General features: G+C 38.0%; 6 protein-coding genes across 9 annotated transcripts in view; 1 reads left to right on the plus strand and 5 right to left on the minus strand.

Annotated features, from left to right (window-relative positions):
- The window catches only part of LOC132126439 (speckle-type POZ protein-like B), a 10284-nt gene extending 1741 nt beyond the window's left edge, over nt 1-8543 (plus strand). Inside the window, exons 3-13 of the mRNA XM_059537686.1 lie at nt 542-672; nt 2351-2475; nt 2563-2684; nt 4619-4770; nt 5003-5130; nt 5216-5393; nt 5572-5627; nt 6579-6701; nt 6820-6962; nt 7291-7344; nt 8263-8543. Coding sequence (XP_059393669.1) covers nt 2398-2475; nt 2563-2684; nt 4619-4770; nt 5003-5130; nt 5216-5393; nt 5572-5627; nt 6579-6701; nt 6820-6962; nt 7291-7344; nt 8263-8407 — 1179 coding nt within the window. The 5' untranslated portion in view covers nt 542-672; nt 2351-2397 and the 3' untranslated portion in view covers nt 8408-8543. The remainder of the gene's footprint in view (nt 1-541; nt 673-2350; nt 2476-2562; nt 2685-4618; nt 4771-5002; nt 5131-5215; nt 5394-5571; nt 5628-6578; nt 6702-6819; nt 6963-7290; nt 7345-8262) is intronic.
- Nucleotides 8544-10628: 2085 nt separating this feature from the next.
- Nucleotides 10629-15349, minus strand: LOC132126281 (neurexophilin-2-like). Its single transcript, XM_059537449.1, has 3 exons — nt 14731-15349; nt 14041-14160; nt 10629-11667 (listed from the first exon to the last, which is right to left on the minus strand). Exons 2-3 carry the CDS (start codon nt 14089-14091, stop codon nt 10921-10923), a joined length of 798 nt encoding a protein of 265 aa, XP_059393432.1. The 5' UTR covers nt 14092-14160; nt 14731-15349; the 3' UTR covers nt 10629-10920.
- A 1242-nt stretch (nt 15350-16591) lies between these two features.
- On the minus strand, nt 16592-20191 carry si:ch211-227n13.3 (uncharacterized). 2 transcript variants are annotated; one of them, XM_059537447.1, is made up of 6 exons: nt 20033-20191; nt 19569-19629; nt 18888-19455; nt 18706-18784; nt 18377-18490; nt 16592-17477 (listed from the first exon to the last, which is right to left on the minus strand). In XM_059537447.1, exons 1-6 carry the CDS (start codon nt 20086-20088, stop codon nt 16793-16795), a joined length of 1563 nt encoding a protein of 520 aa, XP_059393430.1. In that variant the 5' UTR covers nt 20089-20191; the 3' UTR covers nt 16592-16792. The 2 variants fall into 2 exon arrangements, with proteins under 2 accessions (XP_059393430.1, XP_059393431.1); XM_059537448.1 differs by lacking the exon at nt 19569-19629 and having other exon boundaries at nt 20033-20190.
- A 1071-nt stretch (nt 20192-21262) lies between these two features.
- On the minus strand, nt 21263-36785 carry phka2 (phosphorylase kinase, alpha 2 (liver)). Its single transcript, XM_059538432.1, is given in 30 exon segments — nt 21263-22472; nt 22728-22928; nt 24306-24533; nt 25325-25348; nt 25500-25618; nt 26387-26488; nt 26579-26708; nt 26791-26869; nt 26988-27067; nt 28160-28316; nt 28414-28735; nt 28826-28996; nt 29397-29536; nt 29638-29716; nt 29799-29943; nt 30057-30166; nt 30296-30430; nt 31175-31253; nt 31463-31570; nt 31814-31909; nt 32028-32150; nt 32244-32297; nt 32954-33100; nt 33363-33461; nt 33539-33619; nt 33695-33777; nt 34506-34674; nt 34801-34848; nt 35226-35384; nt 36117-36785. Coding segments are annotated over 30 exon segments (3720 nt in total). The 5' UTR covers nt 36195-36785; the 3' UTR covers nt 21263-22298.
- A 510-nt stretch (nt 36786-37295) lies between these two features.
- On the minus strand, nt 37296-55406 carry LOC132126598 (collagen alpha-2(VI) chain-like). Of its 3 annotated transcripts, none has more exons than XM_059537960.1 (28): nt 55212-55402; nt 50797-50895; nt 49459-50066; nt 49267-49287; nt 47957-48022; nt 47781-47834; nt 47590-47634; nt 46881-46907; nt 46759-46785; nt 46599-46643; nt 46457-46510; nt 46318-46380; nt 46157-46219; nt 46023-46076; nt 45731-45766; nt 45584-45646; nt 45340-45402; nt 45166-45228; nt 44929-44991; nt 44790-44840; nt 44585-44683; nt 44394-44456; nt 43499-43534; nt 43355-43400; nt 43119-43271; nt 42456-42911; nt 42319-42357; nt 37296-38760 (listed from the first exon to the last, which is right to left on the minus strand). In XM_059537960.1, the coding sequence occupies exons 2-28, from the start codon at nt 50885-50887 to the stop codon at nt 38159-38161; spliced, it is 3051 nt and encodes a 1016-aa protein (XP_059393943.1). In that variant the 5' UTR covers nt 50888-50895; nt 55212-55402; the 3' UTR covers nt 37296-38158. The 3 variants fall into 3 exon arrangements, with proteins under 3 accessions (XP_059393943.1, XP_059393942.1, XP_059393944.1); XM_059537959.1 differs by having other exon boundaries at nt 55208-55402; XM_059537961.1 differs by lacking the exon at nt 37296-38760 and adding an exon at nt 39417-40693 and having other exon boundaries at nt 55208-55406.
- Nucleotides 55407-65587: 10181 nt separating this feature from the next.
- On the minus strand, nt 65588-114159 carry col6a1 (collagen, type VI, alpha 1). The gene is made up of 35 exons (XM_059538071.1): nt 113896-114159; nt 112657-112786; nt 110242-110442; nt 109987-110146; nt 109557-109670; nt 108633-108653; nt 108515-108535; nt 108382-108426; nt 108075-108128; nt 106326-106370; nt 106192-106218; nt 106023-106049; nt 105882-105926; nt 104818-104871; nt 103482-103544; nt 103220-103282; nt 102970-103023; nt 102826-102861; nt 102626-102688; nt 101367-101429; nt 98563-98625; nt 98403-98465; nt 98256-98306; nt 97845-97880; nt 95358-95420; nt 76998-77063; nt 71844-71879; nt 70579-70615; nt 69230-69238; nt 68999-69120; nt 68734-68843; nt 68364-68550; nt 67316-67487; nt 67199-67228; nt 65588-67115 (listed from the first exon to the last, which is right to left on the minus strand). The coding sequence occupies exons 1-35, from the start codon at nt 113981-113983 to the stop codon at nt 66514-66516; spliced, it is 3021 nt and encodes a 1006-aa protein (XP_059394054.1). The 5' UTR covers nt 113984-114159; the 3' UTR covers nt 65588-66513.
- Nucleotides 114160-127794: the final 13635 nt, after the last annotated feature.

Raw genomic sequence — 127794 nt, forward strand, 5'->3', positions numbered from 1 at the left:
CTGATCAGGTTTACAATGTAAGTAAATGAGGGGCAGAGAATAAAAATTAAAATATATAGTGTTTATAGATTCTAGTGATAGAATTGTTTGCTGCTCTTAACTAGGTAAAGTTGCATCCAATTTTTTTTTTGTGTGTGTGTTTTTAGGATGATGTAAGGCTGGTCATAATCTATGTACATTCACAATATCTAAATATGAAAACTAGTCCCAGTGAAATCAGTTTGCATCACCACATCATGGCAACATTCACAGATTTTAGTTAAGTGACTATAATAACTAGCTGATCATTCACATAGAAAAGTAGTTTTCTACCTATGAACAAATTTACAGCTGAAATAATATTATTATGAGTTTATCATATTGCTTGCATTCCATTCTGCGATTCTTGCAAACTACTGGTGAAAAAAAGTGCAGGTGATTGATTTTTGTTCTGGATATTTTGGAAGTACTATATGTACTATATGAAGGTTAATGCTGTAGAGTTATGCTGATTTTCATAACATGGATGCATGTTTGGTTAACTGTGCATCTGTGTGTTTAGGATGGCTGTGTTTCGAGGCTGAGGTCAGTATGCACTTTTAGTCATTGTTTCCAGTCACTCTGCCGGCTGTGTCTCTGAGCTTGAGCCCAGGGATGAAATGGAAACACAACCTGCTGATCTCTGAACACAAGGTATTATTTGACAGTATATATTCTCATTGTATTACTCTGTTTGTGCTGATCATCTGTTTCTCTTAACTATGGCACCTACAGTATTAGGGCTGTAGCTATCGATTATTTTAGTAATCGAGTATTCTTTGGCTTAATATTTACAGATATTAGTCCATATTGTGATTTGATGTAAGTGCAATGACCTATTTTTATTAATTAATTCAAAATTTGAAAAATTCCGTGCCATTCCGCGCTAAACTGTACATTTTGTTTTTATGACTGATTCCTCGATTCCGTCCGCGTTTTCTGCATCGCGGAAATCATAGGCATTGGACACACGCCACGATGTAAACGCGTTGTCACATAAAAAAAAATCATTGTGAATGAACCTGACGTGAGATTTCAAATAAATTAAAAGAGGCTTCGAGGCAGAGGAATTTGCCTTAATCATTTTTTGTAATCGAGTTACTCGAGGAATCGTTTCAGCCCTATACAGTATCATTTCAAAGTTTAGGGTCACAAAGATTTTTGTTGTTGTTATTAAAAGAAAGTGACAGATATTTATAAATAGGGATGGGACGATAACCGGTTTTATTGATAACCGTGATAAAATGTGCTGAAGGTTAGTAATATCGTTTAAAAATGAATTATCATTAAAACCGTGTTTGATTATCGCGGTTTTAATAACTCACTATTAAATCATGTCCAGCCAGCAACAGTCTGACGCAAGCGCAGCGCACAATGTTTTTTTTGTTTTTTTTCGAGAAGGAATGGCGAAAGTCAGTGACTTTTCTATGCTTTTCTATGCTTCTACACTTTTCATTGTAAGGAAGGAAATGCCACAGAATTTAATCTTTCTTTAAATTAAGTGCATAGAGTTGCTTGTTTTATTAGTTGTTTGTTGATTATTAAATATAAAACTTGCTGAAATGTTTTCAGTGTGAGCATCAACTATTTTTGAACACTTTCATCTCGTTTCAACAAAACCGTGATAATCGTGATAATTTTAGTCACTATAATCGTGATATTAAATTTTCATACTGTCCCATCCCTATTTATAAATTATACTTTTTTTGATATGTGATGTTTACTGAATTTTCTACTCCTCAAAAAAAATCTACAAGCAATCTGTTTCCACTAAAAAATGTAAGCAGCACAACTGTTTTCAACATTGATAATAATAAGATAAGTATTCCTTATTTTAAAAAAATGCAGCCTTAATTAGCATAAAGACTTTTTTACAACAAAAGATTGTACAGACCCCAGACTTTTGTACAGTACTGTTACATTAGAAATGTAACAAGCCACATGATTTGATACCTCAGATCTCGAGGAGAGTTGTTTTGTGGCTTTTCTATGTCTATGAATCACCCTGAACACCTAATTGTATGTTGTTTTCTTCATTTGTAATTCATTGAGGATAAAAGCATCTGATAAATGTAAATGTAGTGTTTTTTATGAAATTTTTTCAGTAAATGCGGAAGTCTAGTTTCTTTGTAGGCTGAAGGTATAATTGACTGCTTTTTGTGTTAGTAGCCGCTCTATATAAACTTTGACCTAATAGTGCACCTGTGATTATTTCAAGACGTTTGAGAGAGCTGCCTTGTGATTGCAACCAGTTCTCATATTGGGAAATCATATTGACTCAATGACCTGTTTTGACTATAACTGCACAGTTTTGTCTTGGTGTTGTGTGTAGGCCGAGCAGTGAGTTAAATCAGGGACGTGGAAGGGTGAAAGGAGGTCATGTCACGGGTTCCCACACCCCCTCCCCCAGGGGAAATGACATCAGGACCTGTGGCGGAAAGCTGGTGTTATACACAGGTGAGAGAGACTGGCTGAATGGAAAATGAATGGTTCTGAGGAAGAACACCAGTCATTAATATTCCTCTTTTTTATTTGTATCAACAGGTGAAAGTTGTGAAGTTTTCTTACATGTGGACGATTAACAACTTCAGCTTCTGTCGGGAGGAGATGGGAGAAGTCGTAAGGAGCTCGACCTTCTCCTCGGGCCCCAACGACAAGATGAAATGGTGTGTTTCATCGCTTTCTGAGTGTTTGTCGAAAGCTCTCAAGTGGCCTCTTAATTCTTCTCTGTAATGCCTCACCATCCTGCCCAGCCAAACACTCACATACACCCACGAATGCAGGCTTGACCTTTCCAAAGATCATTGTCTGTGAAACGACAGTGGCCCATTTTGATGTAGTTTGCGCTTTCATCGGGCCATCTGGGACAAAGTTTGAGATTCGCAAAAGATTTCTTTTGTCACTGACAGCTGATGAATTGCTTTACCATAAATCTTTTCTCTGATGAAGATCTGACGCTAGCAGACATTTTGATCTCAGTACTGCTGGTTGACTGCTCCTTCGACAGCCATCCCCAGACTAATAAATGGCTGAAGAGCCAATAAAGTTACACATTTATGAGTCATATAACATATTTCGGTTGTCAAATTACAGAATTGTGTGGTTAGGGATGTTCAAAAGCAGTGTTGTAAATGCTGTTTCAGTGGTTTAAAAAATAGATCTTTAGATAATGCACTGCTGGTCAAAAGTTTGGAATGATTAAGATTTTTATTTAATTTTACATCTTTTATTGATGTTGTTGAAAGAGAGGGTCTGCTTTTATTTGATCAAAAGTGAAAAAAATGTCCACAAAACTATTAAAAAAACAATGAAAACAATGTTTTTAACACTGATAAAAAAATAAAAACTATTATTAATAATTGCCAGCAATGATAACTGAGCAGCAAATCAGCATATTAGAATGATTTCTGTGAGACGGAAGACTGGAGTAATGGCTGGAAGTTCAGCTTGCCACCGCAGGAATACATTTAAATTACATTTTAAAATATATTCAAATAGAAAACAGTTATTTTAAATTGTAGTAATCTTTTACAATATTCCTGTTTTACTGTATTTTTAATCAAATTAATGCAGCCTTGGTGAGCATAAGAGACTTCTTCCAAAACCATAAAAAATCTTAGCATTTTATTGCATATGGATACATACAGTGTTTTCCAATTATAATAAATTATTCTAAATTTAGATTTAAAAGGGATACTCCACCCCAAAATGAAAGTTTTGTCATTAATCACTTACCCCCATGTTGTTCCAAGCTTAGTTCGTCTTCGGAACACAATTTAAGATATTTTGGATGAAAACTGGGAGGCTTGTGACTGTCTCATAGACTGCCAAGTAAATTACACCGTCAAGGTGTAGAAAAGTATGAAAGACTTCATCAGAATAGTCCATCTATTGATATCAGTGGTACAACCGCAAGATTATGAAGTGACGAGAATACTTTTTGTATGTGAAGAAAACAAAAATAACGACTTTATTCAATAATTTGTCTCCTCTGTGTCACTCCACATCACTGTAGCACCATTTTGGAGAATATCCACTGAATGAAAGCAACATACGCTCTTTTGTGTAAGCCGCGCCACAATGATACACTTTCTATGTGTATTTATGCTTTGATTTAAATGAAAACAGCACATCTGTGCAGTGCAGCTGACACAGAAGAGCATACACTGCTTGCATTCAGCAGATATTCTCCAAAATGGCGCTACGGTGATGTAGAGAGACAGAGGAGACGAATTGTTGAATAAAGTCTTTTTTTCTTTCTTTTTTAGTGTTCAAAAGGTATTGTCGCTTCATAACATTGTGGTTGAACCACTGATGGCAGATGGACTATTTTGACGATGCCTTTCATGGGTTTCTACACCTTGACAGTGACATTTACCTTGCAGTCAATAGGACAGTCACAAACCTCCCGGTTTTCATCCAAAATATCTTTAATTGTGTTCCGAAGACAATCTAAGCTTTTACAGGATTTGGAACAACATGGAGGTAAGTGATTAATAACAAAATGTTCATTTTGGGGTGGAATATCCCTTTAAACTTTACTTTTTTTATTTATTTTTTTAACACGCTCTCCTATTATTTATTTAATTTTTTTCTGCAGGTGTTTGCGAGTGAACCCAAAGGGTCTGGATGATGAGAGTAAAGATTATCTCTCTCTGTACTTATTGCTTGTCAGTTGCCCAAAAAGTGAAGTGAGAGCAAAGTTCAAGTTTTCTTTACTGAACGCCAAAAGAGAAGAAACTAAAGCCATGGGTAAGAGCTTTCTGTACGTTCACTGGGTTGCAAAGGGGTGGAAAATTATGGTAAATTTTCAGAAATTTCTCAACATGTCCAAAATGTTCTGAAAGTTCTCAAAAACATCCTGGATAATTTTCCAAAAATGTTCTGCCCTTTTGCAACCCCAGACGTTCACAGGGTGGAGTTTGGTATTGTGGTATAGCAAAAGTTGTATTTGTATCAATACTTTGATCTCCCCACACTTCAGAAAGCCAAAGAGCCTACCGCTTCGTCCAGGGAAAGGACTGGGGCTTCAAGAAGTTCATCAGGAGAGATTTCTTGCTGGATGAAGCTAATGGACTTCTTCCTGATGACAAGCTCACTCTGTTCTGTGAGGTACCGTAACATGTAAGGTTTCATGTACACTAAACGTTTTGGTGTTATAATGTCCTTCCTTCAAACCAGTGACTCATTTGTTTAGGTGAGTGTGGTCCAAGACTCTGTAAACATCTCTGGCCAGTCAAACACAAACATGCTGAAGGTTCCAGAGTGTCAGCTTTCCGACGACCTGGGGAACCTGTGGGAAGGATCCAGGTTCACAGACTGCAGCTTGTTCGTGGGAGGGCAAGAGTTCAAAGCGCACAAATCCATCCTGGCAGGTGAGCTTAGTCATCCCAGCACGCCACTGCCAGACGTTTGGGGTAGACCCAGATTTGCCTTGCTATAAAGACAAGCTGCACAGATCTAGAGAATGATAATGAGGCACATGATGAATTTGGCAGTACTTGACACACAGATGATTCACATGAAACTGATGATTCATGTTTCCTTTGACAGCGAGGTCACCCGTATTCAATGCCATGTTTGAACACAAAATGGAGGAGAGCAAAAAAGTAAGTGATATGATGTACACAACCAATCAGAAATGGAGAAACCTCCCCTTGATTCTTTCGAATGACTGTTTACTACATTTTAGCATTGTAGTAGTAATAATATTATTCAATAGAATTTTTAACTATTCTTTTTAGGTTATTTAATTATTAAAAAATATTTATTTTATTATTGAAATAACGTCTAATAAAGTTATATTATAAAATACATTGCTGTACAAAAGTTTGGGATAAGTAAAACATTTTTTAAATGGTTTTTAAAGAAGTTTCTTATTTATTTTTTATTTTTTATATAGTTTAGTATTTATTTGATCAAATTACAGATTACAGAAACAAACTGTATTTGTATTTTTTTTTTCAAATATTCCAAGTGCTTCTGTTTTAATATACTTTAAAATATAATTAATTCCTGTGAAGCAAAGCTGAATTTTCGGCATCATTACTTCAGAATTACTTTCAACATCCTTCAGAAATCATTCTAAAATGCTGATTTATAATCATGTGTTGGAAACAGTTGAGCTGCTTTATATATATATTTTCAGGATTATTTAATGCAGTGTTTATGCCTCTCATCTCAAGTATTTTAAAATTGGAAACCAATATTAGAAACTGCAATATTATTTCACAATATTACATTTTTTTAATCAAATTAATACAGGCTTGATGAGCATTAGAGACTTCTCTGAAAAACATAAAAAATCTTACTGATCCCAAGTGAGTGTATATTAAAACAAAACACACACACATAAGATGTGTAAAATTTTATACAAATCTAGAAATGTTCTATATGTATTGTAATATAGTATGTAGTAACAGTGTGTGTGTGTGTGTGTGTGTGTGTAAAATAAACAATAGGCATATTTATTTTTTCTACACACACTATTGTTACACATTATAATTCTTAAACCAGATCTTTAATTCATTAGACTTGGTATTTTTTCATCCTCGTCACAGAACCGCGTGGACATCAGCGATGTTGAACCGGATGTATTTAGGGAAATGATGGTTTTTATTTACACTGGTAGAGCTCCTAACCTGGAGAAAATGGCTGACAGCCTGTTAGCGGCTGCAGACAAGGTGAGACGCCGCTTCTCTGAAGGAAAAGTGCTTTTGTGTTGCGTTCCTGCTGCTGTTATGTGTGAACTAACACTTCCTGTGATTGACCTGCAGCTTGTTTTCTTCTCTTTCGTTTCAGTATGCTCTGGAAAGATTAAAGGTATTATGCGAGGAGGCTCTCTGTAACAGTTTGTCTGTAGAGAATGTGGCTGACATCCTCATCCTGGCTGACCTGCACAGCGCAGAGCAGCTGAAAGCACAAGCCATAGACTTCATTAATAGGCAAGTACACACACTCGCAATTCTTTGTATAGCAATTCTCATAATTGTATCCATTGTAAATATTTTTTTAAATGTAATGATTCGGTTTAGTTGGACTGTTTTAAAAGGATACATTATGGTAGAATTTAGAGCACTAATTATTATTATCGTCTTCCATCAATCAAGCCTTCATGTAAATCATTCTTTTATTTTTGTGTGATCCCAATTTCACTTTGCATAAATGAACGATTTAAAGCAAAGGCAGTGATATCAAATGTAATTGTGTGACAGTTGATGTGCTGTTGAATATGTAATGGTGACTGGATTCTGCTCTGGTCTCTTTCCTCAGATGCAGTGTTCTTAGACAGCTGGGCTGTAAAGATGGGAAGAACTGGAATAGCAAGTATGTGTGCCAGCATTCTACCATCTCCCAGAGTCCTGTGCAAATAAAAAGCACCAAACGCATCTGTATTTAACAGGACGCTCCAGTTTGTATAGTAATTATGTGACTAAGATATCTGTAAAACAAAATGATTCATGGCACAGCTTGTGGAGAGTTTTTATTTATTTTTTGCCATTCTTGTTGATGGTGTTGTATGATCGCATTTAAAAAAAATAAATGTTCTGGGCTCAATGCAGTCTAGGCATTGTCGACAGCAAAGTAACTAAAACTTTTTAACCGTGGTAAAATCACTTTAACATAAGGCCATGTGTAGCTTTTAAAGCAGTTAAATGTATTTTATTTATAAAAAAAAGAATAAGCTGTATTTTTATTGCTTTTTATGTATTTTTTTATTATTATACACAACCTTTTAAAAGATCTTTCTATCTTTTTATACTCTCCTAAGGCTGGATTTATTTGATCAAAAATACAGTAAATCAACCATATTGTGAAGTATTATCATAATTTAAAATAACTGCTTTTAAAATGTAATTTATTCCTGACGGCAAAACAATTTTTCATCATCATTACTCCAGTCTTCAGTGTCACCTGATAATTAAGGAATCCTTTGAATATAATGATTTGCTGCTCAAGAAACATGTCTTTGTATTATTAATGTTGAAATTGTTCATTTATACTATCCAGATCGTTGTGCGCCATTGTTGTACTGTATTTGCGGTATTTCTTTTTACAAGCCACATGCCACAGATGCTGTGGATAGAGCTTAACTTGTTTTGAACCCAGAACATTCCTTTAATTAGCCCGATTTCCCTGAATTAATAAAAATCCCAGATTATTTTTACTCATTTCATCAGCATGTGACGAATGTTATGTCATTTCTAGATCGTAACCTTCAGGCTTGTTTTTGCTCATTCGCAGTCATGCCGCAGACATAATGGAGACCGCAGGTTGGAAAGCAATGATTCAGTCCCATCCTCACTTAGTGGCCGAGGCTTTCCGGGCTCTCGCTTCAGCCCAGTGCACCCCTTTTGGTCTGCCTAGGAAACGGCTAAAACAGTCCTGACCTTTGCCCTAACAGACTGCTTAGAACAAAACGCATGAGGCAACTACCCCACCGTGCCCTACTTCCCCCTCTCCACTCACCCATCGCCCTTACCAGAGACCGGATAGAGGAGCTAGTTCAAACCACAGTGCTCAAAGAAATGGACTTCGCCATGCTGTTTACTTCGGGCATCATTTCAAAAATGGCCTTAAAGGATCTGCCCATTCGCTCCTTGGTGTCTCTTCTTGTAGCTATGTGCCTGCTGCGACTGATCCCAGACCTGTCTGGACTGCACTAGCTCCCACATAATGCAGTAGTTTTAACATGGTGTGTGTTTAGGACCTTATATGTTACATGTTCTTGAAGGGGGAGGGTTGCATTAGCCCTTCTTGTGAACTTGTGGTCTGACGTTTCAAATAAAAAAAACACAAGTATACACTTACTAAACGCATACCCACGCACACGCATCGAGTGCAAAGATCGTCTCCACTGACACTTTTAAAGTGATGTTGCCTATATTGCTGGCAGAATGTCGCATTGTATGTCTATCATCATTAAAATTGGCGTAAGTATTAACTGAGGTCGTGCTGTAGAATACATTATGAGTATTACACGAGAGCGGCTAAAGACGTCGATATTTTGCACCAACTTAAACTAATGGTAAATATGAAGATTTGTTTACCGTGTTGTGTACAGAACTTGTTTTCCCCCTTTTTCACTTAGTTTTGACTTTAGTTGAGGTTATTTTCCATGGTTTGACATTCTCTATGGATCAGGAGAGTTCTTTGTGTTTGAAAAAAATGTATTGTGGTTCAAAAGAAATTTGATTTATTGCTTTGGAAATAAATTGGTGAAAAAAATTAGTCTTACTTGTGATCTTTTTTTCTCCTTTTCTTTATTCGTGTTTTTTTTTTTCATCTGCCTCTAAAAACAGCTTACCTTTTTGCCTGATGTCACCAAATCAGATTTCATGACCCATAAAGAAGAAAACAAAAAAGGCGAATAACAAAAGAATCATGTTGACAAACATTTAAAATGCACTTTTTGTTTATTAATCATTATTGTATTTGTTTGTTCAGCAAAATGTTTTGAGAAAGATTCTCCTCTTCATGGAAAGTTGATCAAAATTACTATTTAATTTTTTTTTTCTATTTTAAATATTAAATGGTTTTATTGGCACATTTTTCCAGTCAAAAGCCTTCAGTTAGCTTTCATTTGGCAGATGAACATATTTAAAGGATATTTTTTTTATTTTGTTTTTTGATGGTGAGTTTAGAATCTTTTGAGTTTCCCAATATCAGAATATTTTCAAACCATGTGTGGAGCTTTACAGTATACTAGCATGCTGCAAACTTATTCCCTTTATGTGTGTCTTCAAAAATCATTTGAATGAACTTATATAAATCTTCTTCACTATTTTTTAGTCTTTCAACATCTGGAGACGACTTAAGCTGAGATCAAAGCCAGCGAGCCGCAAATCCTCAAGCGCCCTGTTCATCAAGCCATGAGATTACACAGACTCTCACTGACATTATATGAACATTTTTCAGACCAGAGTTTGTTCATGATCAAACCTGTGTGAATGAAACCTTTTTTTTCCTTTTTTTGCTGCTTATGTGACATTGTCATATTTGTTTTCATGTGGCAGTATTCAGGGGTCAATAGTTGTTCTGCAACGAGACTCTTCTGGTAGCGTCAGAGGGATGCTGGAGCTCTTGAGAAGATTTTGTAACAAATGTGGTACAGAGCTGCCTGCTCAAGCTTTGTCTGAATTGTTTTGTTTGTTTGCATCATCTGTGCAAGGATTTTTATCCAACTTGTGAAGTTGTTCACCAAAACTCTGCCAACAGTCTTTGAGTCAAAGAAGAGACTACACAAGGGAGCATTCTGGAAATTTAAATCTTGTCGTTTCTTTAATAACTGAAACAAAATACAAAAGAACTGAGGAGCACGTTATGGCTTTAACATTAATCTTAGTTATTGACAATGTTTTTGTGAACACAAAAATATGATGGCATGAAAGGGAGGGCATCACAAATGGCTGCAATACGAGATGTTTTACATTTTTGTTCTGTTCTTGAATCGTAGCTTATGTTGATTGGGAAATTTGTTTAGGATCTTTTAAAACCTCACACTGATGACATCACAAGAGTCACAGAGATAGGGTCAGAGGTCACTGTGGAAACCATAGATGTGCTGGTCTTGTCAAATATAAATGTCAACTGTACGAATTGAATCAGGTCTTCAGCCTGGATTCACCAAAAAAAAAAAATATAATAATAATAATAATTCCCATTCATTCATCCTCATTTTGTTCCAGACCTGACTGACTTTTTTTCTGTAGAAAATTCATTTTTTGGGATGAACTATTCCTGTCATCGACTGCCCTAAGAGGACAAGTAAGATAGAATCAAAAGAGAGATTCCTCATCTGACCTTGCTTCCATTTATCAAGAAGGAGGAAACTACAGGCTAGAGAGGCTGTAACAATGAGATGACACGTCAGTTACCCCAACACATCCAATCTAGGCTGTGCTATCCCATAGAGGTATAGGGAGTGTCACTGTGGTAGTTGTAGTCTGGGCAGACCTTCTGTACTAGCTTGTAGTCAGCACTGAAGAAGTCGATGTAGATGCAGATGACCTTGAAGGGCTTGGAGCAAAGCCAAGACACATGGCTTTGGGTCTGTTCCTGGAAACATACCCTGTTCGGGAAGTCGCTGCAAATGGACGTCCTCTTGCTGCGGTCCGTCTTCTCGTATTCCACTCGACAATTGAAGGCCTTATTGTCTTTGGGTACCTCTATGGTCTCCTGTTGAGTGATCTCAAAATCGACAGCCTTGGAGGGCGGGACCAGGCTGACGGACACGTTGCCCAGGCCGGTGGAGTTGTGGCGGAAATAGACGCTGAAGGTTCCATTGCCATGGTCTACGATTTTCCCAGTAATGAGAAGGTTAAGCTTGACCGTTTTAATGTTTGAATGGAAGTCGCCCCAGCCAAACATCTTCTTAAACTTGCCCGTTTTCACATAGGGGCGACGTTTTGCCCTCGAGAGGGCTCCTTCGGTATCAGTGTGGTTGGATAACCAAGCCCACAGATCCAGTGCCCCGGGATCCGGAGCAGTTTCACGGCTCTGGCTGTAAGATTGGGACGTGTGGGAGAAAAGCCGCAGGGATTTGAGAATCCCTGAACGAGAGCCGTAAGGAGAGACACTTTCCTCCTTATCGCTCTCTCCCCAACCCAGAGGAGACACAGCTGCTCTGAGCTCTGCTCCACATGTCACCTTCAAAGACAAAACCAGGAAGAGAAATGTTAAACGAAGAGGTTGTAGATGCTAATGTGTCCTAAGAAAAATAAAGATCCAGTCCAGGGGACAAATGTAAAGGTTTTTCCCAGTCAACATTACAAGACATTCAAAAACTACTCTACTTCCATATTTCTGCAGAACTCTGAGTTTTAACTGTGCAAATAAAAACACATTTCAGACACACTTTGCGGTTTATGTGATTATTACAATAGTGGAACTCTTCAGAGAACTGCTAGTATACCTTCTGAAGGTGCTTCAGATATGCTAGTGTGTGCACAAAGTTCTTTATTGACATTTATGATTCCATGAAGAACCTTTAACATTCATGGAATCATTTAAATTGAACTAGATGTTCTGTTGTTTTTGTGTCGCAAGTTTATTGATACAGTTAGTGACGTTTTTCTCAGGCCAATCCGTGATCAGCAGTATTTACATGTCACGTGTTCACGTGTTGGTAACAGTATGTTTCACTTGGAACCTCAACCAAGGTGGTACTAAAAAAGTACCAGGTACAGTACCCCCCCCCCCCCCCCAAAAAAATATGTACTGAACCATACCATGACGTACCATGCAGTGGAAAAGCACCAGAAGAAACCCTACATAATGCCTCAAGCATCTTTACATTAAAAGTGGTCAATCCAAAGCACTGTTAAAACGAGAAAATGCTTGAAGCACCATCCTGTCAAACCAAAAAAAAAAAACGCTGTAGGAAATCGTAGGAACACTTTTTAGGTTGCCTCAAATGCCTAGACCACAAATGTGTACTAAGAAGTAAAAGAGTTGCCTTTAAGCATATACTATTTATAGTTAGTGAACATTTATAATAGGTTTTATAATAGGAATTCCCCAAATGCCAAACAATGATGTGCATGTCCACATTCACATCTCACATGTGAAATTATAAATAAATAGTAAAGCATTAATAACATTCCAGCTAGCATATAGACAAAATCAAAGGAGATGCATCACTACATAATAATCAAAACATAAAGAGGGGATGGGAAACTGAAAGCTGCCTGAGACAGCCCTGTTTTAAATGATGCAAACAGGATGTAACATCTCTGAAGTATGAAACTGTTCACTGCAATGCAAGTTTATACTGACACAATAATCTGCCTCAAGCCTAAGACAGTGACACCCACACAGTCACACACCCAGCAAAACTGGTTCCTAAAACACACCCATGACTCCTGCTAGCTTTTTTAGTCTGGAGTTTCATATTATTACTACAGCAAATCAATCAATTTGCATAAAGGGTGAAATATGAATGAAGAGAAAACAGCACAGGAAAGACCAAAGGAGCAAGATCAGGGAGGAGCTGCCCTACTCTAATTCTCTCCATCTTTCAACCAAGCTCAAAAGCCTCTCACATATAACTTTCAAAGGCACAAACTGATAGAACGAAAGAGTTTATATGTCCCAAAGGCTGTTTAGTCCCCACCTCCCCAAGTCTCAGCTTTCTCCATCATTTCACTTTCATTTTCATAAATAACAAAACCAAGGGGGTACATATTTAGGAGACACAGATAATTTGTGCGTACACTTCATAATTCAAACCCGTGATGGTGAATGAGAAATAAAACATTCAGTGTGTGAAAATCTGCTGTTTGTTCATTTCAATATCTTGCAAATTCATGATCCACAGAACAAAACTACCGATGACATCTGGAGAGACATGAAATGCCAAATGTATAAACAAAAAGGGGGGGAAAATTAAGCAGAGCCATCACAGGTTGTTGTTTCATCTTCAACTGGTTTCTGGGATTAAGTCTTAAACGGTATTTTGGGTTTGTGAAGTCAGTTCATATGCATTGAAATTAATCTTTGGAAATAACACAATCACATACACACATTTTGTTCTCCTTGGAGAAATTAGCAAACTGATGGATTAAAGCCCTGCGGAAACTGGATTATTCAAAGATTTACACAGGAAATGAGACAAAAAGCCACGGCATATTCTAAAAGCATATTTGGATTATACAAACTGTTTTGTCTTTTTCCAAAAAAATATATATATAAATATTTATAGACAAAACAGTTTGTATTATCCAAATATGCTTTTATATTTGTATAATCAAATATGCATATATATCAACAATTATTTTAAAAAATATATATATATACTCATACCTACCTTTTTCACAAACACTATAATACTTATTAAAAAAAAACATGAAGATGGCTGGTTATTACAGAGATAAGTATTAGTTACAGCAATAATAATAACAATAATAATCCAGTAATACACCCTGGGAGAAGAAAAGGTTCACTAACTCTGGCAAACAAAATACTGCAGTAGTGACAAATAAAACTTTGCTTTAATTAAAATAATTGAAATAAAATTCATACCATGTGTAAGCAGAGCATAAGCAGAGCAGAGTAACACTGGCACATCTTCATGGTTTTTGAGTCCAGATCTGGTTTAGTAAAGATCAGGTCGACTCGTGGCAAGGTCTTCTGTCAGTATTCCTAAAAACACAAAAGCGGTCATGCTTGAAGATATGAGGATATACATGAAAACAGTGTTAAGAACAAACAAATAAAATGAAAAAATTGGCAAACTTTACATTTACATTATAGCGGTATAATCATGTCAGCAAGTCACTGATAAATAACAGGTTGAAATGTACATGAATGCATACAAGTTTATAAAACTGGTCAAGTTTACTGGTTTATTTAGGCTTCTACCATTTAATTAACCTTTTTGGCAGATTCTGTGGTGTGACAAATCACAAACACCATGTAGACTCTAATTGTCTAACATGTTTTTACACTAAAATATTCATTCACAACATGAATTTAAATTAGTTTTAAATGAAGTATAGAATGACACTGCTGTTACAGCTTTAAATGTCAAGGACCCGGCAATATTGTCAGTACTGAGAAATACTGTATTAATGAACATGTAATTATTTTGTGAAGAGGATTATAGTTTTTTTATTATTATTATAAATTCATTCACCAGGGGCAACAAACTAAGTAAAGCAAAAGAGTTTCCAAATAAATAAACAAATAGAAAATCGTTTCAGTATAACTCACCCTTTTACTGTAGAGTTGGACCCATACATCTCTGTGCGGTGAGCATCCTTACAGTGTAGTTATCGTTGTGCTTTAACAGATGAAGACAAACATCACTCCTCGACAGTCCAAACTCAAAGTGACCAGCAAGAAAAACTTCTTTGCTTTTGATTAAAACAATACAATCTTCTTCTTTACTCGGCGTGGCTCGTGTCCAGCTGCATTAAATCCTTTTAGCTCTGCTCATCTGGCTGCATGCCTTTCCTCTGCAACACTCATATATCCTAACACGATTATGCATGGATGTGATTGTCCATCCAAAAGAAAAAAATAATAATGAAACTGCTCTCTAAGCAGTCCCCTGGGTAACAGTCCAGTTTTACTGCATCCTTGCCTGCTCGCTCTTCCTAAACTGATGTTGGGTGATGGATCAGTGCGCTTTTGGGCTGTGACAGTGGAGTCACTGAGCCCAGCCCCTCAACATCAGCACCAATAATGGCACACATCACACTATAAAGCTTGTTTTATGTATGTAAAGCCATTTAAAAGCACTATGTGTTAACTTAGTGCTAAGAAGCACTTTGATGGCTCATAAGACAGATGAAGAAGACTTGCCCTGCGGGCAGTTTATATGTTTTTGAGACAAAAGTACTATTTAAAAGACTTTTGCACTTTCTTTTATCATCATAAGACTCTGCAAACAATAAAGCACACTTTATTTAAATATAACAAATCAAATCTTTAGATTTTCATATTAATCTTGTTTTAATATTGGAATAGTTATTGTGTAGTCTAAATGACAGTGAATGTTTCTCAGGGTGGATTGGTAATAAAAAGCCAATGAAAATTTAACCCAAATATAAAAAATACAACTTAACAGATATAGTGTGCAACTGGGGCTACTTGACACACTTTAGGGCCTAAGTTAAAATTGTACGATTTGAAAAAAGAATAAAAACTCCGAAAGACAAACTGCCAAAAATGTAAAAGGAGACGTTCAAAAATCAAACAATTTTTTGCAAAACAAATGATAAACTCTTTCATCAGTGTTAACAACTTGCCCTAACAAGTTTTATTGTTAAACATGATCGTCATCAGCTATGACAAAATATTATATTCAAATTTTGGTTTAAATAATAGAAATCACTCAAAAAATAAATTTAATTATAAGGTTTTAGAATTCTTATTTATTATTTTTTTTTGGGGGGGGGCGCAAGTGAAGGCACGTTTGTGTAATTAATCCTGACTCAAAACTTCTTACATTTTCTATATTATTATATTACATATTATACTGAATAGAAATGAATAGCTGTATCTTAACAATTTACGTTATTACAACAGGTCCCAAAACAGAGGGTTTTCAGAGCGGTGCAATAGAAGAACCATTTTGGCTTCTTCAAAGAACCATTTTTTATTTCTTAGGGAGAATATTTTAGTAATCCAAAGAAATGTTCTATAAGGAACATTTTATGTAATGAAAATGTTTTATGGCTGTTAAAGGTGCTTCATGAAACCCTTGATTCCAGTAAAGAAGTTTTCTAGAATATTGCTGATTCTGACGGATATGTATCCATTTAAAACTAGTGTTTGATAAAAACCATTTTCGTCGATCTACTGAAAAATAGAGAAATAGGAAGTCCTGCATTATGCAAAGTCTCATGTTAAACGTCAAAATGTGACTAAAATGGGAGAAAGTCTAGTTTTTATTTTTTTAAGTCATGTTGTAATAATTAACTAAAATGACAAACAAAAATACAAAAAGGTTTAAATACGCGTTTGTTTGGAAACAGCGCTACTCTGTGTGCATTACAATAACTACAGTTCAACCACTCTGCTTTTAAGCACAGACAAAAAAAGATGTTTAAACATTTACTAAAATGTTAAATGTTTATGTAAGATTTATTTACTCATGCAAATGCGAACACAAACATCTGAACAATACAATACATAGAAGCAGACTTTTTATTTTTTATAATTCAGATCTATTCATTTAAACAACACAACAAGCAAATCTCTACATCAACAATGCATGTCAATTTTACAGAATAACTTAGAAATCTAATTGCAGAACTTTCTTAGAGACTCATTTGCAGGACTCTTTAATAATCTGGTTCTGATTCTTCACCAGAGTGGCTAACATGGACATGAAGTTGGGCTTCTGCGCGGCAGGTTTTGTAACACCAGAGGCAGAGTCTTTCTTCTGGTTCCCTCTTTTCATCTTAGGCTTCACGCTGAACAGATCTGTGGGCGTCCTGAACCCATCCGAAGCCTCGGAAATCTCTTCCTGCTGCTCATTCTGGAAACCCGTCTGAGCTTGATGATTCACTCCACATTTGTGCTTGTGCCGAAGGCTTTTCCTCTGTTCGGCAGCTTCCACAGCAACAGTTTCAGACGTGTCATCAAAATTCAGCGCCCGCCGTGTTCCGTCTATGCCATCAAACACTTCCTGCTTGTTCAGTTTGCCCCGGACATTAGTCGTCCTCTGTTCACTGGAGGCTTCAGAGTTCTGCTTCAAATCTGCATTTAATCTTGAAATCTTGTCATCTACAAGCAGTTTGTCCTTCTGCGTCGCACTGAGACTAAGGTTGAGAGGAGAAAGCTGCTGAGATAACGTGTTGTTCAAAGAAGGCTTCCTTTTCACCGAAGATGTCCAGCCAGCAACAGGAGGCCAGACCACAGATCGTGACCTCTTACGATGCCGTGGCTTTGCTTTGGTTATGGACAGGTTGGTCTGAATGGAAAGCAGATACTTGCAGCGACGTAAATTCCTAGATATATGCATACAAAAATTATTTTACTACATATATATGCACAATACTGGAGTATTTTCTGGCATTACCATCAAATCAGCAAAGACACTATTGGAAGAGAACTGAACTGAGCTGGACAATGATACCAGGGAATCAACGATGAACTGCCTTTAACTGAAAAATTTGAGTTTTACTATTGTTCTCTTTTTAGAACTGCTTTACAGCAGAATTAAATTTTGTTTTGCATTGACATTATTTTTCTGCTTTAACACAATCTGGATAGCATAAATCACTACATATAGGTAACTTGACTACTAAAATTAAAATATACAAAAAAAAAATACTATCTTTCCATTTATGTAAACTGTTCTTCAGCTGTTGTTTTTTAAGTGACACAACAGATATTCATAATGCTACAAATGTTTTTAATTTCAAATTATTCTAAACGCTATTCTTTTGAAATTACGATTCATGAAAAAATCCTGAAAAAACGTATCACTGTTTCCACAAAAATATTAAGCAGTGTTTTCAACACTGATAACAATAAGTAATGTTTCTGGAGTAGAAAATCAGCGTATTCAAATTATTTCTAAAGAATAATGCGACACTAAAGACAGAATTCAATTAAATTACATTACATGATCAAAATAGTATTAGTAGAAGTATTAGTAGTCAGTAGAAGTATTAGTATTTAAAATAATAAAACAGTTTCTTTAAATTGTGATAATATTTCACTGTTTCTGACAAAATAAATGTATCCTTTGTGAGAACGGTAGTGTATACTGTATTTGGTTAAACTTGATAAATGAAAAAAACCAAAAAATGTTATCGTACTACAAATATCTGTCATACTACTAATAATAACCATAATATACATCAATAAATTAATTGTGATCATGAATGACATATTGACTGACCTCTGCTGAAACACATGAGGTCTGGAGCAGTTCACTTCTGTTCTGTTGACGGCAGCAAAATCTGAGCTTCCTGCTAACAGCTTCCTGATCCGACTCAGGCTTGTCCACAACAATCTGAAGATCAACATTCACACAAATCACATTCAAACTGATTCATATATGATTATTAAAGCAGTAATACACTGCTGGAAAGATGGGCTTTTAAATAAAACTGGGCTAAGAGCCATGAGTTCCTAAAAATAAAAAAAACCCTCTGGGCTTTCTAGAAACATAGCTCTACTGTAAGTCTTCTAATTATCAGTGCTATATTAATGTAAGAGGTAACATACCCCTTCTCTCGATGACGGTGTCTCTGAGGGTGCCACTTCTTAAGCAGAACCCACACATCACAAGATAAAGATGCTGGATCTAATACATGAAAACATACCAAAAAATATTTTTGGTAACATGATAACAGGTGCTTTATATAATGTTAATCACTTCTAAAAAACAGCACATCTGAAATATTTACCTGCATCTCTGCTTTTCTTTTCTGGGGTGGGCTGTTTTCTCATCTTGGTGAAAAGTCTCTCGCAGTCTCTGCATCTTACAGTATGGATAGGACGACAGGGTGAGCTGGGACCCGATTCCACTGTGAAATCAGTACTGGATTCGTCCAAAATAGCCTCAAGCTCAGCTCGAGACTCGATCTCAGTCTCAGAGGTATTAGCCCTAAACCGGAGTTTCTCTAGAGTGTCCTCAGCCATTGCACCTGGAGCCAGGGAGATCTTCTGAACCGTCCCATGTTGTGCTTCCACAACAGAAAGCGGCCTCTCATCATCTGTTCTCACACGACATGATGAACCAGCTCGAATCTTCCTTACTGGCCGCTTCATATCACGAATAACAGACACAGGCTCTTGTATTTCCTCCACACTGTCTAAATGGGGAGAGTCGTTGTCACTTAACACCACACAGATGCTCTCGGAGTCCTTCACATGCTCTCGCTGTTGAAGCCGTCGTCTTCTCAGGACTGTGCTGCGCCGCAGCTTCATGGAGACAGATTTGGTAGTAACCTCCCTGAGAACCAAGATGTTCACCTGTGAAGAAGAATTAGAAAAAAATTCAACAATTTATCAAACATCATATGCAACTTACTAAGCAAAAGACCTCCTTTAGATAATGTTTTTTGACTTGTTTGCGTGATTTCTACCTCACTGTAGTATCCTGACTCTTGTCTTGGAGGAAAGTTAGCGAGGTTGTGGTAATTTGCCCTGAAAACAATAGCCATCAATGACTAAATCACATATTGTTTCATAACTAACTAGTCACTACAGTTCTGGTCACAAATCCAAAATACATAAATAAAAACTAGCACATTTGATTCACTAATGCCCAATAATTATTTCTAAAAAAGCAGCTAACGTTAACTAACGTTACTGTTTTAGACTGAGATGTCTTCAGCTCTCTCCTGAAGAAACATTCATTCAGATAACTTAATTAATAGGATTGCGTGTAATGTGTTAATTAATCAGTCTCCTCACAAATAGCATATTTTCGTCGTTTAACTCGAAAAGTTAACGTTATAGTTATTTGTAACGTCACGTTGTTCGTTTTGGTTTGGCTGTCTCGTGAAGCAATGGCGCTCTCTGAAAAACAATGACACATATTTCTTACTCTCTCTCGAAATGTCGATAGTCTGTTTGCTGTGATAACATGTCCAACATGTCCATCGCTTTAAACCCGAGTCCGAAGCGGATCCGCGGTTTTTTACTGTTTACCTCAGTACCGCAGAAGGGCTGTTCGGACGGGATCACTTTTGAGCCAAGCCTCGCGCGATCTATCATCAACCGGAAACTGTAGTTCAACTGGAGCAGACATAAGGGGGCGCTGCAGACTAATTGTAAATTATGTTAGCCTCCAGAAAGCCAAAAATTGGGTACTTTTTCAATGGTTTCCTTAATATGAGCGGTTGACTTGGCTACTTTTCTTAAGTTTTCCAACAAGGAAGGATTCAACAAATTAAGTGATGTAAAAAAAAATAAAAATAAATAATAATAATAATAATAACCTTCTTAATTTGTTATTCGTGCCCAAAAATGGGCATCCATAGGAAATGAATGGGAAATACTAAAATTCAAAGCATTTTATATTATTTTTCCTACAAAAATCAATAAATCCAACACAATGCAGATCATACATACACATAAATGAAGGGGTAAGTCTATACAACATTCTAATGTGGCAAACACTCAAACACACACACATACACACACACACTGACTTAAAAATCAGATCAAAGTCCTACTGCAAGATTTACAGATGAAAATGTCAAAAAAAAATAATAATAATAATAATTTGACATGCTTGATAGGTTTATTGTTTATTCTTACCTATTTGGCATCATTTGGAATTGAAATTTGATGTTTTATGTTGGAAATAAATGATTGCTTTGTCTCCTACTTTGTCTTTTCCTTATAGCATGGTCAGATTGGTCTATAAGCTTATTTCAGCATCTTGTGCCCAAATTTGTCTGACAAATTAAGGGCTGCTATACAGATGCTTGAGGGTTAAATTTAAAAATAGACTTTTTCTGACACTAACATTTCTGACACTTTCTTATAGAGATTTCAAGCTCCCATCAGGTCAGTCTCAAAATCTCAAAATTATATGAGTTAAGTTTCTCTTGATGAACTTTTTAATTTTATGTTATTTACCTAGTTCAGAAATTAAATCACAAGGTATTAGGCAAAGGTATTATATTCAGTTCACTGAAGACACATAATGCTGAACTTGTTTAAGTTAAGATTATTTAAATAATCACACGTTCTGTGCCCCAAGTCACAGTATATATAACATTAAAAACAACAACAAACAGAAAATACAGCCATGAAAAGTCATGATTAATGAGATGTAGTAATTACATTTTATTTGTCTGTGGTTATACAAATGTTTAACAGAGATTAAAATACAGGACTTTCCTTCAAAAGTAGTAATTTGTGATAAACGTGAGTAACAACAGGACAAAATGAAATACAGACAGCCAGAACTCGCACACTGAACATTTCTACTGTCATTGTCCAAAATGAAAACAACTTCAAATGCCCTTTTTCTCTTCAAATGTCTTAGATTGAAACCTGTAACAAAACGTAAAACATTTTCTCTAACAAATCTGTTTAGTCAAGCTAAGTTCTCTTGATTTTCTTCATTAATTGACCTCTTTTTTGCTCATGAAATGAACAAAAAACAATTCTGATGCATGATTTGCCAGTCTATAGAACAGCACATGCTTGGCTTTGCCATGAGTTACAATGTTGCATGTTTGCATGCAAAGAACAGATTATAAATTAATTTTACATTTAATTTTATGATTTAGGAAATATACATTTTTTTATAGTATGTTTCTTTAAATAAGAAGCACATGTTAAATAACACATTTCAGAGTAGTTTTATAATGTAATAATGTATAGGATAACATTAAGACTCAAATCTTACTGTAATATAACAGTGTTTTGTTTAACTAGAGACATGGTACAGATCAAACTATAAGTGCTCTATAGACACACAACTGAAGTACCAATTTAAATAAAATAAACATTTTTCTATTAACACAAAATTATAAATTATGTAAATTAGTTAAAAAGATAATTAAAATCATGTAAAGTGTTTCTGTTGAACTTATATATTATTATATTATATTATATTAGTTAATTGCATTTACAGTTATTAAATTAGAATTGTATACTTAAAACACAAAACGGCACAGTGGTCCACATCCTGTAGCCTGTTAGCTTCACAACATATCCTGTGGTGTTTTTTAGTGGCTTCCCTGTTGATGCTTGTCCTTTGCTACTGAACTGAGGTCAACTGAACTTTATGATTTAATAAAACTGGTCATATATCTTTCCTAAAGGTCACCATCTTTTGGTGGGAACTGCAGTCTTTACTGCATTAGACAGCTGCTGCTTGGCAGGAAGTCTTGAACATATGTGACCACAGCCTTGGAAAGATAAGTCATAGTACCGTAGCTGCCACTAGGAGCACTGTCAAAAAAGAAGTTACAGATTCCTGTGGCAGGATCTTTCTCCAAGAAATACTCATTGGCCCCGTTGGATCTCTGAAATAAAAACACGAGACACAATGTCCAGATGTGCAAAATTGGAATCTACACAAAACAGGTACACTTTGATGATGTCGAGATAGCTTTGATGTGTTTAACCTTTTTCATCAGTACATAATTCTCATAATTTTATAGTTTCGATGACATTAACATTTTGCTAAAATGGGGAAAATCGTAATGATTAAGAAATAGGTGTGTACATACCATTTGAGCATCATATGATTATATATAACGGTATATGCATGATGTTACCTGATCCTGTTGAAAGAGATCGTTGGCCATGTGAACAATGCGGTCGATGTGAATAATTCCCCCAATACTAGGAATCTCCATGTCAGCTACAAGGATCAACACCATAATGGCCTCCACCAGCAGCTGTCTGTACTCAGGCTGTGGGACATGATTCAGTACAGACTCCACGTGCACTGCAAACTTGATTTCTCCTTCCGTCATCTCCAATAATACACACAGATAACAGCTCATGGTTATGGGTATTTAAAGGAAAATTCTAAGTTAAAGGTCCAGTTCACGCAAAAATTAAAATTCTGTCATTAATTACTCACCGTCATGTCATACCAAACCCGTAAGACCTTCATTCATCTTCAGAACACAAATTAAGATATTTTTGATGAAATCCGAGAGCTTTTTGAGCCTGCATATACAGCAATACAACTACCACATTCAAGGCCCAGAAAGGTAGTAAGGACATCATTAAAATAGTCCATTTGACATCAGTGCTTCAATCGTAAGAAGCTAAGAGAATACTTTTTGTGGACAAAGAAAAAAAAACTATTGAATAATTCTCTTCCGTGTCAGAACTCTGCGTGCGTTCATGACAGTACCATGACGCATACGTGTGCACAACCAGGTTCTACGTCAGAATCACACGCATGCATCATGGTACACTCGTAAACGCATCGAAATCTGACACGGAAGAGAAGAATTTGTTGAATAAAGTCGTTATTCTCAATAGAACGACTGATGTCAAATGGACTTATTTTAATGATGTGCTTAATTTTCTGGGCCTTGAACGTGTCAGCTGAGTTGCTGTCTACAGAGAGTCAAGAAAGCTCTCAGATTTAATCAAAAACACCTTAATTTGTCTTTAGAAAATGAACAAAGGTTTTGGAACGACATGAGGGGGTGTAATTAATGACAGATTATATTTTTTTGAGAGAACTAACCCTTTGAGGTTCAATGTAATACAGTTTGGCATAGTATACTGTTTATATACACAGTTTAAAAGTTTGGGTTTTTCTTAAATATTTTTTTTAAAGGATGCTCACCAATATATAGTAAAAATTTAAGTAACATTGTCAAAAAGTAATACAATTTGAGGTAACTGTTTCCTTTTTGAATATATTTTGAAGTGTATTTTATTCCTGTGATGGCAAAGTTTAACTTTCAGCAGCCATTACTCCAGTCTTCATTGTCACATGATCCTTCAGAAATTATTCTCTCAAGAAACATTTCTTCTTATTATTCATGTTGAAACCAGCTGAACGTCATCTGTACAACTTTAAAGGCGAATATTTAGAATTTTTTGCACCAGATTGATTCCAGATTTTCAAATAATGGTATTATCAGCCCAATATGTTCTTATCCTAAAAAAAACCATTCATCAATGGAAAGCTTCCAGATGATGTATAAATCTCAATTTAATTTTTTTTTTTCTTACTTTTTTGGTTTTCTGGTTTTCAGGTCCAGGTCACATATTTTTATTTGATGTATAATGTACATAGTTAAGAGGTTCAATTCAATGTTTTGCAATCTACTATTTATAGTATAAGTACACACACACACACACATATATATATTAGGTGGAAGCACCTCACGGGTGGTGGAGGAAGGCAAGACATATCCAGCAATGGAGAGGCCATGACATTTCTGGAGAATCTTCCAGACTTTCTGGTAGAAGCCCATGGGGACCCTGTTTATGGCCCCGTCCAGTCTGCGTCTCCTCAGCCACTGGCCCTGGCGCTCCTCCCACTGCAGGTGTGAGTCTACTGTGCTGGTCGGAGACAGCATCCCGCTTGGAGTGGAGGGACTGCTGCATCGCTACAGACATACACACATTTGCATTGTCAGCATATCAAAAAGATATGAGGTAAACATTTGACTAGTGGGAGTAGTGGCACTAATCAGCACATATAACACACTTAAAAACATGCTTCAGGTTTAGTAAGCAGAAACTATGACAAACATAGCTAAGATGTTACATTGTCAGCCCATGCTAAGAGAGTGAAATGACCACGACAAGACAAGACTGACTTGAGACACGTTAGAAATGTTAATTGGCTGTTACGGCTGGAAGTTTGTCCCATTTCAAATGAAAAAATCATTAGATTATTATTATTATTTTTTGAGTACAAATGAACTGAATTCATCCCTCCAAATTCAAATTATTTTTAATCTTCTGAGCTGAAAAATAGTATTTGACAGTGGAGAACAGGTGTTTTTCTGCAAGTTACCGTGGAACGAGGGGATGTGAAATTACTGCTCATGGAATGACTGCTGGTAAATATCTATGAGAATAAAAGCAGAGCATACAAACATTTAAAATGAACATAAAATGGAAAGTATTTCTGATGAACATCAGTTCAGGCATCAGTCATACAGAGAGACATTCAGATGAAAATCTATCATCTTCACAGTCAAAAAGATGCTTCATATGACTAAAAAAAGATGTGTATGATATGGGCAAACTGAATATTACTCAGAATATTCATGCTAATGCTGGATTCATGGTCTCGACAAATGTGCTGTGACCACTACACAGAATGTGCTCTGTACAAAAAAGCTTTTCTACAGTAATAGCACAGCATGCAGATATTACAAACTCAACCCACACTCATGGGTCTGGAGTCATCGAGCTGAAAACAAATAATAAAAAAGCCATTTAAGGTACAATAGTGAGGAAATCTGTTTATGACATCTTAAACTGCAGTGTAAGTATATCACAGTTTGCAAAACGTAAAAACATTTGATAAATCATTTACAGACATGTCTCCTCTTTCACTCCACCTGTTTGATTTCAGTCTTGAGCTTTCTGATGCCCGTGCGCTCTGTCTTGGTGGCCCCCGTGTGTCCAAGCTCATGGATGGAGATGGCAGGACTAGTGGTTGAAGACTGAATCGGACGCACTTTCACACAATACAGAGCAGTTATTGAAGAACAGACCACACAAGAGTACCCACATCATACCTCTCAACGGCACAGAAATCTTCAAATAATATTGTCAAATTATCAAATAATTATTCAGCTGAATTAATTCAATCAAAAGGCTCAGTGGTAGAACATTGCATTAGCAGCGCAAAAGGTTGTTGGTTCAATTCCCAGGGAACACACATACTGATAAAAAAAATAAAAAAATAAAAATTATAGCCTGAATGCACTGTAACTCGCTTTGGATAAAAGCTTCTGCCAAATGCATAAATATAAATGGACTGTTCTTTCTATTCATCAACAATTCCTGAAAAAAAAAACAAGTCAGTTAAGTGTCAGTTTTTCAAAACTCGTTTTCGAAAATCGTTGTTCAAAGACCTTAGCAATGCATATTACTAATCAAAAATTAAGTTTTGATATATTTATGGTAGGAAATTAACAAAATATCTCCATGGAACATGATCTTTACTTAATATCCTAATGACTTTTGGCATAAAAAAAATCTATAATTTTCACCCATATAATGTTTGTTTTTTTGGCTATTGCAAAAAATATACCCTAGCAACTTAAGACTGGTTTTGTGGTCCAGGGTCACAAATAAGCTGTAAATTCACCTGGCCATCACAGGAATATATTGAAGCCTATTTCTGCCACTGAATTAAAAAAAAGGTAATTGCAAGTTTTTATCTTACCATTCTGGGTTTTTTCTCTTAGAGCGTAAAAGACTAAGGTTGAATGATACTCACCGCTCCTCTCTACACCAAACTCTTTCCCGCTCAGGATGTGATGTAAGAGATTCTTCATGTCAAAAGGACTGAGGCTCATCAGGCTCTCTGATGCCTCCTCACCTGTAGATGTCACATGGATAGATTTATTGCACTTAATGTAAGCAAATATAAAGACTTACACTGTAGAACCAAAACTCTGATTGGCTGTACCTGAGCAGTGTAGACTGCGAGCAAGTTCTGTAGCCATCACTTGCATGATTAGGCCGATGCGCAGACGCAGCATGTCTCCAAACAGAGACGGCTGAGAGCGCACGTACATGGCCAGATACGCCATGATCTCCTGAGCTCAGAAGTTTAATAAGTAAACTGAACAGAACAGTGGAAGATAGCAACATAACTTGAAGGCTTAAAATTAGAACTACCTGTGTGAGGACGGCAATGCTGATGTCTTGTCCACTGGCCTCATAAATCAAGCTAATCAGTTCTTCAGGAGGAAGAGGACTAAAAATAAGAGAATTGGTTAAGTAAAAGGAGAATATAAAAATCATTGCTTTCGAAAAAAATTATGATTTAAAAAATAAATCATCTAAAATGACTATCAGAAAGTAAAGACACTCACACTGTGATGACCTTCTCTCTGGGTTCGGGAGGAAGACCCACTGTCAGCTGTTTATGATGGGAGATCAGATCTGTGCAAGCCTGAATGCATGCACACACACACACAAAACATTATTAGAGGTAAAATTGTTGCCACTGAGAGTTAAGCTGATATTAATAATTTTAACATTTAATTTAGATTATTACAGTTTTATAAATCTAATATTGTATATTTTATGACCATTTTCTTATTTAAGAGATTAACGTTGTAAAAATAAGGAAACAATTTCCAAGACAGATTTTGATGAGACTTAAAAATTACAATAAAAACTAATTTTAGATGACATTTACATTTTTAAATAAATATTCAATTTTCTTTTGAACTTTCAATTATTCAAAGGAATCCTTAAAAAGAAAAAAAAGTATAAAAAAGTAAAAAAAAAAAATATTAAGCAGCCCAGCTGTTTTAACATGGATAATAATAAGATTTTTTTTCTTGAGCAGCAAATCAGCATATTAGAATTTTTTTGAAGTAGCATGTGACCTTAAAGACTGGAGTAATAATACTAAAAATGTAGCTTTGCATTACAGGAATCAATTCAATTTTAAAATATATTAAAATAGAAAACTGTTATCTTAATTTGTAGTAATATTTCCCAGTATTGCTATTTTTGCTGTATTTTTTATCAAATAAATGCAACCTACTACTAAAATCTGACTCCTCACTTCTGAATTAGAATATAACAAACATTTAAAGTTTTAAAATGTCAAAATTCTAAATACCGTATTTTTCGTACTATAAGTCGCACCTGAGTATAAGTCGCATCAGTCCAAAAATACGTCATGACGAGGAAAAAAACATATATAAGTCGCACTGGACTATAAGACGCATATTTATATTTATTTAGAACCAAGAACCAAGAGAAGACATTACCGTCTCCAGCTGCGAGAGGGTGCTCTAGAGCGCCCTCTCGCGGCTGGAGACGGTAATGTTTTCTCTTGGTTCATTTCTCTCGGTTCATTTCAAATTAATTTTGATAAATAAGTCGCACCTGACTATAAGTCGCAGGACCAGCCAAACTATGAAAAAAAGAGCGACTTATAGTCCGGAAAATACGGTATGTAAGTTTTAATTATTAAAAAAAATCGACCAAGAAACATTATCAAAAAGCACTGGTAGATATGTGGTCTCACCTCAGCAAGGACTTCCACTCTTTTCTTCAGGATGCCTGAAATGTAGCGGATGAGGGCCCACTCCTTACATGCTCCTGCCCGAACATACAGCTCCTCCAGCAGGGAGCGAACAGTTGCCTCTCCTTGTCCTGACAGATTTACTATCCAATCTGAACCCCTAAACACAATGATGATTGAATTTTTGACTGATTAAAAATGGCTTATAAAATAAATTATAATGGATATGCACAGTCAGTTTGTACAAACGTTCTCACTTCATAGCGTAGAGGACATAGAGGATATCTGCCTGGTCCTGAAGGGTTGGACAATTCTTTAGCTGATTGACCAGATAGGCGAAGTCTGTGTTCCCATGAGAATCACGTGGCAAGTTCAGGTCAACGCTATCGGCCTAGAATGTGTGTGCAGACAAAAACAGACATGAATCAAAACTATGGGCTGTTTACTGTTTACTTTACACTGGGGTATGGAGACTTGCCTTGCTGTGGTGAGAAACATTGTGCTGAGGAACATCCAGCAGATTGAGAGACTTCCTGTGTTTGCTCATGATGGGGACGACAGGCAAATACATGGGAGGCTCTGAAAAACATAACAGAATGAGATGACTAACCGTAAGCTAAAAGAAAGCATGAAATCTACTTAACTATTAATGATCGACTGAGGGCTTACTGGGCATGTTGTGGCCCTGAACCTGGGCCATGAAAGAAAGGATGTCCCTGGTGGTGTGTTCAGCACTAAAAACGTGGTGCTGCCCCCCCTGAATGGGAGGCAGATTGCAATTTGTAGCAGTGCTGTGAAATAGATCTGTGAGATACTGGTCAAACATGTGTCCTGAACCTCCTGCGGGAAAACAAACCACCACTTATCATTTTAGTTTATGTGGAGTATTGTGCATAGGTGCATATTTTGGGTTGTGGATGCTGGTGTCCCCAGCAGACTTATTAACTAGCTTTACCTACAAGATCAGGAATATAGATGCACAGATATTGTGTTTTCTAGAATAATTTATATTATAGTATGTATTAATAACTCTAAAAATCACATTTAAACTTTTTTATAAAAAATCTGTCATGTAATGTGCTTTTGTCATTATATTAGTTTTATATTTAATAAAACTTAATAGTTTAGTTAGCAATAACAACACTGAACCATCAACCCTTCATCTGGTCTCAAAACCAGGGTAAGTATGCATTTTTTGGGGGGCTTTCCATAGCAGCTATATGCAAATCAGTGTGGATACCCGAGGACCCAAAACTAGCTTCCTCTTCTTCTTCCTCTTCCTGTTCCTCAAGCAGATTCTCTTCAGAGTCAGCATCCAGGAAGCTGAGCTGGGTGTGAAATGAGGTTGTGAGGAATGAAGAGAGGTTTGCCATCTGCACCCTAAACAACAAAGGGATTTTTGATTCCAAATTAACCATATTTGTGCCTAAAACATCATACTATAACCCTTTTTGTTTTGTTACTGTCATCATTTTTCTGACCTTGCACCCGCAAAGTAGCCATCTTGAAGCTTCCGGAGGGTAGAGAGGATACAGGGGTCAATACTGTCCCCATCCTCAACTGGCCCGATAATAGAAAGAAAGAAACTGTTATTATCAATTTGTGCATATTGCAATATCTTTCATCATATGAGAAGTTTTACCCAGCATGCTCGGTTTGATAGGGAACGTGAGGGTAGGTCTTCCAGTCATCCGCCAGCAGGATGAGAGATAAGCAAGCTCTGTTCGCAACATCTCCACAATCATCTGGTTATCCAGAGCCAAGTAGAAGTGATGCTGGTCAATGAACTGTGGGAAAAATAAATTGTTATAATGTTTTTTTAGACTTTACAGTATATATACGTACATATATTTTTTTCTTCTACAATAAAAGACTTCCATGTGAGAACTTTTTTATTTACCTGTGGAGTAAATGTGTAAGTACCATTTCTGATCTCATAAAACTTTGAAGTTCCCAAGACACCAATGTGCCTGTGTGGTCGCCCACTCAGATTCAGCTTTTTAGAGTTGCCTGTGCAGTGGAAAAGGGGAACCGGTTTGAATTCAGTTTTGTATCCCAGAACCTTTTCTAAATGCAGTTTTACAGATGTAGCCTTTGTCTGGCCCTGTACTGATAGTCATGGTGAATCTGAACACTTACCCAGTTTCACGTAAATGTGGCTCAGGATGCGAGCTGGCATGACCCGGATGGGCGAAACGTCAGAGATGGTCTGAACATCAATCCCTTGATCCCTCAGTAGCTGCTGGATCTGCACTGACTCAGCCACTACACTCACTAAACACAACAAATAGAGCTGTTGGCAAAAGATCAGTCTTCTCTGTTTAGCAAATTATACTGTCAAGATCAAATTCAATATTGAGCTTCTAGTAATGAATTGAATCTGCTCCTTAAAATGGACTTCAGCCTAGATTTTCATATCCCATAATATAAAATATTAAAACAATATTAAACTCAAACCTTTTTATAAATGCAAAGCATACTACTGTGTATAGTTTCATATATGTGAAACATACTATATAAATTCATATATATTCCATTTAATATATATATATATATATATATATGAGGTTATGTGGTATTAGTTTTTTTTTTGTCTCACTCAAACACACTGACATTGTTAACTACCGGTATACAAATCTGTATAATAATATTATAATTTCTAAAGTTATCATGTTTCACGTGAGTTTGTTGGCCCTTCTTTAAAGAGCAACCTTTGACCTTTATCTCTTTGTTTCTATAATATCTCTTAGCACTTTATATCTTCTTACATTTGACGTAAAGCTATTACAACTTAGTTAGTTATCAAGTTATACTGATATAATGGAGCATAAGTGCCTAAATTTGGCCAAAACATATTTTAAAAAATCTGCCGCTTGCGTATTACAATTAAAAAAAATTACAGAAATTCAAAAGGTGATATATGGTACAAATAAGTCTGTGTCTGAATAGGTACTGTTTGACTTTCTATATTCCTCGTTAAAAAAATAAAAATAAATTAAAGCAATTATATTCACAAACCTTGCACAACAACATCTGGCTTGAATTCTTTAGAAAATCGCCTATTCAGAGGATCAATCTCTCCAGGGGCCAGAAATCCCTATGAACCCAAATGAACCATTTGTCAGATATCAGTAAAAGAAGAAGAATAGATAAGACACAAAGGATTGCCTAAGAAACACTGGGACTGCTGTTTTTGACATTTCACATGTACACTTAATCAGCAAAGATAGCACTTCAACACCTGACATCATATCTGAATATATACAGTATAAGGTTTAATATGAAAGTGGATCCAGGTTTTAGGACCTCTGCCAGCAGACAGCCCAGGATATACAGAGACTGGCCCCACATGTGTGGGAGCTGGCCAGCGGCCACACGCTCCACAGAGTGAGGGTTCCTGTACTCCTCTTCAACCTGAACAAGAAATAAACCCAGATGAGCAACAGATCAAAACATTTTACCCAGGATTGTTTGTGTCACAGTTACTGAGCAGAGGCCAAACACTCATTCAGCTTGAATTAATTATCAGAACTGGCCTAATTTAGTACACATTGTGTTTTTCTGCAAAAAAGGGGTATTTGAGGTGATAAATGTACATGCAGATTCAAAATGATAAAATTAGACATTGATCAGAGTAACAAGATGGTTTAAACTCACTTTGTCAGCAGGTACAGCATAGAGTTCAGGCACCAGACGAATCCCGTGTTTGCCTCTGATCAAAACTCCTTCAAGAGCCTCTTTGTATTCCTGCACCTGAGGAATGACACACAGTCAGACATAACTACATACTGCCTCCATGTGGCCATGAGTGGGAGTTATTTCTACTGCTTTCAGAATACAAGCGAGTATTTATAGGATGGCCTGTTCGTACCTGCTCATGGTCTTCATTGAAGATGCCATCGAGTATAAGGTAAGTCCAAAATACTGGCCACTCACATTCAATGTTCTCAAAGAGCTTCAGCTCAGCGGGATCATAGTGAAGGCGAGCAGGGTCCTGTTACAGCCATAAAAAACATAGAATGCAGTCACACTATTAGAGAATTAGCAACAAAATACTTATTTTGTGTAAAATCAAGTGCCTGGTTACCTCTTTTGGGGTCCTGTATCCATCTCGGATAAAGCGACAACAGCCGTAACGTCCCTAAAATGATTGAAATTTGAAATGATTGGATAGTGCACCCAAAATGTACATTTTTGGTGAAGTATCCTTTTAAGATTGTTACAAAAATAGCAACCACAGTTGAAACGCATGTAGCCTCTAAGGGGACATAATGATGAACTAATGCAAAAAAAAAATTTAGATGAGAGGGAAATTAGAGTTTTTTCGTTCTCTCAACACATTTGCATTCTCTCACAAAACCTTTGCAGTTTTGCACCCTCTTGTAAAACTGCTGCATTCCCCAGAGAAACTTTGCATTCACTTACAAAAGCCCTGAAATGTTTTTTTTTCCTCCCAACTATTATTTCCATCACTAAGGTTTTGAGAGAGAATGCAAATGTTTTGAAATATAATTCTTCCTCCCATCTCTATTTTACCATCACAATCTGGCAGAGTTCCAAAGTTTCTTAATAATGTAATATAATATACATGGCTCATTCTACCACTTGAGATAATTACCCCCCACCCCCCAGAAATATAATCACCCATAGAATAATTAAAAAAACAAAACAAATTCTTACACATTCTCGCTATCCCATAAAAATAAAATTACGTAATAAAATTACACTTCATTAAAAATCTGAAATGTTCTGCATGTACACTAAACCAGCCTAGCCTTTTCCTTAATAGCCAGGTACCTGCAGTTTGGTGATGATTTCACTCTTTGTGATGTTGACCAGATCTGCATCCTCCACTGCAAATGCAGGAAATGAGATGACAGAGAGCAGACCGGCATCTATCTCTTTAGAGGTGGAAGCTCGAGGTAGCATGGAGCACAAGATAGACTAGAAACACAATGAGAAACAAGATGTTTGACTCAGGAAATCATGGACAACTTTTATTGATTGAGAAAAAAATATATGTATCATCTTAAATGTGAACCACTGACTTAAATATAAAAAAATAAACCTGGGCTGTATTTCCCAAAACCATTGGAAGCATAAGTAGACCATATATACCAATTGTGCCAATGATGCTTTCAGGAAATGCAGCCCTGGTCTGTAAAATAATAACCAACTACGAAACACATTCAATTGATTCATGTACCTGACAATGTTCTACTTCATCTGGTAGAACATGAATCACTGATTTTGGGCCTCCATGAGCTCCAAACAAGTCAAGCTCATCAATGGCCTCCAAAGCTGCCTAGCAATGTGAACCGCAAACAAAAATCAACATCTGAATGAGAGGAGTGACTACACGAGACCAGATGACCCTCCTACCTTAGCCATTCCAACAGAGCTGCCGTTAAGTTCAGGAATTCCTTGATTGGTTTTGTCTCCTCTCTCCCACATCCCATAATCCTGCAGGGGAGTGTGAGCTGTGATGCCAGTTCGGTAACTGTTAACTAAGAACGTGATAAACCAATGAGAACTTACAGCCACTTTGTACGCTGCCTCGATGTAGAAAACCAGGTTCTGGATCAACGCCACCTCGTCCATGTTAGATATGATACGTAGACCTGCGATGCAATTTCAAAATGGTTGCTAAAAAATAGGAAACCCCGCAACACAACCAGCAGAGGCTAAATTCCAATTCCACTGTGTTTGCTTTGAGGCAAATCTATATTATCAATACATAACCTGTGGACTATCTAGTTTTGGGGGAAAATCTATAGAAATCTGTGGAATGGAATTGCTAAACTGTACTAACTTTGCTTTGTAGCTGATACATTTTTAAGTGAACCAGAGTAGTAAATAATATTCCAAGTCGTGAGTAATGTGGAGAACTTTGTGATTTTCAATTGTGTGGAAATCTGCTAAGTTTTCTGAAAACATCTTTAAGGACAGATTCTGTGGGGACCTGGCTATAAGTACACCTAACAGTTAAAAATTCCAGTCAATTTCAGGAAAATTGACCATTTTGATTAAAATACATATTTTTGTCCAATCAAATGTGCTCTAGAATAAAAAAAAAAGCCCCTGCATCTGATAAGCAACAGCAAATCATTTGATATGACAAATTATAAAATCTGCATGGGATTTGAAGGAAATCACAGGAAAGAAAACTGTGCTGGTCAAGAAATTTCAAGGGATCTTTAAAGTTACAGTTAACCCAAAAAATGAAGATGAATTTCCAAATAAGGAAAAAGTCATAAAGGTTTGGAATTATACGAGGGTGACTAAATAATTGAATTAATTAATTGTCCTTTTTGGGTGAACTATCCACTCTATAGATTGTTTGTCTCACCTGAGGCAGTCATCTGAGCCAATGTGAGCAGGTACAGTGAAGTGGCATCAACCTGCAGGTGTCCCCACTGATCATCACCAACCACTGTGGCACAGGTAGGCGTGTGATATTTGGCATGCAGGCAGTCCTTTGTGCTCTGTGTGTGTTTGAACTTCTCTACCTTTGCCACCTGCAGTAATATATGCACATGCTTAGCAAGACCAGAGAGGTGCATAGTCAGCTCAAGAATGAATGAACTGAATAAAGATAGGTTTAGAATAACAAATGAACAAGACCATAGAGTTAAATGCCATACCTGTCTCATCATACACTGCAGCAGCCCCTGCATGAGCTTAACCACATTCTGAAAAAAAATGATGTTAATAGTACAAGTATTTATTTAATCTGGAAATAAACAAGCAGCACAATATTTTGGATTAATTTATACATGGACACACAATTTCCAGACACAACTATATTTATGTAATATTCTGTACACAAAGATATTTTATATTAAATTAATACTTTTATTCAGCAATGATGTATTAAACTGAAAATTAATGATTTTTTATTTTCTTTTGGATATGTTTGAAAGCTTTTTATTTCTTTTGAACTTTCCCCGAACAGTTTTTTTAAAATGTGTAATTAAAGCAATCATCCAACAACCTGTTACGTTACTCAACGACAATGTGCTCCTGAACAATGCCACAACAGGTGGTGATGTTTCCGAGTTCCAGTCACCTGTTCGAGCTCGTAGGCTTTAGCTTTGTCCTCATCACGGTCTGCATTTTTGCGATAAGCCATGCCGAGCCCCCACACTGCCAAGATGCTGTAAACATTATCCCTGACCCAGGCATCCTTCTGCTGCTCGCTAGCTGGCAGTAGACCTGTCACTGGATTCTATATGGAGAGGTCAAACCATCTTTATTTATTCAAATATACACCATATAATTAAATATAAGCTTGATCTGATTTGTTATGCTAATTCTCATAACACTTATATTACACTTAATACATATTTTGTACATTTTAAACACTAGTGACGTGCTGAGAAAATGTTAATAAATACAAATAAATAATTAAAAATCAAACATAGATATGATGATCATTTAGGATTACTTACTTTTACAGTTTTTTGTGCTGTACATAAAGCATCAGCTATACTTTTAAAGGAATTTACATGCTGCAGATAATACAAATATTTTCCTCACCCATGGGTTATTTAAAGGTGACCTTTGTACAAGCTTTATTTATTTTTAGATGTCTCCTGTCAGAATGGCCCCAATAGTGCAGAAGAATCTCAACCACAAGAAACTACTGTACTGTAGACAGAGCACTATGCTTTTATTTGAGCAGGATCTTTCTTTTTTTTTTTACCAGAATATTTTATTAATTTACGAACAATTTATATGGTATAGAACAGAGATTCTAAAGACTCAGAAGAAGAATTCAGAGCAGAATACTCTAGCATTAAAACCTCAGAACAGAATAATACAACATATAGCAATAAATAGAATAGAATATATAATAAAGCAGAATAGAAAAGAATGGACTAGAAGAGAATAGCACGATATATAACACAATAGAATAGGATAGAACAGAACAGAATTCTCGATCATGTTTTGAACAAACCTGGTGGCATAATATTGTTTCTTGGACAAGTCTGGCATATCCATCCAACCTCACCCCTGAATTACTGCGGCTCCTCATGCTGTCATCTATTTATGATCTTGAAATAGAATTTATAAATGAAAGAGAAAACCTCCTGCTTCCTGGTCGATTAAAAAGAGAGCATGCAACCAGATCTTTACAGTAGCCTATTAATGATTCATGATGACTAGCCAAGTCATGTCCGTCTGCAATGTTGTCCATACATTAACTACATCAAAAAACGATTAAGATAAACAGGCCTACCACACCACAAAATCAATAAACGTCCTTCTATCATTTTAAGGATCTGTATTAAAGCTCTGTATGTTCATGAAGCATTGCACATCCCGCTTGAATTCCGACGTTGCCAGCAAACGAGAGCCCGCCCACATGATGACGCACGGCTGTTCGAGTGACAGGAAAACCCGGAAGTTCAGTAAGCCTTTCGCCAGCATCCAGGGACTGACGGAAGATTTATAGTTATTTTAAAACAAGCATTCCCTTTCTCAAGAGCTGGTTTAGGTTGTGAATGTTTTTTACTAATAATTCACGCCTATTCCTCGTGCTAAGCGTTACCAAAATGTTAATTAAAACGTCCTGTTTGGGGTTTAAAAGGGAAAAGTCCGTGTAGGTTATCCGTTTGTCATTGGGGTCCGCCTACGGTATGTGCTCTGGACCAAACGCGATTTGTTTTCTTATAGAAGCTCGTCTTTTGATTGGTTCACGATGAGTACATTAAACTGCATTGGGGGCATTGACATTGAAAGCCAAAAGTAAAGTTGCTCTCTAGTTTTACGAGGCCATTGTGTTGTCAGGGAACCGTTTCTTCAACTATATAAGTGTTTTTAAATTTTACAACAAAAGTGCCACATTTCTGATCTGTATATTTTCTTTTCAGAGACTCAAACTTAATTATTTCTACTTTGACTTATGGACCAACCATTTGCATTTAATGACAATAGGCCTGCATTTCATGTTTCATGCTTATGTTTTTCAGCTACTTCTGTAAAACATACTGTAATATAAAACAGAACAGAATAAAAAAAAATAGGCTAAAGTAGAATAACAGAATTAGGGTGGAGTGGAATAGAGTTCTCATTCATTTTAAACAAACCTGGTGAAATAATATTGCTTCATAAACAAAAACCACAGACTCCTCAGTTGTGTTACCACAGCTTGTTTTATTGTACTAAAATTTATTTTGACAGTAACTATGGAAATCATCATTCAAGTGTCTAACAGCATATCAAATATTCAAATGTTCAAATTAAGAGACTGATTGTGGTACTAATAATTGTCCTGTACATTAAAGTGTAGGTGTGAAGAAGGGTCTATATTTCACTGTAAGTAAATGTTAAATCTGAAACACTGGATTTCTAAGCATGTGTTTGCTCAAGAGTAAATGTGCTGTGGGAGGTGGCATAGATTTACTTTAGCTACTGCAGGCCCTTTTTAAGTCAATGGTAATTTAAATGAAACAATGTTTTTAGACAATTTTATCTTAAAAAATACAGAATTAATGTGGCCGGTGTGCTTTTTCAAATTCTTGTACCCCTGAATTAGTGCACTTTTTACTATTGTGCATCTGATAATGATATGCAGGAAAAGCTCCAGTCTTACTCTGGTTTAGCACCTTGTGTATATGAATTAAAAAAAAAACAGCTAGATGTCTTTCAGAATAAAAAATACAGAAAAAAATACAGTTGCAACTTTGTCAAAAAACACTTTCAGTACATATTCTTTGGAGTGTTACTAATAACTTGGCCTCTTGGTTTACTGCAGTGTCTTCCTGTACCCAAAACCCATCTCCACTGGTGAAATCATTGAGTTTAATCCAATGGTTATCCTAAGCAATCCTAACTCTGTATAACAAACAATTTTTTATCTTTTTTTTACCACAATATAAGTGCATAAATTGCATAGATTTAGTGTAATAAAAAATGCATCAGTTCTACTCTAACCACTGTGCTGAACCCATTCACCCCCCCCCCCTCCTTTCCGTTACTGAAAAACCCACCAACCCCTCAACAGATCCACCGAATAAATCGGTCAAAAAAGCTGGGTTTGTTCAGACTATCAAAATCCTGACCCCTGAAAATGGCTGTCTCATCTCCCATTGAAAGCTTTGCTAGGGTCTCCTTGCCAAGGTCGCTGCCCAAGGCAATCACTGTGGGAACACCCTCTACTCTGCGCATCGCGCTAAGGCCCTCCTCCAGGTTCTTGTTGCTGGTGACCCCATCGGTGATGAAGATGAATGCCAGCTCGGCATTTCGTCTAGCCAATCTTGTGCCTCTGCTCGTGACAATATTGTTGACGGCGTAGATAATACCGCTTGCCACATTGGAAGTAGAATCCAGGTACCTCAAGTTAGCCACACCATCAGAGATGACAGTGAAGTTGCTGGTGAGTTTGAAGGCCAACTGATGTTGGTTTTCATCACCATACTGCAGAAGAGCCACCCTGGCACTGCGTTCATCGCTGTCTCCCTGGGCGAGGTTCAGGCGATTAGCAACTTTCTCCACAAACTCACGTGCATAGCGGAAATTCTCCTGACCCATGCGCTCTGAGCCATCCAGCATGAAGATGAGATCAACAGGCCGCTGGATGCAGTCGGCTACAGCTGGCTCTATAAGATACAAAAACAGCAATAACTGTCTTGGATGACATGCTTAATTTGCACCAAATGAATTGTGCAAAATAAATGTGTTAGTTTACAGAGATGAGGTTCTTTTAAGAGCAAATAAACCTAACAAAAATAAACATTTCATTTCTAAAGAGACAGTATTTATTTGTCAGAAATAATTCAAGTTGCATTTCTTGCAGTCCAAGAGCTTGCCATTTTTTCATTGCACATTCCTGATATACAGTATACATATATAATACTTACTACTAAATATACATAATCTTGCATTACCAAAAAAAAGGCTCATTATTGTCTATAATGGCAGGCTGAAAAACCTTCTTAGTCCATTTTTTCTTTCACTCACGGATGGTCAATATCAGGATGCTCATAGCTAATTCACATATATACGTATTTCCTTTCAAAAAGATTCACTGAGATAATCATCAAACATAAATGGCCATTAACAGTTATATAAGGAGGCTACAAAAAGTTTTACTGAATTGCCGTTGTAGTACATTAATGCTATGATAAAGATATGTTAGATACTCTCTAAAGCTTTCTGTCGCCTAAATAGCAGATTAGCTTTAGAAAATAAATGTAACCAGAAAAGTTATTGAACTATTTTCAAGGAATAAAACAATATTGGCAAAGCAGTTAAAAAAAATCCTTAATTTATCATACTAATTATTTGTGTAAAACATAGTAGGGATTTAAAAGTCGGCCATGGTAAAGCAGCACTAAAAAGCTCCATTGATATTTCTCTAACCTATATGAAGCTACAGGCTTGTGACTTCAGCCTTAATGTGCAAAGTGCAAAACTGATGTGAATATAGTCTCAAAACTAATTGTTCATTAATTTACAGATGCTTTAGTTTAAAGGAATAGATCAAGCAAAAAAAAAAAAAAAATACAATTCAGTCATCATCATCTGAAAACCTGTATGAATTTCAGATTTTCGATGTACTACTTTTCAACGTGTTTATGGAGTTTTTATTTCCTTTCTGGAGTTTGACAACCCCTGGTCACTTTTTAGGAAAAGATCAACATTTCCTTTTGTGTTCCATTGAAGAAAGAAAGTCATACAGGTTTGGACAATGCAATTAAATGATGACAGAATTGACATTTTTAATGTAAACTAACCCTTCTTTGGTCTATTCACAACACCAAAGCATTTATAAAAAATCAAAATTCCTTAAAATCCTAAAAGCCCTGAGGAATCAAGCAAAACAGGATAAGCTAATGAGAGCATGCTATGCAAGCAAAGTTTCGAAAAATCTGTTCATCTAATCAAAATGTGTTCATTTCGCATATCTGGATGCAAAAAAATAAATAAAAAATGATTACAGAGAAGCAGGCATTGAGGTCAAGAGGCAAAGGTTGGCATTTCACATTTTTGTAGCAGGGAATAGCTTTTAGCAAAGACTAGCAAACAAATTAAGTGTCTGATAACTGGCCGTGATGTTAACTATTTTTTTAACTATTATTTCTTGCTAATTAAATGTTACATCTTTAAGGGAGGTATTAGCAATGGCATTCGACTATTGTTAATGCAAATACCATATTCATGCATAGACCAGCTAGCTTTTTACTTAACAACTCTACAGTGAGGCCAAGTTTACTCTTTTAGTCAAGCTATCAGTTTGATTTTTTTTGGAAATGCCCAATCATGCTTTCTAACACAAGCCAAGAGCTTTGTTTGGGTCTCCCATCATATCGGAATAGATCACTCTAAACGAGTTAATGAACAGATCGGTCCATCTCTGTTTGTCAGGTTCAGAGGACAGTTTAGCCATCTGGGCTGCATAAGCCAATGTAGCTACAGCCTTGGTGTAGGTATCAGGGTGTTTGGCCTCTTGTAGATTGTTGAATAAGTTTGGGAGGCTTTGTACAGTGGTTGGGATGGGACTGTCCTTCCACTCCTCTGCAAGGGCGTCATCTGCAAGTGAGTGTTGAAACAATAGTTTTAGGGGCCTCCTAGCAACTGGCTCTGCCTCGTTGCTGTTTTGACTGATTTTAGTTTTTGATTTGATATCTTTCGCATTGATCATTGTGCATTTTGCTGACAAACTTATAAGGAAATGTCACTATAAAACTGTTTACACACCTTTGTTGTGATAATGTGACATTTCCCTTGTGAGACTGGGCTGGTTATCACACATAACAAGTGTATGATTGATATTCCATAACATAAACATATGAGATGATAACTGAACATGCGTGAACCATTTGTCATGTGTACTGAACCATTAAAGGAACACTCTCACTTTTATCAAAATAAGCTCATTTTTCAACTTCCTTAGAGTTAAACAGTTGAGTTTTACCGTTTACGAATCCATTCAGACAATCTCCGGGTCTGGTGGTAGCACTTTTAGCTTAGCTTAGCATAGATCATTGAATCTGATTAGACCTCAAAAATGATATTTTTCTTGTTTAAAACTGGACACTTCTGTAGTTACATTGTGTACTAAGACCGACAGAGCAGTGATATGCAGCAGGCACAGTGATATTACGCAGCACCTGAAAATAATCCCCAGCTAACTTGTGCAGTTGCAGCGATAGCAGAGTTGCTGGGGACTATTTTTATGTGCTGCGTAATATCTTTGGTCATTTTTGAGCCAGATGCTAACGGTCTAATTAGATTCAATTATCTATGCTAAGCTAAGTTAGATCGGCTGAATTGATTCTAAAATGGTAAAACTCAACTGTTTAACTCTAGAGGAGTTGGAAAATGAGCCTATTTTCAAAAATGTTGCTTTAATATATAAAAACGACTTTTTATTTATACAGCATGTTGATCATTTATCTTGCAAATCTAGACAGTTCTGTGGATTTTATATCATTTTGCAGATAAAAAAAAAACATTATTAATATGACTTTAATATGCCAAATACAACCTGACTTTTTTATTAGCATGCTAGCTGTTATGGCTGACACAGCAACTATTAGTGTCATCTAATAATTGGCGATGAAAAATATTGTATGCAGTGTTGTTATTGGTAACATTTTTATTGCTAAAAGTGAAAAAATATTTTTGGTAATTGAAATAAAGCGAAATATAAATTAAATGAAAAACTTAAAAACTTAAACCTTAAAATTGAAAATGTTGCCTTGAAAAGTAACTGAAATTAAATCATTTGCTGAAGCACTAAAATGACTAAAACAAAAACTTAAAAATAACTTCAAGCTTTATAGAAATATTGAAAACACAAAACTAATAAAATGACAAATGCGCATAACATGACTAAAATGAAAAATTTAAACTGAAAGCATAAAAATAAAAGCTAATTCAAAATATTAAAGAATACTATAATTGTATATAAATAATACTAAAATAACACTGATTGAATGCATTGTATAGAGTATTTTGCCCCTATTTAAATCAATTTAAACCCTGTGAAAAAAGAAAATTATAAAAAACATATAACAAATAATACAAATAATAAATTCATGTATTTTATTGTATAAACTAAGTTAACTGAAAGAAAAAGATTCAGAATGTTTTTTCACTAATTAGGAGAATTAATCATACACATCTTTGTGTATATGAACAACAACACTTACCACTTTTACATGGAAGATCAGGGCAAACGATCACTGGATCTAAAACAAATAAACAAAATAAAAGTAATTAAAAGACAATAATTTCTAGATATCAAGACAGCAAGCTAAAAACATAGTTAAGTCAGGCCAGGACTCACCTGGGCATAGTACAGTCTCAATCCTATCGATGAAATCCTCTGCAACCAGATCAGCGAAACGCCTCATTCCCATTACTCTTCCATCTTTTCTGCAAGCAATGGACTTGAGGCTTTCGTTCTCCTCTGGCTGGTCAAACATGTCACCAATACCGATGGCATTCACGTCAATGCTGGTGTCTGTGCAGAGGTAATTGAGCAGTTTGTCGTCATCCCGAGGGTCGTACCGGCCGTCTGTGATCACAACCACTGTCACATTAGCCTTCGCACGTCGGCTATCACGAATCAGGTTATCATAGGCGAACTTCAGGGCAGAAGGTGTCCACGTTCCTCCAGCAATCCATTCAAGCTTCTTCACTGCGTCTTTGAAGGCAGACATTGAGTCGATCTTGGAGTCGTTGAGACGAATGGCCTGGAATGTTCCATTGTGACTGTACTGGACAACGCCAACTCGAGTGCCTGAGATATTTAGCAAACACAGATTTTGTTAGATTACATCAAACCACTTCTGCATTGCAACTTAAAGTAAGCTACTTCAGCCTTTTTTCTAAAGATATCCATAAAAAAACTTATAATCATTTTGACATTTTGAAAATTTGACATTTTCTAAAGTAAATATGAATGGCGCTTGCCCATGCAAACGTTGGCCTTTCAACATCTTTTTACCTGTTTCAGAACTGGGATCTTTTGCTATTGAGCCCAGTCTGTTGATGGTGTTGATCACAAAGTTCTTCTCAAGGGTGAAGTTGGTCAACCCCACACTTTCAGAGCTGTCAATCACAAACACAATATCCAGGGCACCACATCTCTTTTCACAGTCTGAAACAGACAAGAACATTTACTGAGTATACTGCAGCAGCACATTTATTTTTATAATGAGAATTTCAGTATGAGAATCTTACCACAGCATCCACACGTCTCTCTGATGTAGTTCATGACATCACATTCCTGAGAAATATATGTTATATAGTCAACATTTTTCCATGAAGTAATTTTGAACAATTTAATAACTTATGTAATGTTATTGTGGTTATTGTAATGCTTACAGTAAGGCCAGGGTCTCCCTCTGGTCCAGGGTCACCCTGTTAAGGACACAATTTAAAATCATTTAATAAAAATATTCACTTAAATCGCATTGTCAACCATTCAGAACTTGGTTTAATGCTACCATTTACTGTTTTTTAAGGACTTTTCTATGGCCAAATCAATGAAATATCACAAATGTATGGCTGGGCGAAAATGATTTTCCATAGCAACGATATAATGATATTCATTTACCATTAATGGTGAAGGAAACACTTTCCACGCGTTTGTTAAATATTGAGAATGAATGTAAACATAACTTGTTTGTTCATAATTAAACTCAACAGATTTAGTTACATTTTAATTTAGAGACCAATTAAAACCAATTCATTATTTTTTTTATAAATTATGTGTTTTCCATAATAAAATGCTTCTCAATAACTGTATAAAAGAAAAATAGATAACTATATATATATATCTCTTTCGCATAGTACATCATTTTTCAAATATGAAGGCATGAACACATGAACTTAATCTCCAGATCTGCTCCAAGAGTCTGAGATTGTGTGTGTGTGTGTGTGAGAGAGTATTTATGTATTCAATTGTATTTTTTTATCAAATTAAATTCTAAAATGGAGCAACTCTCTGAGCAGCTCTGCAGATATGCACCTGTCTTCATATACTGTATATTGAGGCTGAAGAAAATGGATATACTAGATGAAAGAGAACAAGCTGTCTTATTGGCAGCATGCACTGACTGTTGTTGCTCTTATTTCTGTTGTACGATAGACTGTTAGATTAATCCATATCAAGAGCTTATCATTGTGAGACATCAATGATCTTGTTATGATATAGTTTATCACTCAGCCCTACCCAAACATCATTTTAACATTAATATGCACTAAAAATTAAACTTGCATTTCTTCCTGGGTCTCCTATAGGCCCCCTTTGTCCAGGTTCTCCTGAAGGCCCGGGCTCTCCCTGAAACACGATGAAAAAATATGATCACACTGTGAAAGAAAAACTGGTTGCAAATGGCATTTCATTTTGATTTTATAAAAAAACTTCTGAACAGTAAACATGCAACAAAAATGAGTCAATTTGCTGACCTCCTCTCCAGGAGTTCCCTTTAGACCTGGGTCACCCTTTGGTCCGCAGTCTCCTCTACTTCCCCTTGGACCAAGTGCACCTTTATCACCCCTGTCACCCTGTTAAACACAGATTTATTACATTTATTTGTAAAATATAAAATAGAATGTGATCTAAAGCTCTGTAAATTGACATTTCTTTCAGTACAAGTACAAATGTAACTACCGTAGGTCCCCTTGGTCCAGGATAGCTGAATCCAGGTCTGCCAGAATCACCCTACGGCGAAAGAATCAGTATATTGTATTTACAACAGAAATGCAAGCATTGATTTTAAAACCATAAGATTGTTTTGTGTGTGAAGTACCTTTGGTCCTAGAGGACCAGGATCACCTCTAGGGCCAGAATCACCTGCGTCACCTTGGGAACCCTACAACAGACATAACATGTTCTTTGCTGGCTGTTCATCCAGCTAAATAAGATCATCATCTGAATAAGCAGTGAGACAAAGAGGCAGCTGTTTTTGGTTCTGGACATTTTCAGCCAGTTTGTACTGAGAAATGGCTGTCAAATATGATATTTAGCAAAATTTTGTCATTTTTACATTTCTGCCTGGTTCTCCAGAAGCTCCAGGTGGGCCTCTTGGTCCTGGAAGTCCATTATCACCCTAAAGTGAGTAACAAGAGCCAGATCAATGTTTATGTTTTCATTGATATTTATGATAAAACCAGTAAAAATCAATTTTCAACAATGACCTGTTTTAAGCAGTGACATTTACCTTGGATCCTTTGTTGCCATCTTCGCCTGAAAGACCCCTGGGTCCCTCAGAACCTGGTTCACCCTGTCAAACAGTTTCAATATTTTAATCAATCAGGAAATTGTTAAAATAATTGTTAAATAACATAGTCTCCCCTCATGCAATCTGAGTTTATAATACAATAAAAGCCACTTACCAAGCACCTTTTTTAACTGAGAACCAATTCTTTTGTAAAGTTATAATTTTCAGTGAACCCTACACTGACCTTTTCTCCTTTTAGCCCATTGCTTCCAGTGCTACCTTTAGGCCCAAAATCTCCTCGTCTTCCCTAAAAAAGACAATGGTAAATATCATCAAAATTCAACCTACTTTAGTCTTACAAGGGAAATATAACGGGATGAGAATTTCTCACAGGGTCGCCTTTAGGTCCAGGTCCTCCAGCTGTACCCTATAAAACAAAACAAAGTTCTCTTTAACATCATTTGGAATTTACAATGTTAGTGTTTCTGTAGCTCAAATGGTAGAGCATTGCGCTATCAAGTGCAAGGTTGGGGGTTCGATTCCCCGGGAACACATGATAGGTAAAAATTGATAGCCTGAATGCACTGTAAGTCGCTTTGGATAAAAGCGTCTGCTAAATGCATGAATTTTTTTATTTTTATTTTTTAATAACAATTATGACCATAATTTAAATAAATACATACAGCAGATCCTTTCTGGCCAGGAATTCCAGGTGATCCGGGACTTCCTCTCTCTCCCTGTAGGTGGTGTCAGAGAGCATATTACATTATGATCGATAACTAATGTTAGTGTAATCTTTGTATTTATAAAATGTTACTTTGGGTCCAGGATCTCCAGTTATCCCAAGTGGACCTGATCTTCCTGGACGACCTGGATCGCCCTGAGAAGAAAGTTAGGAACCATGACACCTCGAACCACAATGCATAAAGGCTTTTAGGTAAATGTCCATTTGTCTTTTTCCTGCAATTTCTCAGGTACCTTTTCTCCCGGAACCCCTTGAAGACCAGGTTCTCCAACACTTCCAGGATAGCCGTTAGGACCCTATAAAAGGCACATTCATCTGTCAATGGACTTGCATAATACCAGTATCTGTTACCACAAAAGAAAACACTCAAACCTTGTCGCCGGGGTCACCTTTGCAGCCAGGAGCTCCTATCCTGCCAATTTTTCCCTATTTAAAAAATAGCCATTTTTATTACATTTTTGTATTTGTTTTATTTATTTTTATTTTTCACTACCCCTCATTTACTATTTATTACCTTCTGCCCATCTGTTCCATTTCTTCCCGATGCTCCAGCAACACCCTGTTAGAAAAAGAAAAAAAAAGAAAATTATAAATATTTCAAAATAGATGCAGCATGGAAGATTCTGTAAACAGAGAAAATTTAAAATGATAAGCAAACATTCTAAGGAACTTACCTTTTTCCCTTGTGCTCCCATTTCTCCCTAAAAACAGATAATTTGCATGTAACATTTGTGGTGCATAATAATAAGTCAACCATATTTGTTAGAACTTACAGATAACATTGAGGAAATCATACCTTTTCACCTTTAAGACCAGTCTCTCCCTAAATGACAATAAACAGGAGAGTAGTTACAAACAGTAATCTGGACAAATAAAGTGCAGTTATTTTAATGACAGCTCAATAGATTTACACAGAAACTGAAATGAAATGCTTGAAGTGAACTGAGCAATTAATTAGTGATTAGTGAAGTGACATTCAGCCAAGTATGGTGACCCATACTCAGAATTTGTGCTCTGCATTTAACCCATCCGAAATGCACACACACACAGAGCAGTGAACACACACACACACTGTGAGCACACACCCGGAGCAGTGGGCAGCCATTTATGCTGCGGCGCCCGGGGAGCAGTTGGGGGTTCGATGCCTTGCTCAAGGGCACCTAAGTCGTGGTATTGAAGGTGGAGAGAGAACTGTACATGCACTCCCCCCACCTACAATTCCTGCCAGCCCAGGACTCGAACTCACAACCTTTCGATTGGGAGTCCGACTCTCTAACCATTAGGCCACGACTTCCCTATAATAATAACACAATATTTAATATCATTGATCGCAAAAAAAGAAAAGTATATATTGCCCTTATACCTTCTAGTAATCGGCCAATCGAAAACACTTAATGCAGAAAATCTTAAAATAGCCAAACATGATCAGAAAAAATTGGTCTGATCAATACATATTGGTTTATGATTAGGCATTTAATCGCAACTGAGGAATGTGAAGAACTTACTTTAGGTCCAGGATGTCCAATGGGTCCCTCAATACCTGGATCTCCCTGTAGGTTTTGAAATGAGTTAATACAGATAGTACTGGTGTGAGAGCCTCACTGAATTAGATTTAATACAGATTAGATTTAATACAGTCTTTGGTTGAAATGCAGTGTTTTACCAAATTCATTCAATAGAACTGGTTTGTACTCACAGGACGTCCTCTTTGACCTTTAAGACCAGGGTCGCCATTATCTCCTTTAGCTCCCTGTAATAATTAAGAAGTTAGATCAAGGGTTGAGCAGAAAAAAAGAGAGTGAAATTCCTTGTTAAGATTTCTGTCAGTGCTGTGTTTTTAAACCCAATTGAGTTTTTTTTTAAGATACTCACTTTCTGTCCCCTGTGTCCCAGTGGACCCGGAGGTCCTGGAGTCTCCAAACATTTCGTAGAGTAGCACTGGAAAGTAAGGATGAAATTGAATTATAAAACATTGTAATGTAAAAAGAGTTGAAAAAAAGGTTTTTCAGACTTTAAAAACGTTGTTCAAGCTGATAAAAAAATTTGGTTCTTTGAAGAACTGTTCACTGAAAGGTGAAAAATGGTTCTTCTGTTTCATTGCTGAAAAACCCTCCTTTCATTTGTAGGCAAGGCAAGGCAAGGCAAATTTATAGAGCACAAGTTTAACAACCATAGTTCATCAAACGTGCTGTACAATGAAAATAAATCAGAATTTAAAAGAGAAAAAAGAGGGGAGAAGTACTGTATCAACAACAACAACAACACAGAAAAACTAAGTATCAAAATGTATATCACTGATCGTTGAGACATGGGACAAAACATGTCCAGCAATTATAATTGCTATTAGGTTTAAAACTGAAAAAAAAAAAATTCAATTGTAAATGTTATGGGGGATGGGGTTTTATCTTTATGCTATAAAATGGATGAAATGGTGTCAACACTGTCAAACGTTCATTAAAATGAAAAAGAAAAAACTATTTGGGGAATATCAGGGCCAGCTGTCACTCTACTGGACCCCCTTGCCACATTAATATTCATATTAATAATTTATTAATATTAATATCTAACAAACACATTAATATTTCCAGCGTTAGATAATTGTATTCTCCTGAAGTAGGTTCTATAAGCATCTAGCATCAACAGAAAAAAAGAAAAGAAAAAAGGCTGCTACCTGAACTCTTCTTTTGTGAAAGAAATGCCAAATTTGTGAACACAGTCAGATGTCACCAAGATTTTCTGTCTGACGGTGGTGATGGGCCAATGACGGAGTTGACATTCAATGTGAAGTCATCAAATTTTTGTGGATTTTCAAGTCCTTTTTTATTATATTAAATATAAAATACTGTTTAATAATAAATACTAATACTAAAATACTAAATATGTGACCTGACAGCATAGGTTTGCTAGTAACAGCAGTTTATTTGTTATCCAGGTCTTGACTTCATTAAGATGGTGATGATTCATAAAGATGATCTAATGAAGAGTTATTTCCTGGTTTGATTGGAAGATACAGCTGGAAGTCGTTATGTTTCTGGAGTATTGAGCCCAAAGGGAGCATGTGGAGGGAAAACAAAAGAGGACCAGAACGGCTCTGAGGAAAGTGATGCAACATGTTTGCACCCAATGAAGGAAAAAAAAATCACTTAAATCAACAGATGGCTGTACACTCAAATGGATCTCACCTCTTGATAAGCCAGATGAAGCTGTAAGAAAGAACAAGACCAAAGAAAGATTATTATAATAATAGCCCTTAGCTCACAACAAATATGAATGAAGTACTAAAAAGTGTCTTCATCAATTAATACATTTTAGGATATTATGCCACTGCATATCCACAAGAAATATTAATTAAAGTATTAAAGGCATTGCATTACCATTATGTCATAAATGCGATCGATTGTTGATTGCACTATTAGTGGCCGCACTCCCGTGAGATCAACCGCCATGTAGTGATTACGATAAACTCCAGCAGGTGAGTTAGCGATCTCCCTAAGTCCCGCCTCCTCTAGGTTCCTGGATGATGCGACAGAGAAGATCTTAATGAACTCATCACGTGCTCGTTCCGCCGCCACTTTGATCCCACCACATGGGTTTCCTGTCACATGACCATCGGTGATTACCACCGCAAAGCGTTTGGCATTGGGTTTGGATGGTGAGTGGACCAGTTGGTGGGTCATGTTGGTGATGGCACAGTCAATGTACGTGCCCTTGCCCAAGTATCTTATTTTTCTGAGCTCAGCGATAAACCTATCTTTACTGGTGATTGCACTGATGATCTCCTGCCGCTGGGAGAAGTGAAGGCCTCCTACAGACCAGCTGATCTGAACTAAACCTTTGTAGCTAACATCTTCTAGTTTGCTGGCAAAAGCTTCGGTGAACTGTTTGATGCTCTCTACCAAGCTGCCAGGTGGGTTCTCCTGCAGAGCTATTGTCTCAGATGTGTCGATGACAAAGTATAAGTCGATTGGGCATTCAGTTGGTTCTAGAGAGAGAGAGAGAGAACACATACAGTGAGCTAAGTCACTAAAACTACACAAAATAATATTCAATAATCTTTATATTTCTTAAAATAATACACTACCATTCAAAACTACTGGGTAAATATTTTTAAAATAAAAAATAAAAATTAAATTAAATTAAGACGAACTGGTCACAAGAAGTGACAATAAATGCATTCATAATGGTTCAAAAATATTTACTATGTGTTTATTAAGGAATCTTAAAGAAAGGTTTTATTTTTAATGAAATTAAAAACTTTTATTCAGTAAGGATGCATTAAATTGATCATAAGCAACAATAAAGACATTGAATGGGTTAAGAAAATGTGTGAATGTGTGATTTTTTTTTTGTTGTTGATTTATTTTATTCTTGAGATGCCAAAGCTGATATTTGAGCATCATTGCTCTATAGTCTTCTTTTTCACATGATCCTTCAGAAATCACTCTAATATGCTGATTTATTGCTCAAGAAACATTTCTTTATATTATCTTACATTGCTTAATATTTTTGTGAAAACCTTTTTTTATTATTATTAGTAAATGTCCAAAATAACAGCATAAAAGCATTTATTTGAAATATAAATATTTTGTAACATTATGAATGTATTTACTGCCACTGCACCCATCCATATTTTTAAATAAACATGTGTAATAAATATTGCATTCATATAATACTACAGAATAATTAGGTAACTGAAATAAGCGTTTCCTCACTTGTGCAGGGAGTCTGGCTGGCTGAAATCTGGACCTGTGTGTGAATGACCACAAACAACAGGAGGAGGATCGATAGCCTCATCATCCTCATTCTCCTTCCTAAACACACAAACAAACAGGATGTGTTAACCACGTTCACAACACGCTCAGAATTTGTTCCCATCTGTGGACATCTGTTATATTCTAGCATGCCAAATACATTTACAAAACACCAGGAATTTTGACAGCAAGCAAAACATGTCTCTCCAGTGCCAGAATTTGGGGAATTTGACTATTACCACTTTAAATTACTCTAATGCGCAATCATAAAATGACTTTCAGTAAAACAAAAGTGCATAAAGTGACTTTCACAGAATCTTTTGCATCAGTCCAGTTGCATTATCCATCTAACAATGGGCACAGAAACAGCTAAACTGGTAAAAAAGATTAATATAAGACAATATTTCATTAATTAAGATAAATTATTATTGAATTTGTGTCAAATATGTTATAGAAATGCCCTTGAAAATGTTTAAACAGAGCTAACTGTCAATTGGAAACATTTGAACTGAATCGGCCACACCCATTGGCAGTTGAACTGAACATTGAAGGATAGGAATTCAAGAGGCAATGGCATTCTGGGAAATGAAGTTTTATGCCACTTTGGTCCATAAACCTTACTATATACATCATACAAATTCCATAGATCTTTAGGCATATCTATAATTTTCTATATATCATATCTATATATTTTTTTTTTTTGGTAAATCTGGAAATTAGATAACATACTTTTATAGTCACGATAAATAAACCATGGTTTTATTGTAGTAAAAGTGTAGTAAGTTAGTAACCAGGGTTTTTTGGCGTATTGATTACCATTTGTATAACCAGTTTTACTATAAATACCATGGTTAAACTATGGTTAGTCTAGCAAATCCATTTTTTGTGGTTACCATGGTTTAACTATAGTAACCATGTTTTATTGGTTTTATTTGTAGTGAAACCATGTTGTTGTTTTTTTTTTTTTCATAAGCAATCATTTGTTAACAATATGTATACTGGAGCCAGAGATTCATCCACCGTCTGTAGAATAAGAGCTTGTCTTGATTCTGAATGTTATTGGATGGCAGTAAAGTCAGTTTGTAGTTTTAAAACCCAGAAAAAAAAAATTGCATTTTGTTTCATGAAATCCAATGGCTTTTTACATTGAAGTATTAACATTTGAGTAAAATAAGGGTGTGGTCAACGTTACCTGAAGTGACTTTCTTGTTTTGTCTTACAGCATAATTTACACAGTTCTATTTCAAACTTCGCTAAATAAATACTGTGGCGAGTGGGGCGGGGCCGAGGGACGTGGGAACACGAGTGAGGCCGGCAGTGATTGGGCAAATCAGTGGCACCTGCGGCCCACCGCCGGTCTCGAGTCCCACGTAGGAGATGGAAGGATATAAAACTGGAGCGACGACAGTGAAGGACGAGAGAGGACCAGGCCTGGGCTTTTAGTTGTGTTTTGGTTTTTATTTTGCGCGCATCAGTCGTCCGTGAGGGGCTGATGTGCTGTTTTGTGTTTATTTTGAATTATTAAATGTCGTTTGACTGTCCGCCGGTTCCCGCCTCCTTCTTCCGGATGAATACAAAGGTTTTTATCATTACAGTGGTGCCGAAGCCCGGGAGAAGGAGGGACGCGCTGCTGAAGATCCCTCGCCGCTGTGGTGAATCCGCGGTGCCATCGAGCTGGCGAGGAGGATGCCGCCATGGACGCTCGAGGCGGTGGACTTGAGCGAGTTGCCGGGGACGGGCGAGCTCGCTGCCGACCGCCCACGATAGGGAGGGGCGGCTGCCTCCGTGAGGGAGCGGAGGAGTCGGCGCCGTTCGCAAGGGGGCCGGAGCCTGCTGCCTCCGTGAAGGTATCCGGAGGAGCAGGGAACGGGGGACTCCTGCCGGCTGCCCAAAACCGGAGGAGCCGTCGCCGTCTACCGGGCGGCGGAGGGGTGTCGTGCCGTCCGCCGAGGGCCGTCCAGTGCCACCGCCAGGCACCGCGGAGGAGATCGCCCAGCCGGTGGAGGGCCGAGCAGCAGTGCGTCTGGGAACCGGAATTTATTTATTTTTTTTCTCTCCCCTCTCTCGTCTCTGTCTCTCCTCCTTCCATCTCCTTTTCTCTCGCCTCGTCTGTCCTACCCCCAGGTTCCCGCAGGTTCCCGTGAGCGGTCCCCCCCGGAGGGAGGGGGGGGGGTAGAGCGCAGTCTCGTGGGTACCCCCCAACCTGCGAGGGGCGATGGGGGTATGTGGCAAGTGGGGCGGGGCCGAGGGACGTGGGAACACGAGTGAGGCCGGGAGTGATTGGGCAAATCAGTGGCACCTGCGGCCCACCGCCGGTCTCGAGTCCCACGTAGGAGATGGAAGGATATAAAACTGGAGCGACGACAGTGAAGGACGAGAGAGGACCAGGCCTGGGCTTTTAGTTGTGTTTTGGTTTTTATTTTGCGCGCATCAGTCGTCCGTGAGGGGCTGATGCGCTGTTTTGTGTTTATTTTGAATTATTAAATTTCGTTTGGTTGTCCGCCGGTTCCCGCCTCCTTCTTCCGGATGAATACAAAGGTTTTTATCATTACAAATACTGACTACAATAACCACAAAGATGTGCATTTGCATGCTTGATGAATCATCATCACAGTCCATATTCACTCTGTCGGAATCGTGCAAACCCGTTCTTTTTGTTTTGTTTTTTGTCTCCAATAAGACACTGTATGACATTCACGTTACAAGATTTCACCTTAGACTGTATAAAAACATGGAGTTTCCTTGACATCACAGTATATTTCTGAAGAGCATTTTTTAAGCTCAAAGTGTCAAAGCGGCCATTGCCATCTTGGCAGCTTGTCACCATGCGTCACTCCTGGATAATCGAAATTAGCAAAAAGTTGGGAACTGGTTGCAGAAGCCACGCCCACCTAGCTTGACTGCAGGGTCAGCAGCAGCAATCCACCTGTCATTCAAGTGGCCACGCCCTTAATTATGCAGGACTGTAAGACTTAATATAATTTAAACAGATGATAATTATAAAAAAAAAATTCACCCCCCCCTCACAGTTTTCATGAGAACACAATTGGTTATACAGACCAAAATAATTTTTTGAACCAGGCTGTAAAGTTGGGCATTTTAACATGGGGAGTCTATTGAATTGAATCCCTTTTGCAGCCAGCCTCTAGCGGCAAATTGACGAATTACAGTTTAAGTCACTTCCGTGTTGGCTTCAGGCAGCACACAGCCCTCTCACAATATATTGCTTTACAGATCTATCACTTTTGCTGCTAAAAATGTACACGCAATCATGCTGCACGTATCAGAAGTTCCCCGCTCTGAAACATGCATACTAGGCTCGAGCCCAACTGAACTGTGCCCTGGCCCACTTCTAACCGAGCCAGGAACGGCTAAACGAACCGGGCCCAAGCGTGGCACAAAGTGGTCACACTAATCAGACGAACCGGGCTTTGGGGGTCAGTAGTCCAGGTGTCTACTCAGAAGGTGTCTGTTACAATGTTAATATCGAGGCTCTGGAGTCTGGACTCTGAGCATAACTTATTTTTCTATAACAGCTTCAAACAAATATATTTTCTATAAAAACATTAGTGCCCTGGCAGTGGCAAATAGCTTTGGTTTTATATTTAATTTGATTAATGTTCAAGTTGAGATTTACAATAAATATTTTAACTGCTACTAAGCTATGTAAAAGGAATGCTGCAGTAAAAAAAAAAAAAAATTCAAACAAAATGTTATTGCACTATTGTTAACTGCAGTACTTTTAAATGAATAAGTGCGCAATACACTACTTTTGAATTCATTGTTGAATTTTGTGCATAACAGTGTGATTAATGGCGATTAGTCGCAGACATCGCATGATTAATCGGGATTAAAAAAATGTATTGTTGCCCAGCACAAGTTATTTTATTACATTCGGTATCAAGGTTGTTTGTTTATCATACTGATAACAACATAACTCCAGGCAGGCTACTGTATTTCAGGCCCATTAGAAAATATGTGATATGTAATATACAGTATACGAAAATATATAGCCATAATCTAAACTCAAATTATCCAAAAAGAGTCTACAATCAATCAAAAAGAGCAGCAGCACGCATGTGACATATAGGACGAACAACGACATTAAATATATTGATTAAGTACATGCAACACACTTTGAGTTTTGAAATCAAATAATAAAGCATGCAAAACCGTTTATTCTTTTTACTAAATCGTTTCTCGGCAAACTGAAAGAGCAAGCGACAATTTGCAGATTAAAGAATAGCTGAACAATGCGCACCTAAGTGATAGTTTAAGTGCCTTTCCAAACTTTTAAGTGCATTTCCAAAACGTCCACTCTTCAGAGACAGAAACGCACTGCAAAGTTATATAAAAATCAGACATCACTTACCCACCCAAGATCAGGAAATCTGAAGAACTTTTCGAGTGCTGATTTATGTTTAAAGTTAACAATCAAACATTTCGTACTAAGTAAAGCAGAAATCAGAATAAATTCCAAAATAAGAGAGTGAGTGAGAAGCCAAGCTGCAGTAGAAGTTTCCTCTGAGCTTCACCCAGCTTCAAAAGAAGTCTCTCGTCCCTCCTTCATCTGCTCTAAGGGAACGGAGCATCTGTGCACTGCCTCTTCTGTCCGCCTGGCGGCGCTGTGTTTCCACACTGATGGACTACACCCCACTCCTCATGACTTTGATCTGGTGATAAGAGGAGGGGGAATATCGATCACCCACACATGTTCACAAAATCCTGAGTGTGGACATCTTATTGTTTTTTTTTTTTTTTTTTTTTTTTAAGCGTATGCTGAAGTGCCCTAATGAAATGGATAGCATTTCTCCACAAAATGATTGTTCGTTTCCAAAAAAACTTACGGTAATAAGAATGAGATGATTTTGCGTAATGAGAATTTGTCCTTAATTATAGCCTATCTAATGAAAATACGAAGCCCCGCACATGGCACGGAGGAAAAAATTGTAGGCTAAAAATCGTGTGCATAATTTACTAATTCGTTCCACTGATTTATAAATTATGCACACCATTTAGAAAATCGAGGCAACGAAATAATAATCTTGTGCAGCTTTAATACATCGAGGGAACGAATTAGTAGCATATATATATGAAAGTGGCATATATATGTATGTATATATATATATAATTTTTTTTTTTTTTTTTTTCTTAAATGCCATGTCCGGGGCTCCGTATGAAAATAATACCAGAATGTCAATAATTTTAATGATTATAAAAATTGGCTTAATTTTTATATGCAGCATATAATTTGTTGTTGTTGTTGTTGTTTTAGGGAGAAATGTGATCTGAACATGCTCTCAAGAGGCTCCAAGCTTTGCCAAGTTTTTTATAAATTTATAATTTTATTTATTTTTATAAGTATCTATGGTTACAGTCGTTTCCTTAGTCAATTACATGGACCAGCTGCATATAAGTATTTCCAAATGTAGGCATCTGTCAGAGCGTGCGCCAGTCACAATTGACGGAGTTACTCCACTGAGTCACCTTCACCAGAAGATATCTACATAAACATTCATATTCCAGTAAACACTCCCATAAACATGAGTGCGTGCACGCCCAGAAAAAACTCCCAGACTTAACTCACTCCTGCTGAACGGTATGCCAGCATTCATACTACAAAAAAGTGCATGATACAACTAAACCTCAAAAGGAATATGGCACCACCTGAGCAGAGGAAATTACTGACCAGTTCTTCATTCAACCTGTAAGCCATATGTGTCCTGTGCTGCTGGGTAGGGAGTATCAGGGTGGCTGGATTTGGGATTTCCCCCAAGCCAGAGAAAGCGGTAAAAAAAAAAAAAAAATGTGAAAAAGAAAATATATCTTCCACATCCTTTCAAAGGTTACACAGAATTTTCTTATCACTTGCACACATATCCCCATGAACCCAGGATACAAAAGAAGCCATTTATATTCCAAATGCAGGAGTAAGAGAAAGGGAAAGACTTAGATGCTGTTTTGCATGAGCTACAATATACTTAAGATAAATGATTCAACAATAGTGCCCCGGAGAACAGAAAAAGTTCTCAAACCAGTGGATAATGTTCTTGCAAGGTGCTCTCAAATTATGAACAAATGCTCCTTCAGTAACATTAATAGAACATTAATTTAAAGTTAACTGATTATTAATCATTTTCACAAACTATATGCACAAAAACAGTATTTACATTTTCATGCAAGATTTTTATTTTTTTACTTTTTTACATTTCAGTTGGACGATCAGCTAAGTAACATTATAATGCCTGCTCAATGATAAAACCCATTGTTCCCTGAATGTCCGTGTAACAACAACAAAAACAACAAAAAAGACATTTTGTATGTTCAGGGAACATTAAGGTATCATTCAGTGCAGCATGTTCCAATCATTAACCCAAAGTCTAACTTCACACAATGAAGTACAGTTGGTTAGTTATACTGAAAAGAAAAGCTAAATTTAAAACTACTGTATGTAGTTTTGTGTATGCCTATTTCTGTGATATTGAAGCCCCCTACAGTTAATTGAGTGGAATTCACTGTGTATATCACTGTCATAATTAAAATACATATATGTACATGTAAATTTGTTGCTGCAGTAAATCAATCTGCCATTTTTGTAATTTCGTACCTCCAAACAACGCCCAGAACAGATGTTTGGCGGGGACCGTGAGAAAGAAACAGAAGCCATTCATCATATAAGCAGACAACAACAACAACAACAAAAACATTAGCCTACATACAGTTGCTTTAAGTCATACCTATATGTAAACGTGTATATTGTGGTGGTTGCTCCAGCATTAAGATCCTAAATGGCTACTACAATGGAGCTGTTTTATTAGGCATTTAAGCAAAATAAATGTGAAACTGATGGCAAAATATTAATGAAGATTGGACAGTGATTCTCACTTGGTAGGTCTGCAATTTGTTAACAAATCTGAGGCTCAAACAGTAACACACTCGACTGCTTGCACACAATAAACAGTGCACATGTACAGATATTTCCGTGGTCACACTCATAAATGTATACAGATGTGCATGTGCTCTCTCTCCCTCACACACACACACACACACACACACACACACACACATGAATAACAACAGCTTCCAGCTGGATTTTATCGTTTTTTTGCTTCCCTTTGACTTTTAAACACTTCGTGTGCGGCATGTTCGTATGCATACATACATGTACTGTATATCAAGTCCAAACACAGTCAAAAATATGTATACACATTGATCTGTTTCAGAGCCATCTCTGACCTTGAGCTCTACAAGTTCTATAGTCCAGATCACTACATAGAATAGCAGATGAAAACAAACCCGTTCTGCAGTTAAGACTAAAATCACCTCCCTTTTCTAAATTTAATGTCTATGTCTGGATATTAGGATCTGCACCTCCCTGTTTTTTTAGTACTAGCTTGTATTTAAGCTTTGACTCCCTCATCTGATCAGCTTAAACGTTTCTCTGGAAAAATTGTGAGTGAAAACTATTCTGATGTCAAGCACCTGTGTGAAGAGAAATGAGACAGCATCGGTGCACTGTGGAGTTAGCAGAGAGGAAGCACTATTTCAGCACAATAATCAGGCCGTACTCATGAGAAAATAATGGGTTTATGTTTTTTTTTTCTGTTTCTTGGCAACAATTGCATATTTCCTTAAAAAGGAGAGAAAGGGATAGAGGAAAAAGGGTATGGAAGGGGTCTGAATGAGGGGGGACTGAATCTGGTTTGTCTCAGAGGCACTGGATGACTAACGCTGCAAGAATGTTTCCATACTTCCATCCAGTTACAAGCACACAAACGAAAAACTACTTACTCCACTACATCAAGATCCCGCTGAACAACTCTGCTAGAGGATAATCTATACAAGATCACATTTAAATACTGTTTTGTAAAACCTCAAGCTGTTTTTGGAAGCATTTGTACCATGTATGAAAATAAAATGTAAAACTTAAAAGTCATAATAATGACATAAATTAAAATTATGAGATATTAAATTATAATTATGAGATTAAAAGTTCTAAAATATGAGATATTATAATAACTGATATTTTTTTTAAAAGATGAGATTTTGGCATAAATACATTAAATTAAGAAATTAAAGCCATAATTGACAAAAACTTTGAAAATGAGAAAAACTATGAGATTAAAATTGTATTAAAATGTGGAAAATTATGAGAAAAAGTTACTGGTGAAAAAGATAACTGGTGTCTACGGGGCCCCGGTGCAGGTTGTACCAGTGGGCCCTGTTTGAAATAGTTTAATTTGTATGTTCGTTCTATTTATTTATTTGTGCTATTTACTTAATGTTTAAGTCAACATTTCTCACATTATGACAGTGTATTTGCTATAGTTTAGAAAATGTTAAAATATGATAACTCAGAGTTAAACTGTGTCAGAACAAATTCATCTTGATAATGTCAGATAACTTTGATAGAAATATATGTAATGGTTTACATTCAGACAACTGTTATGTTGTAGGATGACCATATTTACACAACTATCAATACTTTTGTAATGCTTAATTTTCTTCAGTCTTTGGTGTAAAAAGTTCACATTAGCAATTAAAGAAAAAACACTTAAGCAAACACCACTGTATGAAGATTTTGTGGGTGTAATATGTCACAGTTTACTTTATTTTGCTATACTCACTTAACCTTTAATCATCCTTTGGGGTCAAAATGACCCCAATGGATTTTTCCTTCATTTTTTAAAAGTGTTACCTTCATCGCAGGGGCATGAAACTCGGTGACATTTCCTAAATCATCTATCTAAACATGCACAAAAAAACTGGGCTTGATTTGGTTGTTCTAAAGGTGTGTAAAAAAAAATTTACCTTTTAAGGTCTTTGGGGTCAAAATGACCCCACATTGAAAATGAATGGGAAAATGCAAAAAATGACTTTTTAAAATTTTGTTTGTCAAAAAAATAAAACTAAATCCATTATAAATCTGAAAATTTCTACAAATAAACCAAGATCTGGTCCTAGAGCATAAATAAAAAGTAGAACGAACTTTGTATCTCATACACACACACACACACACACACACAAACACACACATGTATGTGACTGCAACAGAGAGCATTTTTACAGAAATTGGCAAATAAAATTAACTAAACTGGCATAAATCTAAAAATTTTTACATTTAATTCAAGGTCTGGTCCTAGAGCATAAACCCAAAGTGGAACAAACTTTCTATCTCATACACACACACACACACACAAACATACGTATGCCACTGCAACAGAGAGCATTTTTATAGAAATTGGCAAATAAAATTAACTAAACTGGCATAAATCTAAAAAATTTTACATTTAATTCAAGGTCTGGTCCTAGAGCATAAACGCAAAGTGGAACAAACTTTCTATCTCATACACACACACGCACACACACACACACACACAAACATACGTATGCCACTGCAACAGAGAGCATTTTTATAGAAATTGGCAAATAAAATTAACTAAACTGGCATAAATCTAAAAATTTTTACATTTAATTCAAGGTCTGGTCCTAGAGCATAAACCCAAAGTGGAACAAACTTTCTATCTCATACACACACACACACACACACACATACACACACACACAAACATACGTATGCCACTGCAACAGAGAGCATTTTTATAGAAATTGGCAAATAAAATTAACTAAACTGGCATAAATCTAAAAAATTTTACATTTAATTCAAGGTCTGGTCTTAGAGCATAAACCCAAAGTGGAACAAACTTTCTATCTCATACACACACACACACACACACACACAAACATACGTATGCCACTGCAACAGAGAGCATTTTTATAGAAATTGGCAAATAAAATTAACTAAACTGGCATAAATCTAAAAATTTTTACATTTAATTCAAGGTCTGGTCCTAGAGCATAAACCCAAAGTGGAACAAACTTTCTATCTCATACACACACACACACACACACACACACACACACACAAACATACGTATGCCACTGCAACAGAGAGCATTTTTATAGAAATTGGCAAATAAAATTAACTAAACTGGCATAAATCTAAAAAATTTTACATTTAATTCAAGGTCTGGTCCTAGAGCATAAACCCAAAGTGGAACAAACTTTCTATCTCATACACACACACACACACACACACACACACACACACAAACATACGTATGCCACTGCAACAGACAGCATTTTTATAGAAATTGGCAAATAAAATTAACTAAACTGGCATAAATCTAAAAATTTTTACATTTAATTCAAGGTCTGGTCCTAGAGCATAAACCCAAAGTGGAACAAACTTTCTATCTCATACACACACACACACACACACACATACACACACACACAAACATACGTATGCCACTGCAACAGAGAGCATTTTTATAGAAATTGGCAAATAAAATCAACTAAACTGGCACAAATCTGAAAAATGTCACATATGCAACATGGAACAAGCTTGTAATATATATTCTATAATATTCTGCTTGTTCTTTCACATGTTTATTAGCCATGTGATTTATAAAAAAAGTTGTTCTGTGTACCCTTCACTCCTGTTCATTACAGTTTATTGGTGCTGTTGTTTTGTATTATATTGGTTTATTTACTTTTAAAATTCATCTTGTTCTAAAATCTCTTGTTCTAAAAAAATAAATAGTTGTTGATAAATAATTTTCTGAAATAAATAGTGTGTGATTACAATCATGTCATAGTGGTGACTTGTTTTTTTCAAATGTATGTATAATAATTTGCAAAAGCAGATAATTCAAAATATATTAGAAAACAACAACAAATTCTAACTCTGACAAAACTACAGATTTTTTTATGTATTTCAAAATGTTTAAATAAATATTCACAAAATATATATCATAAAGTTGTGAGGAGAAGTTGAAGCATCAAGAAAAATGAAGTGAAAATGAATGAGTCTCTATAGCACTCTAGTGGATACATGTGGCCATTGCACTTTAATTCCTAACCCATAAGAAATAAAGTTTTTTGACTAACCTTTAGATGGCAGTATTCTATCCCTAACACATAGAGCAATGTCCAGAAACTATTTAGATTTAATTAAGATCATCATTTAAGTGATTTTTTCTTTAAAAAATCATTTTTCATGAGCCAATTTATGGCCTAGTTATGTAATTGTGCAGTAAATAGGTAAAAAACTTCAAAATTTCCACAAAAACACAGCATAAATGTATAGTTGAGAAGTAAATAAAAAAAATGATATATAGTTTTCCATATAAAAAATGTATATTTCCTTATGCAATCGCTTTTTAAAAGTTTGGGGTAAAAATGACCCCAAAGACTTTAAGTGTTGTCCTTTTTTAGGAGTGATTAAAGGTTAAATTAGCTAAAATGTCTCGCACCCCTGCACTAGTAAAAATAAATTATCAAAAATTTTATCTGGTGTCTGAATTATTTTTGGTTTGACTGTTGGTTTGATTGTGGCTTAATTTTTGTTAAACTACAAATGAATTCAGTCAAGAACAGTGAGTGATTTCCTTTCTTTCATTCTCTTAGATTAACAATAAGCACACTGACAGCGGAGCTGGTGAATTAGGCGCGGTCACTTTAAGAGACAATGCATACATTATAATGACAGTTTTATTTTATTTTTTCGAGGATACTCTCCATGACATAATTTTTAATGTAGTTGTTAATATAAGATCAAGAAGAGGCAAATTCGGTGTTCAAGCGCTTTGAGTACTCAGTTGAGTTTTTACGTGTCTTTTGTCTGAATACTGTAAACTCTTTTGAATGTTTAAATTGGAAAGGCTTAAAAACATGTGAAAATTATAAGCTTTCGTTACGATGCACAGCAGTGGACTGTCAACTGTCCTGACAGTGTTTTTTAGCCAGACGGTTGAGATTGCCGGGGCCCCCCCTCAGCCGTGGGCCCCCTGTAATTGTCACCAGTTTTCACCCCACTAGCAACGGCCCTGATTATGACACATCACAAGTGTGACATGAAAAGCTTGTGACATATGTTAAAATTTCTTGCTCAGAACAGTGAATCCCTTTGAGAATGAAAGATTACCTCAATGGGAAAACTGAGTAAAACATATTCATAGAATATTCCTTATTTAAGTGTACAGTTTGTTGACAGTTCCACTGAGTCATCTACTTGTGTATTGCTAACAGAGTGTGGTCTGTTAGACGGTTGGTCTGCGCTCACATCCTGGCCAGGTCAAACAGAGGAGGGACGAAATTGTAAACCGTCATTTGTAAACCTCATGTTTGTCTATAAGACCAGACGATTTTTAGTTGTGAGCTTTAATTAGTCTTTAGAGAATCAAAGGGAGTCGGTGCAAACGTTCACATTTCTCAGTGGGTGGCATTTGGTCTTGACGGTGACCAATTAACAAATTCTCAAAGTGGATAACAAGGCTATTGTCTTGCTCAGACATAATGACTGCTGACTGTATCCATAGTGGCTGTGTCACCAAAATAGTTGTGCAAATTTCATTATTAAGATTTGGTTCTCCATACATTTACAAGTGCAAATTTTCAGATTTCAGGAAATGGTTCTGGAAGTACTTTTCCCATTTATTTTCCCAATAGTTTAAAAACATTTCTGGCTATGAACTAAACCAACCCACAACAAGGTGAAAATCAACATCATAAACTTTGAGTTGAAGCAAAAAAGTATTTGAAGATTGTTTATTAATAATAATAATAATAATAATGTATTTAATGACGACATTACCTCAATCCCAAGAAGTATGTTAATGACAAACTAAAAAGGATGCAGAAATACACAACTATTGATTTACAGATTAAATACACACAGAAACAATATATTTTGTGTTTATTGTAAAATATGCAATCAAATACAACTATTTAAGTTGTTTGAAAGCAGCTGACTCTATTACATCATTCACATTGCTTCATTAGAATAGGCAGGTGCTTAAGTATTCTTTTGGTGCAATTTGCACTAAATTCTTATTTCTTCTTTCAAATTCTTATTCTTTAATTCTATCTTTAATTAGGATGGCTGATTTTCCAGGGGAAATGTTCAGTTCATTAAATGATTAATTCCTCAGAGTAGATCACATTGTAATGACTCTACTATGTTAGTGAAGATCCATGCTTATAATAATATGTGTTTTGACTGAAGTGAGTTTCCCACCCTCAGTATAAGCCTGTGACTCAGCTTCTCCTACAAGCTGTAACAAGATTGTGATTTGACTAAGTGTTTAACTGTGGTTTTGGTATCCTGCTCCTGCGGTTCACTATTGTCCGGAGTTTGTTTAAACGAAACTAAACTCCCACCATGGTGCTCCCACAGCTCTCATTGCTCAAGCTAATTACAGTGCATTGTGGGATTACCCTGCTGCACCACTCAAGTCAATTCTTTCCTTCCCCTCTCCCACCATTTTTTCTCCGTCTCTGATTTGATCTCATCTTCCCTTTCTCTACTACTCCATCTTCCCAAAGGTTCCTCACTCCCCATGTGTGTATTCCCATATCTTTGAAATACATTTAAACAAAACATGAGTTTCAATTTCCTCCGATAAATATATATATATCTAGTCTCTGTACACTTCCTCTTTCGCTTTCATTCTTTGTTATAGCTCACTTCATAGCTTTTTTTTTCTGCAGGCGACTTGTATCCTTTAACCGAGATATTTCAGTGACCACATGCCTCCAGATGTTGGCCCTCAGCAGTGTTGCCAAGTTGGGCAGATTGGGCTACTTCAAAACTGTTGCTGCAGGTAGTTTTTTATGTCAGCGGGTTTAAGTGACCCCAACAATGTGATATTTATTCCCTAAAATGCTAATTTTACCAGGGGAACCTCTCCAAAAATGTGTATTTTACCCCACCGGAATGCGATTTTTACTGGGGATCCCCCTCAATATGCGATTGGGCTAGTTTTGAGTAACAATTGGGCGTGTTTTGTTGTGAAAACCTGGCAACCCTTGCCCTCAGTGCTCAAAGCCAGCTGGGAGTCATTATCTGGGCATGCTGTACCAAACCTCTCCACCTCCTCTCCAAAACCCCTCCTTCACCTCCATACACCCCGTTTCCATGGCCACAGTGCTGTTCTGTGGGATTGAGGAGTGAGGAGAATTCAGCAGATGGGTTTGGCATGTATGTGGTGCTCCAGTCATGATTTGGCAGAAAGTACTTTTAACATCCTATGAACTTATATTATTGGGAAGCTCCTAAATCAAAATCTGGCAAGATAAAGAATTAAATATTTTGAAATCAGTCAAAAGGCCAAATGTTTTTGTGTTCTGAAACTGCTGAACGTCTGCCAGTTGACAATAAACAGTAGATCTGGTTTACTTAAATATTCAGACTCCTACTGAGGTAAGAAGAAATCGTAAAATCAGAGACTGAATTTGCCCAGTGAGTGGTGGGAATAAAGTTTAATTTGAATAAGGTTTGGATGTTTTTAGCAGCTGCAGCCTTTTTTCCATGTAAAGCTCCAACTGGGAAAGCTTGTTCTTAGAAAAACAGGGAGGGTATTATTTAAAAACAAATGAAGCAACAAAATAGTTGGTTAAAATGTAAATAACTTGTCTCAAGTTTAACCATATTAATTTTATAGTTTATATCACTGTTTCTCGTTAGCATTCATGGGGAAAAGGTAAAATTCCAAATGTACAGTAGCCAAAAGTTTGTTGACAGTAAGTACTTCAGAATGTTTGTGGCATATGCAGGAAGATAAATTATGGGAAAAAAGCTGTTCACAACATTCTCATTGAACAACTAAACTGACTCTAATCCTTCACAGCATCTTTTGGTGTGTTCTGGAATGCAGATGTTTTTCAAGACAGACACACGACAGAGGTCTTAGTGGTGGGGTGTAGCATCCTTTATTTCAAATACCTTTACAATAGCCCTGGGGCTGGTCTCAAATACATTTCTGACATGAGAAGCCTATTGGTAAACTCTTTGGTTAAAGTCATAAAGAACAATTTTGAAGAAACCTGCATTTGAATGACTAAAGGAGCTAGTGTAGTGTTTACATGTGTAGCACCAAATTTCTATTCAAGTTTTATTTTTAATGGCAACAATTAAGTGTACCACAGACTAATGCAAGTAAAGAATTGCAAGACTTGGTTGCAAGTAGGGTCCAAAATATATATATATTTTTAATTTCCAAGTCTATTTGACAGTAGATATAAACATATATTGTAAAGGATAGACAGACAGATAGACAGATAGACAGATAGATAGATAGATAGATAGATAGATAGATAGATAGATAGATAGATAGATAGATAGATAGATAGATTGATTGATTGATTGATTGATTGATTGATTAGAATGTGTTCATTTTGGACCCTGGTTGCAAGATTGCAAGAAGTCTGCATCATCAAAGAGAGATGATATCTAAGAGATATTTCAGCTCCTTTCCACTGAAATAATAATTTTGTGCCCTGTGGATATATTATTTAATGCAAATTTCTGGCAGTCATGGACAACTTAATACAGTCATATAGTCAAAGCTCTAGAACCTACTCCAACACTGATGTAATCTGTGAAACGACTTGATAAATCCTTTTACCTACAAAGAAATAAGTGATATGAAAATAATTTTTTAAGAATTCCGACACAATCATTTACTGTCTTTTATGAAATGTAAGAGACTATGAAAACTCTTTTAAGTTCAGATATACCATTCACATGGAAAACAGACAAAAAACAAAAACAATCAAAGCTTGTGCTATACTGCCACCCACCGCCTTTATTCCTGAACCCCTCCCACTATCTAATCACCCCCTCGACTCCAGGGAGATCTTACGGGATACAGTTTGGTAAAAGACCCCAGTGACCAATGAGCGGTAGTCAGGTACTTTGAAAAGGTGGCGGTAGGCGTATGTATTGTCATAGGGCCGTCCTCGGCTCACCAAGGTGCGCAGGTGCATCTCGTTTACCTGGTTGCCCACGGCCAGCACATACAGCTCAATGCCCGCATTGTTCACCTGTTCCACGGATTTTTCAATCTGGTTGTTGCTGACGCCTTGGGAACGACCATCCGAAAACACCAGCAGCTTCTTCTTCCTCGTCCTGCCGCCCCTGAGGCGCTCAATGGCAAAGGTGAGAGCATTTGTTATCTGTGTACCTGCATCCTGGAACTTTGCCCCTGTAATATCAGCGACCACATGGGTGATGTTTGAGGAAAATTCGGCCTCTAAGTTGGCATTGTTGCTGTACTGGCCAACAGCAACCCGGACCTGGAAGCTTCCTCTTTCTGCTGACAAAAAGCGCTTAGCCAGCATTTGTGCGAACTCCTTGGTCATCTCGAAGTTCTTGGAGCCCACGCTTGCTGAGCTGTCCATCATGATGAGGACATCGGTGTTGTCATTAAATGAAACTGGACAAGAGCAAGAAGGTGTAAAGGTTATTATCTCATCATCAAAAAAAAACAACAATTTTTTCTCTCAAATCAGTACTTACTTGGACAAGTAAAGCTAGGACACTTCTTGTCTGTGAAGAAAGCACATCATTGTCAAAATCCAAATCCAGAACTCACAAAGCACCCTAAATCTGCAGCAGATGCAGTATTTAACCTACCTTCACAGATCTTCTCAGTCAGGTTTTGCAGGAAACTGTCATCCAGAAGAATACCAAAGTTGTTTAAGACAAAGGAGAAGCCTGTTCTGGGATCATCTTTACACACAACCTCATCAAGCTGTTCTGAATTGGGCTGCCTTTCTGCATAATCCGCCACTCCAACACCACCAACCTGCCAGAAATCATAAGAGAGTCAATGTTTTTGTCTACTGGTGCATCCTTTCTGGTTGTGGACTTCATTTAACTTCATGTCATGAGACCATACTTGGATGCCAATAACATCAAATGTCATTGGATCACAAGTTTTCCCTAACTAAAAATCACATCTGTGGGATATTTGATTCCTATCACTAAATAATGAATTCCACTTCTATGGAAGCAGTTTCAGTACACCTTCTCAAAGATCCACACAGGTGCATTAGTACATTAGCACAAAGTTCAGCACAGGGTCAATGGAAAAATGTGCCATATGTGCCAGAATGATATTACATTGCTCCCTGCATACTTGCATACACTTTCAAACTTGAAGCCTGCTCGGCTTAATATGAAACAGATGTACGTGAATTTGGCAATGTTTTATATTGGTTGCTGGACGTATTGCAGCAGTAACCTAACCAGTGCTCTTAACAAACTCAAACAACAAAATCTCCTTTAACGTGAATCATATTTCTGGGGACTTGTACCTGAGTGCTCTGCATCGCAAGTGCAATGCTGTATCAGGTGCGTTACCAAGCAAGTTTACTATGTCAGTATAGCCATACATATGGAGATGGCTATGTGATGCAATTGTCGAAATCATATGCTAGGGTAAAAGTACTTTGAGGTAATATGTAGTTTTGCACAAGTAACTGTGCAAAAACCAATCCAGATTAATGCCATAATTTGTGTAAACAGGAATAAAAATGGTTGGCTATATGTAAATAGTGTTAATTTCAACTAGAAACTGGAATTGTACCATATGTGTAGGAATTTGTTTTTATATAGTTCTGTAAAAGTTGAGGCAGGTTTTTTGCAAAAAGCCTATGTTGTCTGAGTTCATTAGCTTTACCTTCAGTCCCTTGCCGCACAGCACGTTCATGGGTACTTTGTCTCTTATGGTGTCAGAGCGTCCATCAGTAAGGACAATGACCACACTCCTCTCCGTCACAAGCTTGTTAATCATGTTGTTTAGCGAGTACTGCAGAGCTTCTCCAGTGTATGTGGCTTCAGCCAGCCAGCGGAAGTCTTTCACGGCTCTAAATTGAAAAATATTAATTTTCTTTATTTCTTCAGACACAGTGCCAGGTGTACACACAAAATGCAAGCTCATCTGAAGAGGAAACAAAATCCTTCAAGCTACGTAATTGTATCTTGAAGTTGTTTTTGTCATATTGTGTGCAGACTATGGTTTTATCGAAAAGAAGGTTGATATTACATACTGTTTTAGGTCTGTTAAGGTCTTAATGTTGGGGTCACCGAGCTGTACAACCTCCTGAGCATTGGCACCGCTGTACTGCACCACACCAATACGAGACTCATTGGCACCAAACTGAAAGAAAAATAAAGAAACAGCTTAAAAAAACACACTTATCTGAATAAGATTGGAAACGTGCCTTCCTTAGGGTCTATGGTGATAACAACTCTAATAAATCGTAGCTGACAGTTATCGGAAAAGTCTCTTGTTGATTTAAAAAGGAAGCTTACCTTGACCTTGAGCCTGTCCATTACCGTCACAATGAAGTCTTTAGCGATGGCAAAATTAGAAGCCCCGATACTTTCAGAGCTGTCCACAATGAAGGCAATGTCCAGGGGTCCACATTTGCATTCTTAACAAACAAGACAAAAACATGCTTATAGTGAAGATGGCGTTGCTAAATACTAAATACAAACACAGTTTGAAACATCTTTAATATACTTCAAAGTCTTGGGACTTACCACAGCAAGCTGAAAGAAAGAAAGAAAGAAAGCACATTACATTTGCATCAAATTTGACAAATACAGACATATCAGAAACATATGTTCTATCAAAACATTCACAGTAAGAGATTAACACAATTATTTAGCTATTTCACGGAAGGAAGAATAGTCTGGAAATAATAAACATTCATAAAACTACACATTAACACTTACAAAAGATCAGTTAATGCCCTGACCTAAACACCTGACAGATTTAATATCTTATGTTTTAGTTTATAATCCTAAAGTAGAATTTAAAATAGACCATAACCTGTGTTTAATCTGTGGTGGCTATAATGAACAAACAATGGTTTATAAGATTCTAGTATACAGATGTTAAAATAATCCAATCTGTGCAAATCTGGACAGAACAAGGCAAAAGTAATATGCTTGGGAGTAGAAATGAAAACGCTAATAGAAACAAAGCAGCCTAATCTCAAATTAATGGTTGGAGCTATTTGTCTTGATGGTTGAAACAGATTTTTTTTTTTTGGACAATGTTTTCTGGTCCCTAAGGTTTCATTCATACAGTAATACATTTCAAACTCTGCTTTTACTCACTGTGTTTAATCTTACATGACTAATGTAATTTTTAACAGCAACTCAAGATGAATGCACAAGGGCCGTACAGGGAGAACCTTCATATCCCAAAAATGCGGGCCATATTAAATAAAACAACAGCCCACAACACATTATTTGCACCCGATTGGTTAATACTGTCAAATTCCCTTCCTTCAAATTAATATGTAACCTTACACTGAACTTAAACACTCTTCTGTTCAAAGCATGAGTGTTTTTTCTCTCTCTTGGGTTATGTCCTGCTTTCACATGCCTGGATGGTGATATTAAATGGCTAAGTTAAGCTTCCAAAACTAATATTTATGATAAACGTGCACAATCTGATAATTTAAAAACATTTAAAAGACTCCAGCTCCAACGAGAGTTATGAAACAAAATAATGAATATCCTTTCAAAAGCTAAAAAGTCATAATTTGAATAACTTACTTAACTAGAAATATTATACATATGAATGGATGATTTCTGCCACAGTGTTTTGAGAAAAAAAATACATATTTATACATAAATGGTGGTCTTAAAGTATTTTCTAATTCCTCACTTGCCAGTTACTCAACTTTTTGCATGTTTTCTACTGGTCTGCAGAGTATTGTGAATACTGAGCTGGCTAGGTGGATTGCTGCATCATCACTTTATGGCATGAGTTGACGTTACATTGTTAAATCAGTGTGGGTGACAGGCAGTACACCTTTTATAGAGGCAGTGAAACCAAGTAGTGAGTCATGGGTAAATACAAAAACAGGTCTACTCACAGCACATCTTCATGATGATATCCAGAATCTCACATTCCTACAAATAGAGAGAGAGACGGTAATACAGACTGCTGCTTTTGCAACTGATTTTCTCTGTCGCCATTTTGTATCACAAAATGGAGCCACAAGTCCATGTAGTTTTAATAACAGGAAATTCTGCTGAACGCTCTCCAAAGACTCACATACTGCAATGCACTTTTTAAAAATAGTGCATTTCCTCTTGTGCAAGTACATACTATATAAATATAAAACATCGACCGGGTAATTTATTCAGGGAAATTTTATTTCCCAATTTTTAAATTTTTTTTTAATAAAAATTACTTTACTAATAAAAGTACAAATCTTTTTTTCAAGTAAAAGAGATCATTTATTAAAATTAACAACTAAATAAATGACTCATTCTATACCAAACCATTTTTTTTTAACATCAAGACATACAGTACTTTGTACACATAACTAACATATTTACATATCAGCGCATACTTGCTTTTAAGATACTTGTCACATTATTAAAAGAGAGATTATACTATTCCTAAACTCCAGAATAACTAGTACAATGTCGGACACTTTGAACCATTTCTGGTGGTGTAGCATCTACAGCTCTGCAGATACTTCTGAAGGAGGTTAATAATTAGTCAGATTGTAAAAGTTTATCCAGCACATTTAGCAATGCTTGCTTAGTAAACCTGTCGATGGAGCATTAAAAACTAAATGAACTTGTATCTTATTTCACATGTGAAAGTCTGTTTAAACAGATGTCTTAAAGGTACAGCAGCAAAATAAGTCTGTTCAATTCTATAATGGTCAAAATGGTCTAGCGGTCACTAAATAATTTTGCATTTTAAGTGGCCCTCAAAAAAAAAAAAGGACAAAACGTCCTCTATAAATGTGACTCTTGAAAACTGTACATCTATAGTGTCATTCATTCATCTCTTTATGCAGCTGGAACAATGCAGCTGTTGTGTGCTATTAAAAGATGATTTTATTCCACAAAATGAGTAGTCTAATATGTGCTTGGGCCTTGGCTAGAGATTTCCATCGCTACTGACTGTCAACGATGTGGAATTCACAAAAATAACGGAAAGTGAATTGTGGAATGTTCAGGATCATTTATCAAGGGCACTGTTACCATTAGTGTTGCTCTTTGTCTCTTCATACAGGAAACTGTGCTGGAACATTTGCATTAAACTTTATCCAATAACGTGTGCCTTTCTTTGATTTGTGCATTCAATAAAACTCAGTTTATTTAAATTAAACACACTTACATCAGCTCCTGGCGGCCCAGGTGGTCCTGGTGGTCCCTGTGCATGAATACAAGACAAATTAAATGTACAAGTGCAAAATGAATTCACACACCAAATGCAAATATGACTGTTTCTGTAATATCGAACAACAGAAGGTCTGTGCAAAGATCTCTGTCAACTTTGTTACATGCTATACAGATTTATTTCTGCCAGAGCAAATAAGCTCTGAATCTCATTCCAAATAAGAGCATTTTTGAGTCCGTCACGTCTGCTACTCTCTGGATGTCATCCAGTGGCAAAGAGGAGCATCACAAAATTGCAGGCTGAGGGAAATTTCCCTTCCCACATTCCCATAACTCACTGCTGCTCAGCGCCGTTTCACATAACTGAAGATATGTACACTTAAAAACTTATCTTGGCTCCTCTGGACAGTGTAGTATAAGAGCCTGGTTGTTTACTTCTGAAAACATAATAATGCCAATTTTCTTCTATATGTTTCTGATTTGGAGATATTTTTTTATATATTTAATCAGGTTCAGGTCCAGGTTTTTGACATATTTTAGGCTAAGTGAACATGTCAAATGTGGCCAGTGGTGTTTCTGATACTATATCAAGCTAACAATAAAACTTGTTTTTCTAACTTTTATTTGGCCAATATTTTGAGGTTAGATTTGTTGATCACACTCCATTGAATTTCTCAACAAAAGGTTGAACATCTTTGCGCCTTTGGATGTCTGACATTTGGCGCAAAAATTTTAGATCCCAAAAGTTACGAGACTCAATTCTGACAGCAGATTAGTTTGTTTCTTTCTCTGATCCAGGGTACAAATACCATTAGAACGGTATGCCAGGATACTGACATAGGATACTGACAAATCGTACTCATGAACCTTCATTTGAGAACATGAATCATGATATAATGTCAACTTTTATCTTACTCCGGTAAGGAAATATACAGTTAACATACAGAACTACCAAATTTTTGCTATAGGTTTAATTGCATCATATAATAATTGCTGTTAATAGTGTTCATTGTCTGTTTGATTACATCTTTAATTGATTTTTACATAAAATTCTGCCATATGCAAATAAACTGACAGTCGCCACTTATAAGCTACTACTAAATGTCACGCTGTAAGTCTCTGTTTCCCTGGGTGTCCACTAGTGGGCTCACTTCCCCTTTAGGCACTTCACCATAGGCACTATAATTCTTCTAGTCTGGTTCTGTCTTCACAGTAATTGCACTCCAGTTAATTGCATCAGGTGCAGGCAATCTATTGTTATTAGCCTTCTTATAAATACCAGTCTTTCCCTGTTGTTTGTATGGAGTCCTTACCCTTCGATGTTCCAGTCTTCTCATTCCCAGAGATTCCTCAATTCTCATATTCTGAGTTCCCGTTCCGTTTCTTTCCCTTTTCCTGTTCCCTTCCTTGTTTTGTTATTTTGTTTGTTTGGACTGAATTCTGGTTTTGACCCATGGCATGTTTGACAACGATTTTGGATTACCTCAATTAAATATACCTGTGATTGGATCTCTCGTCTCTCTTTGTTTCACTGGTGCACGAAGCGTTACAGAAGGACTCCATCCTAAGAGATCCAGCGGTATGTCTGCTCCAATTTCCTCCCCAGCCATCAAGCGGGAGAAGAATGGCTTTGAGGGTAATCGCCTGGTGGTGTTCCGTGGAACCAGGGGAGGTCGCTCAGGAGTGTGTAGTCGAGAGGAGGTCCGGCAGCGATCTCCACTGTGGCCTCCCGTTGACCCGGGGTTCGGATGGGAGCCGCCGTTTCCCCATTGTGGACAGAGAGGGGAGAGGAGGCGCAAATCGGTTGAGCCAGCGCCGCTGTGCAAGATGGACGCCAGTCCAGTGCCGCTGCACAAGATGGCCGCAAACCCAGCGCCGCTGCGCAGCATGGCCGCCAACCCGGCACCACGAGGCAAGATGGCAGCCAGCCCCACACCACAGCATAAGATGGCCGCCAGCTCAGCGCCACGAGGCAACATGGCCGCCAACCCAACACCACGAGGCAAGGTGGAAGCCAGTCCCACACCACAGCACAAGATGGCCGCCAGCTCAACGCCACGAGGCAAGATGGCCGCCAGCCCAGCGCCACAGCACAAGATGGCTGCCAACCCAGCGCCACGAGGCAAGATGGATGCCAGCACAGCGCCACAGCACAAAGTGGTCACCAGTCCAGCGCCACGGTGCAAGATGGCCGCCAGCTCAGCACCAACGCCCAAGATGGCCGCAGAGACGTTTTTGGATTATTTCTCCATGCTGTCAAAGATCCTAGAGATTCCCAAGACTGTTCACGTCACGTCTGCTGAGCCTACACCACAGTATAAGATGTCCACCAACCCAGCGCCGCTGCGCAACATGGCCACCAGCCCGGAGCCACTGCAGAGGATGAGTCAGGTTCCGGTTGACCTTCCAGAGTCGAGTCAGGTGTTCATGGACCCTCCAGCATCAGGGTTAGTCACTGTCGACCTTCCAGAGTCAGGGTTAGTTACCGTTGACCTTCCAGAGTCAGGGTTAGTTCCTGTTGACCTTCCTGAGTCGAGTCAGGCTCCTGTTGACCATCCAGAGTCGAGTCACGTTCCAGTTGATCCTACTGAATCAAGTCAGATTCCTGTTGACCTTCCAGACTTCGAGTCAGGTGCTCGTGGACCCTCCAGAGTCGAGTCAGGTGCTCGTGGACCCTCCAGAGTCGAGTCAGGTGCTCGTGGACTCTCCAGAGTCAGGGTTAGTCACCGTCGACCTTCCAGAGTCAGGGTTAGTCACCGTCGACCTTCCAGAGTCAGGGTTAGTCACCGTCGACCTTCCAGAGTCAGGGTTAGTCATCGTTGACCCTCCAGAGTCAGGGCTAGTTCCTGTTGACCTTCCAGAGTTGAGTCAGGTGACCGTTGAATTTCCAGAATTGAGTCAGGTTCCGGTTGACCCTCCAGAGTCGAGTCAGGTGCTCATGGACCCTCCAGAGTCGAGGGTTAGTCACTGTCGACCTTCCAGAGTCAGAACTAGTCACCATGGACTTTCCGGAGACAAGGCTAGTCACCGTTGACCTTTCAGAGTCAAGTCAAGTCACTGGTGATCTTCAAGGACAGAGTCAAGTCACTGGTGATCTTCAAGGACAGAGTCAAGTCACCGGTGATCTTCAAGGACAGAGTCAAGTCACCGGTGATCTTCAAGGACAGAGTCAAGTCACCGGTGATCTTCAAGGACAGAGTCAAGTCACCGGTGATCTTCAAGGACAGAGTCAAGTCACCGGTGATCTTCAAGGACAGAGTCAAGTCACCGGTGATCTTCAAGGACAGAGTCAAGTCACCGGTGATTTTCAAGGACAGAGTCAAGTCACCGGTGATCTTCAAGGACTGAGTCAAGTCACCGGTGATCTTCAAGGACTGAGTCAAGTCACAGGGGATCTTCAAGGACTGAGTCAAGTCACAGGGGATCTCCATGAACAAATGCAAGTCACCAATAATCTTCATGAGCAGAGTCAAGTCAGCACCGATCTTCTGGAATCCAGTAGAAACACCATAGGATTACCAGAGTTTCATCCTCCCGTTGGTCTGACCACAAGGATGTGGTGGTCTTCTGCTCCGCCCTGGGGGGTTTCCGCCCTGACCACACGGTTGTGGTGGTCTTCTGCTCTGCCCTCGGGGACTCCGGCCTCGACCACAAGGACGTAGTGGTCTTCTGTTCCGCCCTGGGGGGCATCCGTCCCGACCACACGGAGGTGGGGGTCTTCTGCTCTGCCCTGGGGAGCTTCCGCCCTGACCACACGGTTGTGGTGGTCTTCTGCTCTGCCCTGGAGGACTCCTGCCTTGACCACAGGGATGTGGTGGTCTTCTGCTCCGCCCTGGGGGGCTTCCCCCCTGACCACACGGTTGTGGTGGTCTTCTGCTCCACCCTGGGGGACTCCGGCCTCGACCACAAGGAGGTGGTGGTCTTCTGCTCCGCCCTGGGGGGCTTCCGCCCTGACCACACGGTTGTGGTGGTCTTCTGCTCCGCCCTGGGGGGCTTCTGCCTTGACCACATGGTGGTGGTGGTCTTCTGCTCCGTCCTGGGGGACTCCGGCCTCGACCACAAGGATGTGGTGGTCTTCTGTTCCGCCCTGGGGGGCATCCGTCCCGACCACACGGAGGTGGTGGTCTTCTGCTCCGCCCTGGGGGGCATCACGGGATGTCCTTCATGGACTTATGTTTTTGTGTTTTTGTTTTCTTTTGTTTTTTCTGTCTGTTTCCTCCTTTGGACCTGGCCCTCCGTCCCTCCCCCTGACCCTCCGCCGGTCCACCTCCCTCCTGGGTTTCTAGTCTGTGTCTGTCGTTCCGTTTCCCTCTAGGACCTGGCCCTCCGTCCCTCCCCCTGATCCTCTGCCGGTCCACCACCCTCCTGGACTCCTTGTTTTGTGTTGCACTTCTCTTGTCTCTGTCTCCCCATTTTACCTGGTTGTCTTGTCTCTGTTTTTCCTTGTTATCTGGCCCTTCGTCCCTCCCCCTAGTCCTCCGCCGCTCCACCTCCCTCCTAGTCTCTTTGTCTGTTGGTTTTCCCTTGGTATCGGGTGGAGCATCTGACAGCTGCTCCATGGAGGAGGGGGTAATGTCACACTGTCAGTGTCTGTTTCCCTGGGTGTCCACTAGTGGGCTCACTTCCCTTTAGGCAATTCACCATAGGCACTATAATTCCTCTAGTCTGGTCCTGTCTTCACAGTAATTGCACTCCAGTTAATTGCACCAGGTGCAGGCAATCTATTGTCATTAGCCTCCTTATAAATACCAGTCTTTCCCTGTTGTTTGTATGGAGTCTTTACCCTTCGATGTTCCAGTCTTCTCATTCCCCGAGATTCCTCAATTCTCATATTCTTAGTTCCCGTTCCGTTTCCTTCCCTTTCCTGTTCCCTTCCTTGTTTTGTTATTTTGTTTGTTTGGACTGAATTCTGGTTTTGACCCATGGCATGTTTGACAACGATTTTGGATTACCTCAATTAAATATACCTGCGATTGGATCTCTCGTCTCCCTGTGTTTCACTGGTGCACGAAGCATTACAACGAAATATATTAGAAACTTAATTTTCTATAAAGTTGCTTTGCAATGATTCGTATCGTAAAAAGCGCTATACAAATAAACTTGAATTGAACTGAATTGAACACATGCAAAATACATGAAGCAGTGCACTTACAGAATTTCCTTCAGGCCCTCTGTGACCCTTGGCTCCTTTAGGCCCAGGTGGTCCTGGTTTGTCATTCTATGGAACACAAAATATGAACATTCAGCCTGGAAAATGCAAAGCTGATAGAGTTATTAGTAGCTGTACCATTTAAAATATAGTTAATATATGTAATTTACAGTGTAAATAAAAAAACACAAATCTGTAATATATATTTTTTTAATTCCAGATTTTCTGACTTTTGGACATCACTGTTATATTACTACTATAACCATTGCAATCAGCTGTTTAAAGCTCTCCCAGACAACAATCTTGCTTCATATAAACAATTTAAACGGTCTGCAATAATTCAGCTGCCTCTGCACAGTTTTGCCTCCAGCCCAGCAGATACATTCATCCCTTCATGTGTGTCTTGTGCCAGATTATGGTTAGGCGATGAGATAATGCTAACCACCTATTCCTATTTTCAAGCTCTCTCTCCCATGCTGCTTCAATTACCTTCAAATTCCTCACTTCAAAGTCCACAGCTGTCACAGACACTCTCCTAGCAAGCTCACAGTAGGGACAAGGTTAAATGATGCCGTCATGCCAATACTGTTTTGGTTCATTGTGATTACCTTGACAGATATGAGACCAAGTGTGGCCCCTCGGGTTTGGGAGAGGCCGGAGGAGCCCAATCAATTGTTTACAAGGACAGAAAAACATTTCTAAACACTCTTGGGCAGCAGAAAGACAGAGTCAAACATAAGGAAAAGCAAAGCAACTTCATGGCTCATATGGCGCAGATGTGAGGCCCTGAATATCAATGTATACAAAATGTATACACTATTAAATCAAACACTAAGCATTTGCACAAACATAATAAACCTTTTTTTTAAGTAATAACACATTCACCAAGAAAAATAAATGTATATCACTGTTAATATGTATAATCAACAGAATGCGAATGCAATATTTATGCATTCTTCAAACAAACGCACATACTTTAAAGTGACCAAATCACCTAACAGCTATACTAGTGGAATATTAGGAGAAGCAAAGTAAATAAACATTAATTTCCTATAAAAAATACTGTAGATCAGAAAAATCAGAGTTGGGAGATAAAAGGTCAGAATATAATGAATAAATAAGTCAGTAAACTTACAATAAGATTTTTTTTCTCGGAATTTGAGTTTATATTTTGCAGTTCTGCATTTATATCTCACAGTTATTAAATTCATGCAATTCAATTGTGATCAGCAGCATACAAACATGCCAAATATTAAAAATGATCCATTATCAAAATTATCCAATCAAAAACAGTACAGAGTATGAAAAGGCAATGCAGAAAAGCTGAGTGGATGCAGCTTTACTTATAACCTGTTACTTAAACAACATCCACACTCTTTTTGCTACTGCTGAGAGACTGACAACCTTAAATCATCAACCTGCTATCTTGACACACTTCCCACATCTTTTTTTCAAAAGTAACTGTTTAGAAGCAGATCTCATAGAAGTATTGAAAGCCTCACTTCTTTATTTTCCAAAGTCCCTGAAAACTGCAGTTGTTAAGCCTCTTCTGAAAAAGAACAATCTTGATAACAACACATAGACCTATATAAAATCTTCCTTTTATAGGCAAGATTATTGAAAAGGTAGTTTTTAATCAGCTGAACAAATACTTAAACGCAAATGGATACCTGAACAATTTTCAATCTGGTTTCTGACTGCATCACAGCACAGAGACAGTGCTCATTAAGATAATAAATTATATTCACTTTAATTCTGATTCTGGCAAAATATCAGTGCTGGTACTACTAGATCTTAGTGCTGCGTTTGACACTGTCAATCATAACATACTTCTAGAGAGACTAAAAGACTGGGTCAGGCTTTCTGGGATGGTACTCAAATGGTTCAGATCATGCTTAGAAGGGAGAGGTTATTATGTGAGTATAGGAGAGCATGAGTCTATGTGGACCTCCATGACATGTGGAGTCCCACAAGGCTCAATTCTTGCACCGCTCTTGTTTAGCCTGTATATGTTCTTATAAAGTTAAATAATGAGTAAGAACCAAATTGCCTATCACAGCTATGCTGGTGATACCTAGATTTACCTAGCCTTATCGCCAAATGACTACAGCTCCATTGACTCCCTATGCCAGTGCATTGATGAAATGAACAGTTTGAAGTGCCAAAACTTTCTTCAGTTAAACAAGGAGAAAATGTGAAGTTCTCAAGGTGAATGCATACCATGACTAGGGGTCTGGCAACCAAAAATCTTGTTGTGGTTTTGGAGACAGACCTTAGGTTTAGTAGTCATTTTAAAGCAGTAACTAAATCAGCATACTATCATTTCAAAAACATTGCAAGAATTAGATGTTTTGTTTCCAGTCAAGATTAGAGAATCTTGTTCATGCCTTTATCTCCAGCAGGGTGGACTACTGAAGACCAATAGACAGCTGCAGCTCATCCAGAACGCTGCTGTCAGGATTCTGACTAGAACCAGAAAATCTGAGCATATCACACCAGTCCTAAGGGCCCTACACTGGCTTCTAGTTGCATTTAGGATTGATTTTAAAGTACTTTTACTCATTTATAAATGGCCTAGGACCTACAGTACATGTTCAGATATGCTCATTGAATATAAACCTAAAAGACCACTCAGATTATTAGGATCGAGTCAGTTAGAAATAACAAGGGTTCACACAAAACAAAGGGAGTCTGCTTTTAGCTATTATGCTGCCCACAGCTGGAACCAGCTTCCAGAAGAGATCAGATGTGCTAAAACATTAGCCACATTCAAATCCAGACTCAAAACGTATCTGTTTAGCTGTAGGTTTATTGAATGAGCACTTTGCTACGTCCAAACTGATTGCTCTGTATTTAATATATAATAATTTTCTATCTTTAACTGTTTCAGATTCATTTTAAATCAGTTTTAAATCATTTTAAAAGTTTTTAAATTCCTTTTTTTATTTTTTTGTTTTTATGATTATTTTATTTCCTTTTATGTAAAGCACTTTAAATTACTTTTGTAACTTCCCGCCGAAACGGGTGTGGCCCAACCTATAAAAGGAGCTCGAAAAGGCTGACTCACCTGATTTATTTCATCGCCGAAGCGAACCAGAGTGAATCGTACGCACGGCAGAGAACGCAGTACTCGTTCGCTCTTCTAGAGAGAACCGAGGTTACGTTTAGTAACCGAGTACGTTCTCTTACGAGAGCTCTCTCGTACTGCGTCTTAGCTAAGACGCTACGGGAACCCGATGTAAAACGCCGTGCGCGCAGGGATCACACACCAATAAACCTGAAGCAACGCCCAGGATTTACAGTGCACAGTCACCTGAGGGACTCACAGAGAGTCCGGGACAGAAAAGGGGGAAAGCCCTCCGTCCCATATCTAGCAGCATCCGTAGATGCGGCAATATGACATCACACAGCCGAGGCAAGGCCTGACCAATGTGGCAATGCGGGTCTTACGCAATACTGCCCATATAACAGTCGGCAGCGCATAGCGCTCATGAATTCAGAATTCCCCTCAGGGCCCTGATTCTTCTATACCGACAGCAGCCTTGCTTGCAAGGCGGGAACCTCCAGGTTATAGAACCTGATAAATGTAGACGGCGAGGCCCAACCCGCCGCCATACATATATCCTGCAAGGAGATCCCAGTAGACCACGCCCACGACGAGGCGACGCCTCTTGTGGAGTGTGCTCTGACGCCCAACGGGCACTGAAGGCCCCTGGAAGCGTAAGCTAACGCTATGGCGTCAACTATCCATCTGGATAGAGTCTGTCTCGAAACAGCCATTCCTTTGGAACGTCCACCGAACGAGACAAATAGCTGCTCCGTCTGCCGAAAGGCAGCAGAGCGAGACACATAAGCTCTTAAAACCCTGACAGGGCAAAGAAGACTCGAGTCTCCATCCTCCCCTGACACCGGCAGGGCAGACAGGGCAATAACCTGAGCCCGAAACGGTGTGTTGAGGGATTTCGGCACATAACCGTGCCTAGGTTTGAGTATGACCCTTGAGTCATTGGGCCCAAACTCCAAGCACGACTGGCTCACCGAGAGCGCGTGCAAATCACCCACACGCTTCACAGAAGCGAGAGCCAACAAGAATACTGTCTTGAACGACAGATGCTGAAGGCTAACCGATTGGATAGGCTCAAAAGGGGGACCCTTCAAGGCCTCCAAAACCGCCGCGAGGTCCCACATAGGGACTGACGGAGGTCTGGGAGGATTCAGCCTCCTAGCTCCTCTGAGGAACCGGATGACTAAATCGTTCCTTCCTATTGACTGACCGGACGCCGTTTCAGAAAACGCCGCGATGGCCGCCACATAAACTTTGAGCGTGGATGGGGCTCTGCCCTTATCCAACAGCTCCTGTAGGAAGGAGAGGACCTCCGTCACCTCACAACTAAGGGGTCAATAACCTCGAGCTGTGCACCAGCTGGAGAACACCGACCACTTCGAGGCATACAGATGTCGTGTCGACGGAGCTCTAGCCTGAGTGATGGTATTTAGCACTCCCACTGCGAGATCAGCGGGTAACCGTTGAGTGCCCATACATGGAGGGACCACAACTCCGGTTGAGGGTGCCAAATCGAGCCCCTGGCCTGCGAGAGGAGATCTCTCCTCAACGGTACCGGCCATGGGGCGACATCTGCTAATTGCATCAAATCTGGGAACCATGGTTGGTTCTTCCAAAGAGGTGCCACAAGCAGTATTGAACATCTCGTTTCTCTCACCCGTTCTATCACCTGGGGAAGGAGGGAGACGGGAGGGAACGCATAAAGCGGGCAGCACGGCCATTTCCGTGACAGCGCGCTTTCGTTCTTGGAAAAGAACGCGGGTCAGTGAGCGTTTTCGTGGGATGCAAAGAAGTCCACCTCCGCCATGCCAAATCTCTCCCACAACAGCCGAACTGTTTACGGGTGTAGAGACCATTCGCCCGTAGGGACATTGCCTCTGGACAGCCTGTCTGGACCCAGATTCTGTAGTCCAGGCACATGCACTGCTCTCAGCGAGCGCACGTTGCGTTGAGCCCAAATCTGGAGGCGTTCCATCAGCCTGTACAGGTTTCGGGACCCGAGACTGCCCTGGCGATTTATGTAGGACACCACGGACATGTTGTCCGAACGGACTACGACGTGGTGATCCTTGATATGGGGACAAAAGCGCGTCAGCGCGTTCTCCACTGCCAGCATTTCCAGGCAGTTGATATGATGGAGCTTTTCCCGTTCTGACCATAGGCCAAAGGACGGTCTGCCTTCGAGCAGCGCTCCCCATCCCGAAGTGGAGGCGTCTGTCGACACCATTTTCACACTCGGGGAAGTCCCCAGGCTTACACCTGATCGGTACCAGCCGTTCGCTGTCCAAGGTGCTAGAGCCGCAACACAGCTCTGATCCACCTTGAAATGCAGCCGGCCAGACGCCCACGCTCTGCGCGGCAGCCGAGCCTTCAGCCAGAACTGCAGGGGGCGCATGCGGAGCAGGCCCAGCCACAGAACCGGAGATGCTGAGGCCATGAGACCCAGCATCTTTTGACAGTGTTTGAGCGACACAGTCCCGCCGCAGCGGAAAGAACTCGCTGCGCGCTGAATGCCCATCGTGCGCTGTGGTGACAGTCGCGCCGTCATGGAACACGAGTTCAGAACTATACCCAGAAACAGGATCGTCTGACTGGGGTTCAGCGAACTCTTCGCCCAATTGACACTGAGGCCGAGCTTCTCGAGGTGATCGAGTAAAACGGCCCTGTGGTCCACGAGCTCCGCTTGTGATTGGGCCAGAACCAGCCAGTCGTCCAAATAATTCAGCACTCGTATGCCTCTGAGTCTGAGAGGAGCGAGCGCTGCATCCATGCACCTCGTAAACGTACGAGGAGCTACGGACAAGCCGAATGGCAGGACTGCAAACTGGTATGCCTGGCCCTCGAAGGCGAATCTCAAAAACCGCCTGTGGTTTGACGCTATCTGTATTTGAAAATACGCGTCCTTCAGATCTATTGACATGAACCAGTCCCCTCTGCGAATCTGCGCGAGGAGCTTCCTGGTCGTGAGTATTTTGAAACTGCGTTTCATCAATGCCTTGTTCAGCTGTCTTAGATCCAGTATGGGCCTGAGACCCCCGTCTCTCTTGGGCACCAGAAAGTATCTGCTGTACAGCCCCCCCTCGCTTTGAGCTTGAGACACAGGCTCTACAGCCCCTTTGCTCAACAGTTTTGATATTTCGGCCCGAAGTATGTGTGCTACTTCTGTTTTGACCGTAGTTTCGACGTGCGCTGAGAAGCGCGGTGGGCGTCGAGAAAACTGTAGCGAGTAGCCTCTCTTTATAATGCCTAGCACCCAATCCGAAACCCCTGGAAGCGCTGACCATGCATCTGCATGAATGGCTAAGGGCTGGATGTGACACGCGCTCTGTTGACTGGGCAACGGCGGCACTCGAGTGTGCTGCGCATCTGAGGCGGGGAGCGCGCTGATCACAGCGGGCAGATCGCTCATCCTCGACCCCGTTCCGGCGCTTAAACGACTGGAGGGAGGCTGAGCGGGTCCCGTGGGACTCAATATATCTGCGAGTAACCGTGGGCTGCATGTGTGCACTTTTACCACTTCCAACTCGCCGTCTGCCTGTGCAGAATGTACGTGCACGGGCCTCGTTTTTACAGAAGCCCCGCGCCGTAAGTGACATAGTGTATGTGGACACTGGGAAGTGGGCACGTTTACTATGCGGCGCACTCGACCGATCTGTGTCGATCTTATGTGCGCCAGCCCTGTGTGCAGGGCTGTGCTTACATGCGGGGATGGGCACTGGGTAGTGGGCATCGTCACTGCATTTAAAGCACCATCGGCCGTGGCCGGACGAGTGTGCACGGGTTTCGTTTTTACAGAAACCACATGACGCGTGTGACATAGTAATTGTGGGCACTGAGGGGTGGGCACGTTTACTATGTAGTGTGCGCGACCGACTTGAGTCGACATTATGAGCGCAGGCCCTGTGTGTAGGGCTGTGCTTACATGTGGAGATGGGCACTGAGGAGTGGGCATCGTCACAACATTTATAGCACCATCGGCCGTGGCCGGAACACCAGAAAAAACACTGTTTTTGTGAAACATCTGGGTAGCCGTGATAACAGCTTTTGTGTGCAGGCAAGCGGGCACTCGTGCAGGCTTGTACATTGCAGAAGACACTGAGGCAGTCGCAACTCTTGGAACTGCAACAGCGGTGCGCTTGGGTGAGAGCTCGGCCGCAGCGGAACTCGAACACCGGCGCTTTCCCAGCAGTGCTAGGATGCTTTCGGGGCTTCTGGCTTCACCGCAATCCTCTGCCGTGGCTCCCGCGGCGCGGGGCGACGGCTCGAAGAGCGAGAACGGGGTCCTGAGCTGCGTTGCTGACGCTGTCTTGATGGCGCAGCAGGAGGCGGTGGGCATGACTGAGAGCTCTGTGGGGCCGGTCTAGAGCGGCTAGCTGCAGAACTGGAGCGCTTCGGCAAGAAGTGCTTGAACGCCTGTGAAGCTTTCTGGTCCTCGGCGAATCTCTCCACAAACTCATTGACGGAAGATCCAAAGAGGCCGGCAGGAGTTAGCGGAGCGTCAAGAAACGCAGCGCGCTCAGACTCCTTGATGTCAGAAAGCGTCAGCCACAAATGCCTCTCAGCCACCGTAGCGGAAGCCATAACCCGTCCCATGGCCTGTGCAGCGGACTTAGTAGCGCGGAGGGAGAGATCCGAAGCACTCCTCAGATCCGCGAGACAGATCGCTTCAGGTCCCATCTCATCCAGCTTGCGGAGAAGATCGCCCTGGAAAATCTGTAACGTCGCCATGGTGTGTAACGCAGACGCAGCCTGCCCAGCAGCAGAGAATATCCGTGCGAGCAGCGATGACGTCATGCGGCAGGCTTTGGATGGCAACGCCGCCTTAGTCCGCCGTCCAGCAGAGGGCGGGCAAAGGTGCGCTGCTATAGCCTGTTCCACCGGCGGAAGTGACAGGTAGCCTCTGTTCTTAGCACCGTCCAGTGTGGAGAATGCTGACGAAACAGATGAGCGGATTCTCGCCGAGAATGGAGCGTCCCAAGCCTTCGCCACTTCTTCGTGAAGCTCAGGAAGAAAAGGGGCGTGTTTTGAGCTTGAGGAAGAGCGCTCATCCGGAAGATAGCTACCATCCAGCCGGGAACGTGAAGGGGGCGCTGGTGCAGACCACTCGTGGCCGAGGCTCGCCGCGGCCAACGAGAGTACACGCATCAGCTCCTTATCGATATCCCCCCGTCTGCTGGGCCTCTGAGCAGCGGGCGCGAGATCCACGGAGCTCGCCCAACCCTCACTGCCCGAAGCAAGCAGAGAGCACGTGTCTTCTTCCTCCGATGCGGGCCTGAGATCCACTTCCTCCGATGACGCGTCGGCAAGCAGCGGACGCTGAGCATCGGAAAGCGATGCAGGGGAGACCGGCGAAGCGGAGGGAATCGGCGAGCTCGGCCGAGCTGGAGGCGGTTCTGGTAGGCGCTGCGAGCGGCGCTTCTTACGGCGCTGCGGCGCAGCGGATGATGCAGGCTTCGAGAAGGATGCCAGGCGAGTCCTCAGAGTCACCATAGGCATCAACTCGCAATGAGGACATCCACCATCAGCGAGCGCGAGCGCTGCATGGTCTTCACCCAGACAGGAGACGCAGATGACATGACGATCTCCTTCGCTGAGCGGGGTTCTGCACGAGCCGCACGAAGGCATCTTTAAAAAGACGCAGCTCTTTTGTGAATGTGCGTCGCAGGGCGAACACACACACAGAATATCACAGAACAAGGATTATAAAGGATATGGGCGCCGGATAGCGCAGCAGGAACGGCAGTGGAAGGCGGCGGTGCCAGCGGCTTCAGGATGGCTCGTCCTGCTGATATGCTCTTCCAGACGGCGCTTGCTTCCTCGTGATCCAGCGATGCGTGAGCTTCGCTGAAGAGATGAAAAATCAGGTGAGTCAGCCTTTTCGAGCTCCTTTTATAGGTTGGGCCACACCCGTTTCGGCGGGAAATGGCAAGAAAGGCGCGAAGCGCCCTTATTGGTCTGATGTTGCATCAGCCTGCGCTCGATAGGCTGTGCAGTTGCCGCAGAACAAGCCAATGAGCGAGCGAGCCGTCTCGCCTATGGCTGTGTACTGCTGCAAATGCGCTTTACAAAAATACAAAATTAAGGATAATTTTTTGCTTCAGTATTTCGTGAAAAGAGACTTTTCCCGTAGCGTCTTAGCTAAGACGCAGTACGAGAGAGCTCTCGTAAGAGAACTACAATTTTATTTTAGTTTAGTTTAGTTTTCTTTCTTGCAACTGTGATTACTTCGCAATTGTAATGTTGCACTAAGAAAAAGTTACTTTCAATTGCTATATTTATTTATTTATTTATATTTATTTATTTTAGTCCATGATATAAATGAGCTTCCATTTTAAACTGTCTTGTTGCTATAAGCTATTGTTTTTTTTTTTCAGAAACAGTTCACAGTTTGACTCTGTATCAACCAAACTGTATGTAATAATCAACACAAACTAGATTGTTAGCATTCTACAATTGCTACTGTGTGGGGCTGCTAAAGTGGTTGGTTGCTATCATGCTTAATTGATCATAAAAGTAACAAAATGTTGACTGGTTATACCCTAAGTATGAGAAATAGTAATGGTGATCGTCTTAACAAAAACCATTAATAACAGAAGTCTTCATAAACATAAAGATCAGTTGTATATAAAGTTTAAACCTCCAAAACAATATGCTGCAAAATGTTTGGATGTGATGTACACATTACGTTTGATTAATAAAGGCCTTTCTGTAGCCCAAACATTCAAGTGTGTTCAATCACAACAGTTTAACTTTTCTTTAAATCAGTCATTGTTTCAGCATGTTAAATTGTTCTTCCCTCTGTGTTATTGTGGATATTATTCCCTCCAAATCTGATGTTTATTATGTAGAGCCTCTGGCCAGGTTTTAAGATTCAGTTATAAAACACATAGTAAACATTTTAATTTATGGCCTCTGCAATTTCGCTAATGATTACTTTTGGAATTATAGTCAGTTAGTTTCTTTTTGATCTTTGCAAAACCAAACACATTTTTCTATTGTCTAGATTAACCTAACTATGGTAAACTACTCAAAACTTTTACAGGGGGTCTTTAGCCAGTAAAATTAAACCCTCCAAAATGAGAACTAGCAAAGGATCTTGTGAGCAGTTGAAGAGTGTTACAGGGAGGTGATAAACACAAGGGCACATTTCTAATTATTTTAAAGTGTGTGTTTGAACTTTGAGTGCATCTGTCTGAACCATTGCGTTTTCATGATTTAGGCACCAGACATGCGCTAAGTGATCTCTTCTGACTAAACAAACAAGTTGTCTTTCTGAAATGTATCTGAACACTATTCATAACAAAGTGCAATGTTGCATTTCCAGCTTTTCCACATGGGTCACTATAGAAGACAATGGTATAAATGTCCAAAAATGAAACACTTTATAATTAAATAATTACAGGTCCTTCTCAAAAAATTAGCATATTGTGATAAAGTTCATTATTTTCCATAATGTAATGATAAAAATTAAACTTTCATATATTTTAGATTCATTGCACACCAACTGAAATATTTCAGGTCTTTTATTGTTTTAATACTGATGATTTTGGCATACAGCTCATGAAAACCCAAAATTCCTATCTCAAAAAATTAGCATATCATGAAAAGGTTCTCTAAACAAGCTATTAACCTAATCATCTGAATCAACTAATTAACTCTAAACACCTGCAAAAGATTCCTGAGGCTTTTAAAAACTCCCAGCCTGGTTCATTACTCAAAACCGCAATCATGGGTAAGACTGCTGCCATCATTGACACCCTCAAGCGAGAGGGTAAGACACAGAAAGAAATTTCTGAACGAACAGGCTGTTCCCAGAGTGCTGTATCAAGGCACCTCATTGGGAAGTCTGTGGGAAGGAAAAAGTGTGGCAAAAAAACGCTGCACAACGAGAAGAGGTGACCGGACCCTGAGGAAGATTGTGTAGAAGGACCGATTCCAGACCTTGGGGGACCTGTGGAAGCAGTGGACTGAGTCTGGAGTAGAAACATCCAGAGCCACCGTGTACAGGCGTGTGCAGGAAATGGGCTACAGGTGCCGCATTCCCCAGGTCAAGCCACTTTTGAACCAGAAACAGCGGCAGAAGCGCCTGACCTGGGCTACAGAGAAGCAGCACTGGACTTTTGGACAAATTTTGCATGTCATTCGGAAATCAAGGTGCCAGAGTCTGGAGGAAGACTGGGGAGAAGGAAATGCCAAAATACCTGAAGTCCAGTGTCAAGTACCTACAGTCAGTGATGGTCTGGGGTGCCATGTCAGCTGCTGGTGTTGGTCCACTGTGTTTTATCAAGCGCAGGGTCAATGCAGCTAGTTATCAGGAGATTTTGGAGCACTTCAGCACTTCCATCTGCTGAAAAGCTTTATGGAGACGAAGATTTCGTTTTTCAGCACGACCTGGCACCTGCTCACAGTGCCAAAACCACTGGTAAATGGTTTACTGACCATGGTATTACTGTGCTCAATTGGCCTGCCAACTCTCCTGACCTGAACCCCCTAGGGAATCTGTGGGATATTGTGAAGAGAAAGTTGAGAGACGCAAGACCCAACACTGGATGAGCTTAAGGCCGTTATCGAAGCATCCTGGGCCTACATAACACCTCAGCAGTGCCACAGGCTGATTGCCTCCATGCCACGCCGCATTGAAGCAGTCATTTCTGCAAAAGGATTCCTGACCAAGTATTGAGTGCATAACTGAACATAATTATTTGAAGGTTGACTTTTTTGTATTAAAAACACTTTTCTTTTATTGGTCGGATGAAATATGCTAATTTTTTGAGACAGGCATTTTGGGTTTTCATGAGCTGTATGCCAAAATCATCAATATTAAAACAATAAAAGACCTGAAATATTTCAGTTGGTGTGAAATGAATCTAAAATATATGAAAGTTTAATTTTTATCATTACATTATGGAAAATAATGAACTTTATCACAATATGCTAATTTTTTGAGAAGGACCTGTATATATAATATAATTATAATAATTAAACCACAAAATAACATATACTGTATGTCGTGTGCTTATACTTACATATACTTACTAAGGCTGCATTTATTTAATTTAAAAAAAAACATATAAAGGTCGACTGCAGCTGCACGCTGCAAAGAGCTGGACAATTCAGATGTGAAAGATCGACAATGAAACCGTACACATACAGTACACTACATTCCATGTTTTCATATCATAAAGTAATAAATTTGACTAGATACTGCATTGGTAGAGAAAAACAAGTTAAATTGCTGTTAAGGCTGAGAGGACGCTAACATTAGTTGAACAATGTGACCAAAACATACGCAAATCTGCACCAAATGTTTAATTCCACAGTTGCATTTTTAAAGTTAGTGACGTGAGAAAGCAAATGCAACCGACAGAAATCCTTCCACAACACAAGAGTGCCACTCACATAGCTTTCCATTGAATTACATTACATTTGTCTGACATCAATGTTAACTTGCATTCTCTGTAGGCTTGGAGATTGTGTATGGTTTTATAACATAGATCACACTTTCACTTTCTGTTTTGCTCTGCTTTGTCAAACATCAAACTTCAAAATCATCAACGCCACATTTTTCATTCTTGAAGAGAACTTTTGCCTGTTTGGGGATTAAATAATCAGTTTTGGATCATTGCTTGAATTGAATGCATCTGTTAATTAATAAACTAAAATTGATCGATGATTAATGAATATTCAATACTAGCATTTTATTATATGTGGTTTAACACTTTATTTTTGGTAATAAAGTTCACTATTTTAGCTTTCATTCAGTACCAGTTGTGAAAACTATTTTTATGAATGGGTTATCGGCCAGTGTGGTCCAACCTATATTGGTATCGGTAAAATCCACTATTGGTTAACCACTGACTAACCACTGAAGTTTTCAGCAGCCATTACTCCAGTTTTCAGTATAACATGGTCTTTCGTAAATCAATCTAATATGCCGATTTGGTGCTCAAGAAAAATGTATCATTACTTTGATTATTTTTATTATTATTACCGAAAACAGTTGCTACTTGTTTTCAAGATTTGTTTGATGATTAAAAAGTTCAAAAGAACTTACTGTTTCCTTTGGATGAGCCAATTTCTTAGTCCAAACAAGAGCATTGCGTTAGCAGCACAAAAGGTTGTGGGTTCAATTCCCAAGGAACTCACATACTGGTAAAAAAAAATGTGTAGCCTGAATGCACTGTAAGTCGCTTTGGATAAAAGCGTCTACTAAATGCAAAAATGTAAATGTAAATATAAAAAATACTAACAGTGATGCTTGTCTTAGCAAACACAGCCAATATTGTGAGTCTGTAGAAAGGGTATACTGTATGCCTTTAATGATAGAACAGTAATTTTAAAATAAGAACAAAATTTCTAAAGAAAGGACCATGAAAAGCCATCAGCTGCAAAGCATTCTTTCCACATATGCACGTCTCCACCAGTTCCTTGAAGTTTTTGGTTTTGTATGGCCTAAGACAAACACAGTAATGAATAGAGAACCAGTTTGGGCGTTAGGTCACCAAAAATGGACTCCAGATGACTGAAGATGAAAGCTTGCGAGCACGATTAGTTGTTGCCATTTTGCGTCGGCTTGTTCGACCACCAATGAAGCAACTAAGGCTGTTTTAATGTAAAAATAAGACATGAGCTCAGAGCTTTGATATAAGCATGTGTGATATGTTTACAGCTGACATTCATCTCACCACTCAAAGTCAATTTATATCACAGTATATATCATGATATAATCCTTTTTAAGTCAGAAATTCAATATACAGTATAGGGCCATACTGCTAATCAGTGCTACAATACTTATGTTCCAGATGTAAGGAAGTGACATAATGAAATACAGATATGCGATATTGAAATGTCTGCAGTCCATGCTTTTGTCCTACTGTAAAATGTATTCCATTAGGATCCAAGTTACGGTGTACAAAACAAACAGCTCTGGATCTACCCGCTGATTCGGTCAAATAAAAACTGAACGCTAAAATGTTTTTTAAGAGGAAAATGCTGCTATTTTAATCCTGCAGATGTGCAAAATGGCCAGAATGATCAAAGAACTGAACATGTTGGCAGTTTCCTCAAACATTTGCACTGCAGAAGAGCACAGCTAGACAACATAAACAACATATTAGCCATCATATCTGCTGCCGGTTCTCTGTCAAGTCCCTGCTGACTTCCATCCCCTGATTGGAATAAGTCTAAATGATGAATGCATGGGATCAAACTCTTTGCTTCCAGGCTACTAGTGGTTTTCTGACCACCCAGATGCACGGAGAAGTTTATTTTGGAATGAAATCAGATCATTTCCACTTGTAAATACAGACAGGGCAGAGAATAATTGCATCTTTTTAAATGTTTGTAGATGTGTGGGATCAGAAAACAAAAATTAAAAAAAACTAAGCCATAGGTAACGCTCAAGCACAATTCAGGTGTAAGTCTACGGCCTTTTTCCTCATATGTTTTATTATCTGTCAAGAAAAAAAAGATTATGTCTACTTATGAAGGTACAGTATAATAGCACACCTTGCATGACTTATGGCATCCATGTACAGTATATAGCAGATATGGAGTGCCAAAATGTTAGGAGCTCATTCAAAAACTTTGTAGCAAGCCCCCTTATGCATTTACATTTAGTAATTTTGCAGAACGCTTTTATCCAAAGTGATTTACAATTGGGGAATACATAAAGCGATTCTTCTTAAAGAAAACACAGGAAGTGCTCGTCATAACAAGTTTCAGGCATTTGTTCAAATAAGTACAAGCTAGAAACACCTAAATATGTACTAAATGGACATTGCATCTTCTCAAAAGGCTGTTTTTGCAGTGGCTATATCAAACATTTAGAAAATTTTCATTGGCCAAAAAAGGTGCAAGATGCTAGATGTTTGCCAATAATGTCTCCATTGCAACATCTGTCCCATTAGCTGTTCTAAAACAACATATCGAAAATCTCACTGGACAGCAATAATCGTAATTTAATTGATCAAATCTAAACCTCTTTGCAACAATTTCCACCATCTAAAATCAATCATCGAGTACAAAAAGCAGCACTGTGTCCAAACCTGTGACTTCTGCAGCACATGTTGTTTTGTGAGAGGGCTGTAGATCTCTCTGTTGGACTGAATGTGTGTGGGGGCTGGTAAAAAATGTAACCCAGCTGAGGAGTCTGGCTTTAGAAAAGTGTTGCTCTCAAGCGATCTTGTTTATCCAAACTGATTTGAATTATTACAAGCCTCTAGAATGATTTGTTTATTAATGCATGTATTCAAACAATGACAACATTGTTTACCCTGTGTTAATTAAAAAAAATAAATGGGCCCTGATGTGATTTTCTCATAAAAAAAAGGAAAATTAACTATCATTAGACTTCCTTTCTAGCTGTTTAAAACTAATGTAAATCAAAATACAGTCTTCTTAAAAAAGATCTAGACCTTAAACTGTGCTTCCTTGTATACATTACAACAAGAAATGTACAGCTGCCTGAACTCAACACTGGAGACAGCGAGAGAGTGAAAATGCTGAGAGAGACTCCAGGACGCTTCATGCTTCATAGTTCACAATAAAAATGGTTGCTATCACATCATTCCAAACCTATAATTATTTGGCTTATGTTTGAAACATGAATTAGGATAGTTTTAATAAAACTTCTTTCCCTCCACGCGGAGGCTAAAGGCCAATTTATACTTCTGCGTCGAGGGTACGCCGTAGTGTACGTCGTAGGCTACGCACGTAGGTGACGCCGTCGTGAGCATTTATATCTGCAGTTGCACCGCCGAAACGCTAGTTGGCGGGGGCGGGTTTTAATGTTCCACTGTGTTTAGATTCCTCGCGGGTGTTTTGAGTTTAGGCTACTACAACAAGCAATGGCGACTGAAAGAGAGCGGATCATGTTGGAGTTGGAGCTTATTGAGGTTGAAAAACAGTTAATTTTAGTGAAATTACTCAAATTAAAAGGCAGAAACGAGAGAAGGCGTCGGAGGAGATGGTACGTGCGACCCGTGAACCTGATGAGGCAAGAACACGCCGGAAATGCGTAGCCGGAAATGCGATGCTACCAAGCCGACCAATCACAGATCTTGCGGTCCGCGTCGCCGAGACGCGTAGTTACATTTTTGAGGAGGTGCGCGTCAGGGTACGGCGAAGGGTACGACGTATGGTACACGTCAATGCGTATGCTACGCCGTACCTTCTACGCGCACCCGACGCAGAAGTATAAATTGGCCTTAAAGCTTAAATGTTTCATTCAAAATATATGAATTAGGGTTTTGAAGATTAACCAAAGACTTATGGGTTTGGAACGAAAAGATGGTGAATGAATGATAACAGGATTTTCATTTTTGGTGAACTTTCACTTTAACAAACACATCTTAAAGGAAAATTCCACATTAATACAAGTAATTCCTTTCCTTTTTTTAATGTAGAAATAAATATTTCCTCTTTAAAGTGTGTAAAAAGGAGATGAAGAGTATCCTGAAAAAGCAATTGTATTTAAGATGCAGCAGGTCACATCATGGGGCAGCCATGTTGAAATCCCATGACCTGCCCAATATTGCTCACTTTATTATTTTTTTTTGTTGCAAGAAAACTGAGAATTGCACAATGGTGTATGTAAATTTTTTCTTTGCATTACTCTGCATTTATGCCACCAACTCCAGCTGTACAGTATAAGTACAGCCAAGAACATTCCTTTAAAAGTGTAAAGTGAAGAATTTCATGAAAAACAGGTCAAAATGAAAGGAAAAGAGGAGAAAAGTGTTTTGTACGCTATGAAAAAGTATACTTCTCTGAGATATAAAATGATAAAGAGGCTTAAGAAGAGAAAAGAAAGATTAAAGCTGCAAGCAGCGATGAAAGGGCCCTCGCACCCAGGCTCACCGTCACCCGATGGCTTTAGGAAAAAAAATGTGCCAGATGAAATATCTTGTTGTCAACAGGTGGCGCTTTGATTATAACTATGATTATGATTGAGTTTTGTCATTTAGATGTCTTCAGGCCAGGACTCTTATCAAACGTGTAGTTTGGGGCAGATTGAACATTGCATTTTTAAGTTAGTGTAAAGCATGTCATATCCTGCTGCCAACAGGTGGCGCTATTAGCATATCTGAATACTCGCCTTTAGATGTCTTCAGGCCAGGACTCGTATCAAACAAGTTAGTTAGGTCAGATTGGACTTTTAATGCTTTAATTATGGTAAAAATAATTATAATAATAATTTCCTGTTGTCAGCAGGTGGTGCTGTAAATTATAACTGCATATTGGAATGTAGATGTGTGCAGGCCAAGGCTCTAAATTAAACATGTAAACTTTGGTGCAGATCGGATTTTACGGAAGTTACTGTAAAACAAGTCATTTCCTGTTAAAAAGCATGTAGCGCTATGAATATAATCGGATATTAGCCTTTAGATGTGTTCAGGCCAAGACTCTTATAAAACGTGTACATTTTGATGCAGATTGGGCATTGTAAGCATGAGTTACAACAACTTCCTGTTTCATGGCATTATTAGCATGCTTTAGCACTTAGTAAGTGTTGATAGAATGTTTGAGCAAGTTTCTAACATGTTTAGTACACAATGGTATATTTTACTGTGTAGCTAATAGTGCATCACAGTGTTAAACATGTCACTTCCTGTTGCCAGTAGGTGGTGCTATAACTATAAACAAATATGTGCATGTGGATGCAAAACATCAAACTTTGACACACCCTTTGACGAAAACTGAGGATCTTCGCAATTAAGTCTCACAAAGGCATATTTTACTGTGTAGCTAATAGTGCATCACAGTGTTAAACATGTCACTTCCTGTTGCCAGTAGGTGGTGCTATAACTATAAACGAATATGTGCATGTGAATGCAAAACATCAAACTTTGACACACCCTTTGACAAAAACTGAAGATCTTCGCAATTTAGTGTCACAAAGGCCTTAAGATGACCCTCACCAAATTTGAAGATGATCCAGTTAAACCTGTAGGAGGAGTTCGTCAAAGTACGAGGCCTGGAAATGGCAAAAACTGCACAAAAATCGTACAGGAAATTTAAAATAACATACTTCCTGTTGGGTTTTGGATTTTGTACCAAGAGACTTTTTTGTAGGTAGTGGTGTGTTACATATGTGTACCGATTTTCATACATGCATGTAAATGTAGCTTGAGGCGCACTCCGTTGAATACAGCATGTATAGGTGGCGCTATTAAGCCATTTTGCCACACCCACTTCTGAAACCCATATCAGATGTTCATTTTCCCCAGTTCTGATAAATAGAGTATAAAATCTGAGAATAAATAGTGAAAATCACAAATACATCTAAATTGACTCACATCTAGTCCAGGGTCACCTGGCTCTCCATCATCTCCCTTGGGTCCAGGGGTTCCTTTTCCACCCTTGAAAGTGAGAAGTTCAAGAAAGTGCAAGAGAGAAGAAGGGAGATTAGATGAGAGGAATTGTCTTTGCAGTGTCAGCTCATCAACTGTCTCCTCTTAACGTCTGGTCTCAACTTCAGTACAGAGGATTTATATCTGCGAGGGATGAGCTGTTGTGTTTCTATTGCGATACACAGTCCCTGCTGTGAGACACACATGCACTAACCCTGATGAATCAAGACATTGTGAATCAACAGTTAGGCATGCTAATACAAACCACTAATAAATCATACGAATCATTCTCAATATTAACATCATCTTCCATATCGAGGATTTCTTTTAATCTGTAAATAATTTTGAATTTCATGATAACCATAGATGTGAATTATAAGCTAAGTTGTGGAGGATTTTTCCAATAATTTTTTTCCCTAGGGATGTTTAAAAAAATCAGCTCTAAGAAATGTGTGTGTGTGTATACATTTATGAGTACACCTCCTCTGAATAAATATAAAATATATTTTTTTAATGATCACTAATATAATTCATGGAAAGATGGCCAAATTTAAATGTATTAAACATACTTAATACAAACAACAAAATATATGCCAACATTTTCTGTGAGATAAGTAAATTAGCCAATTTTGTTTAAATGAAGCTATAATATTCTAGTACTTAATATCTCCTCCAGAAGTTAAAGTATACTGCTCTGACACTTCTTGGCACTGAGTGTATATGTTCATGACAAATGTTCACATCTGTCCTGTTTAACTCCTGGACGAACTCTTTAAATGCTTTGGTCTTTAATGGGGCTGTTTTGCTCAGCTCGTTTCTACAGAATCTCACACAGCTGCTCAAGAGTGCTAAGATTGAGTGAAATACATGTCCACTGAAGGATTTTCACTTTGGGAGAATGAATATCTTCATTGTCATGCTGAAAAATGCCCAATAATGCAGGGAATAAGGGGAGGGTAGCATCTTTTATTTCAAGTTTTTGTTTTACATCACACAGTAGTGTGTGAATTCATGCCAGTGTTAATAAGCTCACACCTTCAGCCCTCATTCATCCCTATATAAAAGCTCTACGACTGAACGTCACTGTGGGTACCAAGCACTTCTCCCTGTACTCCTCCTCTAGCAACACCAGCAACATGTTGGATGCTTTTGGATCCGAAATTCACGGATTCCCAGAAATCTCTATTTTGTAAATATGTGCCTTGGAAGAGGTAAAAGGAGTTTATTGTGCATTGCTACAGTAGGTGATTCTAGCGGTGACAACAAGCATGCATGACACTTCTGCAGGCTGCGTCATACTCTGTGAGATAAAGCGTCACTCTTTTCATAGCTTTTGCTGGCTCTATGACAATTGCATTTTATTTCTCCTACTCTTTTTCTAGCAAAAAATCACTCATCAATAAATTAAGACTTAAAGTGAAGACCTGACTATTTCAGGAGCCTCGTCAGCAGTGCATTGTTTTTGAATGTCGGTGCTACTTCTGCTATATTTTCACACTTAAAACAATAATTTGGTATTCCTCTTGTGCCATTGTCCTCTTTAAGTGCTTGGCAGTTCTCTCCCAAGTGGTACCAGTGGTGCCAGCTTTAAATATGAGTATGATTCAGTGGGCTATATAACACTTTTAATTGTCAGGAAATTAACTTGTCTTCAAAAGTTTTGGTTCAATATACTTACCAGTTGATCAAAATAGTCTTAAACCTATTTTTTAAACTTTTATATATATATATATATTTTTTTTTTTTTTTTTTTACTTCCATGAGGGTGTACTCATATTTGCACCACAACATTTTATCTATTTAATAAGAAAATCTTACTTTTCTGAATAATTTTGGCATTCTTCTCTGGTAATTGATCAAGCAGGCTTGTTGGAGAGTTATATCTTAAAAGAACCCTAACATGTCTTCTAAGTAAAGAGTAATTGCTGAATTAGTTATGTTTTAGAGGGGGTATACTCATTTATGCTTTGAACTATATAAATATATATATATATATATATATATATATATATATATATATATATATATATATATATATATATATGGTATATATATATATACTTTAAGACAATGATTATAAGTTTAAAGTATCATGTATTTAAAGTTTCTTGCAATATATTCAAACATGCAAATATATAACAGTTTGATATAATAAGGGGTTTAGATTACATCATTCTCAGTAATTTATGAGTGTGGGAGGTTTTTCTCCAACTGCAACTCTGATTAATGGATCTCTGCAGAATAATTTGGTGCTTTACTGGAAATATATATATTTTTGATGAAATGAGCATTTATCATTACATAAATTAAATGTGTTATTCATTGTCAATCTAAATCAGTTTCTCAGTGGAAGAAATGAATGGGAATTTTTACTTTTGCAACACTATTGGGTTGTGTTAAAAACAGATCTCCTGTAGGGTTCGGGATACTTACAGGTGCTCCTGGATCTCCCCTGGGCCCAGGATAACCCTAAAATGACACAAAACATGCACATAAACAATACAGATACTCCACTGGATATGACTTTAAAGACCTCATGAAATCAAAATTTACGATGTTTATTTTGTTGGCGCACATTGCTAGCCTTAACTTGAAAAATTGAAAAATCCATGCAAAATTAATCAAATTAATTAATTAGTCTTGGTAATCTTTCATCAAATCTAATCCTTTGCTTCAGCTCTGTAATGGCATGCCTTCTCTAATGACATCAGTTTGAGGCTTGGGCCATGGCTTTGGAAGAATATGCTTAACTTTCGGTCAACATACTGAAATAAAGTTGGCAGCAACTTCCTGTTCACACAGATTTTAAAGGCAAGGGGTTTAGTAAACTGAGAGGTCTCCTACCTGGAAACCATGACAGCCCTCTGTTCCATTTCCTGGAGGTCCGTCTTCACCCTAAGAAGGTTGAATAAAAAAAAACTTTGCTGAAGCACTGGACAACTGCCTTTGATTAGTTAAAACCAGTTGTAAAGATCAACAGGATCAACTCACCCTCTCTCCCATCAGGCCTCTATCTCCAGGGGCCCCTTTGATTCCTCTGGGCCCTTTGGTTCCCTAAAGCACAGACATGCAACATGGGAAATGTAGGTCGGTCATAGATGCAGCAGGAGGTCAGGTTGAAAGGTTATCAAGTCTAGTTAACATCACCCACCTCGGGCCCTGTAGCACCTTCATCACCACGATAACCTGGGGACCCTACCCTTCCTGGCGCACCCTGTTGGAAATGGGAAAAAATTATATTCCTGGAGACATTCGAATATATTAATATCCCTCTCTTAAACCAACCTAAATTAGTTTTCTTAGCTGGTTTAATATGATCTCCCTGCTTGGTCAGGATATAAGAAAAAATGTAATTTATACACTGCCGTTTAAAAGATTTTTGATGTTTTTAATTTGAGTCTCTTATGCTCATCAAGGCTATGTTATTATATATATATAATTTTTTTTTACCAAAAATACAGAAGAAATTGAAATATTGTGAATTATTATGGCAGTTGTTAATATTGGTTTCCTATTTTTATATTCTTTAAAATAAAATGTATTTCTGTGACACAGTGCTGAATTTTGATCAGCCACTACTCCAGTCTTCAGTGTCACATGATCTTTCAGAAATCATTCTGATATGCTGCTCTTTGATCAGTGTTGAAATTGTTGTGATGCTTAATATTTTTTCTTTGATTCTTTGACGAATAAAAAGAAAGAAAAAAAAGAACAGCATTTATTAAAAATCTTTTCTATTAATATACGTCTTGACAATCACCTTTTTTATCAAATTAACACATCCTTGCTTAATAAATATTATAATATGATATTATATATATATTATAATATAAAATATTAATTTTGTTTTTAAAAATTTATCCCAAACTTTTGAATAGTAGTGTATAATTTTTTGTTTTTAATAAACACTGTTCTTTGTACTTTTTTTTATGAAAGTATTCTGAAAAAATATCATAAGTCCCAACAATATTAAGCAGCTCAACTGTTTCCAACATTGATTATAAATCAGCATATAAGAATGATTTCTGAAGGATACTGAAAGTAATGCTGAAGTAATGATGCTGAAAATTCAGCTTTGCTATATATATATAATTAAATATATATATAATTAAATATATATATATATATATATATATTTAATTATTTGTTTATTATTAATTAATAATTTAATTTAATGCAACATTATCTTATAAAAAAGAAAAAAGTTTTGTTTGGAGAATAAAAGTCACTCCAGAGTCAAGGGCGTGGAGACTGAAGACAGAGAGCCATTCATGACAACCTGACCATATACTTGAATCATACAGTTATTGTATCATACGTTATAACATTTAGCTTTTTTTTTTGCCTTAGACATCTGAGTCATGAACTAAAAATATTCTTTCCGAAAATGACTCAGTAACAAAATATTTTGTTATATATACATTTCTTATTTACTGCAGCATTACATTTCATAGAGGGGAATCTGACACATGGGCAAATTAAATCAGTAAAAAAAAAAAAAAAAAAAAACAGCAGGCTTTGAGAAAGCAGTGGCTCATGAGTTCAGAAACGCATCCAAATTTCCATGTATTTGAACATTCAGTTCTTTCCCATCCCACCCACTCAACTCCACTGGAATATATCTCTGCCAGGACAAAACTAATAAAAAAACGAGTGTTACTCATAGCAAAAAGTAAAACTTGTGATTCGCTGGTAACTTCAAGCACAAAACTGAGCAGTTTTGGGATAACGGCATTCCGTACTAGTCACTAACGTAGATTATGTGAGAACCAAAGAGCAGCTGTTGTTTTTGAGAAAACCATGAAACTGAGAAACCATTTGGGCATGAATTTGCTTCGAACACTCGTGTAAGCTGCACAGGAAATTTCAAGTCCTGAGAGGCAACAGAAATTTGTTGATCTGTTCGCAGTTGGCCTGGCAGTGTACAAGAGCTGTCGAGAGAAGTCAAGCGCTGACAGAACTAGCATGCATGGAGTCCTGTGGTGCAGCTGGTGGTGGTGATGTAAGCCTCAAGACTCCTAGGTCCAAATCTCAGCAGATTAGCAAGTTTCATCAGGGAATCTTGAGTCAGGTCTGGCACTCATGTCCTTCTTAAAGTTGAACCATTCTTATTAATGTTACTCAATGCCTCAAAACTAGCCAAAATGTTTGTTTGAGACAAGAATTTTTGTCTTGAGATAAACACAATTTATTCACGTGGTCCCCGTGTAAAAAAAAAAAAACTGCCTAAAACCAGCTCAAAGCTGGTTTGCTCATCTCAGCTGGTTTCCCACACTGGCCAAGCTAAGACCACCTATGGAAATTTACATGTCTTCGTTTTTTTTTTCATAAGAGGATGCAAAAAACAATCACCAGTGCTTTTCTATTCAAAATGATTTACGTTTTATGCGTTTAGGGCTGGGTGGAAGAACTTACAGCCTAAATTAGTTTGGGACACTCAAACGACGTCATCTTTTACTACAAAGAGGGTAATATATTCCTGTTAGGGAAGAAGATTTGTATGGTTTTAGGTATTAAAATACATATGTTGAACTGTATCTGCTGCTCAGTTTTGAACTCGCCCAGCTGGTCTGACATCGTCCATCTGGAGTCCATCTGGAGTCCATCTGACCTTGGGAAATGATATAGCTTTTGTTCTTTCCCCTCCCACTGCCCATACCATCACAAATGGCAGAGGCACTGGTCGTATTTCTTTGTTCCTCAAGTTACCTCCTAACACAGCCCAGAGCTCTAATGATCTCAGAGATTTCAGAGGGCCTCTCAGAATGCCTGTGTCCTGAAGTCATAAGCTTTCATCTTTGTTCATGCTCTTATACATTATATACTCTGCACCATATAATTCTGGATTAATGTTTAAGGAAGTGTATAAATATATAAAGATGATAAAGAATTGAACTCTTGTAGTGACCCACTCTTACACACTCAAAATCTGTTGTATACCACCCACTCACTCACCGGTTCTCCGTTTGGCCCTGCTGACCCCTCACGTCCTTGTTCACCCCGGGGCCCGGGTTCACCCTGTCAGAGTCCACATACATGTCACTTGTATCATTCTTTCACACAATATGATTTTCTTCTTGAGTGCATAAACACAGAAGGCTTAAGCTGTCAAACAATTTACCTAACAGAACATGAACAATTAATAACTAATGAATTTGTTTGAAACAGACGTTATATGTTCGTACTTAGAAGCACTCAATCTTTTAAGTCAATGTGAAATCAAACAGAAATTGACTTTCTCGTGAGCAATTCATTAGTGTTTTCAATAAATAAATAAAAAAATGTCTGAAAAATAATACAGCCTTGCCTCTATCAGTTGGAAATCCACACAAAAATATTGTTAATATTTATAAAAATTTAATTTTATAATCGTTTTAAATTTACATAGAAACATTTCTTGTCATAATTATATTTATCTCAGAATTTCAAATGTTTTGATGTCATAGTTATAACGTAGTATGTCCTAATTTTACGTTGTATTCCAGAATTATAACGTTTTATTTCATAATTATAACTTATGTCATAGTTATAATCTATTATATCAAATGTATGACTTTTTATCTCATAATTTTGAATTTTGTCATAGTTATACTCTATTATGTCATAATTTCAAATTTTATATCATAATTACAATTTATGTTATTATTCAAATCTATTATTTCATAATTTCAAATAATGCCATAGTTTCTCATATTTTTTGTCATTTAATGTCATAATTATGGAGGAATTTATAGTCAAATAAAATAAAATAGAAATGTTGACACAAAACTCATAACTACTGTAAGATAAAATGTTGGTTTTATGACATAAAAAGTTTAATGTCATAATTATGACATTATGACATTATCTCATAATTTCAAATTTTAATAAAATAATTATAACATAGTATGTTATAATTTTGACTTTTTATGACCTAATTTTAAAGGAATTTACAGCTTAAATGAGTTTCAGGCATTCATTCAACCCTGCAGCCCAAAATGAGGTCATTTTTGTAAGATATTTCTGTCAAGGAGGAACATTTGTATGCTTTTAAGTTTTAAAATGCATCTGTTCAACTGTATTTGATGCTCAGATCCACAAAATTACTATTATTATTGGATGGCGAATATAATTTCAAGTAATTTCAAATTGACTTAAAATTATTAGCAGAGATTTACCATTGTGTTTGGAAGGGGTGCATTGTGGAATATTTTCTAAATGTGACATATACTTACAGGGTCACCTCTGGGCCCTCTGTTACCACGGGAACCTTGTTCACCTTTTTCACCAGGTGTGCCCTGACAGAAAAAAAAACAGAAAAACATCAGATAACCTGCATATTTTGACCCTCACATGTAAAAAGACCCACATTTGCAAACAGCTTAAAACACAACCATTCACACTAAGACAGAAGTAAATATAAATGCTCGTTTACTCTCTCTCCTCTTGGGCCATCTGGTCCTGGTAGTCCCTAAAAAAAGAACAGGAAATAGAAAAAACTTTTAGATAACACTAAAAGCAGATCTGTCACACATTACTACACTGAATGTTTACAATCCAAGTCTGTGAAAACACTTACGTCATCTCCTCGCTCGCCTTTATCGCCATTGGCTCCACGAGGACCCCTGTCTCCCTGAAACAACAAACAATGAGATTGTAGATGAGCCAATGTCCACTGAGACTAGTTATAATACTGTAAAAGCCCATAAAGCCAAACAAAAGCATTAGTGAATCATAACTAACATATGTCAAAGGCTATGTGGCATTTACCAGTCAAAAGTCATGAAGTAAAACTGTGTTTAATACAAGATCAAAATCTTCCTCTGTACCTTTATCCCTGAGGACCCATAGTTTCCAGGTCTTCCTGGTTCACCGTCTTTGCCAGGATCTCCCTGAAAACAACAATCAAACCCAAAACATATGCTTCTAAGTTTAAAGATGATTTACTGCGAGAAATGACTTATAAAAAGGTAATATCACTCATTGATCTCTTGATCAAATAAATGCAGCCTTGGTGACCATAAGAGACTGAGTGCTCTTGTTGTTGTCTGATCATGATTTCTAATATAATCTAAATTTTAAATCCCTTACTCTTTGTCCTTTGGGTCCATATTGGCCGGGGTCTCCTTTAGGACCTGGTTCTCCTTGCAAGCCCTAACAAATCAAATACAAAAGTTTATTTATGAACAATGGAGAAGAACATACAACCAAATATCCTACTTTTCATATTGCATATTCTTTACAACAGAATGGAAACAAAGTACAAACTCTGTGCAGAGTTCTGAAAGCAGCTCGGATGTCAAATTTGGTAAATGTTTGGCTACTCAAGAGGCAAACAACCCACGTCCTGGCTTCCAAATCCAGGCTGAGTGGAAACAGATGCTTGTGAAACTGACTGACACACTGCACAATTTGCTCAAAAAACATCTACAATCCTACTGAGTTGATGCTTTACAGGAAAATGAGATCCAAGTCAGCCAATTAGATTCTGAGATCTAAACATGTGGATCTATAACTTAATCTCTACATCTCAAATGCATCTGGATCAACAGAAGCTTAAATGCACCTGGATCAAAGTAATCTGATGTAAACATGCTCTCAGCTGGCAGACAGTCATGTGAACAGTCACCTGCCATCCTAAAAATATGTTTATGCACAAAAGGAAGATTTTGCAAACAATTGGTTAGATCTTTTTGCACTCTAACCTGCACAAAGTTCACTTTATGAATCCCGCTTAGCAGATTTATAAACATACAGGCACAAGTGAAATTCCTTTGCCAGAATAACCATATATGGAGTTTACAATGTGATTTATTATGCATCATCTGCATATAATCCTATTATGCATACTGCCATCCACTCATGTGATACTAATATATTTTAATGGTACAAGAAACTAAAAATAAAGGAAAAAATAAAGATTGTAAATGTTGCTTTGCTAAAAATATTTTTTTCTTTATTAAAACTGTCATTTAATAGAAATACCTAAATACCCTGTAAACAAGAATATTTTAAATCCAAGAAATATTAAGACTTTTTTTGTTGAATATGAAGAATATGAGAATGCAGGATCTAGTATTAGACTGACAAAAATATTATTCTCACACCTTTGAAAAACTGCTATTAACATGTTTTAATGGTTTAAACTATAAACATAATTGAACCTTTGCTGTTTAGATTTCTGGTATTTTTTTTACATCTTATATCTTAACTCTAAATAAAATAATAAAATTTTCAGAAAATCTGAATGTGATTTCAGCAATATAATATAATATAATATAATATAATATAATATAATATAATATAATATAATATAATATAATATAATATAATATAATATAATATAATATAATATAATATAATATGTTTAGATGATGCACACTTTTGTCCCCTAGAAAATGACATATTTTTTAACAGTTATACTTACATTAGGCCCCGGTGACCCTTTGCAGCCTGGAAAACCAGGGAATCCCGCCTCACCCTATGAAATATATTACAAACACACAAAACATAAACACTTTTCTTCATGGTGTTAGTCAAACACCCTGAACTGCATGTAATTAGCTTTAGGGTGACATCATGCAAAGAAATAAAATACTAAAGAAACATTACTAAACAAGATTGCATGCAATGGAGACTGAAAATAACAACAGCAAGAGATCCATGTAAATCACACCATGATAAAGTTTTACTGTGAGTTCAGATGTATCGTGCAGATGGGGGAGTAAATTAAGGGACAGTGATTTGTTGAGAGGAAAATGCCTTGGAAAGAGTTAGAGTACATGTAGAGAACTAATTGAGGAGCAAAATGAACCGAGGATGAAGACGAAGTCGAGGATCAGAGACACAAGACCAGGCTGTTTTCCCAAAGCACAGTCAGACTCAAGGAGAAACACAAAGCAGAAATGGAACAAGAGTCAGATAGACAAGAGAGATAACCATGCAATGTTTTTTGTTATCTATTGTTCACATACTGTTAATCTGAAATCAGACACAGGATGCCAGAGAAAGCAGCACAGGAAGATGAGAGAGAATTTCAATATTAAATTCATTATTAACCCTCATGTCATTTAAAACCTGTTCAACTTTTATGATTTCATGGAACACAAATCTTCAAAGCTTTGTACAAAGAACAGAGCAAAATGTAAATCATGATCTACTAACATCACATCTGGTGAATAAATATACTGTACATGAAAACAAATAAGATTTGAAAACTATGAAACTATAGGAAGATTTTCAGATTTAAATGATCTAATTTTCTATTCTTATCTCTTCAAAATTTTGTCATATTAGCCATTTTATTCACTCCATTCACTCTAAATATATGGAAAATATCAGCGAATATTATGCAACATTTTAATTTTTATTTCCAAGGAAGAAGAAAATTGATACAGGTTTGGTAAATGACTACAGAATCTTTATTTTTGGTGCACTATCCCTTTAAAAGGCTGTTTTTGTGTCATATAGGAAGAGGACATAAGCACTTACCTTACGTCCATCAACACCATCAAGACCATGTTGACCTTTGTCTCCCTAAAAGTAGGATTGAGATTCAATTCAGTACGATAAACAACTGGGAAAAATGGATAAGACTCAACAACTAAAGAGACTGCTAATAAACAAGCTCACCTTGAAGCCTTTATGTCCTCTCTCTCCCTGCAGATAAAACAAAAGTGTATTTGTGATGTTCCGCAGTTCCAAAATGAATTATGAGATAAAATAATCGCCTGCAGACTCTTGGAATGTGCTATTGATAAAAATGTCCGTCGAATCTGCAAGGCAAATCTGTTTCTTTTACCTTATGACCTCTTATTCCTTGGTCTCCCTGGAAGGAAAGGAAAAGAGTATAGATTATGGTTTCAGCAAGAGTGCACAAATCAACTGTAATATAAACAGAGTGTAAACATTTGTGAGAGAGAGCGGAAGACAGACCTTCATTCCTTGGTATCCGACAGGACCAGGATCACCAACATTTCCCTATTAGGAGAAGTAAAGAAAGAGAATGAGAGAACGCAAAAAAAAAAGAGTTTTGCGGGATGTGGTCGTGATGTAAACCACTAATTCAAAGACATTTGTAAATATGGCTGCGCTCTAAACCCCCTTTAAGATCACACTGAATGCCTTAAGTGAGGATAAACAAGGAAAATTAAAGTCATCAAGATAATATCTTAAAGAAAAACATTACTGCAGGGCTTTATGGAGTCAACTGTGCTCTTTAATTATTGTTATGTCTACACAATCAGCATTTGTTGTAAAATAACAGAATAGCTGGCACAGTCACCATCCACCGATTAACAGCATAGCTGGATGTTTTCCAGTGTATGGGTATGTTTACTTCTCTTATGACACTTATAATGGCCAAATTTCTGAAAACATCCTTACAAACACTATAGAATTATGCACATGTGGCAGACAGTAAATTCACCAGCAAATTCAGAGAGAAAAAAATTGATTGTTGAAACTGTAACAGCTGCAGAAGATGAAAGACCTTGGGGTCAGTTGAGGGTTTTGCTTTGATTGGATTATCAACAAAGAAATTCAGGGACACATGGAACATTTATTGGACACAATGATCTCATATCCATGTGAAAAGTATTAATCAGCACAATAATAGGCACATGCCATTGACTTTTCACCTGAGAGCGGTATATTTTGACTTCATTCTTAAGAGGTGTTCTAAAATTTCACAGGCCAATTTCATTCATTTAAATTAGGTATTTCTCAAATCTACACAATCAGGAATTTGGTGGGAGGGTGAAAGATTTCCTTATGCAGATTTCGCAACAGGTCAAAAGTGGTGCTTCATACAGTACTATTTTTTCTCTAAACTACCGACAATGGACAATGAGCTAATTTGCTAATGCTAATGTGAGTGCACATTTAGTATATGGTGAAATACAATGAACTATAAAGAGATCTATTAGGATAACTATTTTAGTGTCGACACCAACGCATGGTTTCGTTCAGTTTATAATAAGTGGTCGTGGTTGAGGAGCGACCCCCTAATAGCATTCTGATTGGCTGTCAATGTTTATATCATTCATCAGCTGAAAATAAATAAAACAATTATTGAGAAAGTGATCCCAATTATATCGTTTCTATGTGCTGATATTGTTATCGTTGTGGTGTGAAGATTCCTATTCTTATAGAATCATAGAATGATTTTTTAAGACTTTACCTTTAGTATTAACTTTAAAGTTATCATCCATGGAGCGAATGGACATTTAGACTCGAGTTCTGACACCTCACTTCTATTAATTCTGTAAAAATCGCGATTAATCACATCCAAAATAAAAAGTTGTTGTTTACATAATATATGTGTGTGTTCTGTGTATATTTAATATGTATATAATATGTGTGTATTTATATATATACAAAATATATAAAAATATATACAGTACACACATACATATTATGTAAACAAAAACTTTTATTTCGGATGCAATTAATCGCGATTAATCATTTGACACCATTAAAATTTGGCATCTTATCATCTACCAGATTCAAATTTTTTAAGCTTGCTTAAACATCAAAGTGCAACATTAGGATTGATCTTGACTGTTTTCTGGATCAGAAACAGAATGGAGGAGGTCAGAAATGTCAGATGTACTATAATCCTACAAACAGCCACTATCACTTTCTAAACAGGAGTGTATCTAAAAGCAGATAGCAGATGCTCACCGGAGGACCAACATCTCCTTTCTCTCCTGGCATGCCTGGTCTTCCATCCTCTCCCTGCAGGAAAAGAAAAGGTTAGGGCACAGTCTTCTGTTCATGCTGAGAGTGAACTAAACATGAACACATGTAACATTTCATTCAGTAGGAATCAACAGGTGGTTTGAAGCGTATGGATGAAGAAGCAACATAAAGATCTAATATGACTATATATATATATATATATATATATATATATATATATATGTACTGTATATATATATATATATATATATATATATATATATATATATATATATATATTTATACTCACTCTTTGTCCTGGATCCCCAGGGGGTCCTACAGGGCCTCCAGGAGCCTTTGAAAATATTGCATGAAACAGTTAGAAACCGAAAACCTCCATACAAGACCTGTTTGAATGGGTTAAGTAATGTAATGTTACTTACGTTGCAGTCAAAAGAGCAGCACTGAAGGAAAGATTGAGAAGACAACATTAATATCCTAATGTACAAAATTTAAATAAGATGCATAAAAATGTGCAAAAGCTATGGAAAAGGCACATACCACATCCTTTGTTTCGTTTGTCTAGAATGAAAAGCAAAAAAGGGGGAAAGGACAACATCAGATAAAATCTACACACACAATTGGCATGAGCTCAAGGCTGAAATTCCCTCAAGTTTTCAGTGAAATCTGAATTAATAAATAAATGCGGCATTGAGCCAATAGACTAGAATCAACTTCTAGTGTATCAATATACACTACCCTTTAAAAAATTGGGGTTGGTACAGTTTTTATTTTTGAAAGAAGTCTTTTATGCTCTCCAAGTTTGTATTTATTTATATAGAAAAATACAGTAAAAATAGTAATGTTGTGAAATATTATTACAATGTAAAACAATTGTTTTATAATTGAATATGTAATGTATTCCTTTGATGCCAAAGCTGCATTTTCAGCAGCCATTAATTTAGTCTTCAGTGTTACGTGATCCTTCAGAAATGATTCTAATATGCAAATTTGCAGCTTAAAAAACTTTTCAATATAATGAATACTGAAAACACTTGTGCCACTTAAAAACTTTTATTCTTTGATGAAAAAAGAAATCAAAATTCTATTCAAAACAACAGCTTCAATTTGAAACAGAAATCTTTTGTAAAATTATACGTGTCTTTACTGTTGTCACTTTTGATCAGTTTAATTAATCCAAAATAAAAGTATTTGATTCTTTCAAGGAAAAAATTAAGTAATAATAATTACTGACCCCAAACTTTGAACAGTAGTGTACAGTTACAGTTCAAAGCACACTTTATGTTTACGCCAATATAATATTTTCTTAAATAAACATTTAATTATGCAATTTCAAGCAAAGTTCCTACTCCTTTATCTTCAGGCATATCAATTATGTATGTGTTTGGGTCAGTCTGACCCATAAATCCACTGGAAAACAGGCTAAACATCATTGTTGTGATGAGTTTGTGTTACGACACTCACGATCATACTGATGATGGTGTTTATAGTGCTCATTTGTGAGGAGCGGGAGGGATCTGCAGCGGTGAAGTTCTGTCTGTAGCTCGCATCTGTTGCAATGACAGACAGTCTGGTGTCCTGAGAAGAAGACAGTTCAGAGAAAATTACTGTTTGTCCAAATACAATTGCAATCCATTTCTCAATACAGTATCACATCTCGTGTTTTCCTGTGTGGCCAGACTTTTGACCACCGACATGTCTACTCCACAATGCTGCTTATTATGGTCCACTTACATAGGACAAGAATGTCTTTTTGAGTTTTTTATATTGTTTACTTGCTATGTGCTCAAGAAAATCAAGAAAAGTCACACAGTATCTAACTAAAAACCCATTGTTTTCTTCAATCTTAAACACGTCAGAAAATGAGAAACTTGAAGTAGCATCTACACGGTACCTCCTGGTCAGGTGAGATGGCCACAGCGAACACTTTGACAGCATGTTGTCGTGCCTCATTGGCAGCCTCTTGGATCCCACCACATGGCTCCTTGTAGCCGGTCACAGGGTGACCATCCGTGACCACCACTATGTACTTATTCTCATGATAATGGGAGCCCCTGCAGACAGATGCATGTGACTGTTTTCACACATGGCTATTTGTAAAATCCTCTTTTTTTGAAAGCTGTTTTAAATAATATCAAATTTCACATACGCTCGGAGCAGCTCGGAGATACCCTCCTTGATGGCACAGTCGGTGTATGTTCCTTTGCCAATGTATTTGATTTTGTCTATTGCCGCCTTCAGGTCTTGACGCTTTGTTTTCAGGTCAACTAGTCCCATCACCAGCTCAATGTCGTCACTGTAATGTAGTGCTCCAGAATTCCACGTCACACTGCGATCACATGGTTGTGGTCTGGTAACAAGACAACAGATATGGTCAGATTGGTAACATTTGACTGTTTATTATACAGATATTAATGCCTTCTTCTACATGGCCTTATTCTAGATCTCTTAACTCGGCCCCAACAACTAGTAACTACTAACTATTAATAAGCAGCGAATTTGGAATTTAATGAGGTAAAATACTTAGTTAATAGTGTGTACGTGTTCCATAATCTCAAGTGTCAAAAAGCAAAGCAAAGCAATAAAGTAAAAATGTACGTAAACTAATTTTTAAAGGTGCACTAAGAAAACATTTGTTTGCTGGCTGATACAACAACACTGACCAAAAGGATTATCAAGAAGTAAAATAAAACTAACACTATTAAAAACATTTTGCTTACTGAATAAAGCTGAAATACAATATAGACATAACATGAAAAACTAAAAAGAAAATCACAAATGTTGGCTTGGTAACTAATGGAATAGTTGAAGTGTTAAAATTGCTAACTGAAAAAAAATATATATATATATAAAATCTAAAACAGAACTAAAAGTGAATAATAAATAAATAAATAAAGCTAACACAGTAATAATTGAAAATAAGAATAGTAATTCCAAGCACAGCAGAGGCAAAATGAGAAACTAAGCATGGCATGTACGTAGAATCAGACCAACTGCAGAAATTAGTAACTGAAGCCATTTTAGCTTGATTTTAGTCAAAATACTAAAAAATAAATAAATACAACTTCTAGTAACATGATTTATTGGCTTATCATGTTTGGCTAATAGGTGGCACTGTTACCAAATTAATGTGGCATGGTCGGTGTGAGGTGACAATGCCAAATACAAAGTTTGATGTCAGTATGTCAAGAAATTGCAGAGATACAGCCTGAGATGCAGTTTGGCATCTTTCCAACAAATTCTTTCATGCGATAAACAAGAACCATTTGGTATATCAACAAAAATTTGTCAGCATGCTCTAAAGATGATATGATTTAATTTTTTGGTGAAAATCGGACCAACGGTCTAAGAGGAGTATGAAAAAGTAGGTTTTTAAAGAAATTCAAACTGGCAGACAGGAAGTTTGGCTGACTATTGTAACACTGGCATCACTGTTCTCAACATGACCCAAGGAATCTGTCAATACCAGTCTCATTACAATAGGCAAAATTCCCAGAAAGCTATTAGCATTTATTTGAAATTTCATTATAACTTTTGACCACAAGGTGGCACTGTCTAAAAACTTTTTTGAGTACTTTCAGGTCATGCTCTCGATGGTACATACAAAGTTTTGTAATGGTGTAATGCATCTGTAAAATATAGCATTTTATACCATAATAATATATTGTAGTCAATCACAATTTCATGTTTTTGACCATTATAGCGCCACCAAGAGGCACAATCCCACCAGATGTTTTATCTGTCCTCAATGTGTGCCAATGTGTGTCTAATTGAGTGAAAATATCTAATTTTGTTTTGGAGAATATTAATTTTTATATGAACAGAACAAAAATGACTTTGTGTGAATTTATTTGCCACTTACTATAAAAAAATTTGGCAATTGGGCATTAGCGTATTGCCGGCACTCTATGTTTTCGTATTTCCTATGGTGGTTTTGTGTCGATCGGAGTAACAGTTTCTAAGATATTGGCAAATGTTTTTTAAGTGCTAAAATGCTATGTTGCACAAACCATAAGGCAAAACCTGGCATGTTTGGTATCGCTGGACTCGCCAAGGATGCAGGAGTCTAAAAAGTGACTTCCATGAAAATTATTTGAAAATAATTCGACCACACCCAAAATCATTATCATGTGAATATTTGATTTTACATCTTGGTGGCACTGGCTCGAAACTGGCTTCTCAGGCTCCTTCAGGGCATCATGCTGATGAACCATACTAAGTTTTGTAAAGATACGTCATTGCATTCATAAAATATAGCAATTTACCACAAAATTAAAAATGGCCGAAGCCCAAATGACTGACATTGGAAATTTGGGTATAATTCGACTCAGCGTGATGCACCTAATCTAAAGAGACCAGTTGTGATTTCTGGCCACACCATTTAGAAGTTATAAGAAAAAATATGCATTTTTAATATCTCCTGACCACCAGGGGCACAGAGAATCTGAATTTCGTAAGATATCCTTTGTTAAGCTTTCAAAGCATATTCTTGATATGATATACAGTACTTGGTCAAAAAATTTACAATACATCAGTCAGAATATGAAATTTAAAGTTAGCATACAGGTTATTTAGCTGATCAATGAACAGCTTTGTGAAGGTCTTGAGCTGGTTGATGTAAAACTCTGGAGGTTTGGCTCTGAGGGCCACACTTTCAGACGTGTCCAACACAAAGAACAAGTCCACAGGACACTCTACGGGAAGACAGAAGGAGAATGACAAAATTATGATTTTAATGGGTCCAAAACAGCATGAAATAGTTGTGTAAACAGTAGCAAATTCATTCTCATGTTCACAATGCTATATAAATATGAACTTTCAGTGTTTACTTACTTTTATCTATCACTTCCTTGTCCTGATAATTATGGATTATCTTCATTATTATTAATCTGAGAAATTAGCATCACCTGACCTAAACCCTGCAGTCATGTGACACTAAAGATGATTTGAATACAGTATTAAAGTGTCTGCAGTACTGTATACAGGCATTACAGAAGTATGAAGATGTAAATTATCAAATAAACTGACCAAAAGTCACAAAATGTTTACCTATTTCAAATGAACCTCAAAATCTATTTTTGGGACAGTCAGATCAGATTTACACAAATGTAATAATGATTTTATTTTATTTTTTACCAATTTAAGCACAGATTATATAGGAAAAATCTATAAAAGTGGCCTAAAACAAGGCCTTTCTTGCAAAGAGCCAAAAGGTTTCTTTAAAAACATAAGTTGCATTTCAAAAATTGACTCAATACTCTGATTTTATTTGCTTTGAAGCATCATTTTGCTCATTGTTGGTGCATCAAACATAATAATCTTCTGCATATATACTTTGAAACATGCAGCATCACGTCATCATAGGTATTTCCTGATAGATAGAGATGTCATTTTCCATTAGATAAAATAATTCGATTCATTCTGTCAGTTGCTATACTATTGTAACTCATTAAACTATCGCACTATACTATATTTTACTATACGACCATCCTAAACTTGCCTATACCTTTCTATGATTCCACTCACTAGTAACACATATTTTAATTCCAAACACCTCTATTTAACTTATTATAAAGTTTCTATGATTATTGTAACAAAAAAGCAAACGTTAAATGCATTGAAACCCCATATAGTGCAGAATGTGTAGCTCGTTTATTTGCAGCAGCATTTCATATCAGTCTAATGTAACTTATAACCGACTTCTACACTCAACCACAGCATTAATGCCGAACATGCAAAACATAGTTATCCTTTACAAATAAAACAATCAATGCAACATGGACGGGAAAATATTTATAATTACCTCTGAATGAGATTATTTGGTCACTCTGAGCGATGATCCCTCCCCAAAGTGCGCACAGAGCGATCAATATATATCCATTAAGCGCCATAGATGCTGATGTTACTGCACGTTAACCGTGCAAATTGAAGTTGATTGACACACAGCACAGAAGGAGTGATATGATTGCAGAAGAAATATAAAAACAGGCTCGGGTGAGATGAAGTGGCGGACAGTAGCACGGTGGCGCGTCCGCTCAGAGCGCGCAGCAGAATGAAACGCCTTAGAGCAGAAGGGAGGAGGAGGAGGAGTTCGGTTCACTCTTCAATACTTCAGGGCTTCATCCTACTGCTGCACATTCATGTTAGGCCCTAAAACACTTCAAAATATGAGGTATATTCAAAATCAATACGTACTTGAACATGATTCTGCTTAGCGCACCTAATGCACCCTATTTCCGGTGTTCGAGAACGCTTGGCTACATAATGACGCCACCATTATACAAAAGAATAGTATGGAAATACCCAAAAATATGCATTGCATTAATGATGGCCCATAACAATATATATATATATATATTACAAATTTTAATTTCAATATATGAATTTTAAAATACAAAATTGCATTTCTAATTCCATTAATAAATTTAACAAACATTATCTAGGCATGCATTATTAACATTTCGTACTGTAATATTCCAGTAGTTTGAAATATCATTAAACTTTAATGTCTTCATATTTGAATATACATGAAATACGTATTAACGTACATTCCCAAAATACAACCTTTTTCTCATTGCTTTTTTAAAAAGAATATTATATTACACATTATATAGTCTATACATGCATTACATTACTATGTAATATTGTTATCTATTTATTTATCTTCAATGAAAGGGTCACTTATACAAATAACTCTTTTAGAAACTATGTGGGTTTTTTTTTTTTTTTGCATAAAGTCTGGTTACCTTGGAGACTAAATGGGTAACATCGTGTTGTGTTTGAACGTGCAAGCTTGATGAAGCACAGTTTGGATGTGCAGAAGCAGAATGATGATATTTTCGATGTTCTTCTGTGGAAGAGATTGAGTCATCCTCATGAGGTTATGCATGAAGTCTTTGAGATGAAAAGTGCACTCAAAGATACAGTTGTCAAGAGCTGAGAGGTGAAGAGTGTGAGAGACGGGGAGAGAGGGAGAGAGGGAGAGAGGGAGAGAATAACGAAGAAACGAGACATCTGACATGTCTTTTCTCTTCCAGATATGGAGGGCAAAGGTCTTTCCACATCTGCATCTCGTTTACTTGTAGACCAATTGATGAGACGACACAGAGAAAGAAAGAATTAAGAGGGACGTATGCACTTCGAAAAATAACGCAACTCAGTTCTTAACACTTGTTTTTGAAAGAGAAACAGCGCCACCAATGTGCGGATTTTAAAAAGTCAAAATAAATCTGAATTATTTTAGAAGAGAATATGAGAACACGCTTTGCTTAAATTTGTCGCACTGAGATCTTGATTATGATTATGAATATACAAAGTAGTGTACATACACATTTCCACAGACTTAACAAAAATGGCTTAAAATCACAATTTTAAATTAGAAATCTACTGTATGACATGAAGCTGATGTAAATCAACACACCAAATGATGTCATAGATTGAGATAAATGAAGAGCTACAGCTTTGTGTTCATATATTTTTCCAGAATGATGACAGGAGTGGAACACTATGGGTAATATCTAGAGCTAATGAATGATGCTTTGTGACTGGGTTAATTATCACTACAGTAAACTCAAGATGACACTCTGAAACATAATAATTACAACATTGTGAGTGAAGAATGACATCATCTTTCATTTGCGCATGTGAGAGGATGGGAAAACATCTAAACACTTTGAGAGAGTCTAAGCAAGAGCAGCTACGTTTTAAAACTAGGAAAGGGTGAGTGTAAAGTCGGTAAAGTGAAGACACTACATTCATTGTACATCTAGCAGTGTTGCGTAAAACAGAGGAGGGAAAATAGCAGAGGAATATTTTTTCCCTCTCTTGGTCTGTACTGAACACTGCATTAGCTGGAACGTCACAGAGGGGAGATCAGGGTGGTCCTTGGGGAAACCTAGTCATGGTGGTACTGTGGTGGTACCATGGTACTAAATAATGTTTACGTGGTACTATAAGGTGTACTAATGTACAGTATGTGTAAAAAAATTTGGTAATATCATTATGCTTCAGAGAGGGAGGGTGAAAGTGTGAAATGGGATGTTTACTGTATGTTTTGGACCAAATAAGTTGCCTGGTGGCAGCTAAGGGAAATGGGTGTGGTTTCCCTCCAAAAGAAAGGATTTGTTTCTCCTTGAAAATTTTTACAGGATATTTACAGGAGTCCAGTGTTTTGGCCAGAGCTCAGCAAGCTTTTTCCACTGATCTCATTCTCTTAGCTTTTTTTTCCATGAAAGAAAGAAAGAGAAAAAAATCATTTTGTACCCTAAGACTGGGAGGAAAAAGGGGGGGAAACCATCTGGTAATAATCAGGATTTAATGGTGGAGGCTTACTGTAAATTTACTAAGAATCTGACAGCTGCACTGGTTCATTCATCCTTCATCGAGGTGAATGCCATAAGGATTATTCGCTGTTATGTACGAGAGGGAAACATACTATCAGACAAAATATAATTAGCAAATTATTAGCAAAAAAAATATTATTTGCTGAAGCAAAACTGCTGCAAGGCAGATGTGACAAGAATTCAGACAAGAAGAAAGCTCAAAGTTAAAGACAGACTAACAGGTCAAAGTGCACGGCCTTTAAAATGAATGTTATTTCATCATGTTAAATGGGGGGTGAGGGAGGGGTCAAGCTTGACCTCTGGTCGTCTAGGGAGCCTCAGTTTTAGATTACAATCACAAAACAGCATAACATAAATGCCCCAAACTCTGAATGCTATCAGGTTATGTATTGTTCAACACTTCGGGGTCAGTAGGATTTTTGAAAATGTTTTTGATAGAAAACTAAGGCTGCATTTATTTGCTCATTAATGCAGTAAAATGAGCAATATTGTGATATTTTCAAATGTAAATTATTCCCGTGATGGCAAAGCTGATTTTTCTTGCATCATTTCTCATCTTCGGAGTCACATGATCCTTCAGACATCATTCTAATATGCTGATTTGCAGCTCAAGAAACATTCTTATATATCAGTGTTGAAAACAGATGTGGTTAATATTTTTGTGGAAACAGTGATTTAAAAAAAAAAAATATATATATATATAAATATTTTGGTAAGCATAAAAGTCGGATGAATGTCAAAATTAATTTTTCCTTCTTTGTAAATAACTAATCAGTCATTGGGAAAAATCCCAACTTTTCACCAAATGAATACCCTGGCCTTCCTTACCAGATCTGGATCCAAACAGGAAAGCCGGTGAGATTTCCATGGGATGAAATCATAAGCTCTTGAGAATTGCTCCAAGCACATTTGAATACAGATGCCAGTTTTTCTAGAATTATGTAAACTTATACAGCATGTGCATGAAACCAAATGATGAACGAGATACGTTATGCAATATAATCCAAAGTAATCTATGTGGATACGATTATTATTTATATTGCACAACAATAACTCTGCCCCATTTCATCTAACGATTTAAGATGGTGAACAGATGTTGTCACACTGTTTTGCAGATGCTAGATCACCTACACATATTGTAGGAATATGGATAGTTTAATTCAGTTGATATGTGGCCATGTTAATGAGAAAACAAACTGATATCAGACTGCACAGATGCACATTAGTGTCTTCTCCTGTTTTGTGTTTCAGCAAAACCATGCAAAACCTTTCTCATTTTTTCCAAATCATATGATCATGTGACAGATCGAGGCAGGCACATTATTACAGCACTGTAAAGTCTGGAAGACACATTATTACAAAAACACCTGCAAAGAAAGCAAAAGTAAAGGATACAGTCATAACAGAGAGACTTTTTGAATAAACTTTTGTGAATGTGATCTTGGATACCAGCTGTTTTCAGTGACGGTCTATAAGTGTTTACTCAGCATGGTAAGGTGCGATGCTTTCACAAGTGTGAAAACCTAATGGTGTAATGAGACTGAAAGAGAGAATGAGAGTAAAACACTGAAGAAAACAGCATTTTGACAGCATGTAAAGACCTCTCAGAGGATTAGTTCAGAGCAGACATCAAGGCCTCTCTCCTGAAGAGCTTTAGCTAATTAAACACAGACCTGAGCCGCATTCAAACAGCTGCGAGCGCCGAGACACTCCCATTCATCATCAAGTGCAGTCTGCCAACCAGATGGAGGAAGCTGGTGGAGTCCCTTATCTCTCTCCTGAACTCTGGGATGATGTTGACCAAAAATCTCAATCCGCATTGACAATAAAAACAGCATGGAGGCTACTGTATGAGACTTCCACAGAGACGGTTTGTGCAGAATCACTTCTCCAGAGAAAGACTGACAACCATATCTACGAAAACAATGGACCTCAGTTTATAATAGCACAACAATGAGAACATCATGAATCGACTTCCACTGAAACCTTTATATTTCACGAGAAACATTTTGACAGGAAAACCTAGTTCTTGATGAATTATATTGGCAATGAGGAGATTTTTATTAACATGTGGCTTTGTCTGTATGTTTTTGTTTCCCTGTCTAAGTGGTGCAGCTCTGTGTCGACAGATTTTGATTGGAGTTAACTGCAGGAAATGCTTGTAGGAAGCGGACAATCAACTGTGATACTAAAGGGACTCATTGAATCTCTCAAAGGAGACATATTTCCTGAGTTGATGTCCAGCCCAGTGAATGCATGTCCCCGCTCCAGCCCAGAAACGCTCTTTACTGGCCGAGCCGTCTGTCACTTACATCCTTCAAAAAACATTTTATCCTGTAGCCTACTAATTATAGTCAGTCAGGCACTTAACTTGATTTCAAAGGCTGTTTTATTTCACTAAAGATTATAACAGAAGATGAAAGTACGACATGAAACAATATCTTCTTTCTTCATTTTCACGTGAGCCTTCCATTTCCTATGGAAGCATATGGGTAGCAATATTCAATTTGGGATGTAATATGCAAAATGACAATGCAATATGTAAAATGACAATGCATTTCTGTATTTAGATTTACATTTTCCAATAAATTTGTGCAACGTTTGGTGCAAAATGAAAATGAAATTACATAATTTTCATTTGCCATTTCATACACCAGTTTTAATATGTAAAATGAATACTAATTTGAACGCTTTATAAGTTACAAAATTAAAATGCAAATGTATTACAGAAATGATTAGATATGTATAACATGTTCAAGCAAAAACTGTTGCGAAATTATCATTTAAATGCTATTTTTCTTAAATGCATTAACACTCACAGTCAAGACACTTACGATTGCATTTTCATTCAATGTCCCGCAATGAATGTAGCAAAATTCAATGTGCACATTGAAAATGCATTTCGAGCCGATCACGTGTCCGCCCCCTCCCACCTTGTCAATCACTGCGTGAACAAGGCAGGGCTTGCAGAAGGTCTGAGACTCAAATCACAAGAAGAGGATTCATGTGAGAGAACATGGACAAGACAGTAGGCTTCAATATTTCATTTGCACTTGTGGGCGGAGCTGAAACGCTGCTTTCATCTGATTGGTCAAATCGCTCCACCTTCAACTCGGTCTTTTCATTCTTTCAGGCAGAAAAAGAGTCAGTGCGAGTGAAGCACTGTAATGTCTGAAACCACCGCTTACTGTTAATTAGAATAATATTTGAATCAGATGTAGCTGGGCACATAATTCGTGCTGCTGAGACCTGCAAATTATTTCTAGGTTGTAGTATTGTATGAATATTGTCCCACTGATAAATACAGTGCAAATAGTTCTGTCTCTTTGGATAACAGTGAACAGTGGAAATAAAAATCAATAATAGACTGAACCGTTCCATGTCTGTAACATTTACCACTCTCATCTTTTAAGTCATAAGGCACTAGGTGTGTGTGACATTAATAAATAATTGTAAAAATTAATATAGTTACATTTCTGAAATAAAAATAGTAAAATTAGCTCTATGCTGCTCAGTGCTCCTGTAGCCTACCCCAGAGCGCCCTCTTGCAGCTGTAGGCGGTAATGTTTTCTCTTGGTTCTGAATAAATGCGACTTATATATGTTTTTTTTCCTCGTCATGACGTATTTTTGGACTGATGCAGCTTATACCGAAAAATATGGGTAACATTATTATTATTATTTATTATGAGAGTTATTGACACAGACTAGAACTTTCATGTTTCACCAAATTCAGCTCAGATCTTCAGACTCGTCCGACTCGTGTTGCTGTATAACTGGCCAGACTTACCTTCCCAAAAATTTTTTTTAATAAATTTAACTATATTTATTTCCACTTCACTGTTATCCAAGGAGACAGAACTATTTGCACTGTTTTTATCAGTGGGACAATATTTATACAATACTATAACCTAGAAATAATTTAACGGGGTCTCTTGCAAGTCGCAGCAGCACGAATTATGTGGCCAGCATAATCTGATTCAAATATTATGCTAATTAACAGTGAGTGTAGTTTCAGACATTACAGTGCTTCACTCGCACTGACTCTTATTCTGCCTGAAAGAATGAAAAGACCAAGCTGAAGGTGGAGTGATTCGACCAATCAGATGAAAGCAGCGTTTCAGCTCCGCCCACAAGTGCGAATGAAATATTGAAGCCATAAACCGAAATGATCAAAACGTACACGGACCAACTGTCTTGTCCATGTTCTCTCACTTGAATCCTCTTCTTGAGATTTGAGTCTCTTGACCTTCTGCAAGCCCCGCCTTGGTCACGCAGTGATTGACAAGGTGGGAGGGGGCGGACACGTGATCGGCTCGAAATGCATTTTCAATGTGGACATTGAATTTTGCTACATTCATTGCGGGACATTGAATGAAAATGCAATCGTAAGTGTCTTGACTGTGAGTGTTAATGCATTTAAGAAAAAATAGCATTTAAATGATAATTTAGCCACAGTTTTTGCTTGAACATGTTATACATATCTAATCATTTCTGTAATACATTTTAATTTTAATTTTTCAACTTATAAAGCGTTAAAATTAGTATTCATTTTACATAATACGTTAACGTAATTTAATTTTCATTTTGCACCAAACGTTGCACAAATGTATTGGAAAATGTAAATGTAAATACAGAAATGCATTGTCATTTTACATATTGCATTGTCATTTTGCATATTGCATTCAAAATTGAATATTGCTACCCATATGCTTCCATAATTTCCAGAACAACCTTCATTTACTGTTGAATACATTCTGCCCTCTAGTGGACAAATGCAGATCTATCTATCTATCTATCTATCTATCTATCTATCTATCTATCTATCTATCTATCTATCTATCTATCACACTCTACCCTTTTTTTGTCAGCTGAAAATGTTTTCCATTAATTATTTTCCTGAAGTACCCTCCAATAATTGAATGGCATATATATATATATATATATATATATATATTTGGAATTTTCTTATGGGATTTTTTTTTATGGGAATTTTTATATCACTTGTTAAAATGTTCATGTGATTTCATACTGAAGTAACTACTGTTAACAGACAGAAATTCTGAATAAAAAATGTATTAGTAAATATTGATATTTACTTGAAGATAAATAGATTATCTAGAGGTATTTTTTAGTATTAGTTCATATAACTAATATAGATGCTAACAAAAATATATATATTTACATATATACATATCAAAATATTTTCTTTATAATTTATTTATTCAGGAAAATGATCCAATATTACATATCTGTGAGAGTCAAAATTATATGAATCTCTAGGTTGAACAACACACAACACATTTATTTAAATTTCCTTTATATATCGATAATCCGCTTGCAGTGTTATGGTTTGCTTGAAGGTGCATTCAAGCAGCTTGCTAGCATTTCAAAAAAACTTTGCATTAGCTTCTACACCATCAGCAGATAAATATTTAGTTGTCTGTATGGCCTTACTCTCTTAAAATTCAACAAAAACAGCCAATAGCAGTGCACAATGGATGGGGGCTATATCATTACACAAGGTCATGCGCTGTTAACTGGATACATTTCAGTGTAGTAGCTACTGCAGGAAATAAATGAACGTGAGATGAACCATCAAGCTACAAGCGCATCATCAAAATGAAGAAAACTTAAATGTAATCTTCATTTTCAAGACTGCATTTCTTAGGTCAAAAGAAACTGAATTAAATACTCCACAAGCATATATGCACTCTTAAAAATAAAGGTGCTTTAGAGTGCCATAGAAGAACCTTTTGTCTAAATGGCTCCATAAAGAACCTTTAACATATGAAGAAGCTTTCTGTTTCCCAAAAGGTTCTTTCTGGCAAAAGAAAGTTCTTCAGATTATAAACAGGTAAGAGATGGTTCTTTAAAGAACATTTGACTGAATGGTTCTTTGTGGAACCAAAAAAAGCTCTTGGGCATCACTGTGAAGAAAGTTAAGAGTATAATTGTGGTGTTTGGGTGTCCATTTTTTATATTTTTGTATTCTCGAACCCTCAAAGTCACTAAATCTTATCGAGAGGTCCTTTGGGGAGCACAACATGATTAGCCATTATATAAGAGCAGACGTTTGTGGAAGCATATGTTCCTGTTGAAAAAGCATCCTGAAACAGATCATCAGACCAGACTGACCTTAAAACTAAAGAAATCGATATTTCAGAGGTCAACGGGTTTCATAGTTTTAAGGGGAGCTTAAGTCGGGTTAATGTATAAATCTATGGGCAAGCACAAGTAAAAACAAATTACATGCTCCGTGGCACATAAGCACCAATGGAAGTCCTCCCCCCTTTAAGGGAAAGTCGTGGCCTAGTGGTTAGAGAGTTTGACTCCTAAACCTAGGGTTGAGGATTCGAGTCTCGTGCTGGCAATACCACAACTGAGGTGCCCTTGAGCAAGGCACCGAACCCCAAACTGCTCCCTGGGCGCCACAGCATAAATGGGCTGCCCACTGCTCCGGGTGTGTGTTCACGGTGTGTGTGTGCACTTTGGATGCCATACTTGGCTATATGTCACGTCACAAAAAAATTCACAGAAAACGACGCCTAAACAAAACTGACCTTGACATTGCACGGGTCACATGATCTAACATAAGAGTTAAAGATTCTAAAACATAAAATAAGTCTATACAGCTCAGAGAGGTGGCCACGCTTTGAGACTCAGCAGGAGAGAATCACATTATTTCTGTAGTAGATCCTGGCATACAGTAGGTGATATTGTGAAAGGATTTCTATTTTTCTCATTTTTCTGGAAGCTTTGAGAAGCCTTACACTCCACTCACTGTCAGCTCTTCGCACTACTCCTGCTGACGGTTTAACCTACTGGAAGCCAAAAGAAATTAATGTCATGATAAACATTTCAGTGAAACGCAAAACACAGAACCGCTCAACTTTAGCAAACTGCAGTTTAGTTTCTATTTAAAATTCGGCTCATTTATTGTACAAATTAACGGTTAGCGTATATTTCACTCTTGATTACGAGTCAAAAGATTAGGGTCAGCTATTTTTTTGAGAAAAAGAAAATGAAGCAATACACAAAAAGAAACTTCTGTTTGTGACATTTATTACAGAGCATTAAATAAGGGAGAAAAGCAAGACAACTTACAATTTTTAAAAATAAATTACATGTGTATAAAAAACTGCTATGACATTCACATCGCTACAAAAATAAAACGTGGTGGTGGGATTTAGAATATACTAAACATCTCCAAGAATCTGACTCGCATGACTTTTCCATACGTATTTATTTAGCATTCATCATTACAAACACACTGTGGTATATGGGGAAGGTTTTCGCTGTTATATTAGAATTTTCCCCTAGGTGGCAATAGCAGTTCAGTAGTTAAAATGGGATGTGTAGAGCTAGCTGAAGAAGAGTCTGCCAGCCTGTTATGCTCTGTGTTTGATCATGCCAGCATGAAGTAAAGCTCTTTGCTAAACGCTACCTCGCTGTCAGTCTTCCTTATATGAGTACTCAGGATACAACATTTGGCGACGAGGATGGGATCCTGGTGAGCTCGGAAGAGAAAGAACAATAAGAAGCTTGAGAGTGCAAGTACGCTGGAACTAGGCGGATGTCGGATGACGAGGAAGCTAACGTTAATCAAGACGTTGAGATGGCTATGGCAATGGTAGGAACACTTACTGCTTTTGACAGTCAGACCCAAACATGGGAGGAATATGTCGAAGTGTTGGGACATTTTTTCGTTGCCAATGGGATAGGGGATAGGGAAAAAAAAGATGGCAATATTGTTAAGTTCTGTGGGTAGTCGGACATACAGTTTAATGAGGAACTTATTGAGTCCGAACAAGCCTGGTGAAAAGTCATATAAGGATTTGACTGACCTGCTGCAGTCACATTATAATTCGAAGCCCAGTGAAATAGTCCAAAGATTTAAGTTCAATTCGAGGACTAGAGCAGCGAATGAAACTGTGACAGAGTATGTGGCAGTGCTATGAGAGCTCGCTCAACATTGCAACTACGGGGATAAATTGAAGGAGATGCTACGCGACAGGCTCGTGTGTCGCATAGCGGATGATCGCATGCACAGGAGATTGTTGGCGGAGCCGGAGCTCACATTTGAAAAAGCTTTGAAAGTGGCGCTGGCCATGGAGACAGCAAATAGGGATGTGCGTGATTTGCAACTGAAAACATTGGAGGGCACCGTGAGTACAACTGCATCACAAATGTCAGTGCATAATGTGGAGTTAAACCAGAGAGGGCCAGGGAAGGCAACACCGTTGACCTGTTACAGGTGTGGGGGTGGACATATGTCAAGAGACTGTCGTTTTATCAATGAAAAGTGCCATGGTTGTGGAAAAAGGGGACATTTGAAGAGAGTGTGCAAGTCCTCGCCTTTTGCAGACCAGAGTTTTAAGGGGGGGAGGGAAAAACAAGCAATCTGTAGGAAATTTCAGAAATTATAAAAAGCAGTGGGCGCATCACATAAGGGAATTTCCAGAGAATGTCACTAGTGATGAAGATGTATTTACGATGTATAATCTAACAGAGCCAAAGTTAACGAAAGTAGACCCCATTACTGCACAGCTTAACATAAATGAGAACATTGTGGAATTCGAAGTGGATACTGGTTGTAGTGTGACGATTTTGTCAAAGGCTGAGTATGCCAAGTTATGGACCGCAGGGGGTGCACGAGAGTTGCAGGACTGCTCAATGACTTTGAAAACCTACACGGGCGAAAAAGTACCAACACTAGGAGCGGCAGATGTTATCGTAAAGTACAAAGGCCAAGTCAAACAGCTACCAGTAGTGGTTGTAGCGGGGTCAGGACCAAATCTGTTAGAACGGGCATGGATAAAGGAGCTGGGAATGAACTGTGTTCGTATCAATAAGATGGAGCAGCCAGAATTGACATTGCAGTATGTGCTAAGGCAGCATGAAGAGGTTTTCAAGGAGGAGCTGGGTACCTGGAGAGGCCCACCAGCAAAAATGTACGTTAAAGAAGGCGTGGCTCCTAAGTTTTATAAACCCATGCCTGTGCCCTATGCGATGAGGAAGAAGGTGGAAATGGAGTCATGAACCAGGGAATTATTGAGCCAGTGAAATTCTCAGAGTGGGCAGCCCCGATTGTGCCGGTGTTAAAAGCTGATAGATAATTCTGTGCGCATTTGTGGAGACTACAAACTCACTGTCAACCAGGTGTCGAAGCTCGACCAGTATCCAATATCGAGATTGGAGGACTTGTTTGAGAAGATGTCAAGCGGTGAAAAGTTCAGTAAACTGGACCTGAGCCATGCGTATCAGCAAGTACTACTGGATGAGACATCCAAGCCATATGTCACCATTAATACGCACCAGGGTCTGTTCCAGGTGAATCGGTTGCCATTTGGGGTTTCCAGTCCAGCCATATTCCAACGATTGATGGAGAGTCTGGTGGGCGGCATCCCGAACGTGGCTGTCTATTTGGACGACATTTTGCTGATGGGCCAGAGTGACCAAGGTCACCTTACAATGCTGGACCAGGTGTTAACGCGGCTGCAGGAAGCTGGTCTTCGCCTAAAGCGTAACAAATGTGTGTTCCTGGAGCAGGAAGCAGAGTTCCTGGGTTATAAGGTGGATGCTTCTGGACTTCATCGTTTGCGACATATGGTCCGGGCTATACAAGAAGCACCAGCACCGACCAATGTCACAGAACTGAGAGCGTACCTGGGTCTGCTGAACTATTACAACAGGTTCCTGCCACACCTGTCAACTTTGTTGGCACCTTTACATGAACTGTTAAGGAAGGGAACCACTGGGAAATGGGAGGCAGAGCAAGAGAACGCTTTTGAGGAGTCTCATGTTTTGTGAGTGCCGAATTCAGAGAGTTTATGCAGAAAAATGGAATCGAACACATTACTTCTGCTCCTTATCATGCTTCCTCCAATGGTTGTGCTGAGCGCGCAGTCCAGACATTTAAGTCAATGATGAAGAAGGAGGGTGCCGGAAGCCTGATCACTAAAGTGTCAAGAGTGCTGTTTAGTTACCGCATTACACCACAGTCCACCACTGGGCTGTCGCCTGCTGAAATGTTACAAGGCAGGAAGTTGAGACCTAATTCATCCGGTCCTAAGGAAGGAAGGTGGAACGGAAGCAGGGCATTCAAAAGAAACATCATGACAAGCAAGGTTCAGGGAGGAGTTTCCAGGAGGGAGACGCCGTGATCACAAAGAATTTTAGTCATGGACCTAAGTGGATTCCTGGGTTCATTGCCAAGATCACAGGTCCTGTCTCCTACAAGGTCATGCTAGGAGATGGTAACATTGTGCGCAGGCATGTCAACCAGATATTGGCAAGTTCGGAAGACAAGGATTCGGCAGAACCAGAGATCATGGAACCTATGGAACCAGCCGTTGTCTGAATCGGCAGCTGCAGCTTTTGCAGCGCCAGAGAGTTCCATTCTGGAGGAAAGCTGTTTGGTTCCAGAAGCAGACACTGAGGGTGTGGCAAGGCCTGTTTTAGAACAGGCCAAAACATCAGGGCTGGATATTCAACCTCCGGGTACTCAAATGCAGTCACAATCTTCGACTGCCGTGGTACGAAGGTCGTCGAGACCTGTATCCAGTGTTAAAAGTGAGTGTTAAAAAAAAAAAAAAAAAAAAAAAAAAAAAAAAAAAAAGTTTTTCTCAAGAAGTGTATGTTGTAAGAGCTTAAGGGGGGAAGATTGTGGTATATGGGGAAGGTTTTCGCTGTTATATTAGAATTTTCCCCTAGGTGGCAATAGCAGTTCAGTAGTTAAAACGGGATGTGTAGAGCTAGCTGAAGAAGAGTCTGCCAGCCTGTTATGCTCTGTGTTTGATCATGCCAGCATGAAGTAAAGCTCTTTGCTAAACGCTACCTCGCTGTCAGTCTTTCTTATATGAGTACTCAGGATACAACACACACACATTTCCCTGAGGAAATTCACCACTCCAGCTTTGAAAAAGAACCAAAAAATGGAAATGAGCATGACATACGGTACAAAATGAAAGCAAGGAGTAACATTGTGAATGACCTCCAGTAATCAAACACACTTATTTCTGTGTGAACTGCAGATATGATATACAGATGACATGAACATTGCAAAGAAAAACACTTTTTTTGCAAAAAAACAAATGAAACCTAAATGATTGCTATGGACCATAACGAATGACGTAACAGATATTTCAGTGTGCATTTGAAGGTGTAAAAGTGAACACAACCAATAGAAATGGCATAAGGTGCAGGTCTGTTATTGTGACAGGATTTAATGATGTTCTCAAGCAACTTACTGCCTCCTAGAGGAAGAGAAACTGATTGCCACACCACACAGTTCAGATTAAAGCAAAACTATTTAAATAAAAAATGAAATAAACTTAGCATCAACAAGAACAATAATTA

The sequence above is a fragment of the Carassius carassius genome, chromosome 44, assembly GCF_963082965.1.
Source record: "Carassius carassius chromosome 44, fCarCar2.1, whole genome shotgun sequence".
Classification (NCBI taxonomy): domain Eukaryota; kingdom Metazoa; phylum Chordata; class Actinopteri; order Cypriniformes; family Cyprinidae; genus Carassius; species Carassius carassius.

Bases quoted from the DNA above. Each gene is read 5' to 3' on its own strand.
- LOC132126281 (XM_059537449.1), bottom strand. From the start codon at position 14,091: ATGAAGATGTGCCAGTGTTACTCTGCTCTGCTTATGCTCTGCTTACAC. The intron at 11,668-14,040 runs GTATGAATTTTA...TTGTCTTTGAAG, and splicing joins TTATGCTCTGCTTACACATG to GTGACATGTGGAGCAGAGCT.
- si:ch211-227n13.3 (XM_059537447.1), bottom strand. From the start codon at position 20,088: ATGGACATGTTGGACATGTTATCACAGCAAACAGACTATCGACATTTC. The intron at 19,456-19,568 runs GTAGAAATCACG...TCTTCTTCACAG, and splicing joins AGTCAGGATACTACAGTGAG to GTGAACATCTTGGTTCTCAG. The intron at 18,785-18,887 runs GTAAATATTTCA...TTCATGTATTAG, and splicing joins AAAGAAAAGCAGAGATGCAG to ATCCAGCATCTTTATCTTGT.
- LOC132126598 (XM_059537960.1), bottom strand. From the start codon at position 50,887: ATGAGGATGATGAGGCTATCGATCCTCCTCCTGTTGTTTGTGGTCATT. The intron at 44,684-44,789 runs GTAGTTACATTT...TGTGTTTAACAG, and splicing joins CTGGACCAAGGGGACCTACG to GGTGACAGGGGTGATAAAGG. The intron at 44,457-44,584 runs GTCAGCAAATTG...ATCGTGTTTCAG, and splicing joins AGGGAACTCCTGGAGAGGAG to GGAGAGCCCGGGCCTTCAGG.
- col6a1 (XM_059538071.1), bottom strand. From the start codon at position 113,983: ATGGCGCTTAATGGATATATATTGATCGCTCTGTGCGCACTTTGGGGA. The intron at 108,129-108,381 runs GTGAGTATAAAT...CTTTTCCTGCAG, and splicing joins CTGGGGATCCAGGACAAAGA to GGAGAGGATGGAAGACCAGG. The intron at 70,616-71,843 runs GTAAGTGTGTTT...CTCTATTTGTAG, and splicing joins CTGGGCCGCCAGGAGCTGAT to GAATGTGAGATTCTGGATAT.